Source organism: Trachemys scripta, chromosome 10 (genome assembly GCF_013100865.1).
Source record: "Trachemys scripta elegans isolate TJP31775 chromosome 10, CAS_Tse_1.0, whole genome shotgun sequence".
In the NCBI taxonomy this organism is placed as follows: domain Eukaryota; kingdom Metazoa; phylum Chordata; order Testudines; family Emydidae; genus Trachemys; species Trachemys scripta.
This window is the reverse complement of record NC_048307.1, coordinates 23,566,375-23,710,553: the sequence shown is the minus strand read 5'-3', so window position 1 is coordinate 23,710,553 and position 144,179 is coordinate 23,566,375. Positions and strand designations below refer to the sequence as shown.

Sequence of the window (144,179 nt, the reverse complement as noted above, 5' to 3'; positions counted from 1 at the left end):
CTCTAGGTTAGACAGGGAGTTTCAAAAGAGACCATTGTGACGTTCCCCTCGTGTTATCTGGACCGGTCATCTGCTAGGTCACTACAATCCATGACTCTGGGAGCCAGCCTTAACCTGATTTGCTGTGAGATCCCCCACTCCCGGGCTGTTCATGCACAGCTTCTAGCATGTAAGCTGCTCCCAGCTACGTGAGTAGCACTATTAGCCAGCCGCTGCTTGTATTGTGCAACTGAATGACACTAGCCAATATCTCCGGCCCCAGACACACCCCTAGGAACCTCCTGTGATGGGTTGGATCACAGAAATCCCCTTGGGAACTGCCAACTGATGTGCCAAGACTACTTCAGCCCCTGCTTTCCCTGCCAGCCTGGGACTCCAACACCCTGTCTTGTTGAGCCAGACACGCCCGACTGCTCCAACACAGACCCAGGGTCTGAACCATGTGCCCCAAAGCTGCAGATTTAACTGAAAGCAATTTACAGAAGTGTTCCTGTCTTTAATACTCAGATGCCCAACTCCCATTGGGGTCCAAACCCCAAATAAATCTGTTTGATCCTGTATAAAGCTTATACTGGGTAAACTCATAAATTGTTCACCCTCTATAACAGTGATAGAGAGATATGCATAGCTGTTTGCCCTCCCCCCCGCCCCCGCCCCCAGGTATTAATACATACTCTGGGTTAATTAATAAGTAAAAAGTGATTTTATTAAATATAGACAGTAGGATTTAAGTGTTTCCAAGTAGTAGCAGGCAGAACAAAGTGAATTACCAAGCAAAATAAAATAGAACACGCAAGTCTATGTCTAAGAAAATTGAATACAGATAAAAACCTCACCCAGTAAGCTTCCTTTTATAGACTAGTCTCCTTCTAGTCTGGGTCCAGCAATCACTCACACCCTCTGTAGTTACTGTCCTTTGTTCTAGTTTCTTTCAGGTACCCTTGGGGGTGGAGAGATACATTCATACAAATAGGAGGCATGTATTCAGTAGATCATAACCTTTACATAGATATGTTACATGGCATATGTCGCATAAAACATATTCCAGTTATATCATAGATACATTCCTAAGCATATTCCCTTATGGGGTACACCATCACACCTCCATCTTGCAGTGTCCAGCTATGCCCGCAGGACGCTGCAAGCTTGTATGAGTTTGTCAATTTAACAAAGAAATGTATATGTACCAGGCTTGTTATCCCAAGCGGAGTCTCTGACATGCTTCAAACCAAACGCACTGCTTCAGATAGAATAAACAAACAAATTTATTAACTACAAACGATAGATTTTAAGTGATTATAAGTCAAAGCACAACAAATCAGATTTGATCAAATGAAATAAAAGCAAAATGCATTCTAAGCTGATCTTAACACTTTCGGTGCCCTTACAAACTTAGATGCTTCTCACCACATGCTGGCTGGTTGCCTTCAGCCAGGCTCTCCCCTTTGATCAGCGCTTCAGTCGCTTGGGGTGGTGTCTGTAGATGGAGGTGGAAGAGAGAGCCAGCATGGCAAATGTCTCTCCCTTTTATCATGTCCTTTCTTCCCTCTTGGCTTTGCCCCCTCCCCTTCAGAGTCAGGTGAGCATTACCTCATCATAGTCCCAAACTGTCCAAGGGAAGGGGGGATGACTCACTCAAGAGTCCAACAGATCCTTTGTTGCTGCCTAAGTCAGTGTCCTTTGTTCCTGTGAGGCTGGGCTGGGTTTGTCCCATACATGCCCTGATGAGATGTGAACTGCCTCTCTGCTCCTGGAGAGTTTTTCCTGGGCTTGTTTTAAGCCATGAGGACACATTTTCAGCCTCATAACTATATACGTGAAATTACAACATATAACATTACTATAACAACAATGCTCAGTGCATCATGAGCCTTCCGAAGACACCCGACATGACAAACTTTGCATTGGATACCACACAATCATATTATAAGGATGAACATGGGGGTGCAGGGTGTTCCCCCAAGGTACAGAGTGTCACAACCACCTCTCTTTTTTAAATTTGTATTTGGTGTAAAAACTTTAATTTGGGATAAACTCTAAAAATGAAAACAACCTGTCTAAGAACTTCTGTACTGTGCTTTATTAGAAACTTCACTTGTTCTAAGCTAAAAGCTAGTTCTTTTCACAAGTATTAACAAGTTCTAGACAAAATGAGGATGAATTATGGGCAAGATATAAATCTATAACAGTACAAGCTTTTCCCTGGATGCATGACCAGAAACTTTGCTGAGTCAAGGGCAAGGATTTTAAGAGCTATAATTAGCAGTGTCTCATTTTGTTTGGCCTCTGAACTACCTATCCTACACACGAACAAAGTGAGAGGGTTTCTAAAGAATCTGTGTTTAGAGAATTATCTTCAACATCTTGAAAATTGCCATACTATGTGAATTCAATAAAAGCAAGATGACTCTTACTATGAACAGAACTGAGCGACGTAATATACTGTTCATTTTATCTTGACAGGGAAAAGTGAAATCTGAAGCAAATCCTTCAGGGATAAAAAATTCTAATGTTGTATTTATCCTGCTGAAAGACATTCAAGAACATTAAGGACTTCACCTTCACCAAGATTAATCATGATAAAAATAATAACATAAAGGTTTAATGAAAAGGACAACTGATGCCATATAGACCATCAGTTGTCTATCATGTCATCCCTAAAGTTGTTCTGCTCATGATGTTAGCCTCAAAGACCCATTTATGTGTTTGGGTGATCACCTATCTGCTGGGTTGTTCCAAGTTCCAATCAACAAGCCTAGGCTAAAACACTATTTTCCCTACTACACCCAGACCTCTGGATTCCCTTTTTCCACCTTTAAGAAGGCAAGAAGTGTCCCAGGAGTAATTGTAACAATGATATCTCAGTAATTTTATCCAGTACGTTGTGAACAGGGACAAAACCATATCATAAATACAACCACTAAATGATTCCTAAAAGGAATGTCAGGTCATGTTGTAAGGTGTTATTGGTGTATGGTTATACTTTTGTTATGTATTATAATAAATGTTGCTGCAATTCAAAATAGAGTCTAAGAATTCAAGATGGCGCATGTGGTAGGAAAGGTTTGAACTCCATCTTGGTATCCTTTCTTCATGGCATTTTCCTGCCGAAACTCTGTTTCCCGACAGAACTTGAGGGACTGAGAGCTGGCTGGAACCGGTTAGGGGCAGTGTCTGCCAGAGTATGCCTCAGGAATTCGTGCTACAGACAGCATTTAAGGAACTGTCAGCAATGACGCATGAGCTGTCCACCATCGAGGCAGCCACCTCCATCTGCCATGAAAGAGAGACAGTAACTGTTTTTCGGGCACTTAATAGTTTAACCAAGGCACGGTTTAAGAGTCTGGGCTTTATGCCCCTTGCTAGAATCTATTCTTGGGTATTTGTAGTGATCCCCTTAGTGGTCCTCCCCTCCCTCTCCCCCCCCCCCCCCCGTTTTTAATATCCCCTTAAAAATCTTCTTTCTGTTTAAGATTATATTCTCTCTATCCTTTATTTCAATGAAACACGGGCGGGAGGCACACAGATTTCTAACTCTCCCAGTTGATAGATGCTGGTAGGAGTCAAACCTGTTATTTATATGTCACCTCCTTATTATTCTATAACAGAGATTTTGGGTTAACATTTACTGGCAGCAGGACTCCTTAGAGATTTAGCTCTCTGATTGGGGTCCTTAGGTTGAATAGATTCCGGCTAATGGTCCATGGACTCAGGAAGGGAAGGGTCTGGAACAGTGTTGGTGAGGGCGTCGATTGGTTGGTCGGACAGGTTCCCCAGGTCACTGCCTGTTCAGACATATGTTGTCTCCCCATTTGGTTGTGGTTTATGTAGAGTGAGCTAGAGGCCCACAGGCCGAGGCTCACTGTAGTGTATGATTCTGCTTACACCCATAGCCTAGGGAGCGGATCCAAGCAGCCTGCAGCAAGGCAGACTGTCAAGTCCTGGGTTGAGTGGACCTGGCCAGTCACTTAATCTAAGGCAGAGGTGGGGGGTAAGGCCCTAACCGTCCATCTCTAGGACAACTGTCCGTGGTTGTGACCGAGCACTGCTGGGTTCCAAAGGAGACAGCTATGGGTTCTCGTGAGTTACTGACCATAGGCGAATAACCACCACAAGTCTAGGACGGTGAACTATTCGGCTTTGACATGACTACTGTCTATTTTACCCGTGGTAAGTGAATGAATTATGGAGAAGGTCTTCAACCTGGAAGGATAGTCCCAGCAGTCTAATAAAAATAGTTTGGCATATGCAGTGTCTGTTTTTGGGAAATCTCAAAACCCTTGGAAGTAAGGGGCTTTTCAGGGAGATGAGGCACTACAAAAATTACAAATGTTGTGGGGTTGGTATTTGGCAAGCAAGCCGGTTCCCAAAAAATATTACAGAAGCGAGCATTGTTTTATGGGCTCACCACAGTGTGTAGGGAACTGGATGGTAGGGTGAGTCACCTTAAAGCCCTAGCCAACCAGGCAAAAGATCAGGGGGAAAAAAATGGGTTGGAATTGGAGAAGGCAGCGACACAACATCCGATGGATACTGCCCAAATGACAAAACAAGCTAGGCAAATCATGCAGCTAGAAGAACAGCTGCAGGAGGCCAATTTGTGTAGGGCAGGGGCGGAAAGAGAAAATCAAATCCTGTCCACAAAATTAGAAGAGGCCCTAGCTACTATTAAACAGCTCCTGAGGGAGACCAACCAGGCTCAAGGTTCTGAAGTAATAAATCATTCAGCCTGCTTAAACAAGATTCAGAGGTTGCAGCAGCAGCTAAAGATCTCTAGGGGTATGATTAGTGCGCTGGAAACTAACCCGCTAGCTGAGTTCACTTCCGGGGAAGGCTCAGATGAAGAGACTGAGGAACATAAGGATGATCCACCATGTTATTCTACCACAGAGAAAGGCCTTATTCCATCAGTGCCATTTAATTTATATGAAGACCCAAGGGTGATGGGACAAAGTAAGCCACCGATTTCCCAGATCACTACTATAGTCAGGCAATATGGGGCTCAACCGCCTACTGAGACATGCTATGAAACAAAGGTGTTATTGGCAGGACAAGCAAAAGCTTTAGGAAAGCAGTTGGGCCAGCTTAATAGGAACAATGCTTTGAATTGGCTAGCATGCTTAAGCTGCTTACCTAACCGTAGCAAGGAAGATTCCCTTCTGATAGTCAGGGAATGTCTCAGTGTAGAGGATTTCAATGCCTTACCAGATGGATGGCCTATGGGACATGTCACTGAAATTGTAGATATATATATGGGTGTGTATAAAATGTTTTTTCCATATGATAACTTTATGGGGAAAGTGTATAAAGAAAAACAGGAAGTTACAGAGCATCCAGACACCTTGTTGTATTGGTTAGTTGGTATGGCACCAATAGACTAGAATGGTAATGTGCTGTATAATGTGCCAGCTATTTTGTGAATTGGTAATACAAGGGCTTACACCTGTGCTGAGGTTAGCTATGGGACCAGTAAATCCAGCAACCATAGGGCTCCAGCAATTGGAATCAAGAGTGAGAGAGGCCTAGGAGCTAACTAAGGACGCAACCAAATTAACTGGTACTCTCCCTAAAAAGAAGGTATCAGCAGTAAAAGAGTTTCTGAGTTCACAAAATGGGAAATTTGGCAATAAGCCTGGCAACAATAATAATAAGCAGAGCAACGGGTTTAAGGAAGAAACAGCAACTTGGTTGTAAGCTAAAGGCCTTCAGGAACGTATTGTGGAAAAGACTTTTAAAATATGAAACCAGAGAGCAATTAGATCGACTTCCTACAACTGAACTCTTTCAGAGACTGTTTAAATATTAGGGTGAGAAGCAGCAGGCAGAGGGAAATACACAACAGTATTCTCCCTGCCTGGAGCCTCAGTGAAGGGACCCAGCTTTCACTCCCCCTGATTTGTGGCTCCCATCATAAATGATGAGTGGGGGAGACCAATAGTTAACATCATGTTGGAAGGAAAGTTTGGGTCATTCTGTCAAAAGGTGTTGGTGGATATGGGGGATTCAACCAGCATCTTGTGCACAGATGGTTCACCACAAGATAAATTGCTGCCAAGAGTGTAAAGACTCTTGAAAGTTACAGTTGTAAGACCAGCATTGTACCCTTTTCTAAGGACATACAAAGTAATTTAGGATATTTATCAGTATTAGCTTCTTGGGGATTACAATCCCTAGGGGGCTGTGAAATATTAGGAATTCATTTACTGAAACAGCTAAGTATTATTGTGGAAATTCCTATTCAATCCCTTATTGAATCCTTGGAACAAAACCATGGTACAGAGATATCTAGAGTTCATAGACTATGTGCTTTAAAGGCACCTGCAGACTTTGTTCTTCCCACATGGGAGAGTGATATAGAGATGGTGAAAAAGAGTTATTTACCGGTTTTTGCTAAAAACAAACTCAGCTGTGGAAAGCTGGTAGCAGTGGTTAAAGTCGTAGGACCTGACCCTAAGCCTCAGAAGCAGGATTCCTGTTCAGCGGAGGCAAAGGAGGGTATAAAAGAAACCATAGTGGCATTACAAGATCAGGGTGTACTAGTTGAATGCGAAAGCCCATGCAATACACCAGTGTGGCCAGGTTTAAAAGCCAATGGCAAGACATGGCATCTCATAATAGATTATCGAGGATGGAATAAGGTAACACCGAGACTGACGCCAATGGTGGCGAGATATCCAGAAATTATGTCTTTAATTACTGCAGGAGCTACTTTCAGTTCTTGATATTTTGAATGCCTTTTTCTCAGTTCCCCTCCATCCAGACTATTTCAACAAATTTGCATTCACTTATCAGGACAAACAATTAACATTTACTCGAGTAGCTCAGGGATATCATAACGCACCAACGATATGCCACAAAATAGTAGCAGCCATGCGGCAAGGGCTATGCTATAAAAACAACATTGTGAGCTACGTAAATGATGTGCTGATTGCAACCACTACTAGAGAGGGAAATATAGAGGCTCTCCAAGAAGTTCTGAACAAGAGTCTAACTACTGGATTTTTGGTGAATCTGTCGAAGGCCCAGTTAGTGTCCAGAAGAGTCACATACCTAGGTGTAGTACTAGGGGATGCAGGAAGATGGCCAGATACAGAAAGGGTAAACCTGATCTGCAAGCTGCCTGTGCGTGTGGATGTTAGTATGCTCCGGTTGTTTCTGGGTCTTGTAGGATTTTCCAGGGACTTTATACAGGACTATGCCAGCATTGCAAAGTGAACTGTATTCTTTGTTAAGAAAAGATCAGCAATGGAAGTGGGGTGGCAAGAAGGCAGAAGCAGTATACCAATTGAAGCATCTGCCTTGGCATATCCACAACCTGACAAACCTTATTACTTACAGTTGGGATCCACGGAGAGAGCCATTAGTGCAGTGTTACTCCAACATCAAAGGCACCAGTTTAAAACCGGTGGCTTATGGCTCAAGAACTTTATCAGAAATAGAGTCCAGGTTTTCTAGTTGTGAACGAGAAGTCTTAACAACACTTGGCTTATAATATAGGCATGTCTCCTATAATATTAAAAACAGCACACGCTCCTGTACAGTAAATCTTGTCAGGAAAAGCGAATTCAGGGAAGGTCATCAATCCGAGACTGGCAACGTGGACTTTAACCCTTTTAAATAGGGATATAGAAGTGCAAGATTCCACACTTGGCTGCTGTATCCTATGCTTTGATGACTGTGGGAGAAGCTCATGAATGCCCATTACCTGAAATGTATGCACCAGCATTTAAAACTCCCCTTTTCCTTGAAGTCAAATATGAGGATGCTAAAAACACTCTCAGGAAATCTGGGTGGTGGATGGATCCAGTTATCACCATAATGGATCCCCTGTCACTGGTTTTGCAGCTATGCAGGCTTCTTCAGGGAAGACAGTGCAAGGCACCATCCACCATCACTCAGAGCAAGCAGCAGAAATCGCAGAAGTGACAGCTGCTTTAAGATCAGCAGATCCACAGAAAAATATCACGGTGTGTACAGATTCAAACTGGGTCCTGAGGGCATTTATCAATTGGATGGAAATTTGGTTGGAGAGGAACATGTGTTTGGCGGATCAGCGGGCCAATAGCTCATGCTCCGTATTTACTGTACGCTTGGAAGCTGGCAGAAGAAAGACAAAGAAAAACTTTTCTGTTCAAGGTTAAAGCCCACAGGAAAAATCAGTCAGAGGTCTTTATCCTGAATAATGCTGTGGATAAACTGGCAAAAGAGGCTGCTTTACTGGGCATAGAAGCTGAATGGAATGTACCAACGGATGTTGTGAACGCTGTGCATCCCGCCAAAACCCTGCAACATCAGGATTTAAAGCAGCTTCAGCAGAAGGACACCCGTGTGATGGAGCTGTTGAGCAAGCAGTGGTGAAAGGGTTTACCATCTATACTGATAAGACAGGATTAGTCCTGGTAAGAAAGGAAAACCAGCAGGCAGGCATTGGAAGCATCCCTGTGTTAGTAATCCCATCCTGTCTCCGCCAAGAGCTAATTAAATTAGCCCACGAGCAAGGTCATTATGGAACAGAGAAAACACTGAAGCGCTTACTCACCCTAGGATGGTGGCCTTCAATGGTCAAGGAAGAGGAATCTTGGCTATACAACTGTCTTCACTGTGCCATGTGTAACCTGGATTCAGGGATCCGAAAGGGATCATTACTTCACCAGACCATTGATGGTCCCTGGATAAGAGTGCAGATAGATTACTTAGATCCATTGCCGAGGACGAGCAGAGGTAATCTGTATTGTTTAGTGCTTATAGAGCCATTCAGAAAATGGATAGAGGCCTATCCCATGAAGAACTGCACGGCAAAAACCACCGCCAGAGTACTTTTAGAGCAAGCTTTTAGCAGGTTTGGGTTACCAAAAGTTATAGATTCGGACCAGGGTACCCACTTTAACAGGCGAGCTAACGCGACAGCTTTGTGTGGCACTTGGCATTAAGCAAAGATTTCATGTTGCGGGACACCCCCAAGCATCTGGTCAAATTGAAAGAAGCAACAGCACATTAAAGAATGCTCTCAGGAAAGTAGTAGAAGCCTCAGGAAAAAATTGGGATGTCAAGCTGCCTTTAATTATTATGGCAATTCGTTCGACCTGTAGTGTGATAGGGTTTTCTCCTCATGAAGCCCTTACTGGACAAATGATGAGAACTCCAGAATACTGGTGATTAGAAGGAGGGATGCCTCCAGATAACTATGCACCACAGGTCAGATTGGACTGCTATATCAGAGAACTGCTGAATTCCATCAGCTTAGTGCAGAAGCAGATTGCTGTTAATTTAAAGGCAAGAAAATGGACCAAAGTTTGAAAAACAATTTATCTTTTGTGGAATGGGATATAGGGGATAAAGTCCTCTTCCAATATTTTTCAGAGAAACACCATCCGCTATCCCCTAGATGGGCAGGTCCAGCTGTCATACTGGAAAAGGCTAGTCCCATGGTGTATTTATTAGAAATTTCCACAGGGGAAAAGAGGGTTCCCAAATGGTTTCATTCTTCGCAATTAAAGTTATGGAAAGGGAGCAAGGAAATTGCAGTAAAAGATGATGCTAAGCCACCATAAGGTTGTAATTGTTTCTCTTTCTCTGTTTGTCTATAGGGAAGAAAAACATGAAGACCTCTTTTTTGGTCATAATTTTGTACATACATTTATTGGATACCAATGGGGTATCTTCTATGTTACCGGTTAACGAAAATGAACTTCGGTATTGTCTAGTGAACTATGAGTTGGCACATAAGTGGGAAGTACCTGTATTCCCAGAAGTTGATCCTGATTCAATGAGCATGAGACTGAGGAAATAGAGGACAATGTGGAAAAGGACAGGGAGCCAGAAAAAGGAATAACAACTCCACAAATACCCAGCCTACAAGTCCCGACAAAACAATGGTATTCTAATGAAGAAATAGGAGTAGAGAAATTCCAAATGCCTGATGTGCAGACAACCACAATCACAAGTTCCTCCCAAATGGATAAAAGGTCAAAGTAAGAGGCCTTGGAAACCAGATTCATATGGAGTAGGAGGAGGATGTTTCAGAACAGGTCGTAAAAAACAGGAAGACGTTAGTATTGTCCCATCTAAGTTACCATTAGAGCCTGATTATTGGGTCATGCTAAGATGTTTTGTCAGGTCTAGTGAATGTTTATGCATATACTCTGAGTGGATATTGTTATCTATCCCTGCTTTGGATTGCTGCACGGAGGTGTGGGCAAAGTGGGTTTCCTGGTGTCATGCATGTTTGTGAACAATTCCCTAATGATGCCTATGGAAAATACCAAATGGGTGCATGTAAGAAGAGAGCAATATTGTTCTTTAAATTTACAAGCTTATGTGGAGCAAGACAAATTGGGTTTTACCTGTATTTTGATACTTTGATACTTACCTGATATCTGATTCCTGTATTCCACTAAAGGATCCAGTGAAGACTTTGCCATCAGCCCAGATCTGTTGATCTCCTGCTTCGGCGGTAGAGAGCCAGATCCTCCGATGTTCCTGAGATTCTGAGACGGTACATCAGTTACTGGTGACCTCCATCTGCAGTGAAAGTGGATCTCCCTCCTCCCCTTCCCCCCCGCCAGTTGTAACTATTCCTTAAAAAATCTTCTTTCTGTTTAAGGCTATATTCTTTCTATCCTTTATTTCAATGAAACACTGGTGGGAGGCACACAGATTTCTAACTCTCCCAGTTGATAGATGCTGGTAGGAGTCGAACCTGTTATTTATATGTCACCTCCTTATTATTCTATAACAGAGATTTTGGGGTAACAATGTCTACACTACAACCTTTGGTTAACACAAGTTATGTCAGCGTACAGCTGCCAAAATTAGTATATCACTGTCACTGAGATGGCTGTCGCTGCCCCTGCTTTGGATTGCTGCACAGAGGTGTGGGCAAAGTGGGATTCCTGGTGTCATGCCCTTTGGAACTATAAAACCAATTTCCAATACTGATCACAGTAACAAGATGGGACCCCAGGAATGGGGACAACCCCAGGAACAGGGGTCCCGTATGTTTAAGTGCCTAGAATGGATGCCAGACTCATTGCCTCTTATGTGGGAAACAAAATACTATTATGGAGGGAAAGTGTTTTCAATTGATCAATTGGTGTATTATCCCTGAATTTGAAACTGTAATTGAAAATGCTGACATTACATCTATACCTAAATTTATTAACTCTTTAATGGTTAATAATCAGATAAATTTTGGAAGTGAACCTGTGAGTTCATTCCCTAATTTTACAGTACTCATTGCAAAATTGGATTTGCATTTAGTCTCTCTTGTAATGAACTCCAGTTCATCTTGTATATATGAGAGAACAATTGCATCAGGTTACTAAGCAAATCAACCAAGTTCTAAAAGCAGTTAATTGGTGGGAACTAAATACTATTGGAAATCATCCAATTATAGCATTTAGCTTTAAATTATTATTATTGGTGAAAGCTATATTAATCATAACAATTCTTATAATGTGTTGCAAAATGTGATGGAAATTGGCAACTGAAACAGAAAAGAGCACAGATGCTAAATAAACTACATAACCCAACTCCCTGAATTAACACAGTGAAGCCCTCAATAAATCGAGAGTTTCAAGGTGGGAAGTAGTAATGTATGCTAAAATAGTCATATCTGAGGCATATATTTAAACAGTAAATTCTGGCTTTGGTGTAGTTTGCTTGATAATGAAATGCTGCCTTAAATGACCTTGTTAATAAGTGAACTTGTTTATAATAGCTGTGTTGGACAGGGGGGGGGGTGTTTAAAACAAAATATGCTTAAATTGAGTAATAGCATATCTATAATATGTTCTGCCGAACGCAATTAGGGGAAAAGGCAAGTGGAAAGGGTCCCAAAATGAAAACTTATGCAAAGAAACAGGTCAAAGTGACCCAGCCAAAATCTGCACAATATGCAATCAGTGGTTATAAACCAATCAGAAAAGAAAATAATAGCATGAAATTAACAATGACAGCAAACAAGTTATTCCAAATTAAAGTTCATGCATGTGTATTGTATAAGTAACATAATACAGTTTATGTTCCTAATGCTTAATGGAGAGTGGAAGAGAACTAATAAATATGTCATTTGTGTGCCTACAATATGTGATTGAAAGGGAGAGATGAAGTTTATAGGAAAAATCCATTGTGACCTACCTACGCCCCAGGAGATGGTAATCTTTTCCTGTATGTCTGTCATTTCTTATTTAATAGTAAATATAACCACAAGGTATGCTTTTGGTTCAAATAAAGGTTTGAATTAACAAACTGAGTTGCTCGTTCCTAAGTGTCTGGCATTCTCATCCAATACATTCAACCTTAATTCGATTCCCCTTTTGCATCCAACCTGTGCCCTTCATCATATTGTTTTTCCAATTAGATAGTATCATAATACACACTCAAAAGGGAGATGAATTAAGGTTGGACAGAATCTTAAATCTGGCATCTCCTTACTTTCAAATGCTTGACTTTGCAACCAAAATATACACAAACTACATTAACAGAATGTTAGAATATAATTTATACATAAACACGAGTCCTGGAACACAGGTGATCAAATTGCATGCAGGCAATCCCTCCCATTAGGAATCTCAACCCAACACCAATGCACCATTCCAAGCAGGGCCGGTTCCAGGCACCAGCCCACCAAGCTTGTGCTTGGGGCGGCACCTGGAGGGGGGAGGTGCAGTGCTCCGGCTCCGGCCGCCGGGGAGAGCAGGGCCACGGCTGGGGCTCGCCGCCCTCCCCCCGGCACTCTGGCCGCCAGGGACAGCGGAGCCGCGGCGGGCTCGCCGCCCTCCCCCGCAGTGCTCTGGCCGCCGGGGACAGCGGAGCCAGAGCACCGGGGGGAGAGCGGAGCCCCGGCCAGGGCTCGCCGCCCTCCCCCCGGCGCTCTGGCCGCCGGGGACAGCGGAGCCGCGGCGGGCTCGCCGCCGGGGAGAGAGGAGCCCCGACCGGGACTCGCCGCCGGGGAGAGCGGAGCCCCGGCCGGGGCTCGCCGCCCTCCCCCTGGCGCTCTGGCCACCGCGGAGAGCGGAGCCCCGGCTGGGGCTCGCTGCCCTCCCCCCAGGGCTCCGGCCGCCCTCCCCTGCCGCGCTGGGGGGTGGGGGGCGGCCGGTGGCTTTTTTGCCTGGGGCGGCAAAAAAGCCAGAGCCGGCCCTGATTCCAAGGAAGCAACTTTCCCAAGAATTGACTCCAATCAGAGATCAATGTAGAGAGCAAACTCTCTTGTTGCTCACACAACTCTCTCTACCAAGAAGCTTGCATAACCAATAAAATAATACATAGTATGCCTTCTCAAGACTAAACATTTGTTCGCGTACTATGAAAAAACATGAGACTATGAAAGAGCCTTGCTGTGAAACTTGCCATAACACAACTCCTACTGCCTTTCCCCTCAGTGCTTTTGAAAATCTCCCTTATAAACACAGAATCATTAAAAAAATTCATCTATTTTCTTCAATGTTATATAGTGAGTTCTACAGGTTATTTATGCATTGTGTAAAACATAAATATACTATGAAAGTGGTATTAGTTTATTAAGTTATAATGTACATAACTAAAAGTGTGCTGATGAGGGAGAAACAAGTTCTGGAAGCTGTAACTTGAATAAATGACATGGACTTTTAATTAAAACAAATTCTTCAAAGAGGAGATGGGGGAAACAAAACAAAAAACAAAAAACAGTAGTCGTAGTAGTATAGTTCAATCAAGTAACACAGTTTCTGTTTCCAGTACAGCCTCACAGTTGTCATACCAAAATTTCAAGAATAAAACTGGAATTGAGTTAGGGCACGAAGTACTCCAGGAATGTGAGCAAAGAATGCATCATTCAAAGATAAGTGTTCTATTAGTTCCTAATAGAATACTATGAATAACACATGGGAGTGTCCATGACAACTGCTGACCTTCTTCACTTATGATTTTATATTAGCTTTGATAGCCAGCCTGGCTGTTACATTAGTAATCAGGCACGTGCTTTGTTCTGCAGGTCTAGCAATAAGGTGGTTAAAGTACAGCTTGCTTAGATATTTTGAGTTTTTGGACAGTATCGCCAACTTAGGGTGAGTCTGGACCCTGGCTCCTAAGAATAAACAAGCAAAATTCCTGTTGCTGTTGGTTTTGATAAATCCTCTCTCTCTCAGCAGAGTTTACTCTCAGGTAAGGTTAAGATATTTATCTATCTCTGATTTATTCTAATATTGATTCCCAACCTGTAAAGAGAGCCTCCAAGTTTCCCTTCCTAGCAAAGCCTTAGTCCCAGATCCAATGAAGTTAGAAGCCTAAATACCTTTGTGGATCTGGTCTCCATAAATCAAATGTTGGAATTCATGGACATAATTTATTACCCCTCTAAATATGCCTGTTCCTCTTTCTAGAGCTACTGATACTCCATGCTTTCCACATTTACATTTTCCCGATAGTGTTTATTTAATCAACTGCTTACATATTTTTGAGCCACCTTTTTACACACAAATTTACAAGACTTCCTAGACTGTCTAATTAACTAACTTTGTACTAGTTTAAAGCAAGATTATTCAAAGAATGCAAGTAAGACTGGATGGCCTGAGTTCACAGTAACAACATTTCTAACTTTGGTATGTGCCTGATAAGGCTCTAAGGCTACGTATAATACTGTTGTTTTTAACCTCTTACTCCATAATCCAATAAGTAACAGGAATGGTCCAAAACTCTGAAGAAGAGGAAAAAATAGGTCACAGAATTAGTCTGGAAGTTAAGAAGCAGCATTTGATGTGCAGACAACTTGTTTATGAGGGAGGAAGAGAAATAAAGGTGGAAGAGAAACCTACATAGATAAATGCATATATTTATATGGACTAAAATTGTCTCAAACTTAAATTGTGAATGAGTAACCAAGCAGATTGGAACACTCTTGCAGATAAATGTCACTAACCTTTGCTGCTTCAACAGTAAAAATAAAGTGATAAATTCAAATATATTAGAAGGAAAAAGTCTGTACCTGTGACTAGAATACACACTACAATCTACCAAGGAGGTAGGGATTGTAATTAGATTGGTCTGTGACATTTTTTTCTGGTGTTATCTTGGAAAATCAGGTCTTTCCTAATTTTTCTAGCAGACACTGTGAGAACTAACACACTGAAGAAATGAAGATGTCAAAACTTTCACCAAGATAGTTAAGACCCAGGCTGACTGCGAAGCGCTACAAAAGGATCTCTCAAAACTGGATGACGGGACAACAAAATGGCAGATGAAATTTAATGTTGATAAATGCAAAGTAATGCACATTGGAAAGCATAATCTCAACTATACATATAAAATGATAGGGTCGAAATTAGCTGGTACCACTCAAGAAAGAGATATTGGAGTCATTGCATATAGTTCTCTGAAAGCATCCACTCGATGTGCAGCAGCAGTCAAAAAAGTGAACAGAATGCTGGGAATAATTAAGAAAGGGATAAATAATAGGACAGAAAATATCATGTTGCTTCTAGGTAAATCCATGGTACGGCCCACATCTTGAATACTGTGTGCAGATCTGGTTGCCCCATCTCAAAAAAGATATATTGGAATTGGAAAAGGTTCAGAAAAGGGCAACAAAAATGATTAGGGGTATAGAACAGCTTCCGTATGAGGAGCGATTAATAAGACTGGGACTTTTCAGCTTGGAAAAGAGACAGCTAAGGGGAGATATGATTGAGGTCTATAAAATCATGACTGGTGTAGAGAAAGTAGATAAAGAAGTGTTGTTTGACTACTTCTCATAACACAAGAACTAGGGGTCACCAAATGAAATTAATAGGCAGCAGGTTTAATACAAATAAAAGGAAGTATTTCTTCCCACAACGCACAGTCAACCTGTGTAACTCCTTGCCAGAGGATGTTGTGAAGGCCAAGACCATAAACGGGTTCAAAAAAGAAATAGATAAATTCATGAACGATAGGTCCATCAATGGCTATTAGCCAGGATGGGCAGGAATGGTGTCTCTAGCCTGTTTGCCAGATGCTGTGAATGAGCGACAGGGGATGGATCACTTGATGATTACCTGTTCTGTTAATTCCTTCTGGGGCACCTGGCACTGACCACTGTTGGAAGACAGGATACTGGGCTAGATGGACCTTTGGTCTGACCCAGTAGGGCCATTCTTATGTTCTTCATTTATCCAAAAATGTTAGCTAGCCATTGAAGTTAAATAATGCTAAAAACACTAACAGTCATATCTCAATTGCTCAGCTTTCACTCTTCACTATTACAAAACAATTTACTTGTTATCCAGTCATCCTACTCTTTCAAACCTGTACAAGATCTGATTTTCTAAAATAAATAAACAAACAAAAAGGATTATTAGCTCTATTACACAACACCAAAAAGCAAAAACAAAGTCCACACTTTTCATTTGTAGGTCTCCTTTAAGGGGGTGGTGAAGTGGTAAAGAAGTTGAATGCCTTTTTTGCTAACTGTCCACTGTTCAGGGTGAGAACTGTTCACTTCTTACCCTGCTCAGAGTAGGCTTTCACGAGACTGTGACAGCACAATCTCAAGAAAGCCTACGCTGAGCAGAGTAAGAAGACATGATGTTTAAAATTGTGTCAACCATCTGCAGTTCTTTTTACTCTAGCCTTTCATTGATGCTACCACCAATGGAACCTGATATATGCTTGAGTCATGCTTTTATTCTTCTGTTATCATGCTAAATCTGGATTTTCGGAAGACTTCTGATATATTAGTCATTTTTCAAGACTCAAATTTCTGATGCAAACTATGTGCATAATATAACCCTTTTACAAAGATAAATATAAACACATATTCCCTTGTAGTTCTAACTCTGGATTTACCACTGGACCCACTAAGTAAAGAATCAGGAAATTATAACTGTAGAATGCTCCTCTGTCATTTTTCTGCGTTGTTGTTGTCCTAATAGGGCAAAAAGATCTTAGAGTGGAAAATATTGTTTAGGCACTTTACAATTTAATTGTTGCCCCAAGATGTTCAAGTTAGAAGCATTTACAGCAGTTTTTGTTTGAGGATTTCAAAGTGCCTTCCTCCCAAACAAGAGTCACATGTCACTCTTCTTCTTCTTCCCCTGATCCCATCAACTGGGGTTAGATTGTGTGCAAGCAACTGCCATCTTCATCAGCCTGAGGCAGCAGTAAGGTACACCTGCTTACCATCTTTTTTGATGCAACTCCATCCATAGCTTCCTCAGCTTTCCTAGGGTCTCTTTCCTATCACCCTCTCCTGCCATGCTATCTTCACCAGGTCTCTTTCACTCATTGTCTGCATGCATCCAAACCAGTGAAGTCAGACTTCCTGGATTTTATCAGCCACATCACAGACTTTGACTTCCATCCTAATATCTTCATTTCAAAATCTGTCTCTTTGTGTTACTTCTCCTATGGCATGAAGAGATCTCATCTCAAACACCTGTAGGCATTGAACCTGCCATCTTTTTATCACCCAGGCTTCTGCACCATACAGCACTGAGGGGAGCACCATTGTTCTATACAATTGGGTTTTTAGTTTGAGTAGCATACGCGTCTCATACACTACCTCTGAGATGTTAGTCCATATTTTTCCAACATTCTCCAGTCTGGATTGTACCTCACGTTCAAGCTTGCGGTCTTCCATGACCTAGGCACCAAGGTACTTGAAGTGGTCAGTCTGACTTAGTCTCACTCGGTTAATCTCTATGTCCAATTTCCCTATGGCACCTTTACTGACCCACGTGACCTCAATTTTAGTCATGCTTGTAGCTGAACGGGCCCCCATTTGCTCTTCCCCTTCCTTGTTGTACTAGTAGTACAAAAGGGGGGGTTGTGGAAGCAGAGAAAGAACTGACAATCCCCTTCCTGTCATTTCTTTCTCTGCTTCCACAGAGTGCAGTCTGCACAGTTTCCTGTTATGCCGTTACAAAGCCACAAGACCCATTGATGTTAGATGCTTGCTTAAGCACAGTTTCCTGTTATACCATTACAAAGCCACAAGCAGTAGAAAGTCCCCAATGATGTTAGACACTTGCTTAAAGCCGCATTGCTCTTTATAATCAATTGTATTCATGCTTATGAATATGTAATCAATTAAGGTAAGGAATGAGTGAGATAGTGTGAGTGACAGCTAATGGCAAAACAAAGAGGCAAATATCGCCTTTTATGGAACCATGGTATTATCTTGGTGAAGGTATACATTTTGAGATGGGCGGCCAGGTCAAGGGTACCAACAAGGAAATGTAACAGCACACTAAACTCGGGACCGGACCGGAAAGAGTAGAGCCCTCCGGCGGATCCAAAGGGACTTTGGGGACTCTCATCGCCTCGCAGACGATCTCCGGCAGCTGTCACTTGGCCAGCCTCGGCCACCTGCGAAATCGAAAGCAATCAACACCCGGACCTGGAGCCTGCCAGCATGAATGTGTTGTATGTGTGAGTATAATTGCTCATGTAAGGGATGCCAATAAATCAACCCTCAGTGCTGCTCTAGTTCACCCTTTGTTGTGGTTATTCCTGGGCTGGTTCCCAGGACAGGCAACAATGCTCATGTTCATCCCACACCATTTTAGCTAGTCATTACACTAGTTTAGGATTTCATCGAAGTCTTCTTTTGAGGATGCCCTTATTGCTATGTCTCCTGCATATAACACCTTCTCACCTTTTTTCCCATTAGGGTCTTCCTGCTGACATAGTCCATCAATATGATAAACAGCACCAGACTTTGGGCCAACCGTGGGTGCGATCTAACTTTTACTTCAAAGAGACTTGTTCCAAAACATGTTTGAATCACCATTTTACAAGATCTATGGAGCATTCACCATAATTATTAAATCCTCAGACACTCCATATTCCTCAGCATTGGTGTGAGCATCTTTCTGTTCAGTTTATCATATGCCTTTTCTAGGTCTATAAAAAGCCCAAACCTAGATACTCTAGCTGCTTCTCTATCTCAACCACGACATCTGTGGTTCCCCATCCTTTTCTAAAGCTGAAGTGTTCTTGGTCAAGGAGAACATTAAATCCTGAAGAAATGTTGGCCAGATGGAATTTCCTTCTCCAGGTGTAGGGAGAATAACGCAGATGTGAGCCCAATCTGGCCCTGATCCATTGTGATGGCACAGATGGATATAAACAATCAGTGCTTCACATGAAAAATTTCTTCATAGATGACTGATGTACTTCACCCATAAAATTCTTTATGTCTAAATATTAGTGAAATTTTCTTATCAAGATGGAAATAAAATAATCCATGGCTTTCTAGACTATTTTATTTTCTTCTTTGTACTGAACACAGATAATGAACTTCCTATTTGTGACATACATATTGCTCCATTGGTAATGTTATCTGGGGTTTTCTGAACCCAAAGCTCTTGATAACCTTACTCTTTGTGAGGCAGTGTCGGGAAATATATCAATGGGGACACAGCACATCTATCTGATAAACAATTGGTACAAACATGAGTGCTTTCACTTAAAGCTTTTATTTATTTAGTTTTCAGCACATACACATATATACAACAGGTTAGAGCACCCAAATCTATAGTTACCCAAGGTCTGGAGTGGTCTTCGATTGGTCAGCAACAGGTTTCCGGTGGCCAGCCTGCCATCTGCTGCTGGGGATTTTAAGATGGGTACACAGAAGAGTCCACTCAACTCAGAGCTTTTTACCCTTTTTATGTTTGTATATGTTACAATAACATGTCAATCAATCAAAAAAAAAAAGTTAAGCAAGCAATTTAAAGCCATTAGTTGTGCAGATGTATTTCTACATACCAACACTAAAATATAGCTAGACATGCTGTTTTTCAAAGTCGCATACTTCAGCAGTTTTAAAAGAAAGATGAACTGGTTGGCAGCAGGGTCATGATCAATTCTCGTGGTCACTTAACCCCCTCCCCTCTGACTTGCCTCATTATGCTAAGGCTGCTACAAAGGCCCTGTAGCTGCTTGTGGCAATAAGTATAATAATCGATATTCCAATGACTAGCAGTGGCCTAGGCATTTTGCATTGTCTCCCTTAACAATAAGATTATGAAGTCAGAGCAATATTTAAAAAACTGCACCTCTACCCCGATATAACGCAACCTGATATAACACGAATTCGGATATAACGTGATAACCCAGTGCTCCGGGGGGGTGGGGCTGAGCACTCTGGCGGATCAAAGCAAGTTCGATATAACACGGTTTCACCTATAACGCGGTAAGATTTTCTGGCTCCCGAGTACAGCGTTATATCGGGGTAGAGGTGTATATAGGAAAATTACTTTTTTTTTAGGTATATAAAATGTAAATGTAACCAATGTGTCAAGGCAAAACATTATAACTTGATGTTTTTATTATTGATCCATTATACACATTCACTGTATGATAAGAACATAAGAACATAAGATAACATAAGAACATGATGAGATGAATTATGCTTTAGCTGAGTTGTGTGTCCAGGATGGATCTATTAGAAAAGTGATTCAGTTCTGCTGATCTTGTAGTTTTTTCTTTACATTTATTTTGTATTTAACGGTGCCAGTGGTTTATGTAGAAGATATAAACCAAATGACTTTTTACTGTGTGTGTGAAGAGTTACCCGAGTAGATGTAGAGATATAAGCTATTTAATTGGATTTATAAGAGCAAAAAGAGTATCAATCAGTACTGGGTTTACAATGGCACCAGTAGCGCCATGGAGCCGGGCTCATGCTCAGAAGGGGCCCTGGCCTGCTCCATTTGCCCTGCGCCCTGAGACCTGCTGGCTCCCCCCCACCCAACACTTGCTCCTCTCAGCCTGCCCGCAGTCCGAGAGCTCCTCTCCGCCCCCTGGCCCCACCTGCCAGCTACTCTCTGCCCCCTGCCCGGGCCCCAGTGCACCTCTGGTTCCGTGCAGTCACTGCTTCCCACCACCTGTGGGGCCCCGCCTGTCTCCCCAGAGACCCCTAAGACTGGTGCAGAAACCTGGCTCGTCTCGGCCAGTTGCTGGGGGGGACAGTATGAGGGGCTTAGCTGGGAACCTTCAGGCAAGTGGGTCCTGAGGGAGCCCGGCTGGGGCAGGCCATGGCATGGCTGATCGCGCCACTCCTGAGAGGCCAGAGCGATTCCCCGCCCCGGCTCAGCCCGCAGACATAGTTACCTGCCAGCAGGGCTGGTGAGTGTGGCCAGGAGGCAAGGCGTGGGGAAGTGCATCTCTGGGGGCAGGTATGGGGGGGGGGTGCTGGGCTGTGATGGGATGGGAAAGATCTGTGTGTGTTGGGGCACTAGGGAGTGGGGGTTCTGTGTGGGGTGCTGGACAGCTGTGGTGGGGCTGTGGGCAGGGGGGCGCTTGGGCAGGGGTGGTGTTGTACAGGGCACTGTGCCTTTGTGAGGGGACTGGGATGGCGGGTGATGGGCATAGCAGGTCTGGGTAGGCTCTGGCTATAGGGAGTTGGGGGTGGATGTTGGGTGGAGGGACTGTGTGGCAGGCGTGCTGGAAGCAAAGGGCCCAGGAGTTGCCAGACACACAGTTTGTAAATAGTGCCCTCACGCTCGGCCGAGCGGGGCTGTCCCTACCATGCCATGCCCCTGGCTGGCCCCTCACTCCAGGGACCAAACTCCCCACACTATGCTCCATTGTACCCATGGGGGCCCACAAATACGTTTGGCGTCGGGCCCACAAGCGGTTAATCCAGCCCTAGTGCCAATCACATACTCTAGGTGACTTTACCGATAGCTTAAACACTCCTGAGAGTATCTCTGAGGAGAGTTGAAAGGATTGGCTGCTGTGCTTATCACTGGGTCTGTTAATGTACTTCTTGTACTGTGCTTCTGACTGATATTTTGATTGTAAAACTCACTTCTGAGCAACACTTTATGTATAGGCACTCACAGTATTCTTAAAGTGAGATAAAGTAGATCACCAAAAGCAAACTGGTAATACCTAAACTGTTTAAAAAAGAAAAAATGAAGGAAAGCGATCCCCTATCTTTCCCCTGAAAGCTCATATAAAAAGAAGCTTCCCGTATATCGTGAAAGTCACCAAATTTGGGCTATTTCAGATTAAATGGGGGAGAGGAGAGCAAGTTCCACGGCTTAGTTGCCCTCCATGGAGCATACTCTTCCCACAGCTTCCTTTTATAATGTGAGGGATCTGCTGATCTTAACTGTGATAGTACAGGATAGGAAAAGAGCGGGTTTCTCAATTAGGCAGATCTTAGGCCATTTAGGGATTTTGAGGTAAATACAAAACCTTAACAGTTGCCCAGGAATCTACAGTTGAAGATCATAGAGCACAGGCTAGACAAGATCCCACTTAAAATACTCTGCACCACTTTCAGAGCCCCGTGGGACTGTCACCTGATGCGCTGAGACTACCTCTGAGCCCGTTTTCTCTGCCAGTTGGGCCTCCAGAACCCTGTCTTGTTGAGCCAGATACGCTAACCTGCTGCAACACAGATCCAGGGTCTGACCCACACCCTCAAAGCTGCAGACTTAACTGAAAATGGCTTAGCAAGTGCTCCTGTCTCTAGCACCGAGACACCCAGCTCCCAATGGGATACGAACCACAAATGAATCCGTTTTACTGTGTATAAAGCTTATACAGGGTAAACTCATAAATTGTCCACCCTCTATAACACTGATAGAGAGCTATGCACAGCTGTTTGCTCCCCAGGTATTAATTACTTATTCTGGGTTAATTAATAAGAAAAAGTGATTTTATTAAGTATAAAAAGTAGGATTTAAGTGGTTCCAAGTAATAACAGACAGAACAAAGTAAGTTACCAAGCAAAATAAAACAAAATACTCAAGTCTAAGCCTAATACGGTAGGAAACTGAATACAGGTAAATCTCACCGCCAGAGATGTTCCAATAAGCTTCTTTCACTGACTACACTCCTTCCTAGTCTGGGCCCAATCCTTTTCAGACCAATATTGTAGTTTATGGCCTGGGTCCAGCAATCACTCAAATCCCCGTAGTTACTGTCCTTTCTTTTCCACTTTACCTGTTCTAGTTACTGTTCCACTTTCTTTCAGGCATCTCTTTTGGGTGGAGAGGCCATCTCTTGAGGCAGCTGAAGACAAAATGGAGGGGCTTCCAGGGCCTTTTATATTGTCTCTCTTGTGGGTGGAAACCCCTTTGTTCTTCTGTGCAAAGTCACAGCAACAAGATGGAGTTTGTAGCCACCTGGACAAGTCACATGTCCATGAATGATTCAGCTTTTTGCAGGCCAAAGCCATTGTTTACATGTTAGTTTGAATGTTCCCAGGAAAGCTCAGATATGGATTGGCATCTCCCAAAGACTATTGTCAGTTAAGTGTTTCTTGATTGGGCACTTACTCAGAATAGTCCTTTCTCAAGAAGCTGAGCAAATGCTTCACTGATGCTACTTAGAATCAAACACATTGAGATACAAGTACATAGCCAGTATTCATAACTTCAAATACAAAAATGATATGCACGTACAGACAACATAATCATAGCTAGCAAATTACAACCTTTCTATAGACACCTTACTTGACCTCCTTTGTACAAGATTTGGTTCAACTATAGGACGTTGGTTGCAACAGTAATCTATACGGTCACAAGCAACAGAGGGTCCTGTGGCATCTTTAAGACTAACAGAAGTATTGGGAGCATAAGTTTTTGTGGGTAAGAACCTCACTTGCATCTGAAGAAGTGAGGTTCTTACCCACGAAAGCTTATGCTCCTAATACTTCTGTTAGTCTTAAAGGTGCCACAGGACCCTCTGTTGCTTTTTACAGATTCAGACTAACACGGCTACCCCTCTGATACTATACGGTCACAGTGCATGTCAATAACATCACAGTCCCCCAGCTTGAACTCTTGTTAACTCTATAAGCATCTTATACCCAAAGGGACCCACACAAGTTCCCTTGTGGCAGAGGCAGGAGGGCCTCCTACGAGGCATGTTATACCTGTTAGTAAATATTAACCCTTTTAGTCCTTTTCTTTTTGTCTATTTGATTCATTTATATATTAACTATTTTTTTACAATCTTTATGATGCTAGCAAAAAGTATGCTGAATTCTAAAGCTCAGAATACTGGTCCTTAACCTCAGGGGTGGCGAGTTGTACGGGCCTGTGGTGCTCATGCTCCACCAATATAAGAGCATGGAGGCCCAGCTCCAACAAAGTTCGGGGCTGGGTCTCTCCCCCAGCCCTGCTTGCTGCCCCTGGGCTATTTAAAAGAGCCCGGGGCCCCTGCTGCCACCACTGGCAGTGCAACGGGCTAAGGCAACTTCCTGCCCACCTGTTCCACTTCCAGAAGCAGCTGGCACGAACCTGTGGCCCTGGGTGGGGGGTGTCTCTGCGTGTTGCCTCCACCCTGAGCGCCAACTCTGCCAACTGCGGCCAATGGGAGCTCCGGGGGCGGTGCCGGTGGGCAGCGGCATGCGGAGACCCCTCCGGCCCCCGCCTAGGAGCTGCTGCCAGAGGCATAGGCATCGACTCTGTGGGTGCTCCAGGGCTGGAGTACTCATTGGGTAAAATTGGTGGGTGCAGACAAGCTCCCCGCCCCCCCAACCCCAGTTCACCTTAACCTTTGCCTCCTCCCGAGCGTGCCGTGCCCGCTTCTCCTCCCAGTGCTTGCTGCCGCGAAACAGCTGTTTTGCGGCATAACAAGCTCTGGGAGAGAGGAGTGGGAAGGCGGTGCACGCAAGGGAGGAGGTGGGGAAGAGGTGGGGCCAGGGCGGGGATTTGGGGAAGGAATCCAGTAGGGGCAGAGAGGGGACTTTGGGAAGGGTTTGGAATGGGGGCGGGGCAGGGGTAGAGTTGGGGTGGGGCTGGGAGTGGGGAGGCGCGAGCACCTACCAGCACCCTCTCCCGCACCCCAACCTCATGCCCCAGCCCAGAGCCCACACCCAGACTCCCTTCCAGAGCCCAACCCCTCACCCCTCCTTCATCTAAACGCCCTCCCATAGCCCACCCCCTGTACCTCCTCCTGCATCCCAACTCCCTATCCCATCCCAGAGCCCGCACCCAAAGTCCCTTCTAGAGCCCGACCCCTCACCCCTCCTGCATCCAAAGGCCCTCCCAGGGCCCACCCCCTGCACCTCCTCCTGCATCTCAACCCCCTACCCTACCCCAGACCAGAGCCCTCGCACACAAACTCCCTCCCAGAGCCTAACCGCTCCCCCCCACGCCCAAACTCCCTCCCAGAGCCTTAGGCAGGTGTTGGGGGAGTGGAACTTGAACCCGTTCTGGGCACCACCAAAAATTATACAAACCTGCCACCCTTGCTTAACTTATAAGTAACCCTATTCAGGAATTCTATGCATTAAGCTGTATCTAATAATCCTTGCCACTTCCATGTCTATAGAATTCCAGATATTCATGGAACCCATCCCGGTAACACACACACACACACACACACACACATATATATAAACATAGGAGATTAATGAGGGATGATTCGTACTGTAGATGTTTCCTACTGGGGAATCAACAGGGAAGAATAATTATGGGGGAAGAAGGATCCATTGAAAGATATTGTCTTAAAGAACATTGTCCTCTCAGCTCTACTCATTCATGCCTTCACACACCAATCAGGTAAACTCAGAATGCATGTACGTTAAAATAAATGACATCAGAAAATATGGTTCTGGGAGAATATTCTTGGGAAAGAGGGGTCTCTTTATCTAAAAACCTTATTTAATGACAGAGGTTTTGGAACTTAGTTGGGAAATGAAACTATTCATGTCACCAATTACAGTGAAGAAGAGACACAGAGTCAGCTCTTTACCTTACATCAAGGGTGGTAATGTATGTATTCTTTCTGTATTCTGTAGTGCCTGTTATTCGATAATCTCAAATCGTCACTGTTGTCAGTTAGGTGCATGTGTGCTCTCTCCATATGCTGTCCCCGCCCTGTGCAGATAGTTGGTTTGGGCCCACAGGCATGGCTCAGTGACAAAGGCACTCAGCCAGGTTAACTGATCTCAAGACACAGCTCTAGTACTCCATAGGAGCCACAGGTATGTTAACACATGAGTGCCCTGTGACAAGGAATGGCTCAGTCAGCAGCGGGAATTTCTGCTGTCCCCAAAGCCACACAAAGAGTTACGGTGAGACAACCCATTATTTACAGACTGAGACAAACAACTCTCATACCATCTTACATATTTAATGACATCTGCCTTTTACTTCCTGTTGTATCATGCTCCAGGTGTCTCGGGCACAACATCCCTATTCATTACTTCTAGCAGACCCTCTAATCTGGTGTTAGGCCAGGATGTCCTTGGGCTAATCTTTTGGAGTGTGTTCTATACCCAGTATCTGTTGATTCTTAGGAGTGCCTGTGTTTTAGCCACAGTAGCAATACTTTTGCCAAGGTCATAAAGTGAACTTGTCAACATCTACTTTAATACATGCTCTAACTTTGGTTCACAGCCTCTGGTTCAGGCCTCAGATATTGCACCAGGCCCAGTGCTCCAGGCTCTCTCTTTCTTCTACAGTCATTAATTCAGACACACAACAGGCAAAATCCCACACTTCTGCAGCTATTCAGTTGCACTTTGGAGAACAGTTCATTCAGGATTAAAAGAGTTAAAGGTAAAACCCACAGGATGAGCAAAATAACTACATTTCCACTGTCAACATGGCCAGGGAAATTTTCAAACCAGATCTGGTGGTATAACACCAACAATTATGGCCATTGTGTATATAAAAAAAACAAAACTGGAACAATCTAGTTTTGCTTCTTCAAAGTACAACCATTCCCTCAGATTGAGTCTCCCTGATTGTGGCATGTGACAAGATGCAAAGATGTATTTTACTTTCTGAAAAGTAAAAAGTCAAGCTGTTCTTCAATACTTCAGTGTGCTGTTCAGCCAGTCTTTAGGGAGTTAATTATTTACAGCTGTGTTCTTATCTTTGTATGTTACTACAGCAAAGACAAATACCAGCAAATTGTTTTGGCTCGGTAAGTGCGGTGAAGTGAGAGTGAAATCTACTGAACAGCAACAGTTTTTTTAATTATTATTATTTAAATCTATATGAATTTACACTTTCTCCTCTGATATGTAATTTCAGCCCAATTCATTCAGTGATATTTACTTTTCGGATAGACCTTAATAATATGGTTAGTATAAATGTTTTATAGTACTGCAGTATCTGAGGCAGAAAGACTTAGGGCAGGTCTACATTTAAAAAGCTGCAGTGACACAGCTACACTGGTGCAGCTGCGCTGCTGCAGTGCTTTAGTGAAGATGATACTTTGCCAATGGGAGAGCTTCTCTTGTCAGATTAGTTATTCCATCTCTGTGAGAGGCAGTAGCTATGCTGGTGGGAGCTCTCCTCTTGACATAGTACTGTCTACACTGGGGGTGAGGTCGGTAGAACTGTGTCACTCAAGGGTGTGGATTTTTCACAAGAATGTCGTAGTTATGCTAATGTAAGTTTGTAGAGCGAGCCTTAAGCACAGCTTCTTTTTCTAATCGTTGCTCATGTGCAAGTTAGGCTATGTCTACACTATTGCTTATGACGGCATAACTTATGTCCATCAGGGATGTGAATAAACCACCCCTCTGAACGACATAAGTTACACCGACATAAGTGCCGATGTGGACAGTGTTATGTCAGTGGGAGAACTTCTCCTGCTGACATAGCTACCACCTCTCGCCGGGGCTGGAGTAGTTAAGCCAATGGGAGAACTCTCTCCTGTCGGCTTAGAGCAGCTAGAGTAGAGAGTTTACAGTGGCACAGCTGCAGCGGTGCAGTTGTGCCGCTGGCAGCTCTCTGGTGTAGCCGTAGCCTTAACGACTACTATGTTTTAAGTGAGGCTGTTGATTAATCGCAGTTAACTCACACGATTAACTCAAAAAAATTAATTGCGATTAATCGCACTGTTAAACAATAGAATACCAATTGAAATGTATTAAATATTTTGGATGTTTTTCTACATTTTCAAATATATTGATTCCTATTACAACACAGAATACAAAGTGCTCACTTAATATTTTTTATTACAAAAATTTGCACTGTAAAAATTATAAACAAATGATATAGTACTTTTCAATTCACCTCATACAAGTATTGTAGTGCAATCTCTTTATCGTGAAAGTGTAACTTACAAATGTAATTTTTTTTGTTACATAACTTCACTCAAAAACAAAACAATGTAAAACTTTAGCACCTTAAAGTTCACTCAGTGCTACTTCTTGTTCAGCCAATCGCTAAGAGAAACAGGTTTGTTTACATTTACGGGAGATACTGCTGCCTGCTTGTTATTTATAGAGTCACCTGGAAGTGGGAATAGGCATTTGCATGGCATTTTTATAGCTGGCATTGCAAGGTATTTACTTGCCAGATATGCTAAACATTCGTATGCTCCTTCATGCTTCGGTAACATTTTGTGTCAGGTTCTTGTTCCCCCACACCAAGAAAAGGCGGGAAACAGGGAGAGCGGGAACCTGCTGTTGCTAGGCAACAAGCCCCTATATAGGTGGATGAAGGGAGGAGCCAGGGGTTCCTTTTGACCTCCTTGGAGTTTGGAGTGGTTGGAAGGCCCCAGACTCTCTCTCGACGGTGTGGTATACTTTTCCACACTGACTACTGGCCTGCAGTAGTCACTTAGTAAGTGTTTTGGGTTAATTGGTTATTTTATTTTGGGAAAGCAAACTCGCACACATGGACCTGGTCCGATTAGTTAGTTTAAACTCACACTCATAGACGACGCAAAGCAGGATAGGGTGGGGGTTAAGATAGGGCTATGTACCCGTCTGTTCCATCTGCCATCCACCGTTGGTGCCCGTGGCTGATCGGATGCTGAAGCCTCTCCATCGGCAGCCCCTGGAAAAGGTACAAGAACATCTTTGTATCATTACGTGTATGTGTGCATGTGTATGTATTTAATTCCAAATCTCCAGAGTCATTAATCCATCCCTCTTCCCTCCTTTCCCTTCCCTTTAGTAAATAAAGAATTGTGTCAAGTATCAGAGGGGTAGCCGTGTTAGTCTGAATCTGTAAAAAGCAACAGAAGGTCCTGTGGGACCCTCTAAAGTATTGTGGTTCATTTGTGTGTGGTGTTTATTGGAACTGGCTCTGATAGATGGGCTAAAAGGGGGACTCGATGGGAGGTAAACTGTAAGGCTCCCCGAAGTCTTCTGATCAGATAGGCCTGAAAAAAAAAAATCCTTACAGAACCACCAAAAAAGAAAATCAACCTTCTGCTGGTGGCATCTGACTCAGATAATGAAAATGAACATGCGTCGGTCTGCACTGCTTTGGATTGTTATCGAGCAGAACCTGTCATCAGCATGGACGCATGTCCTCTGGAATGGTGGTTGAAGCATGAAGGGCCTATGAATCTTTAGTGCATGTGGCATGTAAATATCTTGTGATGCCAGCTACAAGAGTGCCATGTGAACGCCTGTTAGCACTTTCAGGTGACATTGTAAACAAGAAGCGGGCAGCATTATCTCCTGCAAATTGTAAGCAAACTAGTTTGTCTGAGCAATTGGCTGAAGTAGGACTGTGTAGACTTGAAGGCTCTAAAGTTTTACATTGTTTTATTTTTGAATGCAGTTACTTTCTGTACATAATTCTACATTTGTAAGTTCAACTTTCAGGATAAATACATTGCACTACAGTACTTGTATTAGGTGAATTGAAAAATACTATTTCTTGTGTTTTTTACAGTGCAAATATTTGTAATAAAAAATAAATATAAAGTGACCACTGTACACCTTGTGTTCTGTATTGTATTTGAAATCAATATATTCGAAAATGTAGAAAACATCCAAAATATTTAAATAAATGGTATTCTATTATTGTTTAACAGTGCCATTAATCACAATTAATTTTTTTTAATCGCTTGACAGTCCTAGTTTTAAGCTTTGCATAGAACTTCTACTGCAGATAACGTAATGGCTGCTATATTTGACCACCTAGTGTTTGCAACGTTACCAGTGAATGATTATTGCTCAAGCCATTATTGCTCAAGACACTTTTTTGCTGGTAGGAAAAGGGAGGCACTTAAAAACAACAATAAGAACAACAAAAACATTGCCTATATAAAGTAGAATCTCAGAGTTACGAATGCCTCAGGAATGGAGGTTGTTCGTAACTCTGAAATGTTCGTAACTCTGAATAAAATATTTTGGTTGTTCTTTCAAAAGTTTACAACTGAACATCAACTTTGAAATTTTAAAACAGCTTTGAAATTTTACTATGCAGAGGAAAATGCTGTTTTTAACTATCTTAATTTGAATGAAACAAGCACAGAAACAGTTTTCTTACTTTGTAAATAATTTTTTTAAACTTTCCCTCTATTTTTTTAGTAGTTTACGTTTAACACAGTACTATACATTTTTTTTTTTTTTGTCTCTGCTGCTGCTTGATTGCATACTTCTGATTCGAAATGAGGTGTGTAGTTAACTGGCCAGTTCATAAGTCTGAGATTCTACTGTAAGCGTCACTCTTGGACATAGGCCCCGTCCTTCGATTTTTAAACAAGCCCATAACTTTGAGAGACAAGGTGGAAGAAGTAATAACTTTTATTGAACCAACTTCTGTTGGTGAAATAGACAAGATTTTGAGCCACACTGAGTTCTTCTTTAGATCTGGAGAAAGATGGGGAAGGCCTGAAGCAGAGCTGTATGTAAGCTTGAAAACTTCTCTCTCTCTCTCTCTCTCTCTCCCTCCAAGTTCATCCCTCCAATAGAAGATATTACCTCATCCGCCTTGTTTCGCTCATATCCTGGGCCCAACGCTGCACGCTGCTGGGCCAGTGTACTGCAGCACCTTAGTGCAGGCCTGATCTGCACCCCACACACATTCAGCGGGTGCATTATGGGGAGACCTACATGGCTAAATAAAGTGAGATTTTGAAGGTACACAGCAACATTACAACCCTTCAGCACAGGGAGAAGCTTGAACCCTCAGGAAGGAAGGCCCAGGGCCAGAAGCTTGCTCTTCACGAGGCACGCCCAAAGCTGCTCTCCCATGCAAAGGCACAGGGAGCAGACATGCCAAACTTGTGGGAAAAAACCACAGAAATTGGGCTTGTGAGTTGCTTGTTGGCTAGTTTTTGGTTTGTAGCTTGTTGCTTCTTCTTCTTCTTTTTTTTTTTTTATCAGCTTCCAGCAATTGGGTGCAAGCAGGGGAGAGAGTCGGGGTGCACAGCGGGCCCACCACAGTCCCAGACTGCACGCTGGTGGGGATCTAGTCACAGAGAGCCTTGGGGTTCTTAGAGATCAGCTTGTTTTGAAATGGGATTAGCTTGATTTGGGGATTATTGCAAAAGTCAGGGTGTTTGTTTACTGCCTAAAAGTTGGCAGGGAGTTCCCGCCCTCTCTCTCCACTGAGGTAAGCGTTGAGGTCTGTGGAACCTTCTCTCCCTACGCTGCGGGAGTCCCCGCCGCCACCTGAGCGGGACGAGCTTGGCGCAGGCTCGGAGGCGCTGGGGTCCGCTCCAGGCGGTCGCTAGGCCCTGATTGGCCGGCGGCGCACCCTGACGTGCCCCGCACTCGGTAATCCTGCCCTTCCGTGTGGTCGCGCGCTGCGGGGCGGTCAAGTGTTGCTGCAAGCGTCCGGTGCAGGGCTGTGCGGCGATTCCGGAGCAGCGGCTCATTGCTGCCCCCCCGCTCCTCCCCGGTGAGTGCGCCGATCAGGCTGCCCGCAGCGCAGAGCCCGTCCCTGCTCGGGGGGAGGGGTGTCCCTGGAGGGCGCCCGACCTCTCCCCCTCCCCAGGGGAGCGCCCGGCCCAGGCTGCTCCCCGGGGCTTTCCCAGCGTGGGTCACGCAGGGGGCCTCGCTCGCCGGCCTTGGGGGAGCTTAAACCTTCTCGGGCGTGTGAACCCCCTTCCCGCTCCTCCCCTTCCCTCCTTCCGGCTGACTCGGGCCCTGCCCCCCGCGGGCAGCCACTGGCCTCCGAGTCCATGGTACAGCCTCGCTCCGAAGCGTTGTGCTCCGCCCCCTGGGGAGTGGATGCCTGCAGGGACGGGGTGTTTCAAGGGGGCGCACGTGCAGCCCTGCTCCTTAGGTGTGTTTTGGGGGAGCACCCTCCCTCCGCCCCCTGGCGTGATGCCCAGGCTGCAGCGTGCACAGCTGTTCCCTGTGTTTTCCTCCTGCTCTGTGTGCACCTGGAGCTCCCTCCTACGCTGCAAATCATCGCCACTCAAAATTGTGAGAGTGAAATTGTTCAGGGTGACTTGAAGATACTGTAATGGGGGGCACCATACATAGAGTGGTAAATGGATGGCTTGCCACGGTAAGAGCCACAGGATTTCACTGTTTTCAAAAGTGCAAAGGCCTGAATTTTATTTGTTTCCCCCAAAAGGGAGAGAGTGAGGGGAAAGGATTTGGCTTGTATTTATTTAACATTCAAAATTAAATGCTTGTCTACACTAGCAAGTTATACCATGTACTAGCTATGGCTAAATCAGTAAAACCCCTTCCTAGTGTGGACACAGTTGCATTGGTGTTAAGGTACTTTATACTGGCGTGGTTATTCCTGTACTGGAATTAACAGTTTAAGGGTACGTCTTCACTTACCGAAGGGTCTGGCGGCAGGCAATCGATGTTCTGGGATCGATCCCGGAAGTGCTCGCCATTGACGCCGGTACTCCAGCTCGGTGAGAGGAGTACGCGGCATCGACGGGGGAGCCTCCCTGCCGCGTCTGGACCCGCGGTAAGTTCAGACTAAGGTACTTAGAATTCAGCTACGTTATTAACGTAGCTGAATTTGCGTACCTTAGCCCGAAGTGGGGGCTTAGTGGGGACCAGGCCTTTGTCACCTTTGTTCTGGTATAACTGCCTCCACAGTAGAGCTTTTACCGGGCCTCAGGTCGTGTATATCCAGAAAGATTCTCTGAATACAGGAGAGCTAGTGAAATGGTGATGTCACAAGAGTCAAAAAATAAAATTGACAAGGGCAGGGTGCTTTTGTTTTTTGCCAGACTTTTATAACCTTTTGTTTTGTTTCTTTTTTGTAAGAACCAACAGAGTAGATGTGGGACTGAACAAATGTTGGCTAAGTAAAGTAACAAATAAACTACCTTTATCATTTATTATTGAAGATCTCAGTTGGCTTAGCTAAAGTACAGACTTGACAATTCTTATTAATTTATACATTTTATTAAACAAAAGCAAATATGATACTTCTAGAAGTTACAGAACAGAAAATAAAGATGGTTTAAATAATAGTGTTTATAGCAGAATGAATATAAGGAAATACAGAAATGTTATTGAGAATTGATTTATTAGTTTAATTTATCGATGTCTTATCACAATACTTCTTATCATTGGATGCAGTGGTAACTTATTGAATCACTTTAATATATTTACAAAAGGGAATGTTGTTATCAACATAAACTCTGACAGGTTCTTTTTAGCCTGTCATTCACACTAATAAAGTTTGGTTGCACTACGTCAACCAAACAATTCCAAAGTTGTAATCAGGAATGTAGACTGTTTACTTTTTAAAAATATTATTATTCAGAATTACCTCTTTCAGGTAACAATTTTCATAGACATGCCTTTCTACTCTCTCACTTGGGCACATCACACATGGAACCCAAAGTTGCAGATATTGACAAAAAAACTATCTTTGCTAGAGAGAAGCACAGACTTACTTTCTGCAAAACATTTAACTTAAGTTAATTGAGCCGTTGCTTAATAAAAGAAAGTACATATATAAGCATCTCTACTTACCAGGCAAAAGCGGCATGGAAGTGTATTCTCCAGCTCAAGTTGGGGGCGTTTGGCAGTAATTGGTTGTAGAAACTCAGTTCAGAGTTCTGTAAACATCTTTTTATGCTGTGTTATTTCTGGATCTCCTTGGCAGACTTCCTCCATGCAGAACATTGAGAGAAAGGATTAATAATACTTCAGGGGTCACATCCAAAATTATGATTCCAATCTTTCTCTGGGGTGTTTGGCTCAGAAGTGATGTGACCACAGCAACATCTTGGTGTTTAGCTCAAGACACGATGTCCTGGTGCATTGTTTTGGCATTTGGAAATAGTCTTTATCCATGAGGATTTCTGTTGCTTGTCCATAGTGCCTCCTCCAGAGTCCTGGATGAAGAAGCATAACTTCTGTCATAGACCCATTCAAGTGTCCAATAATATCCAGGTGTAGTCATTCTGAAAAATCACGGTGTCTTAGGTCACATTTGCTAAAAATTCTGTGAGCCAGATATGAGCCCTTCTTTAGATATTGATCTCAACATTCTCAACCTTATATTCCGATAAATCACTTAATGTCCACTAATAAACCACCACCTGATCATTAGACATGTTAAATCCAGAAATTTAATCAAACAATAATGTAACTTTAGCAGAGACTCATACAGCAGTTTCGTATCCTATTTCAAATGACATCATGTTGTGCTAATTAGTATTTTATCTGCCCCTTAACTGGGTATATTGTTATACACTTCCTCCCAATGATACAAAATTTGTTAACCCATATTAATGGTTAATATAATAAATATCTACAATTTTTGGTGACTCCAGTTGGTCTCACAGATCTGGATAATAATAACCATTAACTTCAGCAATGAATTAGTATTGTGGTTATAGAGTAGAAGCCGTGTTAGTCTGTATCCGCAAAAAGAACAGGAGTATTTGTGGCACCTTAGAGACTAACAAATTTATTAGAGCATAAGCTTTGGTGGACTACAGCCCACGGGTCCACCAAAGCTTATGCTCTAATAAATTTGTTAGTCTCTAAGGTGCCACAAATACTCCTGTTCTTATTGTGGTTATGATAGCGTGTGTTAAAGATTCAGCTCCCTTGCTCTTTAAATTAATGGGTTAGAAGTTACAATCATCTGTAGGGTTTTCCCGAGGTCCTTCCTTAAAATTGTGGGAAACTAAACTTGATATTCCTGTTTGCTTTTTATCTTTAAAGAACAATATAAAACTTTTGTTCTTTTTAGGTCATAAGGAAGCAAGTAAGGTACAAGCCCCATTTTATTTTTTTAATACTTTGCAGGTCACATTCAAATAGTTCTGTGGCATGGAAACTCTTGTGTACTCCTGTGTCCATCTTAGATCATTGTCTAATGCCAGAGTCCCATTGAATTGAGCGGTTGATTAGTATAGATGTTAAACATCCAATAGCACTTTTTATAAGAGGACTGGTGTGCCCTGTTGTCTTCAGACAAAATTTCCCCTCCCCAAGATGTACCAGTTGGCTAGCTTTCACCACTCCATGTGACTACAATTCAATGCACTTCTATAGAGCAATTATCAAACTTTTTCATAATGTAGCTTGCATTTTAATACAGAGATTGTGGAGGACCATCTCTCTTCCTACTTAAGATTATACCACATTTCTGTGACAAGTGATTTAATTGCTTACATGGAAAGGTTAAGTTTTTAAGGCATTTTTGCTTGTATCCATTCAGTTTGGAAGCAGGAATGAAGGAAGACAGCTAGTGCAATGTGAACTACTGGTAGTCCATTATCCACAGTTGAGAACCTCTGGTATACAGTTTGTAGATCCTTTAGGTTCATTCATGATTTTTTTATTAATAGAGCACATATTTCTACAAGTTAGAATTCATGGAATTTACATTACTAACTGCAGAAAAAAATCTATTCAAATTGATAGAAATTGATTGTAACCATTATGGTGGCAGTGATCTTAGAGTTAAAGCAAAGCTTTCATTTTGACAAGAGTGTTTAAACTTTTATTTTTTGGAAATGAAATAAATGTGACAAAAGAGAACATAAAAATTAAAATTCAGATAGTTTAAATTTTCACACTGGATTGATGCAGTTTGAGGTGGTACATACAGAATAATATGAAAAAAACAAACAAAAAAACCATTTTTTTAAATTTTTGGCTGGGAGTCTCTCCTTTTTTTAAAATACTTTTTGGGGGGGGGGAATTATAAGATCCTGGGATTTGATTACTCTGCATCTGATAAGTACTTTTCTAGCTTTCAATTTCACAAGTTACCGATTTTTATTACATCAGTGAAGACAACTTGCTCTCTACTGCAAAACCTTAATGGTAGCCTCAAACACTTCATTGGTTCAGGGCCTAAGGTATTATTTTAAAAGGAACCAGCTTTTGGTTAAAACTAGCGTTTGGTTTGAAATTTTTTACATACTAATTACTCCTGAGGGCATTCTGCGCCAAAAAAATTAAAAATTCTACGCACAATATTTTAAATTCTGCAAAAATTCTGCAAATATTATTTGTCAAATAAATGTGGAGGTTTCAGCATGGCACTGGGGAGCATAGAGGTGGGAGATCACTGTGCAGCTCCTCCTACCCCCCGGGACATGGACTCAGCAGTAAGGCTGCACCCAACCCTGAAACAGCACAAGGACTGGGCCTGTTCCAGAAACATCCCAGAGCCATGCCCCTCGGTGCCAGGTACACCAGGCGCAGACAGGCAGGCTCAGCAAGGCAGGATCCAAGTGTGGAGGGGCTTAGTGTGGGGAGAATCCAGGTGTGGGTTGAGAGAGTTCTGTGTGTGGGTGGCTCAGTGGGGAATCTGAGTGTGTGTGGGGGATGTGGCTGCACAGGGGCTTGTTGGGGGGAGTCTTAGTGCAACGGTAATGGGACTCTGCCGGGGGTCCAGGTGAAGGTGGTTGGGACTCAACAGGGGGGTCTGAGTGTGGGGGGAATAGAGCTCAGCAGTGGGGTCTGGGTGTGGGGAGCTCAGTGGGGGAAGCCAGATGCTGGGGGAGTAGGGCTCAGTGGGGTTTTGCTCCAGGTTCAGCTGGTTGGGGCTCAGTAGGGTGGGGATCTGGGTGTGGGTGGCTTGTTGGGGTGGTCCAGGTGCAGGGTGAGTGGGTTTCGTCAGGAGGGTTCTGGGTGTGGGGTGGGTGAGGCTCGGCGGAGGATCTGGGTATGAAAGTCTGTATGCACAGGGGTTGGACGGATGGGGGAGCAGCTCCCTGTACAGCGATCCCTCCCCCTGCAGCTGAGGAGTGATGGATGCAGGAAGCACTGGATATGTATGTGGGGGGGGAGGGGGGAGAATTTGCAGAGCTTTCTACAGCTGCGGGGAGAAATCTGGGTGTGATCTGACCCGGCCCTGGATGCTGTGCAGGGGAAGAGGAAGTCCCGTCCTCCCCAGCCGAGCTGGGAATAGCAGCTGAGCCCAGCACAGGGTAGGAGACACCAGCCGTGTCTTCCCCAGTCCCATCCCCGCCCCGCAGTGATTTACCTCTCTGCCGGCTGCCCTGGGCACCCAAAACATACTGCTGGGGAGGGTTGCATCACTGCTTTTGTGGGGGACATAAATTCTGCATATGTGCAGTGGTGCAGAATTCCCCCAAGAGTAATTTAATGTTAAAGGTAGCACCTAAGATTAGAAGAGAATTTATTTATTTATTTTATTTTATTTTGGTATTTTTGCTTTTGACAGTACTTTATGTATACTTAGTTTCAATGATTTCCCTCCCCATCCCCATAGATCAGTGCTTTTCAAAGCCGGTCCGCCGCTTGTTCAGGGAAAGCCCCAGCAGTCCGGGCCGGTTTGTTTACCTGCCGCGTCCGCAGGTTCAGCCGATCGCAGCTCCCACTGGCCGCGGTTCGCCGCTCCAGGCCAATGGGGGCTGCGGGAAGGTCCTCAGCCCGCGCCGCTTCCCGTAGCCCCCATTGGTCTGGAGCAGCAAACTGTGGCCAGTAGGAGCCGCGATCGGCCGAACCTGCGGATGCGGCAAGAAAACAAACCGGTCTGGACCGCCAGGGGCTTTCCCTGAACAAGCGGTGGCCTGACTTTGAGCAGCACTGCCATAGATAGTTGGTTAGTTAACAGATGTGTCAACATGCGTGCATAGGATTTCCACAGAATGAGGAAATTAAAAATGTGGTTTTCAAATGACTAAAATTGACAGGGGCTCAGCAGCAGGTGTAGCACTTGAAGTTGATTAGACTACAATTTGGAGTGTTAGATAACAAAACGTCTCATGTAAGCCTATTCCAGAAGAGCCTGTGAAATGTTTTAATAATTGCCATGCAATCACCATAACAAATGTTTATGTAAGAACAGGTGTGCATTGGTTTCCACTCTTAAAAATACTTTTCATTCCTGTAGTGCCTTTCATCTCCCCGATCTCTGTACTTTACAAACTCTTCTGAAGTGCCTAGATATTATTATTCCATATCCTAACAGATGGAGAAACTGACTCTAAGGATAGTTATGAAATTAAAAGAACTAAAGTTATCTTAAATTTGGTTAAGAAAATAATGTCTGCTTATTGTTTGTGGCTTGTAAGGAAAAAGCCCCAATCAGCAAGTAAAAGAAAGCCGAGAGAATAATAAGTAGTATTACTTGCAGTGTGGGAAGGATGTTGGTTCAAAAAGTAACTAGTAAAATAAAGATCTACAGTAACAAGACAAATAAAAACTGTCTTAAAAGAAACAAGCACAAACTTTCCTACTGTTCTGTTGGTCAGCAAAAAGGAGGGGAAGAGATAGGGAGGAGAGGCCTTGGGAAGAAAGGAGGTTGTAAATCTTATCTGGATTAAGATTAGAAATAAAGGTTATTTGTCTCACATTGGTTTTTAGTTGAAGCCAGTAATTGGCAATGACATCGTTTGTTAAAGGGTATAAAAAGTAAATTCTTAAAGGGTTCATTGCTAATACCTACCTGACTGTTTGGGAGCCAACCAATATGGATCTAAGCAGCCCTGGGTTTAGGCTGTTCGTAAGTATCTTGATCAAATGCTTATAAATGTTTTATTACTGTTTGGATGTAGTAAATTGCTTATTATTTAGGCTTTGGGGGCATGTTTAGAACAATTGGATTTAACAAAGGAATTTATGGTTACATTGGAGTTTGGTGGTTTCCCATATTAATATCAATTTCAAGTAGGGCTGTTGATTAATCACAGGTAACTCACACGATTAACTCAAAAAAACTAATCACGATTAATCGCAGTTTGAATTGCACTGTTAAACAAGAGACTACCCATTGAAATTTATTAAATATTTTGGATGTTTTTCTACATTTTCGTATATATCTTGTATTCTGTGTTGTAATTTGATTACAAATATTTGCACTGTAAAAATGGTAAACAGAAGAAATAGTATTTTTCAATTCATCTCATACAAGTACTGTAGTGCAACCTGTTTGTCCTGAAAGTGCAACTTACAAATGTAGATTTTGTTTGTTACTTAACTGCACTCAAAAACACAACAACGTAAAACTTCAGTCCTACTTCTTGTTCAGCCAATCGCTAAGACAAACAAGTTTGTTTACATTTACAGGAGATAATGCTGCCTGCTTCTTATATAGAATGTCACCAGAAAGTGAGAACAGGCATTTGCATGGCACTTTTGTAGCCAGCATTGCAAGGGCTTTACGTGCCAGATATGCTAAACATTTGTATGTCCTTTCATGCTTCGGCACCATTCCAACGGCCGTGCTTCCATGCTGATGACGCTCGTTTAAAAAAAAATGTGTTAAATAAATTTGTGCCTGAACTCCTTGGGGGAAAATTGTATGTCACCTGCTCTGTTTTACCCACATTCTGCCATATATTTCATGTTATACCAGTCTCGGATGATGACCCAGCACATGTTGTTCATTTTAAGAACACTTTCACTGCAGATTTCACAAAACGCAAAGAAGGTACCAATGTGAGATTTCTAAAGATAGCTGCAGCACTCTACCCAAGATTTAAGAATCTGAAGTGCCTTCCAAACTATAGAACCTGACCCACCAAAAAAGAAAATCAACCTTCTGCTGGTAGCATCTGACTCAGATAATGAAAATGAACATGCATCGGTCCACACTGCTTTGGATGATTTTCGAGCAGAACCCGTCATCAACATGGATGCATGTCCCCTGGAATGGTGGTTGAAGCATGCTCATCTGGCACGTAACTATCTTGCGACTTCAGCTAACAGTGCCATGATTGACTGAACAAGGAGTAGGACTGAGTGGACTTGCAGGCTCTACAATTTTACATTTTTTTATATTTTTGAATGCAGTATTTTTGTACATAATTCTATATTTGTAAGTTCAACTTTCATGATAAAGAGATTGCATTACAGTACTTAGGTGAATTGAAAAATACTATTTCTTTCATTTTTTTACATTTGTAATCAAAAATAAATAAAAAGTGAGCACTGTACACTTCGTATTCTGTGTTGTAATTGAAATCCATATATTTGAAAAAGTAGAAAACATCCAAAATATTTAAATTAATGGTATTCTATTATTGTTTAACAGTGCGATTAATCGCAATTAATTTTTTAAATTGCTCGACAGCCCTAATTTCAAATATTAATAATTCCAACATGGACACATTAGATTAAGTCACTAATATAGACTTCCAAGTCAAAGTAGCAAGTAATTGGCAGACTAGGAAATAGAAGCCACATTATCTGACTCCTATTTGCCTTCAAGGAGGAACATTCTCTTTAGATCTGTGTGTGTGTGCGTGACCTGCTGAATTGTTATGAGAAAGCCATGAGAAAATACAGTGAGTCATAGTACACCTTCAGTTTTTCTATTCTTGTATCACAATCAAATGGCTGGAAGTTGAAGCTAGACGAATTCAGACTGGAAATCAGTCGTAAATTATTGACAGTGAGGGCGATACGAGGGAAACTCTATGTTAAAATCCCTAGATCCCTAGTTTCCATTTTAAATAAGCAAGAGTCATTCCATTAGTAGATGGAAGCTGCAGGTCACAGAGCACTAGATATAGAATTGGCAGAAAAACCAAATTGGTGAGGGAAAAGGTGTGAAACAACCAGTGATCGAGTAGGTCATGCCACTGAGAGGTAAATAACAATGGCAGGCTAAAAAATAGAACTGACAGCACAATAAGATAAACAAGTAGGATGGTATCATCTGTCTAAAAATAGAATTGAGAAATGGTATAAAGGTCAGTGTGTCAGTTGATAGCTGAGAGTTAAGAAGAGAATACTCTTGGAAAAACAGCAGCAGAGGGAGTCTTGACCTGTCACAGGAGTTGAGCAGAGAGAGAGAAGAACTGCTGCCATCAACGTCCTGTGGAGAGTGATCACCTGCACAGAACTCAGCTTCACCACTAATTGGAGATGTGCAGTAGCACAGAGAGCGAGCGAGCACAGGAGAGACATTGCAGCATAGTCAGTAAATGGAGAAAGTCTGTCAGACGAAGTTAGTCATTGTTATAGTATAGTGTTAGTGTGTATGTGTGTGTGAGGGCATTAATAAAGTTGTATGAATGTGTGTTAATTGTGGGAAGAATTTACATATATAAGCCTTAAAGAACATATAAGAACTGCTCTCAGTGACCCATGAAAGATTGGCTATCTGAAGTGAGATGCAGCTACCTAGGATAATCTCAACTGTATGTTGTTGCTATTTGGGGTGCTCTATAATTTATTTTAAGGGATTTGTTTTTTGGTTATTGTGTCAGGGATTGATGTTTACACCAATAAAAAGGTGACTGTTTGTGTCAGTCGTTTATCGGAAAGCTATATCCATGTCTTCCAAGTATTTCCTGGAGACCCATACCTAATGAGAACAGATTTAGTTATATTCTATGGGGACCCTACATCCATTTTCAGAGTAACAAGGGTAATTAACCATTGGAACAGTTAATTACCAAGAGTGGTGGTTGATTCTCCATCGCTGACCATTTTTAAAACAATATTGGATGCTTTTTAAAAATATCTGCTCTAGGAATTTTTTTTGGAAAGTTCTCTGGCCAGTGTTAGACAGAAGATCAGAGTAGGTGATCCTTGGAATCTATGGATCTTTATTCTTCCTTGAAACTTAACTTGCTGTCTAACATGTTGAAAAATGACTGTTTAATCTAGATCTAGATTTGCTTATAGGTGGCATAACCTATTTATACTACGCCATGAATTAAAATGGCATGAGCTAGAATAATATTTCCTTCCTCTCCCCCACATTCCTCTTATTTGGTTACCTTTGTCACAGCAAAATGCGGAGGAATGTCTTCTGGATAATGAGAGACAATTTCTTAGGCTGGGATTTTCAGAGTAGCCTGTGGGCTTTAGGTGTCCAAACCCCATTGAAAGTAAGTGGGAGTTGAGCACCTCATTCCCTTAGGGTTTGTAACCAGTTAATAATTTGTTGTCAACTAACAGTCTATGGCCACCCACCTGGCTAATATGCATTAACTTTAGAAAATTTCCTGTCTACTTTGCAAATGTCCTAGGCTGTCACATGGTTGTTAGCTAGTAACTTGGTCATCATACCTACTTTGAGGCGTAAATGATGCACCTACTTCTGCCTACATAACCAGATAGACAAGTTGACTTTCCTACTAGTCCTCTTTGGTAGGACATCCAGAATGTATTGCCCCACTTATTGCTGCTCTGTGCATATCTGCTAAACACGCTACCTCTCCTTTCTGTAAAGCATTACAGGATAGTGCCCTGATTTTCTTAGGGTTGGTGTGACATTCTATACCTTGGGGAAGTGTGCTGTAATCCCCATATTCCTCATTTTCATATAATCGTGATCTTGTGTATAAAGTATGCCTTGTAAGGTATCGGAGAAAGGTTATGATCTGCTGAAAGTCATTTCTCTACCCATATAGATATATCATTAATGCATATGAAGTTATGAGAATTGAGTAATACGGTTGTCACTGAAACATGCTGTAAGTTGGGGGAATCAGCCAGATATTGGCTCCCTAGAGGCAACAGCAAGGAAAGTAACCAATGCCTGGATGGGGTGTCAAACAACCCATCAACAGCCATTGTCCAGCAAGGGAGCTACAATGCAATGACTCACCTGGGGAATTGCTCAACCTTGCTTGGAGAGACTCAGTAATGCTCACCTGACTCTAAAGGGGTGGGGTGGGGTGGGGGGGAGCCAAGAGGGAGGAAAGTATATGATAAAAGAAAGAGACATTTGCCATGCTCTTCCTCTCTCTTCCACCTACACCTACAGACACCACACCAAGAGACTGATCAAAGGGGTGAGCCTGGCTGAAGAGCAATCAGCCAGCCTGTGTTGAGAAGCATCTAAGTTTGTAAGGGCATTGAAAGTGTTAAGATCAGCTTAGAATGCATTTTGCTTTTATTTCATTTGACCAAATCTGACATGTTATGTTTTGACTTATAATCACTTAAAATCTATCTTTGTAGTTAATAAATTTGTTTTTGTTCTACCTGAAGTTGTGTGTTTGGTTTGAAGTGTGTCAGTGACTCCCCTTGAGATAACAAGCCTGGGACATATCAATTTATTTTTTAAATTGACAAACTTATATAAGTTTGTAGCCTCCAGAGGGCATAACTGGATACTACAAAGATGCAGGTTCCTAGGGTTGTGTCAGGGACAGAAGATACTGGCTAGTATCATTCGGTTGCAAGTAGTTAGGAGCAGTTTACATTCCAGAGGCTGTGCATCAACAGCCCAGGAGTAGGGTTCTCACAGCAGAGCAGGGTAAGGCTGGCTCCCAGAGTCAAGGATTGGAGTGACATGGCAGATCACAGGTCCAGATAACACCAGAGAGAACATCACAGTTGGATGCAAGGAATAGACAGCTTCTGAGACTTCCGTGTCTTTTGGTATAAGACTGCATTAAAAATCTATGTTGCTTGGACTAAAAAAGACTTCCATTGATGATTGTTCCTCAAGTGCATTCTCCACAACTTGGGTTGAGAAAAGGATGCCCAACTTCTGTGAAATTATAAAGGCAGCCCTTTGGACATTCTCTTATATCATTTCACATTGTTACAGATTTGACAAGGATTTCAGTTTTGGCCAGCCAGTCCTCTGTATTGTGCTTCATTAATACTATTAGCCTTTTGAGGGTGGGGGGTACCAGTTCTGTGTATCTGAGTACTGTTGGTGTTTTCGGTGTCCGGGCTGGTTCAGAGAATGGCATAGTAAAATCTTCTTAATGCACTTTGACTGGAAAACCCTAGAAAACAAACATGCTTGTTTACTGAATTTTGTGAACAAGGAAGTAATTTGGCAGTCATGGCACAATTTAATTTTGATATTTTGTAATATACAAGTAAATTTAAGCACATTATTTTAAAGATAGTAAACTGTTAATAGTTTGAGACCTCAGAGACTTCTACTGAATATTAGAGAAATGAAGGGAAAAGGTAATTTGTGTGCAAATTATAAATGTTAACAATATACAGATAAAATTCTACTATAGGTTTTTTACCTACTATTTTGTTGTCAGTCTTTTGATAACATCCCATTCTGTATTTTGTGAATTGGGATGATTTGTATTTTATTTTTTAAAGAGCTGCCATGATTAGCAACAATGCCAGACCCAAGCCCAGATACAAGAGGAGGGTTCTGCAGCTGGGTTAGCTACCCACTCATGTAAAACCTTACTGCACCAGAAACAGTTCAGTGAAACCAAAAGTTGAGGGGAGTAGGTGCAGGTAGAGCTCAAAACCCAAGTAGTCACATCTCAATGAAAGCCGAGATCTTGAGACATCAAATCCTGAAGACCAAGTCCCTAACAAGAATAGGGACGTGGAATATATGGAAAGCTGGCACATGTTACGTGAGAATTGAAAAAATATCATCTGATACTTTGCATCCGTGAGATGAAAAGGTCAGAGAGTAGCAAGATGGTGTCTGATGGCACTATAATCTTATTGATGAGGAGGAATGCACAAAATAGGTATAGGAATTATTCTGCATAACATTACACTGAAGACCGTGTTAACTTGGGAGCCAGTGAATGACCGAATAGTACCAGCCAGCTGCAAATAAGGCCTTTCAAATATACAATAATCCTTGTCTATGCACCAACAAACACAGTAGATGACACTGAAAAGGATACTTGCTGCACCTGCTCATAGAATGTATTGGATGACATGTCTAACCATGACATCAAATTGATGATTGGTGACTTCAGTGCACAAATTGGCAACAACTCTGTTGACTGGGAAAGAGTGATAAGCTCAGCAGCGGAAGGCATCTGAACTGATAATGGCTCATAAATCTCTGTGGTACAAACACTCTAAAGATAAGAGGCAGTTTCTTCCAGCAAGAGGTTTTACAGTCTCACAAGGACATCACCAGTGAATGCAACTGGGTGTATATCTAAGAGGTGGAATTTTTTTTGTGGGGCGTCTCAGTCATCAGAGAAGCAATGTTGGCTCAGATCATTATTATTTAGTGTTATAGCTGTAGATAAGTTCAGAATCAAAGAAATGCAGATCAGATTGCGCTTAGCAACTGTTCCAGTGTTTTACAGGACCAGGTTGATAAAAGTGTGGAAGACAGAGGACCAAACTGGAAGAAAAATGTATGGAGACAGCAGAGGAAGTAGTGGTCCTCTGAAGAGTGCAGAAGAAAGATGCTTGGATTACATCCTGGAACATAGGCAGTGATCGATGAATGGGCAGCACTGAAGGTAAAAAAGGAACAGTGCAAAACGCGGGTAGAAGTGTTAGAAGCATATGCAATATATGGACAAAAAGACAAAGAAGAGATGCAGGCAAGATAAACATGGTTCTTCTTTGAGTGGTTGTTCATGTCCATTCCAACCAGGTGTGTGCGCACCGCATGCATGCCAGCCGGAAGATTTTCCCTTAGCAGCGTCCATAGTGTCGGCGTGGGTGCCCCCTGGAGTGGCACCATCATGGCGCCCAATATAGGGCCCTACTGACCCTCCACCCCCTCAGTTCCTTCTTACCACTGGTGACGGCTAACTGGAACTTCGCTCACTCCTATAGCAACACTTTAGCTGTGTCTGATAGCATACCATGTATATAGTTTCTCAGTTAGTTAATAGTTGTTCTTTATAGTTGTAGTTAGTTGGTTGGGGGGAGGGCCCCTCCCATCAACAACATTTCTTCTCCTGGGGTATGCCTGGGTCTCCAGGATTTAAGCTCTGCGAGGACTGTGGCAAGTTTATGCCCAATAGTGATCCTCACTTTTCCTGTTTGCGGTGCCTTGGTGAGAATCACCAGAAGGAAAAGTGCCGTATCTGCAAGGATTTCCGTCCGAGAACCCTCAAAGACGGGGAACAGAGGCTAAAACTTCTGTTGGTGGAGGCGGCGTTGAGGCCCCAGCTGAACTGGCACCGAGCACATCCTCATCGGTGCGCAGTGCTCCAGCGCCAGTGGCAGCTGAAACGGCACCAACTAAGGACTCTTAAGGCCCCCCAGCACTGCGACGGCTCGGGCCATAAAAAGTCGGCCTCAGCATGGCACCTCTCTCAATCCCCGGTGCTGGTAAAGAAGAAGAGGCTGGAGAGGGGTCGTTCACCTCATTCGAAACCTAAGGGGTCTGTGGCATCCACGAGTGTATAGAGACAGACTGCCTCCTTCCTGCAGCCTCCCGTGGACTCGTCGACTCCTGCTCCAGCCAGGGTCCAGTTGAGCCCTAACCCTCCTCGGTCACCAGGGGGACATACAGCTCCCGTCAACGCCGGATGCGTTCGAGGCGGCCACAGACCTGATGCGCCTCCCGGTGCCGTCCTCCCCCCAGAGGAAGGAGAAGTCGCCGGTGACCACCCGTCCCCCGTTCCACTCCAGGGACAAACCAGCCATGATGGCCCACTGCTCTCCATCCCCGGCACCGCCCGCACAGATAGAAGGGCTGCACTGTTCCCCGGCTTCGCCGGTGAGCAGTGGTCCTCCTACTCTGAGACGTCGGAGGTGGACTCTTATCACTCCAGCAGATCGTGGAGCAGGAGGTCCAAGTCATGACGGAGTCACCAGCCATACCCGGCACCAGGGCCGCAGCAGTGGCAGCCGATTGCTCAATGGCCCTTTTGGACACCCTGGACTTACCACTAGAGCCAGGGTCTACTCCACGGTCCGCGGTCCAGGGCTGCGTTGGTGTCTTCGGCATCCTTCATGCCACAGACAGCACCAGCACTGTCGTCCGAGGGAGCGGCTCTGTTGGCGCGACCAGCTCCGGCACCATCTCTTCAGGCAACGATGCTGCTGAGGGCTTCAGCTTCGACCCTGCCAGTGCCGTTGGGCTCAGCACCGCCAGACTTATCAGCCCCGGTACCGGCTGCAGTGCCAAATCCGCCATCAGTACCGGCACCGTAGCTCAAGTACCATGTGCCGAGGGGCCCCAAGGGAGCTGAGGGTAGCGAGCAGGGTCTGTTGCCGGTCCTTTCATTCTTGTCCTTGCCTGAGGAAGCGGTCGCGGGTACATCGACGGCCCCAGCTCTCGAGGACAATCATGTTCTCCAGCAGCTATTGAGGTGGGCTGCTCAAAGCCTAGGGATACAGGCCAAGGAGGTGGAGGAGGACTTGGACCCTATTGTGGACATCCTCGCTCCCTCCGTCCCATCGAGGGTTGCTCTGCTACTGATTAAGACAGTAATGGACATGTCCAAAAATCTGTGGCGGACCCCCACTTCTCTGACCCCTGCGGCCAAGAAGACTGAACGGCACTATTTCCTATGTCTAAGGGGTACAAACACCTTTATACCCACCCCATCCCCCAGACTCTTTGGTGGTCGATGTGGCCAATCAGAGAGAGCGGCAGGGGTTCCAAGGCTCCACCCCTAAAAACAGGGACGCCAAAAAGCTGGAACTATTTGGCAGGAAGGTCTATTCGACCGGGGGCCTGCAACTCTGCATAGTCAATCAGCAGGCCATTGTAAGCCACTACAGACATAACACCTGCTCAGCGATAGCTAAGTTTGCAGAGCTCCTGCCTCAAGACTCTTATGGGGCTCTTTGCAAGTGGCTTTAGATGTGGCAGATGGAGCCTCGCGCACTCTGGCCACAGGAGTGATGATGAGGCAAGGCTCCTGGCTGGAGGTCTCTGGACTGCCCCACGAGGTCCAGCAGACCATACAGGACCTCCCTTTCAAGAGGTTCTCCCTCTTCTCTGGAAAAAGACTGATAAGAGACTTCACAGTTTGAAGGATTCTAGGGCTATTCTCCGCTCTCTGGGGCTCCACACACCGGCTACCCAGCACAGGCATTTTAGGCCTCAGCCTGCCCCTTGGCCTTACCAGCCACAGAACCACCAGGACGCTCCGCGTAGGTGGAGCAGAAGTGGTAGGAGGAGATAATATCCCTCCTCAGGGCAAAACTCTGGCCAACCCAAGCCTCCGCCCAGGCCTAGGCCATCCTTTTGAAAGTGCGGTCGAGGATGGCTCACCAGTACGGACTTTGTATCCTTCCCATCTTACCTTCTCATCATGTCTACCCCCTTTCTACTGTGCCTGGTCCTAAATTACTTCAGACCGCTGGGTGCTCCGCACGGTAGAGAGGGGATATTCCATCCAATTCTGTGCTCCCTCCCCCGCCCCTCCAGCCCCCTTCCCCGTCCCTCTTCAGGGACCCCTCTCACGAGCAACTTCTAATTCAAGAAATGCAGTCCCTCCTCTCGGTGGGGGCAGTGGAGGAGGCTCCTCAGGAACTAAGGGGGAAGGAAGAGGTTCTACTCCCAGTATTTCCTAATACCGAAGGCCAAGGGGGACCTCGGACCCATCCTGGACCTGTGGCTGCTCAACAAGTTTATAAAGAGACTCAAGTTCCGCATGGTCTCGCTAACCTCCATTATCCCCTCATTGGATCCGGGAGACTGGTACACTGCCCTCGACTTGAAGGACGCAGATTTCCACATTGCAATAGTCCCACATCACAGACTTTGTGAGCAAATTTGTGAGCAGCGGCCACTGACAGTTTGCCATCCTCCCTTTCGGACTGTCAGCAGCTCCTCGAGTGTTCACCAAATGCATGTCAGTCTGCGCAAGCGCCAGATACAGGTTTTCCCTTGCTTTGACGACTGGCTGATCAAGGGCCACTCCAGAGCCTAAGTGGAGGATCAGGTCGACTTCATAAGAAGGACTTTCGTCAAACTAGGTTGTCTCCTCAACGAGGCCAAATCCCCTCTGTCCCCGGTGCAGAGGATAGGGTTCATAGAAGCAGTCCAAGACTCAACTCAAGCCAGGGGCGTACCTCCTGGAAACCAGGTTTCACTCACTGGGGGACATTATATGGGGCCTCAGTTCTCCATGGCCATAGCAAGGAACTGCCTGAAACTGCTGGGGCACATGGCTGCGTGCACCTACGTAGTGCAGCATGCCAGACTCAGACTTCGACCACTCCAGTCTTGGCTGGTGTCGGTGTATCGGCCAGCCTGGGATACTCTGAACAGCATTATAACTCTGCCCCACCCGGTGTTGAACTCCCTTCTGTGGTGGCTCGGCCCGCAAGTGGATTGTGTGGGAGTGCCTTTTGCCAGCCATCAGCCATCTCTCTCATTGGTGACAGATGCCTTGGATCCAGGCTGGGGAGCTCATCTAGGAGACCTCAGGACTCAAGGCCTCTGGTCTCAAGCGGACCTTGCTCTGCATATTAATGTCAGAGAGCTGAGAGCGGTGTGCCTGGCATGCCAGGTTTTCAAAACCCACATAGCAGGCAGATGTGTTTCAGTCCTCACGGACAACACCTCGGCGATGTTCTATATCACCAAGTGGGGGGCGGGGGTGCACGCTTCTCTCCCCTGTGCCGGGAAGCCCTCGTGCTGTGAGACTTCTGTGTAGAGCACTCGATACACCTGCAGGCGTTGTACCTCCCAGGAGTGCAGAACGAGCTAGCAGACAGTCTCAGCCGGACCTTTCACGGCCACAAGTGGTCCCTCTGGCCGGACATAGCGAGCTCAATCTTCCATCTCTGGGGCTCTTCCCAGATAGACCTGTTCGCCACTCGCAGCAACAGAAAATGTCAATTGTTCTGCTCCTTCATGAATCACAGCCCAGGGTCCATCGCAGATGTCTTCCTTCTCTTTGGGGGGGGGGAGTCTGCTCTACACATTTCTACCAATACCGCTGGTCCACAAGGTGCTTCTCAAGATCTGCAGGGACCGGGACCGAGTCATACTGATAGTGCTGGCGTGGCCGCACCAGCACTGGTTCATGTCTCTCCTGGAAATGTCCGTGGCAGCACCGCTCACCCTACCTTTGGTCCCAGACCTGATCATGCCAGGACCATGGCCAACTGCAGCACCCGAACCTAGAGTCGCTCCACCTCATGGCCTGGATGCTCCATGGCTAAACACCGTGGAGCTGTCCTGCTCTGATCAAGTTAGGCAAGTCCTCCTTGGCAGTAGGAAGCCCTCCTCCAGGGAAACGTACCTTGCCAAGTGGAAAAGGTTCTCCATCTGGGTGGAGCAATGCAGTCAGTCGCTGTTGCTCACCCCCATACCATTCATACTGGACTACCTCCTGCACCTAAAACAAGGCCTGTCATCAATAAGGGTCCACTTAGCTGCCCTCTCCACCCTCCATCTGGGCGCCAATGGATTTTCGGTCTGTGCAAACCCTTTGGTCACTCGTTTCCTCAAAGGCCTGGACAGGCTCTTCCCACAAGCAGGTCAGCCTGTCCCGGCCTGGGACCTTAATCTGGTCCCCTCCATTTGAACCAATGGCGACATGCTCCCGCTCCATCTCTCGTACAAGGTCTCATTCCTCGTGGCAATAACTTCAGCAAGCAGGGTGTTGGAGCTCAGGGCCCTCGTGTCCGAGCCCCCTTACACAGTTTTTCATAAGGACAAGGTCCAACTCAGACCTCAACCAGCCTTTTTCCCTAAGGTTATCTCACAACTCCACATGAGCCAGGACATCTTCCTCTCAGTGTTTTACCCCAGCCACACTCCTGCGCTAGGAATGACTGCCCTTACATCAGAGGTAGAACAGGAAACAGCAAAAATTGGACTTACAGGATATGCAGAGTAAACCACAGTTAAGATAAGAAACTGGACAACAGATGCAAAGAGGTACATGCATGGAAAAGAAATCACAAAGATAGCAGAGCTTTCTGTGGGTATGATGGCATTTGAAGGTGGCTGCAATAAAGATATTCATACAAGATTAAGAAAAGCAAAAACCACTTTTGGAAGGATGAACAACATCTGGTCAAACAGAAGTTTCCACACCAAACTAAAGGTCAGATTACACCTGAGCATGATATCCCTGAGCATGCTACTGTACAAAGTAGACACTTTGCCGATGACCCTGGCTAACAAAAAAAGAGATTGGAGGCTGTCCATCACAGATGGCTGAAAAAGCTACAACACATTTCCTGGAAAGACAACAAAATAACATGAGAGTAAGGAAGATGACAGAGCAGGACATGTTAGAGAATATTATTAAAGAAAGCAGGCTCAGGTGCTCAGGACATGTACACTGTATGGAAGATGGGAGACATGCTAAGCAATCATTAAATTGGTTACTCAAGGAAAGTAAAAGAAAGCAAGGAAGGCCAAAAAAAAAAAAAAATTTGGCAGAAGACCACCATGGAAGCTACTGAATGAGCTGGCATCACCTGGGAAGCAATACCATACGTAGTGAGTGACCATAATCAGTGAAGGAACTGGACTGCCTGTTGCAAGAGAAATTGATTTGACAATACCACAGCCATTTTGTGCACTCAGCCACCACTAACTGGAAGCGAGAACACCACGTAGGTAGAAATAACTTGAGGTTTATATAAGCATATGAAATAGCTGCAGTTTTGCTGATAAGAATGGAAAGTAAAATTGGAAGACTCATGAGAATGGGTGGAAGCGTGGATGGCTGCTCTTGGATTTGGGTTTTACTGATTCTGAGTTTTTACTGATTTTATGATTAGGAGTTGCTTGCTGATGTTAGGAAAATTGTTAGCAAGGGTTACTATGAGTTATTAGCTTTGTTTTGAGCAACCTATAAAAAGATTAGTCAGAGTATGTAATTTTGGGGAAGTTCGGAGAGCTTTTCTCTGAGATAGGAGGCTGACATCCAACTCCCCAGCGGCTAGGAGGAAGGCTGGCCACCAAAAACCTGCCACTGACCATTCAATAGCATCTCGGACTTTGGGTTGCTATATCTGGGTTTCTCTAGACTATTACTATTTTAGATGTGTGCTTTAGACTCAATAAAAAAGATTTTTGGGTGAAAGCACTCTTGTTTTGTACCAATCATTTATCAGACAGAAGAGCTGTGTCCCCATTGATTTATTTCCTGAATCCACCTGGAGATAGGAAAATATAAGGTACCATACTTTTGTGTTAAGAAAATCCGGGGTAATGTGCCCAATGTGTGAGCAGCAAAGAGGAACTAAGATCTAAGGTAAGGCTGTAGTGAGTTGTTTGGTTTAGCAGTATTACTAGAAACTCCAGAGCTGCCTCAATAAGCCAGACAACTAATAACTGGGTCAGCGATACCCCTTCATATACTATTTGGGTTTTGCTAATTTTATTTTTAAGGTGTGAGGGTTTTGGTTATTGATAAGATGTCAGATAACCAGAATTAATTAGTTTATTAATGAAAGAGCGGCAAAATTAATAAATTACCCATCTGGAGAACAATCTTGCAGTGATTATATCTTCACTCTGCTCCAAATTTTGAGCTCAGTTTTGCTCATATTTATATTACCCTTACATATCTTTTCTTATCTAGGTTTTGTACATAAGATTTCAGATATCAGTAGACTGTAGACACATGTGTGGTAACTATAACTAGCACACAGTTCGTATTTGGCAAGCCTCAACAGAAGACAGCATATCTTGTTTTTGACATATTCTGCACATAAAAAGAACAAAAGCTACAACAGTTCAACTTTTGAAATAAAGCTTTTAGCATGAGTACAAGACATTCGAGGAAATACATGCAATTGGCTAACTATTTAAATGTTTTGTTTTTTTTCCCCCCTCAAAACAAAAAAAATTTGTGGTTTTATATTCCCAGGGACTCCTGAGTCCTTGTGAGCAGGAAGAAATAGCTGCAAAGGTGATGGGATTAAATTTAAGTTCCTAATGCCTGGGAAAGAATAAGGTTTTTAGGTTGGGGCTCAAGCCAAGTATTTTATTTACCTGGCCCTTATTCCTGCTAATGACAATCAGCAGAAGGGTTACATTGTTATTTCTTGTCAAGTTCCAGTCAGGGATTATTGATAACCAGTCCCCTGGAGTTACATTTAAAAAGCCTTATTTTTAAACGCGTCTCCCGAGGGAACTTCATGCTTGTTGAATTAAAGGGGCTTGAAGAAACTAGATTAGTAGATAAGAGACCCTCCATCCCCTATAGCTGGACATGCCCCTCCCTCCCAATTTGCTCTTTCGAGTATAGTCTGCACAGTTTCCTATTATGCCATTACAAGCAGCGGAAAGTTCCCAATGATGTTAGATGCTTGCTTAAAGCTGCATTGCTCTATATAATCAATTGTATTCATGTTTATGAATGTAATCAATTAATGTAAGGAATGAGTGAGATAGTGTGAGTAACAGCCAATGGCAAAACAAAGAGGCAAATATCCCCTTTTAGGGAACGATGGTATTATCTTGGTGAAGGTATAAACCTCGAGATGGGCGGCCAGGTCAGGGGTACCAATAAGGAAATGTAACAGCACACTAAACTCGGGACCGGACTGGAAGCAGTAGAGCCCTCCCGCGGATTGCGGCCGGTCTCTGGGCAGCTGTTGCCTGGTCAGCCTCAGCCACCTGCTAAATCTAAATCCATCTACGCCCGCACCTGCAGCCGGCCAGCATAAATGTGATATGTGTGCGAGTATAGCTGTATTAGACAAGCTCAGCTCACACCAATAAACAAATCTCAGTGCTCCTCAAGTTCACCTTTTGCGTGGACTCATTCCTTGGCCAGTCCCAAGGACAGGTAACATGATAACTGAAAGGGCTGAACAAGCTTTTAAATTCTTACATTCATTTTCCATTTGCTAATGTTTATCTTTTGTCCGCTTACTCTGGACACACACTGTATACTGCAGATGAAACCTCAAAATCATGATGTTGTGTATGGCTACACAGGTTAGGCAGATATTGTTGCCAGTTCCCTGGAATCACACACAGAGGTTGAATTAAAGCAGTACTGAGGGCTGATTTATTGCTTGCTTTACTGAGGGCTGATTTATTGCTTGCTTTTCTTATTTGCACAGTTATACTCACACACACATTCCATGCGTACTGGTGACAGGCTGCAGGTGAGGATGTTGCTTTCAATCTTAGGTGACTGAGACTGGCCAGGTTCCAGCTTCCTAGAGATTGAACCGCTAGGCAACGAGAGTCCCCGAAGCCCCTTCGGGTCTGCGGGAGGACTCTACTGCTTCTGGTCCGGTCCTGAGTTCTTGCTGTTGTGGATTACATCTCTCTCTGGCTGCTACTGACGTAGGTTTGTATACAGTCCCATATACACCATGATTATCCTTACATGGTAATATTTCGGTTCAAGCCTTGCAGTTGGTTTCTTACACTCACACTATCTCACTCATTCCTTACATATTGATTACATATTCATAAGCATGAATACAGTTGGTAATATAGCTTTAAGCAAGCCCCCTCACATCAGTGAGGACTTCCTCTGGTGTTTGTGGTTCAGACAGGAAACTGTGTAAAGTGCATTTTTAGACATGACAGGAAGTCTAGACAGACTGCATTTGAAAAAGCAAAAACGCTCCAAGACATTGATAAGGTACACAAGAAAGATATCCTGATTGTACAGGAAGATTGGAATGCTAAAGTGAGTACTGACACACAGGCAGATTGGCGAGGTTATTGAGGCCCTTTCTGTAATGTAGTAACCAATGAGAGAGGACTGAGACTTTTGAAGTTTGCCAGCTCTAGCAATCTGGTTCTTACAAACACATTAGGAGCACATAAGGCATCCAGACGATCAACGTGTCATGCACCTGATGGTTTACATCACAGTCAGATTGACTACATCATGGTGCAAAACAAGGAACTTGGCCGGTGCTGATATTGGAAATGATCACGACCTTGTGATGCTAAACTTTCGGCTGCGTCTAAAGAAAATTGTCAGGCCAAAGTTCACCAGAATCAAGTTTGACTTAGGAAGACTTAGAGACCGCAGCATTGCGGAGTCATCCCAAACAATGATTGGCGGAAAATTTGCTCCGCTGCTTGCTCTAGAGGAAGACATAGAAACAATGACCAACAATTTTAATGCTGTAATGAAAGAGGCAGCAATGGACATCCTTGGGAAACACCGTAAGAAGACAAAAACTTGGGTCACAAATGAAATACTACAAATATGTGACATTAGAAGAGAACTCAAGAGAGATAAGAACAACATGGAGGGAGCTGATAAATACAGAGTAATTGGTGAAAAGATGAAGAAAGGAATGAAGTTGGCCAAGAAGATATGGATCGAAAAACAATGCTCTAAAATTGAAGAGTGTCAATAATAAAAATAGTAAATGAGCCTTCCAGATTGTAAAAGATCTGACAAAGGAGAGATGGACCAAAGCTAACGCAATTCAAGACAAAGAATGGAACAGTCTCACAGAAGAAAAGGACATCATCAATAGGTGGACAAATTACAGCTCTGATCTATTCAATCACCAGACAAATGGAGATCCTGTGTCCTAGACAGCCCAGATTCAACAGAGGAGGATGACTTTCCAATAATGCATGAAGAAGTGGAGACAGCTGTGAAATCACTCAAGAACGGAAAGGCTACAGGTATTGGCAATATCCCAGCCGAACTAATGAAATTCGGAGGAGAAATAGTAATAGATGTACTCACCAAGATCTGCAACAAGATCTGGCAAACCGGTGAGTGGCCCTCCACGTGGACACAGTCTAACAAATAAGAAATGTGTTTGTTAGATAAAATGTGTTTTGGTTCTGCTACCTGAATAACAAATTATGAAACTAAACAAAACCACAAGAAAGAAATAAGAAGTCTGATTTGTAGTAAACATAATTGAAGGAACTAAAGTAGGTACCAAACCTGAACCAGACTCCCAAAAGCTTTGTGTAGTTATGCTAAGCGAGCTCATGGAAAATTACTCACAAATGAGCTTTGTATCATGTATAAAATGGAAATGTGCTGTGGACATGAATCATCTTGCTGGCAAATAGGAAATATTACCTTCAAATTTGACAGTGTAGGAATTGATAATGTAAGTACGGCAAGTAAAATACTGTAAAAAAGCCGGTACAAAAACCCTGCTTAGAGAGAGAAAAAGCTGGAACAGAAGTGAAGCTGCAACCTGTTCCCAAGGTTGGTGATGTATTAACTTTTACCTTTCTGTTTTGTGCTGGTCTGTCTGACTGATAACTAAGCTCAATTGGGTTTGATGTCTTGCTGATCAGTAATCTAAATTGAACCAACAACTTTTTGCAAATGATTGCTCCTCTTAATTGTTGTCCTATGATGCTTTATTTGCTACCTTTATATGACTTTAATAAGTTAGAAATTTACTCATGGATGCCTTACTTATAGCTTCTTTGCTCATAATTAAGTAAGTATCACCATAAATAAATTTAAAGTGACAAGGCTGATACTGTTGACCTATAAATCTGATGTGAAAGTCTTGTAGGTTGTCTGTGAGACAGACTCCATAATGCTTTGCAATTATTCTAAGAAGAAGAAAAATATTAGCTTGTTAGAATTACCAGAAAGATGGAACCTTTGCAAGAATTGTTAATACTTCTAGTGATGAAGTAACAAATCCTTAAGTTAGCAACATATGATGTACCTGCTAAAAAGACATAAGACATAAGTAAATAACAGATGTTTGATTGTGTAACTGAAAACCATAAATATACCAAAAATAAGAGATGTCTGTATGGAAAAAAGAGGAAATAATGAGAATGAAACTGAACAATCTAGTATTTACTTACAGCTTAATATGCTTATAACAACCAGGCAGCATGAGAGTCAAACAGTCATTGGCTGCATGCTCAGTTCTATACGTCTTGGAAAAGTATATCTTTGTTATTTGCTGACTAACAATTGTTTAATAAACTCAGTTAAGCTGAGTTTTCTGAGGTCTCTTTAATTACTAAGTAAATTTAAATGTGTGTTTAAATAAATAAATAAATAAATCTATTGATCTTTGATAACATGATCCACGTCATGACTGCTCTCACTGTCCTCTACCTCCAGTAGTGGCTGTTTCTCTTTGGTCTTAAATACACTTGCAGATTTGTCAGTGAGAGTGCTGCATTGCTTTTTGTACCAAAAATAGTCACTGTATCACAGAGCAGACCGGCTTTTTTTTCTTTTCTTTTTTTTTTTTTCTCAAGCCACAATTATTGTACTGGTGTATGGATCTAAACCTCTAGTGCCTTAATTCTTTTCTTGGTAGTGTTTGGTACATCTAATCAATCCAAAACTCTGGATTTTTCCCAGTCTGCTGTAGACCAACAGAATAGGGACAATAGAATTGGGCTCAGTATGACTCTAAACTTCACTCCATATTATGATCAAGATCATCTCAGCCTGTGGTCTAAGTAGCTAATTGTTAATTTTCAGCAGACTTGGCTAGCATGTTTTCAGTGACATGAAGAAAAGAGGATGTTGGTGATAAGGTGTGTCATCTGATGGGCTGTAGGTATCAGCATAGGACTTTTTAGGTTTGGAGGCAGGTATTGCCTTATTGGTTGCATAGGACAGGGAAACTGAGCTTTTCTCTTAACATTGGGACTGCTATGTTTTGTAGCTGCTGTCGTGGAAAAAGTCACCCACGCATTGATTTTAGTTCACAGACTCAAGCTTGAGGCCAGTTTATTGCAATACATACCAACGCGTTGGGGTAGCAGTCTGAAAACTACCACACCTAGCACAGCACTCAGGCTGCTTTTATTCCGTCAAACCGCAAGTATAGTACAAATAATACGTCATTTATGCGAAAATAAGAGTTGGGGTCTGTCCCTTTTTCCTGGCAGTTTCCTCATTATTTACAAGAATTGGGTGCCTATTGGGTGGGGGGTTACTTGGTGGTTTCCAACATGGGTGGTACTTGGCACCAGTTGGAGTGTTGTTCTCGTCAGGGTACATATTGTTTTTTTTCTGGGATCATAGGGGTTTATTACGGGACGCCCAAAGATGATATATGATTAGCTAGTTGGCAGATAGCTGGAACTATAGGAGAAGTTGGCCTTTACTAGAAGTAATTTCTTCATATAAGCCGTTATTATGTTTCGTCAACAAGCGGTTATCATGTTTTTCATCAACAAGCGGTTATCATGTTGCTAAGGCCTTTCGCATTGCTTTCTTTCCCTCCCTCCTCTGGTCATAGCCCATGACCGTATTTGGCAGGGAATTATACAGCTTAGTTTTGTTCAGGCCCTGGCCTGTACTGTTCTATGTAAAGGCCGTTTATATAGTCAGCCTCTGTCAGAGGGCCTGAATTTGGGCCTTCGGTGTTACTTTGGCTGTCCTAAAGAAGGCCACCTAGTTCTTTTTCCCCACACTGCTCTGTATAACAAAAGTCAATTACTGACTTTGTACACATTTGCTGTGGGAGGTCTGAGAACGTTTTTTCCCAACCAAAAATCATAGAAGAAATGAGTAGGCTGTTAAGATCAATTTCTAAAAACTTTTATTCTGAAAACAGAGTACACAATTTATGATTTTGAAAATGTTTAAAGATATTGATTTAAACCTGGGTTTGAAGTAAGTGTGTGTGTGTGTGTGTGTGTGTAATATAACAAATTGTGTACTCTGTTTTCAGAATAAAAGTTTTTAGAAATTGATCCTAAGAGCCTTCTCATTTCTTCTGATTGTGTATATATATATATGTCTTTTTTTTTCCCCCTTTCCGATCATAGGATAAAGTAGTTATTTTAAAGGATTTTTAGGTTTATATGCAAGTGAGTGTGATGAAGGAAAGAGTGAAAAACTTATTGAAGGAAAGTGAATATAAGAAATGAGTTGTTTCATTCATAAAATGAAATGACACCTGTGGTGGCTGTAATCTGTGGAATTGAAATCCATTGTCTAAAAGTCATATTCCCATGAAATTCTGTGTCTCAAGCTCACGAGACTCACAGTTTCATTGCTCCAGGGAAATGTAACTGTCCTGGGAGATCCATAGTCATGGAGGGAGAAGTGATATTTTGGATAGCTAGGGCCAATTTTGTGGATGGCTTTGAATATCAGGTCAGAGACTTTGAACTAGACTATATTCTGTGGGCAACCAGTTTAGAAATTGAAGCATAGGAGCTTGTTCAGAGAGGTCTGTGTTGGAGGGCATGTACCAAGTATTTAAGCCTGGAGGTTCTGACTATATGGATCAACATAGCCATGGCTGCATCCAGTAGGATGGGATAAAAATTCCCAACCACTTACAGATGGAAGGAAATACACTTTGCCAATCCTGCTGTTCGGACATCCAGTAGCACTGAAGAGTACAAAAGAAATCCTAGCTTATGGACTGATTTAAGAATCTGGGGGCAGATGGCCTTCATAATGGGGGATATTGCAGAGAGTCCCGTTCTTCAAAGTACTTCTCTTTTCCTACTAGCATCACTATGGACTTACCTGGGTTTAAGTATAGCCTGCTGCTTTTCATCCAGCTTCTCATTTCACTTACATGTTGAAAAAGCTGGGAGGTAGTTCCTTTGTGCCAAATATGAACAGTACTGTAGAGGTGGCTATTGTGCTTACTGCTGGAACTGCCAGAAGTCTTCCAGTGGCTTCAGGTTGACATTGGATAGAGGATTGTTTCTTGTTTTTAATTTTTTTTTTCTTGTTTTAAGGCATGAAAGATGGAGAGTTCAAATACAATCATCCAAAAGCCTTTGAGAGCAAGAAAAACAATGACTCCAAGTAGTCGAAAACAAGTGGAAATGCTGAGTAAAACAAAGAATATTTCAGGACAAGGAAAGATTCTAAACGGCTTGCATACTGAGGATCACCATGTTCAGTTAAATACGGTGGACATAAACTGCAGAAGTAATGATTCTGTAAAAGGAAACTCACCAACTGAATCAAAAACAGATACGTTCCCTGAAAAAAGTGAAATGTTACCTCAAAAATTAACAGCCTCAATACAGGGGTTCAGTGTTACTTCAAAAGTAAATGAAGAAGTAAAACAATGTTCTTATGACACAAATTTTGATCAAAACTGTCAAGAAGAATCCCAAGAACCTCTCCATAAGAAATCTTGTAACAAAAACTCTGATGCAAAACAGTTCCTAAATGCTGGGTGTTTACAAGATATACTGCATAAATGGTATGAAAATGAACTAAATACACCATCCTCCAAGCCAGTTGAAGTGCATTTGTATTCAAAACCAAATAACCTACCTGTTGACCAGTTAAAAGAGAATGCTTGTTTAGACGATCCAGTTAACAGTGATTCTGGGGATGAAAAAAGAACTAACAAGATTATTCCTATTTTAGAAAAGATAGACACAACAACAGAAATAAATAGTGCAATAGAAGAGGTTATTCCCATATTAAAAAAGGTAGACGTGATATCTGATTCAAATGATGTGAAGCACAAATATAACCTTACTAATTCAGTTACCCCCACACTGCCTGGGACAGATAGAATAGCTGATGGTTCGGAGAGTAAAACATCCTACGGAAATGGTAGTCCAAATATTTCACCAGATGTGGAAGCTGCTGTTATGCTGCAGGATACATCGCCTGGATATAGTATTGGTGGTAAGCACTCTCTTCTTCTAATGATTGATAAATTTGACTGTTTCCAAGATAACTTCTTAAATTTTAGCTTTTAAATTTACAGAAATCTTGTTATAAAAATTCTTTAGGTCATGGGTGTGGGTGTGTGTTTGAACAAACACATTCTCTCTTCTTTCACCATTCTTGGTGCCGTTTTAGTCTGTCTGACCTGCCAGTGTGTAGTGCTGAAGCATCTTGGATAGATTAAGCACTACTAGTCCAGATGCAGCATTTCCACTTTCTCTGCTTCATTGAAGTGTTCATACTCTGTGTTGAAACAGGAGGAGAAATGTAACAGATTTAGGATATGCAGTAGAGGAAGGAGATTGGGTTTCTCCTCTCTTCCACTCCTCTCTTCCCAAACCAAAGAGTGAATTAAGTAATGAAAAGTGAAGGCAGGAATAAATGGAAAAAGAAAATAAGATAGATAATGGTGAGAAGGAATGGAACTGAATGGTTACTGAAAACTCAGAATAGAAAACAAGAGACACAGGAAAATGAGCAAGTCCATTCTGAAGCGGTTATTCTAGGCTGTCTAATATAGGACAGGTAATTGTTTGAGAAAAGCAGGCTCAGGCATCAATAAGTGGAAGGGAAAAACAATGCAGTGAGGTTGGCCTGCCCTATCCAAGGTGAATACATTGGGCTGAGGGGACAAGAATGAAACAAAGGCGAAGAGAAGGATGTATCAAAATGTTACGACATTTTTTCTTAAGTAAATCATCCAATTGGTATGTTGTTAACTGTTAGGTGATCCTGCCTAATCAACTTCATAGGCACCTCTTTTCTTTATTTCTTTTTTGTTTTAAACCTTTGCAGGCTACGCGTTGCCTCTTGTGACCAAACAGTTTTATTATATCATTTCCAGTTCACTCTGTCTACTTAGGCCTGGCCTATACTGTGAAATGTTACCATGTCTGAACATGTTTAACAACCATGTTAGCTGACGTGATGCTGAACACATAGACTAGGATAAATGGTGCTGAAGTATTGTCACTAATTGTGATTAAACCCTGATTGTGTTAGGGTGCCCTATGCAGAATTTTTGAATAAAGAAGCCTAATAAACTTCGTTGGCTTTGGTGCTTGGATCTCTGGGGCTTGTATGGAATAGGTAACTGTGATGGAATTCCTAGAACTGCTTATCAGTTATTTCACAACTATAATGACTACTAATGTGCTCAAGATTCCCTCAGGCCTATGGCAATCAATATTAAATCCTTTATCATTGTCCACTGAATATGTTTATGTGATCCTTATTTGGAAATTTTTCAGGTGAAACTAAAGCCACCTCCACAAGTGTCACTTCAACATTTTTTTATTTTATTTTATTTTTGTAACCAGTTAAGAGGACAGTTAGGGGCATTGTCCTCTTAACTGGTTACAAATAACACGGTTTAGTTTTGTATTCACATAGCAACTTTTCTGTCATCACAGTCTTGTTTGTACATCTGCATCTAGCCCACTGCTTTGCCATATTCGCATGGGTGCATTCTGGGGAAAATTTGGGGATTTGTCTGATAGTGCTTCAGCAATTGTAAGGTGGTTGGAGGACACCTACACAGAGCAGAATTAATAACCTATTAGGCAGTATGCTCTATAGTGTACTAAACAAACAGCTGGGAGGATGAGGTAACTCGTTTGGCCGGTCCACAAACATGGTTAGAGAGTCTTGTTTACGCTGGGAAAAAGAAAAATAGAGCGTTATAGATTGTTATAACCCGCTAACAACCTCCCCATCTCCTTCCCATCTCTCCCCCCCCCCCCATTTCCTCCCTATGACTGAAGGGGTGTTAATAGACCACTTCACCTTGAATGGTCCCTTGAAATATGTGTTTACTACTTACACTAAACAATCTGTTCCATCTTGTATTTAGCTGTGTAAAGTTTCCTAGATCTGAAGAAGAGTTATGAGTAAGCTCGAAAGCTTGTCTCTGTCACCATCAAAAGTTGGTCCAATAAAAAGATATTACCTCATCCATTTTGTCTCCCTAATATTCTGGGACCAACATGGCTACAACAACACTGCATACAATTCTTACCTCATAGTCAAGGTTCAGAATAGCACCAATAAAACTGACCAGACTCTGGTTAAATTTTAGCTTCAGCTTGGGAAAACCTGGGGAGTCTCTGCAGACTCAGGAAACCTGTACTGTGTTATGTCACATTTGGAACGTTATGTGTCAGGTCAGATTAGAGGATCAAATGTTTCCTTCTGGGCTTAAAATGTATGAAAATAGAAAAATGGGTATCTGTTGTTTTACAAGGACATTGCCAACTTAATCACAATTCTATCTGTACCCTTTCCCCCACCGCCCCCTTCCCTCCCTCCCCCCCGATTAGAAGGAACATTTAATATAGCTGTAACTGAAAATTCAGAGGAACAAACCAGAAGATTATTATTTTTTTTTTTTTTTAGTTTCGTTATTTGACATCACTTTGTGTCTCATCATTTTCCCTGTTTCCCATGTCTAGTAAGTCAGTTTCCCCTTTTGTCTGTGGGCCTCTCCCACACTAAAAAGGAAGCGCTCAACACTTGCTAGAATTCACTTATTAAAATTCTCTCTCCAAGTGTTCTGGTATAAAGTCTAGGAGTAGCTGCTGAACAAATGACAGTATGTTAATTATAGCACTCAGGAGAAAAAATTGCCAGGGGGAAAAAACTTTATTTTTAGCATTATTAGGTGAGATGGGATCTGAGAGACAGAAAATGTTTTGAGTTTATCCAGGGAGATAGAAAGAAACAGGAAAATCAGGAAAAATGTTGACTTTTTTAGTATTGTCCTTAAAAGATGGAGCTGCTGTCTATGATCTAAATTTGAAATGTATATTTCCCAACTCCACTCAACATTTCCAGGAGGATTGTCTCCAAAACCCAGACTCTGTATAGCTTGAGAGTGAAAATATAATAAAGGTCAGGCTGAGCTAGAGGCTCCCTTTGGTTATCTTGAAACTAAAAAAAGAGGGGCCAGTATAATTCCACAAAGCGAAGATAGGAGACGTTCAATGGAAATTCCAAGGCATCTGAAGCAAATTCTACATTTATTTACACCATGTGCGATCACATAAATCAGAGGAGAATTGATCCCTTCTCTCAAAGATCCACCTCTAAATTCCAGGTAATTAAAGAAGAGACTCTCATAAGTCTCGACTGCTCTACTCACTGAAACGCTTCAGAATTCCTCCCTCTCTCCCCCCACACCTCATTTCTTAATTAATCTGGCTTGGAGAAGCAAGTGAGTTCTTTACTTAAAAAATGTAGGGAGGTCCAGTGGCTGTTGTGGAGAAGAATCATCTGTCTGAGAAGTAGAGATAGTATAGTTGATAACAGCCTGTCTGTCACTTATCTAGGGTAATGCAGGGGAAAAGAGCCTTTGGTCACCTGAAGTGGCCCTTCATCTACCTTTTTTCTATGGCAATAGGAGCAGCATATTCTTCTCTCTGAATTGTTTGTCTCTAGGGAGTAGCAGACGGCATGTTATCACTACTGGGGAAAGAGAGATGTAGCCAGCTCCTGGCAGTTGTCCCAGTGCAAGACATCCTGAGAATTAAAAATGATCTTAGCACTTGGCTATGGAAAAGTGTCTGTCTGGCACCCTGTCAGTGACCTTGCCTTTTCCATTTTACTTGGGCTCATGGTTTCCCCCTCACTACCATAAAAAAGTAGTAAGATTCTTCTTCCCACTCAATGCCAAGACCAAACTATGGTGTAATGTAATTAAGGAATAGAACCACATTTACAAATTTAACCTCTGCTTTGAATGGTACTGTACTTTACCAAGACATTAATTATAAGTTTGTTTCTTCACATAGCAGTGTTAAGAAAATTAATTTGTGAGGTAAATGTTTGTCATTTTTTTTCTCTAAGACAATGTTCAAAGGAAGAGGGTATGTTCAGAAAGCAAGGAAGACAGTCATTGTAAACGCTTCAAAACTGCTGATGAAAACAAAAAAGAGAATATTTGTACCGTGCCAGAAAAAGAGGAAAAATTTTTGGGAAAGGTAACTTGCTTTATTTTATATGCTTATATGCTTTATATGCTATATGCTTATATGTTTTAGTTATTGTCCTGTTGAAAGTAGTTTTTATGTTAACTTCAGTATAATTGTCAGCTGTGCTGAACTACTTAAGCCAAATTTTATGGATGTGAATAATTGTCTTTCTAGACAGAATTCAGATTGGTTTGAGGAAACTTAAGAACTTTAATAATTCTAAATTGGTTCTTCCATTAGTCTGGAAATTTGAAAATTATTCCTTGCCATATAAAGACAAATAAATAAAATGGATTACTTTATAAATACACCCAATTTTTGCATGTCTTAGTAGATGAAGTAACATTCATTTAAACTCAGTGTTTACTCAACTTCTTCTTGAGTAACCCGAGAACACTTCAAATAGTGTGTTTCCTTTTTCACTTGCTAAAATAGCTTAGACAAATTGGCACAGTCCTATCTTCCAGAAGATAAAAATTGTGGTCAGAATTGATCAGAGCTGTGACTTCATTCCCATTAGAGTTGCTAACTGAAAGTTTCATCTGAGTTGTTTCATTCCTGTTTTAGTTGAATGTGTCTGTGTTAGCTGCTAGGTTTTGGTGGGCTAGAGATTTAAAGCATAGAACCTCGGATATATTAAGTTGCTCACTTTGAACTCTTGTAGACTCCCACCAAGAAAAAGTCATCTCTTGAATTTAAGTGGCTCAGACAGAACATGATAGGCCATTTATTTATTTATTTATTTATTTATTTATGTATTTAGACAATTAAATACCCTGAGTGAAATCATGGTTCTATCGAAGTCAGTGGTAAAATTCCCATTGACTTCAGTGATGCCAAGATTTCACCCCAATTCTTATTGTAGACTTTCACCTGACACTTTCAGTTTCATGAAATTCAAAGAAAACAGATAAAAATCATAAACTGTGGTTTGAACTCCAGCTATTTTCATGTGTTGTCCTGTTTCAAATACCATAGGATTTCGGGACACAATCTTACATCGTTGAAGTTAATTGGAACCTGCCATTGGTTTCAGTGGAAACGGGATAGTGTTCTCTTCCTGCTAGAGAAACAGTTAGACCTTTACATGTGAAAATATGACCTCAAATGGTTGTGTTCTGCCTCTCTGCTGACTGGGAGTAGCTGAACTCTTCTCAGCAATGGTATAGAACACACAAAAGAAAAATAGAGACTGCCTGAGATTTTTGGGTATGAACCTGAGAATAGAGAGAATATGAATGAAAATGTTGTTTTTTACGAATTAATTTGTGAAAGCAACAAAGCTGTGTCTGGAAAACTGACTGAGGAGCACTTTGCCTTACTAGTGTGATGTAACATAATGGTGAAAGCAAGGAAAGCTGCTTCTAATGGCAAAAGCTTGAAAACCTTGAGCTTTCTGTAACATTTGTTTCTCCACATAACTAAACGACATGAGACATAGCTGGTGGAATTCTTGTTTCTAACTGTTCTAATCAGGGTGGATAAAAATCAATGATTTAAAAAAAAATAGTTTTTTTTTCCTCCTCAAAAAGCATTTTATCAAAATAATCCGATCTAAAGATAGTTTTAATTAAGATACATTATAGCTCAAAGATATCTCATCATGGTATGAGACAGCATATTATAAATTCTAATTCTATAGTATGAGACAAAATATTCATGTAATGTTTAAGAAAAGTTTTGTAAATGAGTTCCAATAGTTCATGGATTAGGGACCCAATCTTATGGAGTTCCACATGCTTCCGTATAAATTATTTAGGTTAATCTTTCTATCTACCAATGGGACTCAGTGCTCTATCTAGAAGATACCATCAGAGATGCTTAGTTTTACAGTTTTCAAACTGCGAATTTGTGTCTCCAGAGGTAACATGCTTGTTAGCATCAAAAATATTTTTAAATAAATAAATAATATATAGAAGTGAGAAATAACAGACCTCAACTGTATTGTCCCTCTGCAAATTTGTGTACACAGAGTCAGTCGCTTACCTTTCTCTAAAAGTGCAAAGTTTCAAAAAGTTCAATGAATAGAAGATTATTGGGATTGGAATAGATGTGGGGACAAGGAGAAGAAGTCTTGAGATAAATGGGAGAAGTGAGGGACATATGCTTGTTTTGTTAAAATATTATATGTTTGCTATTGAAGAAAAAAATCCAGAATACTTAATGTTGTTGTTTTAGTTAAATAAAACAATTTAAATGCCTGTCTGGTGATGTTCTCCTCCTAATGCAGCATGGCAAGAAAATCCTCCAAATATTAATGATTAACCTGTTGAATTGGAGATAGTTCACCTCCCAATGACTTCATAAATATCTGCTTCAATTTCAAAATAAATCACTGTTTAAAAATGTATAGTGTGTACCTTCTAAAAATGAAACCTACATCTATCTCTGAATTGTGAAGAATATGTATTAAGGTTATAACAAACAACAAGAATGCAGTTTTATGTAGAAACCATGATTAAATTGAGTCTTCCTGACTAGTGATTTAAATCAATTTGATTTAAACCAAATCCACTCTGGATATAATCGTAACTGGAAAATGAAAATGCAAAGATACCTTATTGCTTATGACACTGCATATTAAGCTTTGAAATCTGAAACTGAAAAGGCTTCCAAGAAACTATACTTCCTGTCTGAATCTAGTGAATTGATCAAAACATTTTAAACCACCTATGTTTGACACTACTTAAAATGGACTCAGCTGAAAGCTAAGTGGTTACAAAACAATTTGTTTGCTTGATGCTGTACACAGGTCTGCTGGAAGATGAAATACAGTGTAATGACAATTACTTCCTGCATGACAAGGCTGTGTCTAAGACATGTCACCACCTGGTACCAAGCCTTAACTCCAAATCCTTAAGAACATAATTTACATTACAGATACAGAACTTCTTAAATATTATCTGTACATACATTTTGGAAAGATTATAATGACTAATGGGCTATTGGCTTTTGGTAGAAACATCACATGCCACCCTTTGGTGAGCAGCTATTCATATATCTGACCCTGCAGATACCAGGAAAACCCTGTGCACCCTGCCAGTTGGCACCAAGAGGTCCTTGGGTCACAGCAGCAAAAGTGCAGAATAAGTTAATACTATCCAAAGGGAGTAAGGGAAACAAAACTTAACGTTGTAGTTATGTTCCTGAAAAATGCGACTTTAAGCAAAACGATATTAAGCGAATCCAATTTCCCCATAAGAATTAATGTAAATAGGGGCGTTTAAGTTCCAGGGAAATTTTTTTTCACCAGACAAAAAACTATATATTATATAGATGTACACACAGTATACGTTTTAAACAAACAATTTAATACTGTTTTACTGAATTAGAGCTTTAATATCCTAACTTAATTGTCCAAACTCTACATCATCTTGTTGCAGTCAGATAAGAAAAAGAAATTCCATTTCTCAGTCATTAATTTTATCTCCCGTTTATTAAGAGGTCTACTTATTCCTTTAGAATTTATTTGTTCCTTGAAAGGATTCTAATACAGTAACTCCACACTTAAAGCCGTCCCGGTTAACGTTGTTTCGTTACGTTGCTGATCAATTAGGGAACGTGCTCGTGTAAAGTTGTGCAATGCTCCCTTCTAACATCATTTGGCAGCCGCCTGCTTTGTCCACTGCTTGCAGGAAGAGCAGCCTGTTGCAGCTAGCTGGTGGGGGCTTGGAACCAGGGTAGACTGCCAGCCCACCTATCAGCTCCCCACTCCTAGATGTGGGGGAAAGGCTTGTTTCCCAGGAATACAGTCTTCATTCACTGAGCAGTATCAATTCTCTTTACCCAACAACAACAGCAGCAGCAGCCCCTCAGCACTTTTGATCCTCAACCCACAAAAAGGGGGGGGGAAATCCTATTATGACCCAAATATGATGGTCTATTGCACCTACAAAAAAACAATTTGAGAACTATTCTTCTAGATCCATGTAAGATTCAACTATAACCATGGCTATCTCTGAACTAGAGAAATATTTACAATATGTTACCATTACCACATTGAGAATCATTAATTTTGTATAAACCATATCTCAAGATTCAGAAGGCATGATTGTCCTTGCAAACAGTTGACTTGCACTAGACTGGGTGAGCTATAAGGGAGTGGGAATGCCAAAGCACAAAATACAACATTTTACAAATTACATTTATAATTCACAGAACATTGGTGAATCGGTTAAATTTATAAATATTTTTAAAAATAAAACTTTGTTAAAATTAAAAAAATTAATTTATTTGTATATTTTCGTTACCTCAGCAATGAATGATTTCTAGATTTGAAATGTAGCTTTTTTTTTTTTTTTTTCCATTATAGGTCAAACACTTGATTCAAAAGCGTGTGGATATTTTAAATAATGATGTCTTTAACCATAAACTGGAAAGTTTAAATGGAAGAGTTGATCAAACACAGTGTCGAAAAAAACATGAAGAAATAGCTATTACATTTCTAGTAAGTTTCTTTGCATTGTGCGTATCCTAAAAGTGTAAATTTATTTGTTGCTGAAGGTCTTAAATTTTCAGAATTGCACCTACATTGTGTGCATAACTTGCACTGGAATTGCTTGCACTGGCATGAAGATTACACTTCTGTTCATTCATAGAAAAATATGAATTGGAGGCTGTACGTTTTGTTACTACTTTATTTTATGGCACACAAATCTCAGTTGCGGTTTGGGAGTGTTTTGCTACTGCTTATCATATGTGCAGAGTAGGAAATATATAAATGTGTGTACTATTTCAGGTTAACACTTAGTGATGCTCTTTTTTCTTTCCTTGTAGAAGAAAGTGTCTAAGCTTGAGAGACGTATTAATACTGTGATAGCATTTCAGAAGAAAATATTATCGAAAATGGTCACTAGTAAGGTATAGTATAATACTGTAATACTTCAACGTAGGGATTCTATTAGCAATTAGTCATGAACTCGTGGGCAGTTACAAACAATTTATACTAAATACGTGCAAGATGAAAACATAACAAAATAGATTTGGAGGAGATTGTATTGTATTACACAATAGCAACTCAGAGAAAAACCTGAACTCCTACAGACACCTGGTACTGGGACTCAAAAAATGTTAAAAGAATTTTATTTACTTGCAACTGAGTTGTTACATTGAGAAGTTTTGTTTTTCAGTAGAATAAAATACAATTATTTTTTTCTTTTGTATCGCTTCAGAGGTCATAGGTAAGCAGCCTCTATTCTGACAGGAGGAGCAGCCTCTGAGGTATCAGCTGACATCCCTTCCCATAGATGATTGAGTACTTTAGACCCTCAATAGTATAGTCAATAAAACACAAGCATTTCACTTGGAGATCTGGATACGATACTGCCAGAATGATAGCCCAAGAAAATATCAGGTATGGGGATTTTTGCTTCCTCATGGACAACATCTCTTGGCATAAAATTGAAGATTTGTTGGCCAAGAAAACCCACGATTTAGACTTGTGCCAAGCTTTGTGTAAACCTGCTTGGGATGCTAATTCAGACTGTTTTCAGGGGTGGCTTGAGATCCCTTAGCAGGCTTTTAAAGTTAACGGTGCAAGCTCTTTAGCTAGTGTAAATTGTCATAGCTTCATTGACTGCAGTGGGGCTATGACAGTTTAAAACGGATGAGGATTTGTCCCAAGGATTTGAGTAAAGATTGTAGGACTAGTCAAATGTACCTGAGCCATAGTTATTTTTTCTTTTATAAAACAATTGGCTTTTTATCTAAATGTATAAACTTTATGCAATGACAAATGTTAAAAATCATGGTCTAAAGGTCTCATTGCAGAAATATCTTACTCTGCTTCTCAGTTGTGTTTTTCTGAAAAAGTTTCAGAAACTGTTTTGTTACACAATGGTATTCTAGAAAAATGTAACTCCGATTAAATATTATATACAAATAAAAAACTTCCTTAATGGCAAATGCTTACCACTTAGCAAAATAGTTTGTGTCATGCTGAAGATTTTTGTTAAACTTTGGGAAGAAGGGAATAGCAAATATCACTTTTTTTTTCCTTTGCTTTATATTGACTCTCTGTATAATGCATCTTTTAGGAAATCACATTCATTTTTAGGGAAAATGTGCTTGTGTAAAAGGAAAAGGTCTGGTTTCTGAAACCAACTCTGGGTCCAAGTCTACATTTCTTCCACATGCAAAAGTCTAATTTAAGTAAGAATTGTTTGTACATTGAATATAAGATCTCACCCTTATTATAAATATTCCAATGTGTTGTAAAACTGGTTTTATGTCTGTGTGATGGGGCGTCTGCCCCACACTGGCAGAAAAGAGGTTAAAAGCAGCCCTAGGGAGGCTGCGCATCACAGACAGGCTTATAAGAACAGCCAATCAGGGCCAGGCTAGCCTATATAAGGAGGGCTGCAGAACAGAACAGTTTCAGTCACTCCCTGGAGCTTGAGAAGGGAGGAGGACTGGCTGCCTTGCAGGCAGAGGGCAGCAAGCACCCTGGACAGAGCAATGCTGCAGGCAGAGAGCTAAAGGCAGCTCTTGGCAGGCTGCAAGGATCTGCAGTCTAAGGCCCTGATGCAAGGGCAAAGAGGGTGCTGGAGCCACATGGGAAGTGGCTAGACTGTGGATTGCAGTTTGCCACTGAAGGGAGTGGCCGGACAGTAGACTGCAGGACCCCCAGAAGCGGGGGAGCATAGAGTGTAGCACAGCCAGAGGGCAGTGTCACCGAGGAGGCACCGCAGTGGTGAGTTGCACCATGTCACAGTCTGACATTTTTTACATTCTTCAGGCAGAGAGGGAAATCATCATTTACAAGTAAGGTACTTATGAGTGATTACTGAAGATTACAGCAGATAACTTTTTCAAACCAAATTATTATTAGATGATATTCCTTTCTGAGGTCAGCTATTCAAACATAGCATAAGCCCGGATATGCAAATAATGTAATGTTAATTGGAAAAGTTCATGAACAGTGAAGTAGTGTTTCTGTACTGACTTAACGTTCAGTGGGTGTAAGAAACAAGTAACTCTACACAACAAGAGAGTTTAGCAGGAAAATAGCAAAACTAGTAGTAATGGATACTGAAAATCTGACTTCTTACATTCTCCTGATAGAAGAATTGTCTGCTGCTACTCCATGCTTATATCCCTACTATATGACCTAGATTGTTTTTCTCTAGTTAACTAAAGGAACTAATATGTGTAATAGAACTTAGGCCCAGAATATGTTTAAGTGTTTGCTCTGAAGACAACGAAATGTTTAGGTTGGGGAAAGAAATGATTGCTTTGCTTTTGTGAGTTACTAACACACAGTGGCAGGGTGTGGAGATTGATGAAAGGTGACATCATCCAACAATAAGATGACAGTTATCACCCAGTCCCCATGGCAGGGAGTGGGAAATATTCAGGAAGAAGGTTGTAATTCTATTTTTTGTGTGTGTCCCTGCGTGCCCTCAATGTCTGGTCTACAAGGGCAGTTTTGAGATTCATACAAGCTCAAAATTGGCGATAGTGGAACTAACTATTTCTCACAGAATAAGAAGGGATTGGTAGGTTTTGTGTGGTTTAGATATTTGACAGTCATGTTAATTTATTACTTAATTTTAATTTCCTATCAGTGTCTCTTCCATTTAATAGCTGTTTGTGTCTAGTGAATCTGTAAATATTAATCTCTTGTTATTGTAAAGATAGGCTCTGGTTTAACAATTACATATATAATGTAAATTATGGAGAGGAGGGGGAGGTTAAAAAGGCACAAATCACCCAAAGGCAAAAAATGCCATCTGTTGCTCTGAAAACAAGGTGTGCATGAAATCCAGGACATCTGACTAACTCAGCACTGGTTTTGGACACGAATGACTTTGACATGACTTGTGACTTTTTTCTTTTTCTCAGGCAAATCTTCCAGGTGCAAACTCGCAAAATGCGATACTTAATCGAACCAAATCTGTTCCACCACTTCCTGATAACATAAATGGACAATCAATTTCTTCAGTTAAACATTTATCATCATCCCATAGACAAACTGGTTCCACTTCTGAATGTGTTGCAGAAGAAAATGTAAGGTAGGTGTCTATAATGACCACACAAAAAAAATCAATAAATATAACCCACAAATTCTGTATAGTTGGAAGAATCTACTTTTTTCTTCAAATTTTACTTTTCCTAAAGGTGCTAGATTGGTTTAGTAATTGGGTCATCCATATATAGATTAAACTGAATTATTGTCTATATGCCCTTACTATTGCTGTGCTTGTTCCTTCAGTCCATATATCCATAACTAATGAGTTTGACAGGTACAGCAACTTTTATTCTCTTAGGGATCAACCCTGCTTGCCTGTCTTTTGTGGGTTTTTTCTGTAGTGTTGGTTATAGCTAGTATGTGCATTTGTAAACTCCAATAATCTGCAGAATGATGGCAGGCAAAATGTGAAACCAACTGAATAAGTATTATTTTAAATCTCTGGTGTAGAGCAGATCCACTTCTCACTGTCCAGTTGAAGACCGATAGTACTGCCCTTAGATTTTAAAGAAAGATTGAATGAGAGCTTTGAGGGTTCTGCTTTGACTACTAATTTAAGAGGTAACGGTTATATTTTGGTATTTTCTAGTAAGCGCTCTACTCTTCTTAAATTTCTCAAGGCAATCTCACATATTTGACTCATTCTCATTGAAGACTCTAAATTCGGAGTAGACTTAGTTTAATGGATGTCAATAGTATAGATTCCTGTGGTTTTCTTATCAAGGGCCTGATCCTCCTTCCATTTGAAAACACACACTACACCCATTTCTTAATTTCCATGTCGGCAAATGACTAGGTCTCCAGTCCATAAAGTTTTTCCAAGAAAAACAGGATAGTGAAGATCTTGCTTATATACAAAAAGGATACTCCTGGGGGAATTCTGTACCAAAAAAAATAAAAATTCTGCACTCAGTATTTTAAAATTTTGCATATTTTATTTGTCAAAATAACACAGTATAATCACACAAGTTTCAATTATTTTTGGTCATTTATTTCAAAATACCTGTCAGCAAGTATGTCTGTAACAATGCAGACAACAAAAAAAGATTCAGGAAATGTTTTTTGACAAATAGATTCCTTACTAGACATAATAATACAGAACTCGGAGTAATTCATTTAAACTACAATACAGACCCTTATTTCCCGCACTCCTCAGAAGCAGTGCAAAGGCTTGGGGGAGTCAGGGGTAACAGAGGAGCTGAGGGAGAGGGAAGTAAATTGCTGGGAAGGAGCCTGGGTGTGAACTTGGAGGGTTGTTGGGTATGGGTGAAAAAAGTACGTAACAAGTTTTCTTGTGGGGGCGGGGAGGGAGTGTTAAGAAGCTTCTCCCAGGCAGACCCTGGCTGACCCCTAGCCTCTGCCATTCAGTCATGTGTTTCTGCACCCCCATGTGCTCTTACATCCCCTGTCCACATGTGTCCGTCCACCCCCACTCAGACTCCCCATCCCCATGTGTTCCTGTACCCTCTCCCCTGCCCCATGTGTCTCTGTGCCCCCAACCAGTCACTTCACTGTCCCTGTATAGTTCTGCACCCCCTCCCTCATCACCATGTGGCCCTGCACCTCCCGGTTGTGATGAATTACTGCAGAACAGTGGGTTAAAGCTTTAGGAAGGGTAGATTAATCTTTTTGTCTTGTCTTTCTTGGGTCCACCAGTCCAAAAGTCTGCCTTATAAACTTTAGTTTTTGGTAACTAGGAAAGCCCTTTTCATGGGAAAATGAGGGTCAGTGGGGCCTCTTCTTCCAGAGGGGCAGCAGTAATTAGCTGGCTACATTTTCACTGTGTGTTGGGTACAAACAGAATCAACCAGACATTTTGAACTGGAGGACTTGAAACAGAGATGTGAAGTTCCAGTTGAAAATTTTAAGATATCTTACATTTGACATTGAGTTTCTGTGCTTGTAGTTTTAGAAAGTCTTTGCATCGATCAGGAATTTTTTCCTGTTTTGCGATCTCTGCTATAATTTGAGTACATTGGTGTCTTTTAATATATGGCAATTAATGTACGTGCATTGGACGTGGGCAGATATATGCTGCATCCAAAACTTTAATTTTCTATGCACAATAATTTTGTTCTTTACTGGTCTGCTACTTGATTTTTATATCTATCTACACCTCCTGTGTTGTCAGAGTGTTTTGTGGCATATTTGCTGTGTGAAATTCATGTATGATATACATAGTGAAGGAACAACTAATAAGCTAATGTAGTAGGTCACATCTTTCTTCATAATTAGAGCTGGGAGAATAATAAAAATACTTGAAATGTTTTTTCTGAAATTCACAAAATTAGTATCTGTTCATGTAACATTTGCCTAGCTGTATAAGCCAGGAAATAATGGTGAAGGGGTTGGAGGAGTCAGTAGTCCTGAAATAATCAAATTATTCTAAAATTCATCAATCTCTAGCTATCATGCCGGGGCGGATTATAAATGTTCTGTTAATCATGAATCTTTCTATAAGGTTCTGTTAGTTCAATAAGAACCGAAACTACTATATTGACTTGTTTCTAGTCTTTTTCGCTTGTGAAAATAACCATTTTAAAAGTAAATTGCTGCTCTGGCCAGGTTTTTTTAATATATGGCACCTTATTACAATTTATTTTGAATTTCTGAGTTGTAGAATGTATATAACATATACACCTACTTTTCAGTAGTTCAATATGTAATTTTAAAAAATTTGGTTAAGCTTCTGAAAATGCATACACAGATATTGTATTTACATTGTGTGGATAGTTTTGTAGGTAGATGTTTTGACTTTTGCCCACTAGCTTTTGGGATTCTCATATCTTAAAAAATTAAATATTACTGTGACTATATCTGCCATAGCACATACCCAGAGTTTTTACCTCCTCTCTCAAGCAGGCAGGCAGGCTTAATGGCCAGCTTATATTACACTTGCCCCCTTTGAGCTCCCAGGTTGATTCCTGACTCTCATGGAATTGAAAGACATTTGGCCTCATATATTTGCTGCCTTGTCTCTTCAAGCAGCATGAATTTGGAGACTATAAAATTTTTTTACGAAACCTCCACTTTCTGCAATACAGAGTAGGGTGTCCAGATGTCCCGCTATTAAGCGCTTTGTCATATATAGGCAACAATTTTTCATACTTGCTATCTGGTCACCCATATTACAGAGTGCTGTGTTTCCAGTACAGAGGACAGATTCTGTGTGTACTGTGAGCCTTCTTTGCTCTTGCTGCATGTCATATGCCATAGTGCTGCAGTTTGAAACACTGTGGCACATGATTGGAAATAGCTCAGGCATAAGAGGACAGAGGTGTTTGGACAGTGGGGCAGATTCTCCTGAATAGCCCATCCCTTGCTTCCTGAAGCCAGTACTTCATGAAAACACGGACAAGTAGGATGTAGACTGATTTCTGAAGATTGCTAAAGCCAGAGAGAAGCTCCCTGTGAGTCTCCTCATAATTATACTTTTACGGCATTTAGTGGCTTATTTGCAGTATTCCATAAAGCCCTTCCTAGGAAGCCTCTGTATGAAGGCTAAGCCTTGTTCATGTCCTCTTTAGCTTTCTTGTCACCCTTGGTCTCTTAGAGAAGGACAAAGTCTGTCTCATTATAGTGCCTCCACCTGAGTCAGCAAGAAGGGTTATCATGAGGACTGGGAATAACTGATGTCATATTGACTTGGTTTGAGATTATACCAAATAATTTGGATACTAATGGGTTGCCTTTGTTCTTAAGACTGGAAAGCCAAGAAACTACTTTTTGGGGGGGGATCATCTGTTGGTCCAAATAAACATAAAAAGAGTTTGCATGTCCGCAGACTTGAAGCTGGCTTCCACAAAGACAACTGGTTTGTCTCCTAAAATTAGGTGTGAGGATAACGGTATTAATTTAGGAACAGAGCCAAGGAGCTTTGAGATATTTAACCAAATGACCTTCAGCCCCAGATTGAGGATATTGTGACCCTTGTTGCTATTTTTTGAAAGAAAAAATGGCTTTATGATTTTTATGGGTTTTAAGAAATTTTGAAAGACAAACTTCTAACTAAAACTATTACAAATCTTAACCAAGTTTAAACAACACAGTTATCAAATCAAAATCATAAGTGGAATTTGGTTAATAAATTTCCAGTAATATGGAACGGAATCAACAATTGATTATATTATTGCATTAACACCATCAGTCAAAACTTGAATAATGAAGTTACCATAACATAAGAACATAAGAAAGGCCGTACCGGGTCAGACCAAAGGTCCATCTAGCCCAGTATCCTGTCTATCAACAGTGGCCAATGCCAGGTGCCCCACAGGGAGTGAACCTAACAGGCAATGATCAAATGATCTCTCTCCTGCCATCCATCTCCACCTTCTGACAGACAGAGGCTAGGGACCCCATTCCTTACCCGTCCTGGCTAATAGCCATTAATGGACTTAACCGCCATGAATTTATCCAGTTCTCTTTTAAACTCTGTTATAGTCCTAGCCTTCACACCCTCCTCAGGTAAGGAGTTCCACAAGTTGACTGTGTGCTGCGTGAAGAAGAACTTCCTTTTATTTGTTTTAAACCTGCTGCCTATTAATTTCATTTGATGACCCCCTAGTTCTTGTATTATGGGAATAAGTAAATAACTTTTCCTTATTCACTTTCTCCATATCACTCATGATTTTATATACCGCTATCATATCCCCCCTTAGTCTCCTCTTTTCCAAGCTGATAAGTCCTAGCCTCCTTAATCTCTCCTCATATGGGACCCATTCCAAACCCCTAATCATTTTAGTTGCCCTTCTCTGAACCTTTTCTAGTGCCAGTATATCTTTTTTGAGGTGAGGAGACCACATCTGTACGCAGTATTCAAGATGTGGGCATACCATTGATTTATATAAGGGCAATAATATATTCTCTGTCTTATTCTCTATCCCCTTTTGAATGATTCCTAACATCTTGTTTGCTTTTTTGACCGCCTCTGCACACTGCATGGACATTTTCAGAGAACTATCCACGATGACTCAAAGATCTTTTTCCTGACTCGTTGTAGATAAATTAGCCCCCATCATATTGTATGTATAGTTGGGGTTATTTTTTCCAATGTGCATTACTTTACATTTATCCACATTACATTTCATTTGCCATTTTGTTGCCCAATCACTTAGTTTTGTGAGATCTTTTTGAAGTTCTTCACAGTCTGCTTTGGTCTTAACTATCTTTAGCAGTTTAGTATCATCTGCAAACTTTGCCACCTCACTGTTTGCCCCTTTCTCCAGATCATTTATGAATAAGTTGAATAGGATCGGTCCGAGGACTGACCCTTGGGGAACACCACTAGTTACCCCTCTCCATTCTGAGAATTTACCATTAATTCCTACCCTTTGTTCCCCGTCTTTTAACCAGCTCTTAATCCATGGAAGAACCTTCCCTTTTATCCCATGGCAGCTTAATTTACATAAGAGCCTTTGGTGAGGGACCTTGTCAATGGCTTTTTGGAAATCTAAGTACACTATGTCCACAAGATCCCTCTTGTCCACCTGTTTGTTGACCCCTTCAAAGAATTCTAATAGATTAGTAAAACACTATTTCCCTTTACAGAAACCATGTTGACTATTGATCAACAGTTTGTTTTTCTATGTGTCGGACAATTTTATTCTTAACTATTGTTTCGACTGATTTGCCCGGTACAGACGTTAGACTTACCGGTCTGTAATTACAAGGATCACCACTAGAGCCCTTTTTGAAATATTGGCGTTACATTAGTTAACTTCTAGTCATTGGGTACAGAAGCTGATTTAAAGGACAGGTTACAAACCTTAGTTAACAGTTCCGCAACTTCACATTTGAGTTCTTTCAGAACTCTTGGGTGAATGCCATCTGGTCCCGGTGACTTGTTAATGTTAAGTTTATCAATTAATTCCAAAACCTCCTCTCATGACACTTAAATCCGTGACAGTTCCTCAGATTTGTCACCTACAAAAGCCAGCTCAAGTTTGGGAATCTCCCAACATCCTCAGCCATGAAGACTGAAGCAAAGAATCCATTTAGTTTCTCTGCAATGACTTTATCGTCTTTAAGCGCTCCACTGGTTGTTTAGCAGGCTTTCTGCTTCTGATGTACTTCAAAGGTAATAACAAAATGTTTTTTGAGTTTTTGGCTAGTCGTTCTTCAAACTCTTCTTCGGCTTTTCTTATTATATTCTTGCACTTAATTTGGCAGTGTTTATGCTCCTTTCTATTTGCCTCACTAGGATTTGACTTCCATTTTTTAAAGGAAGTCTTTTTTATCTCTCACTGCTTCTTTTACATGGTTGTTAAGCCACGGTGGCTCTTTTTTCAGTTCTTTTACTGTGTTTCTTAATTTGGGGTATACATTGAAGTTGGGCCTCTATTATGGTGTCTTTAAAAAGTGCCCATGCAGCTTACAGGGATTTCACTTTAGTCACTGTACCTTTTAACTTCTTTTTAACTCTTTAACCCCCTCATTTTTGCATAGTTCCCCCCTTTGAAATTGAATGCCACAGTGTTGGGCTGTTGAGATGTTCTTCCCACCACAGGGATGTTGAATGCTATTGTATTATGGTCACTATTTCCAAGCGGTCCTGCTATAGTTACCTCTTGGACCAGCTCCTGCGCTCCACTCAGGACTAAATCTAGAGTTGCCTCTCCCCTTGTGGGTTCCCGTACCAGCTGCTCCATGAAGCAGTCATTTAAAGTATCGAGAAATTTTATCTCTCCATTTGGTCCTGAAGTGAAATGTTCCCAGTCAGTATGGGGATAATTGAAATCCCCCACTATTATTGAGTTCTTAATTTTGATAGCCTCTCTAATTTCCCTTAGCATTTCATCATCACTGTCACCGTCCTGGTCAGGTGGTCGATAATAGATCCCTTATATTCTTATTAGAGCATGAAATTTCTATCCATAGAGATTCTATGGAACATGCGGATACACTTAAGATTTTTACTTCATTTGATTGTACATTTTCTTTCACATATAGTGCCACACCGCCTTCCCTCCCCCTCCCCCCCCCCGGCACAACCTGTTCTGTCCTTCCGGTATATTCTGTACCCCAGAATGATTGTGTCCCATTGACTGCTTTCAGTCCACCAGGTTTCTGTGATGCATATTATATCAATATCCTCCTTTATCACAAGGCACTCTAGTTCACCCATCTTATTATTTAGACTTCTAGCGTTTGTGGACAAGCACTTTAAAAACTTGTCACTGTTTATTTGTCTGCCCTTTTCTCATGCGTGAGATCCTTTTTTATGTGAATGTTTATCATCTGATCTGGCCCCTACTTTATCCTCTTCCATCCTCTGCTCCTGACTGTAACCTGGAGATTCTCTATCATCAGAATAACATATGATTAATTCTTGTGCGTACTTTACCCTGGAAATGTAGTCAGCTTCTTAGCTCTCTGAAGCAATACAAAGACTGCTTCAAAGTTGCTACTTACCGAATGACTTTGTAAGAATGGGTTCAGTTCAGATTATTAATCAGTGACACATGAACTGGCCAAACTCAATCAGTTTTTATTAATCAAAGATTAGGTGTGTAAGATTAATCAGCAGAAACAGATTAATACACTTATCAGTCCAGGCCTGTAGCTTGCACAGTTCTGAATTGGTCATCATTTCATGTTTTGTTTTTTTTATTCTTTACTTATTTACTTCTTTCTACAGTTGAGGTTAGCCGTTCACCTAGCACTATCCAGTCACCATCAAATATCTTTTTTGTGGTCAGCAGGCTAGAGTAAATCATAAACTAATACACCCTAATTTTTCACCTTGACATACTTAAACAATGTCATTATATTTTGCCAAACTTAAACACACAACCTATTGTCTTTGTTAACGGCATAATACTTCTCAATAAATCATTTCATTTTGCCCTTTGCAGTTTGAAACACACTTGGAGAATAATGTCAGCCTCTTCTATGCACCTGTGAGATAGTCTGTTTCCCTTTCTACTCCTTTCTTTGGTTTTGGTTGCAATTTCATAGCTTTTTATACCCAGTCACATTTATCCAACAACTAGACATGCAGTTAAAAATACCTTTAAGCAGCCATAAAAATAGGTTATGAAAATGTGTCATGCTATTAGATAAATCTTATACTGCTTGTAGAGTGAAAATCTATCTGCTAATACTTTTCTATTGTTCCATTTAGCACAGTTTGCGCAAAGCTTTAGGAAATTTGGCCTAAATGCCAACAACTTCTACAGTGAACTCTTTTCCCCACCTAATGTATCTCTATAATGCAGAGTAATCAACAACCTCTAACTTCCCTTTTTGGGGATAGAGTAGTTTTACGCTGGCAGCTTTTATAATCCAGGGGATCCAAAGTGATAACTTGGGTCATGGTGGATAATCAGCTGAATGTGTGCTCTCACTACAATGCAGTGGCTAAAAGGGCTAATGTGATCTTTGAATGTATGAACAGGAGAATCTCAAGTAGGAGTACAGAGATTATATTACCTCTGTATTTAATACTGATGCAGCTGCTGGTGGAATATTTTGTTCAGCTCTGGTGTCATAGATTCAGGAAAGATGTTGGTAAATTAGAGAAGAGCCATGAGAATGAGAAAAGAATTGGAAAACATGCCTTATAGTGAAAGATGCACATAGCACAATCTATTTAAGTTATCAGTGAGAACATTAAGGGGTGACTTGAAGTTTAAAAGTGTACACAGGGAATAAAAATTTGATAATGGGCTCTGCGATCTAGCAGACAATGTTATAACATAATGTAATGGCTGCAAGTTGAAGCCTAACAAATTCAGATTGGAAATAAGATTCAGATTTTTAACAGTAAGGGTAATTAACAGATTGGAAAAATTTACCCAGGGTTGTGGTGGAGTCTCCATCAATGGCAATTTTCAAATCAAGATGTGCTCTAGTTCAAATAGGAATTAATTGAGGGAAGCCCTATATCCTGTGTTATACAGGAGGTCTGAGCAGATGATCATAGTGGTACCTTTCAGCTTTATAATCTTTGAATAGTTGGTGTAAGTCTGAATGGATGGGCGCTGTGTGTTCAGCCTGTAAGTGTTGGGGCTGCATTCTGAAGAGAAGGACTATTTATAAACTCCCTCAAGCTAAGTTCAGGCAGACTGTTTCTGCTAGCTTTCTACCAGGGATTTAGAGAAGTGTTAAATTAAGTTTTTAATTACTTTCTATGTCTTCCAAGAGAAAATTGTTGATATCTGACTCTTGTAGCCTTTAATGGCAGAACAAACATCAACCTTTAATGCCTTCCATAGATCGGTGGAAATAGTGAGAGCATCCCCACTAGAATTCTTAGGGCAGTCTTTTTCTTTTTCTCCTTCATATTTCTAACAGGTTATCATTGGCCCTCTAGACCATTAACCTTTTGGACCTGTCTCCACTGGTAACTATTTTAAAAGTATGCCATTGTTGCTATCACCTGTTCAGCTCTTACTGTTACTAAAGTTGGGAGCCCTACTATATGCCGCCATAATTGTAAGCACCATGTTAATTAGAGCTGTTAACATCAGGAAAGTAGTCTCTTTTCATCATGTTTGAAAAATCTAAAATGTTTCAAAAATTTGTCTCTGGCAAATGAAATAAATCCTGCATCAGGGCATACAGAATCCCTTGTTATATAGAATCATGCCATTACACTAGAACAGTTCTGTCTTCTAGACACAGAGGGGAAGAATCACTGGATGATTTTGCAAAGGAATCGTGGTGTTCTCTCCGTACCTTTTAGAAAGTGTCATCATCTGAATGCAAAATTGTCAGCTGTGGCAGCGTTTAATTGCAAAGTAATTGGATCAGTACTTAGACATCTTTCAAAGGGAGTGACTGGGAAATGGAGTTCTCCTCCCACATTCCTGAGGCTTCCCCCTTCTTCACTACTTAGAGTCTTTCTTTTCCTTCTCACTCAGGGTGCTAGCTGAGGTATTGCTTTTCAGATCACAAAGCTTGTGCTATAATAAATGGGGTTATAAACTGCAAATCTTAATTCCACTTAGTGCTAATTTGCTTTCCATGACTGGGTCAGTACAGCACAGAAACCCTCCTTCCCCTCCCCCCCCCCCCCCCCCCCATGGATTTTGATTCCTGGAGGGAGATTTGTATAATTTAAGGAGATAAGATAGTCACATTTTTTCCTTCACTGTGGGGGGAAGAACAAACCACTGATCTCCAAGAGAGAGTGTAGAGGGCTTTAGCATGCTACAGATTGATTGATGGTCAATCCTGCATGCCTTTCCCAGGCAGGAGGGGCAGACCCAGAGATTGTTCTGTATTGATCCAGTCACAGGAGGTGAAAATATCAGGTAAGTGAAATTGAATTAATATATTCTTGTAATATTTTGATTACTGTTTGTAATATCAAACAGATAATCTGCATCCAAATAGTAATATAAGAAATGTTTCATAGTGAATATAGATCTTAATATGAACTTCATAAAACTACTTATGATATTGTTGGATGGTGTCCAGTGTTCACGCAACACTGTCAACATGAAACGTAGTAAATTTGAAAAAACATGAATAGTAGTTTTAGGTACTATACATGTTTCTGAGTTCCCATATTGATCTTTGTGCTTTTAAAATCCTATTTTTATTTTTAAAACTCTTTCTCTCTCCTCTGGTGCCACATAAAAGATTAACACAAAGAACACAGGGAACTAATTGACTATATAAGGAAAGCAGTAAACCTGAAAAAACAAACATTTTTCTCCATATTCCTTCAGTTTTATAGTAATCTTAAATACTTTTTGTTCTAACATTTTCAGACAAGTGTGACTTTTATTTAGGTTGATAGTAATCCTCCAGGAATTCAAAACACACGGAAATGTGCAACTCATGAAATTTTCAATATGAATGTATAAATGATGCTTTTTTCTTTTTACATGTGACATTATCATATTTAGCTTTGTTTTTCTACTTCAGCTTTATGGCAAAATGAAAAATGGATATAAATAATGTATTACAGCATTTTCATCTTTGGCTAAAAGAAGCAAAGAGGATTCTAGAATGGGGATTCAAAAGACTCTGGGATTTGAGATAAGGGATTTGGACAATGGATATTTGATATTATCATAGGTCAGGACCTTGGGATAATAAGGTGTTTGATTTTTTTGTTTGTTTTAGTGTGGGAGGCTTGAGGGTTACAGGTTCAAAGTGTACATAGAAATGTCTAATTGATAAGCAAATTTCAGATACCCACACGTCTGTGCATGTGCACATTTATTCTGTTGTGGGTTCGTTTAGGGTGATTGTTGCCATAAAGAAATGGATAGACTTTCCAATCTCTTAGTTTTTCTAAGATGAAACAACCAGGGGTGTTTTTTTTGTTTTTTTTTTTTGAAAATGGGATCTTAGAACATGAACATTTTTGAAGTATTTTACCTTCTCTGCTGTTATGTGATGGAGATACAGTAATGGTCAGATCAGTACTTTGAAATGCAAAGCTGAAGGGATTTTAAAAAGTTTCTGCCTAATTAGATATTGAGTCATGGTATTTGGAGAGCTCTTTATTTGAATGATTCCTATTCTATTATTTTGGAGTTTACAGCTAGCCAGGGTGCTATAAAATGCATTTGTTTTATTTTGTTTTTGATTTCTTGTTAAATCAACCATCTGAACTTCCTGGCTTTTAAATGTGCTATAGCTAGTTCTTGATAGCTTACATTAGAGGAGATGGGGGGGCCTGTTTTCATGCATCTCTAACGTTTTGATTTTGGTGAATAAATTTTTTGTTTTGTTTGTCAGCTCTGATGAAGTTATACTGATTTCTGTGGAAAGCAGAAATTCAACAACAGTAACAACTGCAAACAATTCAGGTATCCAAAACTAACCTTGGCATGTATACATCCTAATCCAAACAGATTTGATTACTATAATTAAACTACCATAGTAGCCTACAAGTAATGCTTTTACTCTTTTTAATTATATCAAAATATAATTTTCCTTGGTTGCTGTTTAAGAAGAGTAAGAGCAACCCATCAGTTATGATTAAAACTTCCATTTGCTTTACCTGTCTCACTAACCATGCTTGAAAATTTTTCTCACTAACAATTAGCGCTTTTTGAGAGCACTATCCAGTCGAAAAAGAGTTTAACATCTGTGCTGGCCCACTGTCTGTGAGCATTCCTAAATACGTAGTGTAGAGGCTTCTCCCTAATCTTACAGAGGTGTCTTTGGACTTCAGGGGCCCCTCTAGAAGAAATCTTGGCTGTCTGACTTGATTGCCAGACCATTGCATTGGGGCAGAGAGGGTAATATTGGGCATTCTCAGTGAGTCCCTGTGTCATTCACTTACGGCTGATTGCCGCATGTATGCCTACAAGTCTATTTGGTAATTTTCTGGCATTCCACTTATTAGATGGACATTTTTGTATCCTGCATCAACCAGGTTTATTAATTGAAAGTTGAATTTTTTAATCTTTTGTGAAAATTGTTTCAGATATTCAAAAAAAATTAGTTTCTACACAAGCAGAAATTTCCACTAAAGCTCAATCCAAAAACAAGGTAGGTTAAGAGTTTTTCTCATGCTCATCTGCTAAAACTTAAAGTTACATTTAATTGTTTGTACATAAAATAATGAAACAAAACCTGTTTTTTCAAATGTGGTGTGGTGATGGTCGTTACTTCAGATCATTTACCATTCTGTGCAGATACAGCACATTTTGGTTCCTCTTTGGCACCTTGCAGAAGGAGGGACTGTTGTGCCCATTGCTGTTATCTCATTTTCACATCTTAAAGGTGAACTGCAATGAAAACAATATTGGGTTTGTGCTGCCTTCTACTTCTCTGTAGTTCTTGTCTACTCCGGAAGACTTTAATGCCTGGAGAACTGGTGAAATGATGAGATCACAAGAGACCGAAAAGTTCAGCATATGAAAGGGAGAAGGAATTTTTTCTCTGTTCCAAAACTTTGGTTTTTTGTAAACACCTATTCAACTTCAGTGAATAATAGTTTGGGTAAAGGATAACTTTTTAAAAATTCCGCACCGCCATCCCTGAAGTAAGAGCTCACCATTAGCATACTTTGAGATCTCTAAGCAAAATCAGGGAAGACGAGGCTTGACATTATTCATATTTCTAATGTGGAAAAAATAAGCGGAACTTTTTTAGGCCATCTTCATACATCAGAAGGAAACAAAATAAAGTGCAATTCCAATTAAAATAATTATGTACAAGTCACCTTTTAAAAGCAGAAAGTATTCCCTACATAAAACTGTAGCAGTCGCTTTTAGCATTCTTAAAAAAGATAACCCTTAACATCGACTGGATTATAGAACACACAGAAAATATGTCCCTCGTCTCTTTGCTTTCTTCTAAGGACTCTGCATTCACCCACCCCCCCCCACACACACACACCCAAAACTCATCAGATGGAATATCTATTCTTGAAATTCCTAGGAGATCTGCTGTACAAGCAGGCTAAGGAAGGAAAAGATCGGGGAAGCAGACCCTCCTCTTTTCCTGTGTACTTGGCAGAATTAGATGCTGTTTATAATTTTGACAGATAATTATGTTTATTTTTAAAGCTTTTTTTTTTTTTTATGGAGGGGATTTGACACTTTAATAATAGTAGACACTGGTATTCAAAAAGTTAAAGCTTTACCCCCATTAAAACACAAATTGTCAACATCACATGTCAACATATACAAAGTAAATATCTTTAAATCAAACTGTACTAAGTTTTCAAGCAGCATTTTTGTTTTCCTGTCAATAAATTTTGATCATCATCAATGGAAATATTTTTTCATCTTTTTGTGTGTACACGATGAAATTGACATTTACCAATAAAAATCTAATTCTTCCAAGCCTATGTAACAAGTATTAAATATTTTCATGTTTTGGTCCCTTTTGATAAGCAAGGTGAAATTCAATCTCAAACACTTTGTCAGGAGGCTGTGTTCCTATGGGACTGGTGACCCAACAAAAGGCCCTCATCTTGCAGGCAAAATTTGGGCTAGGAAACCATATTGTTTGCCAAGATAAAGTCAACAAGAGTGGTCTCTAAAGTCTAAAGCAGACCTGTGAACTTATTCTTCAAAAACTTTAACATAAGGACTTTAGCTCTTACATTACTGATATATAGTCTCAACCTTAACTTCACCTTAGCCATTTTTTCCTGGAATTTTTTCCTACACTAATAATGGTTGAATCATGTCATTTGTGGTACGCATTAATTGGTCAGTGTAGATTCTGCTGTTGCACACTAAAGCTTTCCTAATGCTCTTTAACATAGTGCCATTTGAAACACGTTAAAGCACACTAGGGAACCTTTGGTGTGCACCAGCAGGTCTATGTGAACCAATTAATGATCAGTACATTAGTGCACTTTAGAAATCACATCTCCTTAGAGTGCATTTCCCCACTGTGTAGAGAAGTACTTTAGGTTGGGTTCATCACTGAAGATTTTCATTTAACATTAACTTTTCAAAATGTAGATTAAATGTTACACCCAGTCTTTCACATAGCATAGTTTGAAAATGCTATTCAAAACCACATTTCTTATTTAGTTCAAATCAGAGAATATTTTTATATAAGCCAATTTGTAAATTATATTATTTAAGCAGGCTAAGCTTGTGGTTAGACTTTAGCAACAAAACATGTTCAAATTATATCAATTTTTTTTTTTTTGATGGTTTGTGTCCAGATTGTTCTAAATCACTTTAATGGTCAGTTTACACACAAAGCTTCCTGACTCTCTTCTCTCCCCCCCCCCCCCCGCCCCAAAATAAATAAATAAAAAATAAAATAAAAATCCCTGCTTTGGTTAATGAAAAGTGGGACTGGTGGTATCAAAAGTGCAAACACTGGTATATATGGGGCACCTGGTGTTTATTTTTGCTACCATGTAGTATAAGCCTGCTCGGGAATATTTAGACAAGATGGTGGTGGAAAAACTGCTCTCTTCCAACTATACTTCTGCTACCAATGGTGGAACTGCACCAGTGGGAACAACTGCAGGAATTAGTGGAGGGGAAGGGAAAATAGTGTATATAAAACCTAATTGTTTAAAATCTGTACAAAACCACTATACAAACACTTGTTTAGTTACATTAAATGATTCCTTAAGTTTACAATTGAATTACTATATTTAATAAAATAATAAACAATTCTACATCTTCCCTTAGCAAGAGGGGAAAAAGGCTTTATTTCAGACAATCCTAGAAATAAGAAGTTTACTGGCAGTCTTGTGCGTTGGCAAGCTATCTGAAAACTTATCCTAAAGCATTTCTACTTAGAAGGAAACTAGTGAAAAACTGTCTGTGTAGATTTGCTCTTAGAGAGCCAAGACCTGTATAATTACCATTGAGATGCATTAATGTTTATAAAATCCATCTTTTATAGTTTGTCCTCGTACTGTTGATTGATTGGCTAGGTGATCTACTGTGATCTATCAAGTATATTTTTAATGTCTGAGTTCTTACAGATACTGACACTTATACACTGTACTTATTTCTGTTGTTTTTCACATCTACAAGAAGTTTTATATAAAAATGAGCATTTCTGGTAGTTTAATTTTCAAGTAAGTTTGCATCCTGACAGTTCATAAATTTTAACAGAAGTATTTATACACATATTTATAATTAAGCCATTGTAAAAAAAATTTAATTGGAATTGCCATTGTTTTTACAGTGCACTGAAGAAAAAACAAAATCTGCAGTGATTGATCTAACAGAAGAAGAAAAGCACAATTTTGATAAAGGTGAAAGAAAAAATAATTTTGTTTATAGAGATGCTGAAAATGAGAACTTAAAATGTAATAGGTGCAAGTATGAATGATTTGATTTAGTATGAATGAATGATAGTAATTCATTTTAAACCTAAGAGAAAATAATCTTGTGGAGTTGTGAGATTGGGACCCATTCCTTAAAAGAAAAAACTTTCTCCTGAAAGGAACTGCTTCTGCATATCTCCGCTGTAGTAGAGTACCTTGCAATCCAAGAACAGTTCTAAAGTAGTTTGTTTTTTTTTTAGGGATGTATGACTCATGGATCCAGTGTCCCAGCTGTAATGATATAAAACCCTGTTACTGCAACTGTTCCTAGTCCCTCTCTTCAATGATGCAAGCAGATGTCAGTCATTAACTGGTGTTTCACTAAGATTGAAGGCTGCATCAGACCAATCTCTTCCCACCTGCCTAATAACTGAAATAGGAGCCAGGAACCCAGAGCCAATTAGTCACAATACAGCCTGATTTGCCTTCTTAAATATTCCCCATAATGAGGAGAGACTCCTGTTCCTCATCCGTGTGTGGGTGAAGACTTGCTCCCCACCACAGAATGAGCTGGCTACTTGCCTACCACTGCTCCTGCAATGAGAAGACCCCAATTAGGTGCAGAGTGTTTTATGTTTAGGTGAGGATGAAGTGTGGTAACAAAGGATAAGGGAGACATAATATGGACTTTCATGGGTCATATGTTTGGAGAACTCTAGTTGCTGGTAAATAACATTCTTTTTGCTATAAATCATCTATAATTGTCCAGCTTCAGGATTTGAACTCAAGTAGTTTGGTTTCAGTAATAGTTGTTACTTGGCGATATACTGCCTTGGGGTGATTTGTAATCTCATAAACTTTTGTAAACTAAGCAGTATTTGTTCTAGGTCAAGACCTGGATGGGAGAACTCAGGGTGCTGCAGGAAACAATATTAGTGGCTGGCTTGGCAGGTTACCTTCTTCCTCTCTGTGTACAAAACTAATGCTCTATCCTGGAGTTAAAAAGCACTGTACTGTTGTTGATGTTGTGTTTTGTATGAATTTTAAAACTGGATCAGAATCTTTGTAATAATTTAAGATCACATGCCACTTTTTTGCAATAGAATAGCTGTTAGGCAGTATCTTGGAAAAAATTCCAGCTTCCTAAATTCTTCCTGCAGGTTTCTTTTTTGTTCTTCTTCTAAACTGCCATGTTAGTGTTCCTGTCCTGTTAAAAGGCTCTTGCATCCCACCAAGAGAATGTTGCATTTTAGTGGTGGATATTTGTGTAGTAGTTTGTAAAATATGTGAAACTCAGAAATCATTTTGGAATGGATGAAGATGATGTATTTAATGTAAGATCTTAGTTAGAGATATTCAGCTAAAACTCTGTTAACTGAGTTGGTGGTCTGCATCTAGTGTGAATAGGAAGTAAGAGCATAAGAGTGGCTATACTGGGTGAGAGCAATGGTCCATCTAGCCCACTATCTCTTGTCTTCCGACAGTGGCCAGTGCCAGATACTTCAGAGGAAATTAACAGAACAGGTCAATTTATCAAGTGATCCGTCCCTGTCATCCACTCCCAATTTCTAGCAATCAGAGGTTAAGGGATACCCAGAGCATGGGGTTGTATCCATGACCATCTTGGCTAACAGCCATTGATACACCTATCCTCCATTAACTTATCTAATTCTGTTTTGATCAAGATGAAAATATCAAGCTGGACAATTAAATGAAATAAAGACTGAACTATCTCCCTTACTCTCACTTAATTAGCCCGTACATGTCCAGCTGAAGCACTTTAACAGTGTGAACAAGTTTACACTCTACTGTTTGTGTGTTTTGTAGGTAAATGGAGATTTCATTCTCCAGGGTCCTCAGTCTAGAACGGGGGTCGGCAACCTTTCAGAAGTGGTGTGCTGAGTCTTCATTTATTCACTCTAATTTAAGGTTTTGGGTGCCAATAATACATTTTTAACATTTTTAGAAGGTCTGTTTCTATAAGTCTATAATATATAACTAAACTGTTGTTGTATGTAAAAGTTTTTAAAATGTTTAAGAAGCTTAATTTAAAATTAAATTAAAATGCAGAGCCCCCCGGACCGGTGGCCAGGACCAAGGCAGCGTGAGTGCCACTGAAAATCCGCTCACGTGCCGCCTTTGGTACGCATGCCATAGGTTGCCTACCCCTGGTCTAGAACCTTGCACAATCCTGAGAAATCCTCAGTATGTAAACATAAACCACAAATCTGTGAAATAAGGTTCTTAACCCAGTTCACTTGCAATAGTTGGAAAATTACAGTATTTAAAACTTGCATTTTGTTTACAGGTAAGTTAAAAGAAGACCAAAATTCTGTGTCAAACAAAAGTAATTCAAAGAAAGCAAGCCCCAAATCAAATCGCCTTGAGCCACCAGCACAAGCATCACATCAGGTAATTTTCTTTTTCTTAAGCTTTTTAAAATTTTTATTTTTAAATTTGGAGTGTTTACAAATTCCAACTGACTGGCTCTTCATGAATCTATGATATACAACTTAATGGGAATTAAAACAGACTTTTAAAGGACATTTTCAGTGAAAGACATTATCATTACATTTGTTTTAAACTAGATTCCTTGGCAAAGGTAAGTTTACTCCTTTGAGCCACAAGGAGGTAGTATTGTATTATGAAAAGTAGTAAAGTCTTCAGTGACCATGAAATACTTTTACTGCAATAATGGCTCCTAAAATGGTGGGGATTCTAACAAAAATCTAACTATTAGAAGAAGTATTGAAGCAAGAACATCAATCAGATAGGCATTGCTACATGCTAAAATTAACTTTTCTAAAAATTGTTGTAGAAAATGTTGCAGTGGAAAATCTATCGTGGGGGCAAAGACCAGCAAGGAAAATTTCAGTTGGGGGTGGGGGAGGGAACCGTTCTGAAATTGAGTGAGTGAAAAGGGGGTTGAAAATTTCACCCATTGGGGGTCCAAGACTTTCTGTATTCAGTCCTGCTCCAGTGTCTAAAAATGAGTGCTAGAATGAGGGACCAGTAATTTAAAGGTTAAGTATCTAAATGTGCATGTTTTATTACTGTTCCACTCATGTGAGTTGCCAGAATGAAGTACTGTTCACAATCGACTGTGCAAATGTTAAAACATGATCATGTGTGGTCTCTGGGGTCCAGGAGTTTGTCTCATATATGGGGTATTTGAATATTCCATTGGGTTCTACTAAGCTGCTTTGGCTTGGCTTAGCCGTGGTGGGACTCAGGTGCCCTGCTGGGTTCTGTGATGCTTCTTGTGCTCGGCTCCTCTTTGATTGGGGACCAAAAAACAAACAAACCAAAAAACCAATGCATCTCTAAAACATCACCCACTCATGGTACCAAAACAAGAGATCATTCACTGTGGATAGTGCAAATCTGCAGTCTGTACTCCCACCCCATTCTTCTATCTTGCATGCTTTAATTAGCAATGGTATACTTACTTTAAAGTATCATGATTGGGCATGTGAGTTAACATCCCACTGAGATGTATGGGTCACCTCACATTTCTTGGAGTTGTTATTCCAGACACAGATAGGTGTCACTGGTTACTTCTCGTTTTCAAGGTTCTCTTCAACCATAACCGCTAACTCATCTCTTAAATTATATATATGTAATAGCAACTTGGGAGAGGAGCTGGTATACCATACTGCTGCATACTAGCCCAGTTTGAACCCTGGGCATGCCACTATAAAGGGTACACCACACAGCACCTTCAGTTTTGTAAAGGCAAGACAGATCAAAATGTCATCAGCAAGGGACATCTGTTTCTTCTTACCTCCTAATAACATTTGAGCATCTGCCTCCCACCCATCCATCCACTGCGGAGACACAAAACTATCTAAATATCTATAGGGAACCCAAACAGCAGCTGGACAAGAAGTATGACAAGTGAGAGGCTGGAGCCTCTCCCTAACTGCAGCATCACATTATGGATGAAAGGAAGCCTGGCTCTGTAGAGTACAGGCTCTTCAGGACGGGTACTGTCTTCTTTTGTGTTTATGCCTAGCATATTCTGCCCACTATCTTAAAACAAATAATATTAGTTCAGTTCTATTGACGGGTTTGGGGATGGCTTCTGAGCACTGAGACTGAAAATATAACTCTGGATGGAGCGCTCCCTTCTTGGACAGGAGCATCATTTGTTATAGGACAGCGGTGACAGTTGCCTCTTTTCCCCTCCGCCCCACCCCCCATAGGTCTATATGCTCCATTATCTCGCTCTCTTTTTGTCCCCTCCCTGATTTTTTAGAATATTATATAATAATTGTGATGGGTTCCATCCAGGGTGCTACCTGGAACTGGGATACAGCTTTTTCCCCTGAGTTAAGATTCCCACACACTTCACTTCAACTCACTGGTTTAGATAAAGCAAAAACAACTTTATTAACTACAAAAGAGAGACTTTAAGTGATAGCAAACAGATCAAAGCAGATTACTGAGCAAATAAACAAAAAATGCAAACTAAGCTTAATATACTAAATATATTGGACATGACTAGCAGATTCTCACCCTAAAATGATACAAGTAGGCTGCAGATTCTTACGGGGCAAGCTTCACCTGTTTTACAACTTGGAATCCCCAAGTGTTTCATTCACAGGCTAGAAATCCCTTTAGCCTGGGTCCAGCACTTCCCTCCGTTCAGTCTTTGTTCCATGGGTGTTTTTAGGAGTCTTCTTGAGTGGGGAGTGAAGAACACCAGATGACGTCACTCCCTGCCTTATATAGCTTTCGCATATGGCGGGAACCTTTTTGTTCCGAAAGCTTAGTTCCCAGACTAGTCTGTGGAAAAATACTGACATCCCAAGATGGAGTCCAGAGACATGTGGTCTAATCACATGTCATTGTATAGTCACAGCAGCCATTACTTGGAGGCTGTCTGTAGCATTTTCAGGAAAGCTCCCCAGGTGGGAGATAAGCTTCTCCTAAGGCCTATTGTTTTCCTAATGGGCCATTGCCCTGAATAGGTCCTTCCCCACCTACTATCTAGACTGACAGCATCTTGTCTAGTGGATGTTACCCAAGTATAACTACATTTGAAATACAGATACATAGCCAATATTCATAACTTCAGATACAAAAATGATACATGCATACAAATAGGATAATCGTATTCAGCAAATCATAACTTTTCCAATGACCCCTCCCATGACTTATCTTGCATAAAATACATCGTAATCCTATCATAATATCACTATGAAGAATATGGAGTGCAGTGTCACAATCGTCACATATAATATTGTATATGCTGACATAGCTTTGCTCCCTTGAATTTTTCTGAAATGATGTCCCTGCTTTTGAGAAAGTGACTTGTATGACTTGCAGAGCTTTCCGTTGGGTTAGGGCTGGGAGCCATGGGAAAGTGGTATCTGCAGAAGGTGCCAGCACATGGTGAAGGGGAGACTCCAATCATTTTTCTGTCTTTTTCACCTCAAAGAGATTGGCCAGAATCCTTCTAAGGAAGCACCATGGGGAAGAAAAAAGGGTAATGTGATTCTTGGAAGAGCTTGATGGTAGTAGGGAAGGGATTGACTAATGCCAGGGACATCCGGGTGTGAGAAAAATCTGTTTCTATCCACCCAAGAAATTTTTGCACGTCTCGTGCTAAAAGCATAAAACCAAATGTGGTAACAGGATTTTATGATCTATCTTGTGACCTGTCAGGACTATAAATCTTTAGTGGAACAGTACAGATGCTTCCAGGAGCAGTGAATTGTTCTCAGCCTAAAATATTTTGTTAATAGATGTACAGAGCTGTCTACAGTATATCCTCAGGGATAATTGACTATCAAAAAGAAAAATGTACAGGGAGAAAAGGCAGTTCTATGGTTTGGGATTTTTTTAACTGACTATAGTACTATGAGGAGGGTGGAACCCTATGTCAGTCCTGCTTTTTATTATTCTGTTCTTCTGGATGTTCAAAAGGCTATGAAACCAGAATGAATCTTCTAAAATAGCTATGACAGACTCTCTTCACAGCTGCCTTCTTGGATTTCTTCTGAGATCGAATTTAAGCAGCAGTTTTTAAAGATCGGTCAATTTAACTTTTCTTTCTTTTTGAAGACCTACATAGAATGCAAGCTTTCTGCTCTGATAATTGCCAGTGAGATAGGAACATAATCTCTTTCTTTCAGCGTCTTACATTGTATGATATCTGTACAGAACAATCTGATTGCAGGATGGCTGTCAAAATTCCCTAATAATAATTAAACTTGATCAAGATACCTATAGTATTATTCATATTGGTGAAGTTTACTTTTTTAAAACCTTTCCGTCCTATGGATGTGCTGCTGTCTGGCTGAATCTCTAGGTATTTTTTGGAAATTTTATCAGAGTGCAATAACAGAACACTGATAGATTTGCATCGTCACAATTCAATTAGATATAATGTTGACCTCTACAGCACTCATTTTGGGACAACCAAAAATAATCTTAATACAATGTTTGTTAGTAGTGTCTTCTGCTTTTTGCGGGGGGAGAATATTGGATTTATGGAAAATAAAATCTGTTAGCAAAACGTAAACGTTTATGTAGCAGCGATAGATAATTTCCTGTGACTGTTCTTGTCTGTTGACCTTTTAGAGACTGTAAAATAGGGCTAGTTTAGAGGGAGTCTTTGGAAGGATTTTTTTTAAAAGTGGTAAAGTAACATAAATTCAGTAAATAAAGCATTACAGCATGACATACCAGAAAACAAAACAATTTAACAAAATACTGTTGTTTGTTTTGAATTTAGTATTCTTATCCATAGAGTCATTCTAAGAACTACTGAACTAAGAAATACCTAAAATGAGACTAATGCAGCATTCTTTACCACAGTACAAAAACCTTGTTTGGTAAAGCTGATACAATGAACTCCTTTACACTTTTGAAACTGTTTCCTAAAATGGGAACACTTAATCTGAATCAAAAGTTAGCACACTCTGGTTGATTTGTTCATATTACAGAAATATTACAGTAATGCTAAGTTATTCACTTTTTTTTAATGCTCCCTAGGTTCTTGAACAGTTTCCACATCCTCCTCCACTACCAAGGATACCTCCATACCCAGAACTCAAGGATGGATTCAGAGACACTGTGCCACCTCAGAAGCCTGAACTAAAACTGGCTCAGGTGCAAAATCCAAAAGGTATTGCACTCTCGTGGACTGTTACAGAGATTGATCCCAAGTGCGCTCCTGTAGAGAGCTATCACTTGTTCATATACCATGAACACTCCAATAACAGTACTGTACCACACTGGAAGAAAATAGGAGAAATAAAGGCTTTGCCCCTACCAATGGCTTGTTCTTTATCACAATTTACAGCCTCCAAGAAGTACTACTTTACTATACAATCAAAAGATGTATGTGGACGTTATGGACCGTTTTGTGATATACAATCAATTACTTTAATTTCTCTGGAAAACTCATAAGCTACCTCAATAACTGTTACACGGTTGTTTCAATTTGAAATATTGTATTTTTACTTGTAAACAATCCAGAGCCAAGGAATTAATTGTACCACAGACTGTATTCACTCAGTTCTGTTTCTTATCTATCATGCCAACTATCAGTTATTTATATTCTGAGCATTGTTCTATACATTTTGTAAGTTGTTTCTAATAACTTGACACTGAGAATTCTGTTTATAAAACTAATTTCAGTTCTGGGTTTAGTTTAGTTATTTTCCTTCTCAATCCTTCCCCTCCCATTCCTTTCATGTAGGATGTACTTGGGACATAAAGGAATAAAAGTTTCTACTTGGTAACTATGAATTGTGATGACGATCATGAGATTAGAAATCTAATATGTCATGAATTTTTTTGTGGTGTTTTGCTCACCCTTTTTGTATTTTTGGGGAAGATAGTGGGTTTTTTGTGTTCCATTTCCTTCACTAAATGGTGCACAAGCTTTCGGAAGGTTTTAGTTCTTGTACTTGTGTACTCATACAGTACTACAGGAGCATCTCCATTATTCTGAAGCCTCTGAAAAATGCTTGTAAGGATGAAAGTCTCTGTAGTGGGGATGATGATAATACAGGAACTATAGTGTTTAAATACTACCATCACCTGAGATAATCAGCTGGACCATTATCTTTTTAGAGATGCTGCATTGTAAAGGAACACCAAATGAGATTGTTTCATTGTCACCCATTTTGGGCAAGAATTAAGTTTCTGGGGAAGTTGATTAAAGTGTTTATAAATAAATGTTTTCCAGTGCTGTATAAGTACTTCACCTGCTTGTATCTTCTGGTATTAAAGAGGCTTCACTTGCCTTTAGGTGTGGTACTATGGTAGTTATTACTCATCCAGACAGACATTTGAGAATGCCACAAAGAGGTAGGTGACCCATTACTTAGGTTAGTGATGGTTCTAGAATATTTAGTTTACAAAATTATTAATTACAAAAACAGTGTGGTGACAGTTGGCTTTCTGTTTATGTAAATATGCATATTGAAATGAATTCAGTGATATTTGTAGTGTGTCCATTACAGCAAGTATATAAAGAAATAGTCAATTCCTGGATTAATTTAAATTTAGTAATAAACTACAAGCAACGTACGTTTTTCTTGTACAGTTTAAATCATGTTATGTAGGTTACTCACAATATTTAAAAACCCCAATAAGTTTGATTCTTTCAATATTAAAAGTTTTCATATATACCTACAGGTATTTTAAAAGATGGCAAAATTCTAACAAAACAACTTGAAAGATTATTTTGTTGCAATAATTTGCTGTTCTTTGAATGGCCTCTACATATTCCCACTCTTGGGTTGTGCCCTTGGTGCATCTTGAGTGGTGGAATGTTTTCTAGCAGTGCCTGTTGGAGTGCTCTCCTGCCTTTTCCTTCACTGTTTTTGAGCATTCTGAGGATGAGTTTATATAAAAGCATGGCATTCAGGAAACTTCAGTTCATTCCAGCCAGGATTGTGGATGGACTAGATTAGAACCTCTCCAGAACCACCTCTTCAAGCAAGACAGCATCATTAGCTAGTTTTAGTCATAGTTAGCTAGCTAGGATTAATTGTATTGTTTTGTTCAAAGTTGTAAATAAATAAAATTTCTTAGGATCCTATAGCTTCTCCACCCCAGCGCCAACTAACAGTAGGAGCAGTAGCACAAATTCACTGCTTGTTCAGCCTCTAGTAACTGATCCAGAAAATACTTGGACTACGGTATCTCCAGAAGGGAAAGATATAGGTGATAAAAGAAAGACAGTAGCTTCTCCTGTGGGGGATGTGGGGTGGAGAGAGAGAAAAGATTGTATAGCATATTCAAGTTTCTCCAGTTTCCCTGTCCTAAATCTCTATGGACTCACAAGGGAAAATTACTTCCCCCTTTTCAGTTTTAAGGTTGCCAAGACCTTTCACCACTATCTGCTGCTTCTGATCTGAGGTCTGATTAGTCAGATAGGGACAGGCAAGTTATTCTACCACCTCGGTTCCAGTCACCTGACAAAAAACTGTTTTAGAGCAGATATTAGACCAATGTTCCACATAGTCCAAACCGACACAGACTGTGCCTATATCATGATAGGTTCTATGACAGAGAACCTGATTCTGGTGTCTTGCAGTTTCCTCCTTGGTCTGGATGGGTCTACTATTTCTTTGAGTTACTATATGGAGGTTGAGAATAGCCTTTATAGAGGAGTTATTCCCCCCAAGACCTCAGGGGAAGCCCCATTCACCAGATCCGATGCTCTAGAATGTTTTCCTTTGATTGTCCCAGACATTTTATCAGAATAACCATCTATGGAATGTGGAATTTCAGGACATTGATCTAAAGCCTGGTGACCAGACATCACCAGATGACAGTGGAATTGCTGCAACATCTTCCCTGTCTGAATATGCCATAAAATTTCATGAGATGGTATCTAGAAGGGCTTCTACTTAAATGAAAAGATTACTTCCACAGAAACTGATGTTATCGCTCATTCTGACTTGGATATTCTGGGAACCTCTTCTAATTCCAAGATCATTCTACCAGCATTAAAAGGACTTTTACAACCTGCCAGAACAATGTGGTCAAATCCAGCAATGAATTTGGCAGTGCATGGGGAGTGTCAGACTATTTAGATTTATCCCTATTTGTATGACTGGCTCACAAAGGCCTTACAGAAGTCCTCATATATGTTTAGTTTTGAGAAAGTGGGACTCAGAATAAATTGAAAGAAATCTTACCTTATATAGAAAGTCTGGGTGATTTTTAGATTCTCAAGCAAGGAAGGCTTTCCTTCCAAAGGCAAGTCTGCCATTCTCAAACATCAAGATAATTCCAACCAACAGTAATATTCTTCCTCAGTGATAGGCCTTATGGTTTCAGTAATATATTCTTCCATATGCTTATCTCAGAATGAGAACACTATAACATTGGTTGGTAATAAATTACCTGTCAAGTTCAGACAACACGTACATGAAAGCTAATTCTCCCAAAATTGGTGTTTCTATCTCTTCATGGCTGCAGCACATCCCACCCTGGGATGGGGAGCTTGCTTCAACAACCTAACAGCTCACAGTCATTTTCTTTTGGGTGATTGTTTGCATGTATTCCACTTCTAATGACTCAAAAGCAATGATTTTGTAGGTTGGAAATGGGTGCTCAATTTATTTGAATTTCTGCCAAACCAGACATTGGATCCCAATACTGTGGCTAGGGAATAATACTGTGTAGATGTGTGGCCAGATCACAGTGAAGCTGCCGTGCAGTTTTCAGAGATTGGTATACTTTCCCGGGAAGCTGCAGAAGCTGCTTGACTCCCTAGTGGAGTGGACTTTAAACTGCATGGGTGGATCTAATCTTGCTAACTCATAGCAAGATTTAATACAAGTAAGCACCCATTAACACAGTATTTGGGTAGGCATTGCTTGATCCCTCATTCTGTCTTCAACACAAGAAGTAGCTTAGGGTTGCTCCTGAATGACTTCAGCCTGATCAGGTAAAATGATAGAGCTCTAGCTACACTGAGGGTGTTCTCTGCATCTGTTCAGTTTTCTGTTTTTATCTCGCAATACTTTGCTTGTCACCTCAGACCTATATAGTCTCTTATGAGAGACCTTGTCAAATACTTTTTGAAAGTCTACATTATCAGTAGTTTCTATTTTATATACTACATTGACACATTAAAAGAATTCTACCAGATTAGTGAGGCATGATTTTCCTTTGCAGAAACCATACTGGTTAGACCCTACCTTACCATAATATTGTGTCCCTTTGAATTTTTTTTATCATCATTTTAACTAGTTGATTAGCTAAAGATGTAAGATTTATTGCTCTGCAATTCCCTGGAACACCCTCAGAGACCTTTTAAAATACAGGTACAACACTTACTACTTTACCACTCCTGTGGCATAGAAGTTCTTTTTAATGACATATCTTTGCTAACAACTCAGTCATTTCACAGATTAACTCCTTCACAACTCTTGGATACATATAATCTGGATCAGTTTGTTCCAGGTCCTCCTTACTAACCAACAAAGAAAAGTTTTGGGTAGGTAATTCCCTATCATTATCTGTGGTGAAGACAGGCACAAAACAAAACAAAACAACCCATAACATTTAGCTTTGCAGCTAGGTCCTTAGCTTCCTTAATTTTAACCCCTGCAAACCCAGCAGCTGTACTGATTCTTTTGCAGGCTCTTGGCTTCTGATATATTTAAATAATTTCTTGTTTATTTTATAGTGTTAGCTGTTTACTCTTCAGAATCTATTTTATACCTCCCAACTTCCCTCTGAGATACCGTATTGTCTGCTGTAACTTGTTCCTGTTTATTAGCTTCATTAGGATTTGATTTTCAAATGTTGAAAGATCTGTTTTTCTTGAATAGCTTTTTCAATCTTGCCATTAAGTTATATATTTCTTGTGTGGCTGTCTCTTTTTTGTTTAGTAGTGTGCATGCCTTCTTAGATGTGGTATGGATTTGACTTAAGAAAAGCATAAGATAGTCCATTAATTTTACTTTAGTCCTTTGACTAGCCCTCTCCATATTGAAATCTCCCTTTCTAAAGTTTAGAGTTACTGTATCAATTTCTGGAATCTTATTTCCCCTTAAGAAGTTGAACTTAACTACTGTATATTGTGGTCACTGTTACACAATTCTCAAAAGTGAGTCTAACAGTAGCTATTCTGTTGTGTATAAGACGGAGTTGAAGAAAGCCTCTTCTCTTGTGTATTTTAGAACTAGTTGTTTAGAGAAACAATTTAAATGATTCCTTCTTCAAACAAAACTTTGTCCTGTTGTGCCATTGGATCAGTTTGCACATGGGTATCCAGAGTTCCCCCAGCAATGTCACTGTTCTAGACTTGGCTGGTAGTTTGACCACTGAGTATTGTGTGCTCATCCTTTTGAATTAGAAACTAGTAATGTAACCCTCCTAATATATTTAAATTCTGACTGCAGAAGCTTTGTATCCATCCATATTCAGCCACGGGGTGTTCTCCATTCAGTGCTGCTCAGTGGATTTGATTGAATCTTTTAAATAATGTGCTGTTCAGCCACCTCTTTGGCAGTGTCTTATCTTTTCTGTGTAGGTCATAGTCAAGTCCTAGCCTAAGTGATGTGTCCTGTTTCAGTAATACTTATTATATGAAAGGCCTCTGCCATTGCCAGGCATTTTAATATTGCTTTTAAGCTTCTTGGATTTGTACATAGACTTCACTTTCACTTTTTAACAGATGCCTTGTTCATTTATCTCCTTATACTTCACTGATGGCCCACACACTGCTTGTGATCTTTTCCTGGCCTGGCTTGTGTTTTGGGTCCTTCCTTTCACTGGATACAGAAATTAGTATTACCTACATCCTTGATGTAATTTCTGTCATCTTTCCCTTACCTTCTAGTTTAAACACTCAGCCAAAACCTTATTAAATGTATATGCTAGCAATATGGTTTTACTTTGATTAAAGTGGGGCCTGCTCCTTCAGCAAAGGGTCCCTCTTCATAGCCACACAGTGAGACCCTGAAGTTCCAGCTGCTTAGCTACCTCCAGTCACCTAGAGACAACTAAGGAAAAGCTTCCTTAGCTGACCAACTACTTCTTGCTACTTCTCCCATAGTGAACCACCTACTTGTTTTTATTTATAGTGTCTTAATGAGGATCTCACAGGGAAAGTAAAGAGCTATTAATTTTTACTTATTTGCACAGAAATACTCACACACAATGTTTAAATGGGTCCAGAACTTTAAGGGCTATCAAATGTATCAAGCTTGCTGTTACAGTACAGTAGTTGTTTCTGCTTTATTTTCATGTACAATTTCAGAGTATATAAAACATAGAAAATGAAATATTTTCAAGGCCAAGGAGGTAAAAAAATCCTAAAAATACAGTTTTCCTGTCACAAGGCAGAGTTCAAACTTTTCTTGGCATTTTCTTTGTGTACAAAAGATTCACACTTGGACTAACTAAAATATGGCAGCATCAATAGATGGCTATATGTACTCTTCCAGCATATACTATTTGCTTTACGGGGTTAAGGCTTTCATTATGAAAGCATGATTGTGTATACATGTATGTACATATTTGCATGCTGTATCTTACATATTTAAATATTCAAACTATAAAATGACCCAGGCAAAATGATTTACTTCAGTTATTTTCAGTATCTGTCAAGTAGCCAGTTAGTATTTATACTGTAATGTATGGCCTGTTAGTCATAAGTCAGTTACATAGTTTTGGTCCAAGTATTTTGTATTACAATTTCATTAGATCATTTTACTGTTCATTACATGAAATGTAAGCCAGGATATCTCATTCTTGGGGTGAAGTTATCTTTAACCCTTTCCTTATAGTACATCTTTTTATATACAGAACAAATTCTATTCTTTGTGTACCCAATTATTCCTTTAACAGAATGAAGATTTGGGGACAAACATTTTACAAATTAAAGGAGTGTTATTTGGTAACTTCACAAGTTAGGACACACTTAGAAGGGAAATAATGCAGATAAGAGACTAGCAGTGTCATGTTAAAGGGCAAAAATGCATAGTACTAGGACTGCTTTAGATCTAGTTTCCCTCTTACTCTACCTGTTCTCTAAGCCAGTAGTCTTTTCCTGCCCCCTGCAAGTAATACATAAACACCACCACTTTGGGAAATAGAGCAAGACCAATTCCCATGTTTGAGATCGTTCACTGAGTTGCATCCATTCCTACCTTGTGAGTAATCAAACAAGTGTTCTCACTGAAGCTGTGTAGGTCAACTATTTAACTGAGCTATAGGGTGTAGCTCCAACTTCAGTAGAGCTATGCTATTTTGCATTAGCTGATCTGACTCAAGTGTAACGAGTTACAGGCCTATTCAAAACCTACTAGCTTTCCTTTTTCTAGGCCTAGGGTTTGTCCAACTACCGTAGGTATAAAAAGGCCATGATTAAGTATGCCAAACTATAAAATGCTACTTTAAACCCTGAAGCTACAATAGATGAGTAAAAACCACAAGCTTTATCAAGGATGATTAACCAACCTTTAAATCACCATTAACCAAAACTGTATTTTACAGTAGAGAGCATTTAAGTCTAATAGCCTAGTACAGGTTTATATCAGTTATTTCCATATAGAAAAATCCCTGTGTCATTGAGGAAGTTTAAGTAAACCGGGCTAAATGGTTTAGGAAGACCCCATCCATGTGTGTTGAGCAGGTGTGTTTAGGTTCCTTTAAACATCCCCAACAGAAGTTAAATGACATCTGTACATCTATGCATGGTGTGAACCATTTAGAGGGCAGGATCAAACTCTTGTTAATGCCTAGTTTAATGGCAGCCATTTAAAGTTGTGAAACATACAAAGGAAATCTAATTTGGCCTTGGCTTGTTCAGACTCTTGACCCCAGCTGGCAGTGTTCCAGTAAACTTGCATCATTTTTTCCATAGTCTTTCATACCAAGAACACAGTACATTTTTAGAGAAACAATACCTTTACTACAAAACCACAAATGATTATATACAAAATGGTTATTGGAATTCTGCTTCTGTACTGCAATGACAGAAAATAACTAGATGCTGACATTTATTTACGTTTCCTTAATACTAGGTACATGACACCACTGATCAGAGTAAAAGCAAATGCAATCCAGGCTAGGATGAAGGAATATCCGTACTGTCCACTAGGAACATCAAACTCATATCCATTACTCTTGTGCAGATCTTCATGCTTATTTGTGTAAATGGATGCTGCCATCATAACACAGAGACCTGGAAGAGAAAGAAGGCATTAAAACAATGTCTTTATTACTCTTTAAAAGATTTAAAGCAGTTATACAGGCACACAGTGTGTAGTTCTTCAACCACTATTTATCCCCTGCCCAGATGCTGCTTTTCACAATCACTCTTCATCCTCATAACTGTCTTTAGAGTGATTCCTTTTCTTAAGCCAGGTTTAAATAGTCATGTTACTAAAGTGCTGTCAGAGCTGGATGAAGTTTTTCAATCGAAACATTTTTGGCAGAAAATGGAGATTCTGCGATACTGAAATGTTGTGAATATTGACGGATTTTTTTAAACAAAGTCCAAAAAAAAAAAAAAATCAGAACATTTGAAACTTGTTAATTATTTAAAATGTTGTGTTAAGCTAGAAATCTAACTAAAATGTTTGGCAAAAACACTCAGTTTCCTCCCCTCTCCCAACCTTTCAAGTTGCTGGAAATTAAAAATAAATAAAATCAGATCAGTCCAAAAGGAAGTTCTCAACTTCTCAAAATTAAGAGTTCCTCCCACCACCACCCAAAAAAAGAAACTTATTTGTCTAACTCTGTCAAGTACCATGGTAGTCTGAAGGGAAATAGGATGGTTCCAGGCATATGTGCAGTTCTAAATCTGTACTTGGTGAAAGTAAAAATGAATATTTGCCTGCAAAGTTTGGAAAGTTATTCAAGTATGTTCCTAAGTTAGTACATTTAAGAAGTTTATCTGGGTTTTCCTTCAAAATTCTAACATATACCTCAGAGCAAGGATAAAGTAGTCTCCTTTTAAAACGAACTGTTTGGTTAGCGATACTAAGTTTTAGCCTGTGCTTGAGGCTAAACTAACTGGTTAGTTTTTAGAATTAGTCTTGCACTTGTTCTATTTGTACAAACTTACCAATTATGTACAACATTTTTCTGCTTCTGCTTTGTGTTGTACCATGGCTCCATGCCGAACCCTATTTCCTACTTTTAATGTAAGGGCTATTGAAGTGAGACATGTTAAAGAGCTACTCACATGACAGCAGCTGGATAGTAGAAGTTAACACAAATCTTTCTCCTTGCTTTAGGCGGAAGAGTTGAAGAATGAAAACCAGAAATGCAACACAACACAGAATAGTAGACAGGATCATGGTGGCCTGAATAGCCTGCACAGACTGATATTCTGTGAAAATAAAACCAGGTTTTATTGTAAAGGCAGCTTCCTCCCCAGCCGCTTCCCCTACTAGCACCAACCCTTACCTGTTCCCAACTGTAGTCTGTTCTTAATGGGATTTGTTGGCTACCCTCCTTGCAGCTTTCCTTTTCTTGTTTAAGCCACTGCCTCTGTGCCACCTTCCTATTTCCACTCACCCTTCCTCTCTTACTGACTTTTCTAAAATATGTGCTGTAGGAATTACATGGGGGACATTCTGATCCCAATGATCCCTTCTGGTCTTAGAATGTCTTAGAATCTATTACTGATCACCGATTAAAGGCAGCTTTTTAAACAGCATCTGACAGCCCTGCAACCACAATGCACAAATGGAGCTTCCCCGGTCGGTCACACTACACCTTCCCAATTCCATCCCTTGCTTCTGATCTGTTGTACAGAGATAAAGTCAGAGGATATAGCAATGCAAGGGTGAGCTACAGTATTCAGGAACATGAATTCCAGCAGTGCTGTTGTTCAGAAAGCATCTGAGGTCAGATGTTTCAGGATTCCTGTGCTAATGCTTCTCTGGTTGCCTTGTCTTAAATAAGGAAGAGTGGACTATGATCTGCTTAGCATTGCACTGAATATTGGGATTGCAAGGGACCTCAGGAGGTCATCTAGTCCAACCCCCTGCTCAAAGCAGGACCAATCCCCAGACAGATTTTTACCCTAGTTTCCTAAATGGCCCCCTCAAGGATTGAGCTCACAACCCTGGGTTTAGTAGGCCAATGCTCAAACCACTGAGCTATCCCTCTCCCCGCAAAGCTTCTGCGCCCGAACAGGGACTTGAACCCTGGACCCTCAGATTAAAAGTCTGATGCTCTACCAACTAAGCTATCTGGGCAATTGTAACACAGGCCAGCGTGAATGGATCACTATTCCGCTTTCTACACCGTGGCCCTATAATACAGGATACAGTTTAAGGTGAAGGGGTAGGTCTATGCTGCAATTGGAGGTGTGACTGCAGCAGATATAGACATTCTTGAGCTAGATTTAATCTAACTAGCTCAGGTACCAACAGCAGTGAAGCTCGGGCAGCATGTGCTGCAGCACAGACTAGCCGCCCAAGTACAAGCCTGCCAGGGAGCCTGGGTATGTACTCAGGCAACTAGCTCACTGCTATTGATACTTGACCTAGTTAGATTAACCCCAGCTCATATACATCTACACATGCTGCAGTCACACCTCCAACTGCAGTGTAGACACCCTTTGTCTTGATACGCAAAGCCTTCAATAGAACTGACTTTAGTTATTAAAGACACTGTGTCTTGCTCCAAAATAATGTCCTCCTGTACCAGCTGTGTTCCAGTTAAACTGTCAGCCACTGGGAGATGGCTCGTGAATGCAGAGCAGGACATTGCCGCAGACCTAGAAGAGGTAAGTGACCATGGACCTACCAGCTTTCAAAACTCAGTGCAAAACTACTTCCGTTAATCTTTTCCTCAGTTTAGTCTCAATCCTGTAAATCAATCCAGCTATTGCTCTATAAACTGAAATGGAAAGAGTGTGGGGACTTTTGTTTTTGTTTTGTTGTGTTTAGATACTTGAGGTGCTTACTATAACCATACCCTGATGGAGGCCATAAATTACCTCAATAATCTTCATACCTCCTCGCTAAATGGACTTGTAGATAGAAAATCATTGTATTGTCTAGCCATCCATGATTATACAGGTCAAATTGTTCACCTCTTGGATATAGACCAAGAATGAATGGGTGGGATAAGAGAAATTGTTACTACTGTTGTTTCATAACTGAAATACATCTCTTATTCCCAGTGAAGTCACTCATGTTAAAATGGGATAAATTGAGTCCATATTGTACATTGTGTTCCCTTAGTTAAGATTTTGGATTGTGTTCTGTTTTGTTGATCTTTAAATTAGATTCCTCAAAAGTATTTCTGGTAACTACCATTAATACCATTAGCGGGGTCTTCTAAAGTAGAAGTTGAAAACTGGAACTTATTTTTAGCATTTAATGCCCTTCATTGCAGTCACATGCGACCACAGTTTTTAACCCAGTTTAGTTTTAGTCTCACTAGTCTGCTACTCTTGATGCCAGAAAATAGAGTGTGTATTTTGTCAGACCTTTCAAACACACTCTAGTGCACTTTATGAACATTAATTCTCAGGTCCTTTGTAGGATGGAGAGGAAGCAATAGCATCCACATTTTATAGATGGAGAAACTGAGGCAGAGAAATAAGTGTTTATCTTGAAACATTTTATAGTGTCTTTACACGATACTCCTTAAAAGCAGCTTCTAGTTTGACAGCTTAATAGTACGTACTGAAACTCACCTGAATTGTTTTCATTAATGGCTGTACAGTTGGTGATATTGATACAGACTTTCCAGACATCTGTAGAAAAGTCTTTTCCTACCCACCAGGCCTGTAAAACAATATAAAGGAAATGTATAAAAATTCAGACCAGGAAAGTTAGACAACCTCTTAAAATGGTCTTATAAAAAATGTTTGGCTTAAATATGTTAACTGTGTCCAAAAACTGTACTGTGCACTTGTTCACAGCTATACAAGTTGGCATCTGTGTACAATAGCAGCATTCTCAGCAGCATCTTCAGCCACTTAAATTACTTGGAAGTGGCATATACCTGGTTTCAGCCTAGTGATACAGTCTAAAAGATACATTTATGTAGCACCAAGAAACTGATCACAAAAATCAGTTGCTACTCACTAGGATACAAATGAATAAAAACAGCTTCTGCAATTAATAAATATACATTTCCTGCATTAACTGGTTAAACATTTTGAAATTAAAGTAAATAATCTTAAATTCCAATAGTGAAGTACAATTTAGTCTTCTGTGAAGAATAGGAAGGGAATGGGCAAGAAACTTAAATATCCAGTTACTTTGTCCAGATATTGGAGGGACTTTCTGCTGCTCAGGCAAATGTTTCAGGTGATATTTTTAGGACTGATTAAAAAAAAATAAAAAGAAATCACAAGTTGTTCCAATTTAAAACTCCACTCATGCCACATGTCTGCTTTTAAGTGAGGAACTTGCACAATACCGTATGGAGACGTACCAGTTTTCTGCTAGTCAGAAGTCCCCTTGCCCTCAAGAAAAATAGAGATCAGATTCCTAGCTCCAGCTCTCAGAGAGTTCACATTTTCTAAATTTCAAATGTGTCCCCTGAGGATCAGGGAGTTGGAATTTACATATATGTTTAAATTGCTTCTTTTTCTATAACCTCATGTATATTTGCAAATTTTGTATTTCTCCCTATGGCTTAAAACCCAATCAACAGGTGAACAGCTGTGGAAACTCTTACTGTAAATATATCCAGTGACTGACATGGGGGTAGTAGGCGCTATTGGAATACTATCAATCTATGCTCCATTGCTATGGTTGACAAATAATAGAGCTCCATATGGGGAAAGGGGCCATGAATCTTTCTACCCGTCTATGCCACAAGATGCTCACATGGTAGATCACTGCAAGGCAATAGCGAAGCGTGGTGGATATATTGAGGTTAAGATAGGTGAGTGCACACAGCACAAAACTACAGCCACCAGAACTATAAAACAGAAGCCAATGGCTGCATCTGCTACTCCTATCCAGAAGTAGGAGATCACCAGCCAGAAATGACAGTGTCTGTTCTTTTAATGAACAGAAGTGAAGCCTTCCCTTGTACATTCAGGTGGGGCCCTATGTTATGTGAGATATAAGATGCTCTTGTAATACATGCGAGCAAGGGAGTAAAACTACAGCCTTGGGAAGTTGGAACCTTGTGCATGAATTTCCTGACTGATTTAATGTCAAACATCATGCAAAGTTGGTATTGACTTGTCTGTACTCTTGGTACAATGTCCAACTGGACATCAGACTGGAAACGATTAGTGACTCATTAAGATCCACTTGTGATATTACTATTGTTGGTGTACCATCTGTTAGCACAAAATAGCACTGTAATGACTGAATGCATCTTACATAGCAACACTACAAATACAGCCAAGCATATTTCCTGAGGAAATCCAGACCAGTTAAAATAACTACCCAGACCTTTATTCTGCTGGGCTTGGAAAAATATGCCATTTAAATATTACCTACAGTAGTGTCTGCTACTGAAATAGTTGTGAGATTATAGCGTTAAGTGGCTAACAAATTGTTTGGAAAGCAGTTCTGGAATTAGTTACTTTACAAGGAGAATTCAGACTGGATAGTATCCTGAAATACTGGATATTAATTCAAGGAAGACAAAGACAGTTTCACATGTGAAACTGTCTATCAGGTTTTTGACTAATCTGTACTCTTGGCCTTTGTTCAAGATTAACTAAACTGGCAGTTTAAGTATGGCACAAACAAGTGTTCGGTCCAATGTAGCATTTTGAACACCCATTTCTAATACAGTTTAATTTATCATCATATTCAGCACTGTGCAAAACCAATTCAGGCAATGAGAAAAAAATATTGAGAAGGTGGTTACAAACCTATAGTTTTCATTTTTTTTTTTTAAACAATGCAACTAGATGATCAAGAATGCATGCTTCTGTATAGCTAGGGTTACTTGGGTTTCATTTGCTTGGACACTAGTGTATAATATTTGCACTGAAGTTAACATATTGCCTAATCTGTCTTTCAGTCAGTATTTCCCTAAAGTGTTTATAAAGGAGACAACTGATAGAACTTGAGTTCTTAAGATAGGGATGTAGGACTGGAAGGGACCTCCTGTGTCAGAGTCCAGTCCCCTGCTATCTCATGCAACCCCATCAAAGAAAAAGTCAAAGTTTTGCAAATGAAGTTTCTGCTAATGGGGGGGGGGGGGGGGGGTGTGGAAAGGGGGAGGTTTTGCTGAGCTAGTTAAAAACAGATGGTGATACAAGCGGTGTTTTCAGTATCCTAAAAGCCTGTGTGTACATTTGCCTTAGCAAGAGTGTACCCTGATAAGTAACTGCAGTAGCAACAGTGGGACAAAGGGTGTTCAGCAAAGGAAAAGATCCAGATGAAGAGCCAGACATGTACAGATATTGCTAGAGCAAAACTCCTTTATATAAGAGCAAAAGGCCAGTAATGGGAAAATTAACCTTTCCAACCAACACCAAAGTATTTCTAAACTCTGTGGCTCAATTGACTCCAAGCAAGCACAGAAGCTGTAACGTATTTCAACTTCTAGTGTGTCTTCCATAGTACTGTTTTAGGTGCCTTGCACAAATGTATTAATAAGGCTTATTGGGCTGAAAGTCTCCCACTACAAAAATCATAAATTAACTGGTTCTGTGTATGTGACGTTGGCAGGAGTGCAGTAAAATCTTCACTTCTCCCCAAACTCAGCAATACCCAGAGCCACAACTTCAGCCTCCAAGCTACAGTGTTTGTAGGTTCTTGGCCAGTAGATACATGTAATTGCAGGCCCATAGGTCACATCCCCCTGCCCTGCTCCAGAATGCTGCTCTGTGAAACGTAGCAGCATGGCATGGATTTGGATAGCCTCTTCCAGACACAGTCGCAGCAGGAGGTTTCAGGTCTTACGAGCAAGTACAAGAAGCCGAGAATTTCCCCATTAATTAGATCAAGTGTACTAAATCCTAACACTGTCAAATGCTTCGGAGAACTCAAAAAAACAAGTGTATGAAATAAACCCAAAACCAAGAGAGAAGAGAGTCAGTTGGGAAGTGAGGGATCTGATAAAAAAGGGCATTACTTCAGCAGAGAGGGGCATTGTTTAGGTTAAATATGCTAGTTGGTTACATTTTGGGTTGGCTGAGGAACAACTGCTAGTTTAATTTTTGATCTGACTGTACTTTTAATATTCAGCTAGACTCTAGGACCAGGAAATGTTTTTCTTCACATTTTATATAAAGGTGCATTTATATTTCAATTATGATTGTGCCCAGATTACAAGCTGGGGAAGCTGCTTTTTCTGTGACTACAAAGATAGAAAATGCATAATCTGAAGCTCGAGTCAGTAGAACATGGAGAAACGTATGGCTCTGAATTAGAATTTCTAGGTGGAATGAAACTTACATTGTCAATGGTTGAGATGAACAACAGCGCTGCTGAAGTTATGTGAAACACAATAATGAAAGCCAGAAGAATCAACATGGTTGCTCCGTGAAGGTTTAACGGGAGATAAAGCTGTTTAAAAACAAGGTATATATATAAATTAGATTATGTAGTGATAAACTGAATAGCGGACATCTGACATCTTAAAACATGGATATGATCTCAATCGCTTGTGGAATAGGAAGGTGCGAGTATTAATTATTTTCAGAGTAAGGAAATACTGTATCTGCCAAAATGTTACTGTTCTGTATATTTTGAGCCAGGAAGTCAGAGCACTTCCTTTTATAAAGATAGAAGGCTCTCTGGTAGCTTTGGTCAATTTTGGTATAGAATAGCATAATGCAACAATTTCACTGGATATACAGGATTAGTTAGAGAATTCCTTATGTCCTTTCCTGTTGCAATGAGTTACAACTTAAAATATATATATATATATATATATATATGAATGGGAGTGTTGCTTTTTGTAATATGTCAATTACAGACAGATGCATTGTCCTACCCTTGTTGGGTGACAAACAGTTCTACAGAATTTCCTAGCTGCACATACATTTCTTACTGTGAGCCTCTCCAGCAATGAAATGGGGTTTAGGATAGCTTGTCTTTACTTTTAAGAAAGAGTGTTTTAAAGATCAAGAGTGAGATCCTGGTCCCTCTGAAAACAATGGAGTCCTGGCAATAGGATTACAATAGGGTCAAGATTTCACCCTAAATCTTCAAGGAGGAAGAAATACTGGATTCAAAAGGATGCTGTTGCCAATGAAACTGGGAGAAGATTAAGCAGTTCAGGAATTATTTGCTAGGTTTATCAAGGACTATGGTATACTATATTATATTACACCATACAAAAGATCTTAGTTTTTGTTTGAGGAAAAACTGTTCTAGGCCTCTTATCTATTGGAGGATAAAGTAACACTCAGTCAGGAAAGTGTAGCTTTGGTCATACTCATTGTAGCCGGTTTACCCTCAGTCACAATTCTTTTTCCAATCCACCTTTCTCTTACTGCCCAGTCAGCCCCCCCTTGATGTCAAGAGCAATCAGAAAGGGACCACTAAGAAAGAGGTATGGGTAGTCACCAAACACAGGGGGGAAAGTATTGTCTTTAACATACTTAAACTTGTGTTATTGCCTGCTATCCTTTACCTTTTTCCTCTTACTATTTAAGAATGCTTGCCAATGAGAGTGTATTTTACTTATGTCCAGTTGTGTATTTTTCTGTTTCAAGCTCTTTATATTTCAGTATAAGGCCATTGTATATACCATTATGAGAGTACTGATATGCATGATTGAAATTAAGATGTTTATGTTAATGGATATTTCTCCATTTTCTTTACTATGGAGGGTTTTTTCAAATGACCAGATTCACATAACAGACTTAATTTAATGGTTAGTCTATTTTTACAAACTTACCACAACCAAGTTGCTGCGTGTCTCAACCCCAGCCTTATCTGCTAGACTCATGAACTACATGTACACATAGCAATGCAGACAGTGAGTTTATCTAAATAAAAGACTACTTTGACAGCATTTTTAAAAGAGCAATGGATCTGCTGGCATTCCCCTCTTCCAAAATACAACTACTCTGCAAAAGTTTAACAAAAAGCTAACAGCATATAGACATACTGTATGAAAACTAGAAGTTCCAGACTAATGGGCGGAGTCTACTATGGAGTATCATAAGATGTGTGAACCCATTTAACAAAGCTTTTCTCAAAAAACACTGATCTGATAGGTCTTTTTCATATGTAATTGGCATAATCCTACTGGAATATTGCAAAGTTAAATCTGGATTTTAAGTTAAAGGAAACTACTTTACAGCGTATGCCTGTCTAATTACTCACGGTTAAACTTTGCCTTTTCCACCTCTAGCCTTGAGTATGCTAATTTTCACCAACAAATCTATGGCTATTATATAACTGAAGCCATTAGTCATGTTTGTTCCTATTAATGTCATCCAGATTCTTCCTTTAATGAAGAGTATAAATCTTGTGGTTTTTTTATAAAGGTAGTTTCAAACTATCCATACCACTAATCTCCATACTGAATGGAGAGCACACTCTCTCCCTAGTTTAAGATTTCATCTGCTGGACAAATTGTGCCCAAACAAGAACTTAATCAGGTATCAACAGGTCAGTTGCCACACCAGGAGAGAAGCAAATTGTATTACAGTAGAAAAAGCAGTATGATGCAATTTTGAGGTTAATTCATCTCTCCTATCCTGCTGTACAAACTAACCAGATTTGATCAAATCAAAATCAGCCTGGTAAAATCAAGTTTTACTAGCCTAGAAGAAAAAAAATCTTTACCAAGTTAACAGTTTTGATTTACTGATTTTCAACTATAGATTTAAGTACTTTAGAAAGTTATAGATAAACATCCTCCTTATTTCACAGAATGGGTCATGAGGAACTAGACATTGTGTATTAAGTCAATATTGCCAACCTTAAGCTTTCAAAATACTTCAATCAGGTCCTCAAAAAAAAAAAAAATCTTTAACAAAAAATGATTTTATGCCAATGAAATTTGGCTTGGAATCTCCTAATAACTTGAATCCAGGAGCCAGAGCTTGAAGAAAAATCACCACATGTAGATTAGCAACCCAGTAGAATCTAAGCTCTTTTGTGCTCTATCCACTGGTCAATAGCTCCCTTATGATGCAAATAATGAAACTACTAATGATTTTAGTTACCTATCAAATTATTCAGCCTGGCCACAGAGATGTTTGCAAGACCCCCTGCTCAAAGAATCAGACATTTAAAAACCCTGCTGGTGAGGTACATTTAATTGATAGGAGAGTACAGCTGTCAAATTCAGCACCTGGGTGCACTAAGAATTTAGCAATGGCCAAGAAGGGAGACCTCTCCTCGTGGCAGCTAGAAGATAACATGAAAAAGCCAATACCTGTTGTCAACTATCCAATTAAACACAGAAGTCAATGAAAAATGCAACTTCTTCAGCAGTGACAAGCTTAACCTATTTTATAAATTACATTTTTATGACATCAGAACTTCTACCTAAATTCAAGTAATTAACATAGACTCAAATCTTCCAATTTGCTGTTTGGAAGCCAGCCAAGAAAGTCTGAAATCAGAACTATACTAAAGCACTTTCTCCAGGTTTGAGCTGGTAAAGAGGCACCAGGAAGTCTACAGCTTCATTAACTGAGATCATACCTCCAAACTAATAAGGCCCAAACTTGGGATGGGATGCAATGCATAACAAAGACCTACAATGAGGGGAATTTATTTTCCCTCTTGCAGAATGCTTGAAGTCTTTAGTGCAATTAGCTTTCTAGATCTTCAGTTTTATGATTCTTAATTGCAGGAGTGATTGGTTAAGGATGTGCCAGGGTCAGCAATTTTGGGTGGAATTCAAATAATTTCTGGACTAACATGCCCTTCATAATGAAGCATACTAAGGCATGATTGACTAAAGTAGGATGTCTGTGTTTCAATATAAGGCTGCCTGTCTTTTTAAGGTTTGAAAAAAACAACCTTTCCTCAACTTCCTCCTTTGAGAATCCCCCAGAATGCATTGCTGAAAACCAAGGAGACTGGCCCGTTAGGTTATTGGGGAAGAGAGGGAGATGCCTCAAGTGCTAGCCCAATACAGAAGCAGCAGTGGGAATAAACCTGCCATCCCATCATGTTTTAGCAGGGCAGAAACCCAGGAAGAGAATGAAGAGGTCTGTATGGCCCAGACATTACTAGCAACAGCTCGCTCCCCTTTGCCTCAAGGCTGAGAAGAGCAGAAGTATCCCAGCCCTCAAAGTAACAGAAGCAGTCAGGATGTATGTTCTACCTAAGTGCAATAGAACATGGCCACTGGCAGAAGCAGGTAGCTACTTTCCCTTCTGAGGCCAGCCTGCAGCACAGGGAACACCCCCAAGCAGCAGGTCACTGCTCTCTCAACTTCTGTTGCTGCGACAGACAAGCTTTTGAGCTACACTGAGCTCTTCTTCAACACTGCAAACAGCTAGTTTAGCCTGGACAATGTCTCATTCTAGGGCACTGGGATCGTGAGTGAAGTATTCTTCCCTCTCACCTCCTCTGCAGGTAGCCTCCCTCTCATAGCAGTAGGCAGCTTCAGCTCCCCTTCCCTGGCTGAGCTAGGGAAAAAGAAAGGATTGGACCTTCACCAAGAGGCAGTGGGGAATAGAGGAAAACAGTGAGGGTCAGAAAAGGATAGGACCTATGGACAGGGAATAGAAGATGGGATTCACTAGGGGCCTTCTGGAGGGTTTGTGCCTTTTAAGCTAGCTTTCTCTGCTCAGCCCTTCCCTCTGCCCAGTGAAGTCCAACATGGTTCATACACAGCCCTAAGGTGGCCTGTCTTCAGATACTATTCCTGGTGATGCACCTCAAAGAAATGCAGAAGAGCTCTCCCCACCTTTGAGGAAAAGATCCCCTTAGCTTTGTGCACTTCTCCTATCAGCACAGAGCAAAAGGAACCGTTCTTTCCATTTCTCTTCACTCAAAGGCAAGAGGCACAACACTCATCTCAAAAACATCCTCAGGGTATGTCTACACTGCAATGTAAGCCCAGAGTTAGCAGCATTCAAGTTAGCAGACCCTGGATTTGTTAACCTAGGGCTTGAGAGCTATACTAATTTGTAACCCCAGGTTAGGAATAGTTGAACTCAGGGTCCTAACCTGTGGCTCTAGGGTCCATATTGCTTTATATGGGCCCAAGTCCAACCACCCATAGCCCAGACTTCCTAGCATCCTCCCAAAATGTGGCTGTTCTAGCCTTTTATACGTAGGGCAGTGTAGGAAAACTTGACTGTCCATCAAACTTGATTGTCTAGAGGACAAAGAAAATTGGCTCATGGAATTGTGGAATACTTTTGGTAGATACCCAGAGCACAAGTCCCACAGGGCTGTGTCTACATTGTAAAGCAATAGAGCTTGAACTCTGGTTCCTAGCTTCACTCAGGCTTGGACCCTCCACCCCTGAGGGATCCTGGGACCCTGGATTAACATGCTTTATGTGTAGAAGGAATGGGGGGTTAGGCTTAAACCTGAGTTTGAACCTTGGGCTTATACTGCAGTGTAGACACACCCACAGCTGGCCCATATTAGTTAACTCAACTGCAGGGCTATAAAACTGCAATGTAGATGTCTCTTGAAGGTTCCAGAGCCTGGGCTCTGGCTCAAGCCCAGAGGAGTTGTATACTGCAGTTGTATAGCCCCACATGCCTGAATCAGCTAATACAAGGTAGCTGTGAATGTTTAAAAGCACATAGTCATACTCTTAGAGGCCAGACTTTCTCATTCCTGACATTAAGAGGAGCAGCTCCAATTCTGTTCCAGTTGAGGAAGAGGGAGTTTGATTCTGAAGCAGTGTTTTTCCATCATTCCTCCTCTTCAGAGTTTGTGTAGGCTTTTTAAAATGGGAAGTTGTGATGGGGTCTCCTGTTCCCACCCCAGACATACGCTCTGCTGCTAGGGTTGATGAGGGCCAATAAGGAGGCTAATTAACCTGACAGGCCACAGCTGCCTAGGACTACTGAGGAACTATATCCGGGAAGGGGGAACTTTGAGTAACCTAGCGGGAGAGCTGAGTGACAGAGAGAGGGCTGCAGGCCAGCCAGAGAGTTGGAGCGATGGCATGCAAACTGGAAGAGGGTATTGACTGAATGAGCTAATCCCCAGCAAGAGGCACCACAAGCGGTGAGTGATGCACCCCATTACGATATGGCAGAGAATGTGGGTATGATACTCACTCCTGACCCAAGGAGAGTTTGAAAGATTGTGCAGGCAATTGCCCCTGATATAAGGGGGAGAGACTGAGAAACTGTTTAAGATAGCCACCCTGATACAAGGGGAGTGGGAAAGGCAAGGGGTAAAGAGACAATGGTGCCACAGTGTGTGGAGGTCTTTCTGGCAGAAAGTAGGTATACCCACCCCAGCTGGCCTTCAGAGTGGTTGCCCCCACTGAAGGGGGTTGATGAGCAACCAAAGGGAATCCAGGGCCTAAAGAGGCAGATCCTGGAGAACCACTAGCAACAGTAGGAGGCATAGAGATACCTGGAGGAATACCCAAGGGAGTTAGCTGAAGAGCAACGTTATTTGCTCAAGACCCTCCAGCCAGTGAGCTGGGACCAGAGAGGCTTGGGCAAGAAGTGAGGTTCCAGAGTCAGGAAGCCAGAAGTCTGAGCAGAGTAGTGTTAATCTGCGAGCGGAAAGGATGCTTTAAGAGAAGATGCCCCTGTTGGGAAGAGAAGAAATCTAGCCCCAAGGGAAAGAGAGCAGGAAAACCCCAAGATGCCCGACCTGTGAAAAGAACAGGAAGGTGGGGTGCTTGTTTCACCTGTGGGGAGCCAGGACATGTGAAGGGGTAGTGCCCTCACAAGCAGAACTGTAGCCCAGGGAAGGATGGGGGATGAGAAAAAAGTGAGGGGCAAGGGATCAAAAAAGGACCAAGAAGAGCCAGGTACTCAAGAGCGGGGTACACTAAAGTAGTGGAGAAGGCTGAAAGGGAGAAGAGAAAAGAGAGATTGGAGAGAAAGAAGAATCTCTTAGAGGCCACGCTAAATGGATGAGGGGACCAGTACAGAGGCTAAAGGAGGTGAGCTCGGAACTCAGACCCAGGGAGAAGGGGTGTCAGTAGAGTCAGTAGAGCAAAGGCTAGGGCTACAGGAGAAGCTGAAAGCCACCAGGCTGGCCTTGCAGGTAGCACAAGAATTCCAGAGGCAGAAGTTCAGAGACTCCATTGAGGAGAATGGCAAGTTGCTCCTCATTGTGGGAGAGCTGGAGCATGAGAGGGATGACTTGCAGGCCCAACTGCAACAGCTCCAGGGGAGGAGGTACCTGCCCCCTTCCCTGTGTGGACAGGGGTGCTGGAAGTAGGGGTGCTGCCACACCCCCTGGCTTGAAGTAGCAATAACAAATACCAAATGCATGGTTTCTATCATCTGCACCCCAATATAAAAAATTGTTCTAGCACCCTTGCCCCTGGGTGGCAGTCTTGAGGGGGAGGGTATGTGATGAGGTGTTCCCTCACACGCTCACTGCTATGGTTAATGAGGGCCAAGAAGGAGACTGACCAACCTGACAAGCCACAGCTGAGGGGAATCAGGTGGGCACCTAATCCCCTGAGTGGATAAGGGAGCCTAGCTGTGGAGGAATGAGCTGGGCAGGAAATATAAAGACAGGGATTTAGAAGCAGTGAGGGTTGCTGTGAAAGCATAGACACTCCTAGGAGTAGGGGGAGGAGTGTTTAGAGCAGGGTTCAGCAATGTTTGGCACGCGGCTCGCCAGGGTAAGCACCCTGGCGGGCCGGGCCAGTTTTATTTACCTGCTGACGCGGCACATCGCTCGCCCGCGCCACTTCTCGCCGCCCCCATTGGCCCAGGACGGCGAACCGCGGCCAGTGGGGGCCGCGATTGCCCGAACCTGCCACGTCAGCAGGTAAATAAAACTGGCTTGGCCCGCCAGGGTGCTTACCCTGGCGAGCCGCGTGCCGAACGTTCTGACCCCTAGTTTAGAGACTGCAGGGTGTGTTGGCTGCAGTCACTTCCTGGGGAGAGGAAGGAGGTTTTGGGTACCAGGGAAAGAGCAGTGAGGCTAGAGAGAAAAAGGCTGGACTGCTGAGCTGAGGGTCCCTGGGCTGGAACCGGAGAAGAGGGGGGGCCTAGATTCCCCTACTGGCCACTGTGGGAGTGGCACCAAAGTAATGAATGGGAAGACTGACTAGGACTGTTGAGGAACTATACCCCGAAAGGGGGAACTTTGAGTGACCTAGCCATAGGGCTGAGTCACAGAGAGGATGCTGCGGTTCCTGAGACAGAAAGAGGGGCTGCAGGCTGAGAGAGTTGGAGTGGTGGCATGCGAACCACAGAACAGGGTGTTGACTGAATGAGCTAATCCCCAGAGTGACCAGCAGGAGGCACCATGAGTGGTGTGCCCTGTGATAGAAGTAATAATGAATAGATTTCAGCTGTGCATCTGTAGGCACACCACATTACAATATGCTGCAACAGCAGTGGTGCCTTTGTTAAAATTAAGTCACCCCGTGGATGATGGTGGTGATCTTTTCTATATAGCATTTTGTGGTGATAGGGAAGGAGCCAGTAGGTGTAAAAATTGTGTGTGGTTTTTTTTTTGGGGGTATCATTTGACTAATCTCTTCTCCCTTCATTCACGTGGCCCTCTACTTATTCCATTATGTGAAGGGGGGAAAAAAAACCCAGTCCACAAGTTGGCAGGGAGGGGGTTAAAATCCCTCCTCTGGAGAAAGAGGCATATGTATTCCCCAAGTGTGGATTAGAGGGGCTGGCCAGAGGTAGGAAAGTGATTCCCCCTAGCTATCTATAACAGCATTGTACTGTGGAGAGTTAGAAGGCAAATCTGGCAATGGGTTGGGAAAGATGGATTTGTATGAAAATGGCTGGTGCAGAACACTGGATGGACCATTTTTCTGTAAGGAACTTTGTTGTAGCAAGCCATGCCTTGGCTCTCCAAACCCCTCTGGGCATAACTTACCGGATAAAAGTGCTTAGGTCAGAATGGTCATTTCACTTGGAGTTGCTAAGTTGTGCTTAATATTACAAGCTTTTACCACTCCTAGCTTTGTGTTGCAGTGGCCTGAGTCAGAAATTCATGCTACTCTTCAAATTTTTGTGGTCACAAGTAATATGAGTGTAAAGCTGCTGCACTTGGCATATCATTGTGCATGTGCACACTTGGCTTCTTGCACTGGTGCTGCACATATTCGCCAGGTGTGCTTGTGAGCGCGAGGTTTGTATAATTTTTGAATGGGTCCAAGCAGAGCCGTCTCATCCGTAGGATGGACTGGGGCAACCACCCTGGGCCCCGTGCTTTGGGGGGGCCTACACTTCAGGGAGATGCAGGGTCCAGGGCAGCCTGGGGGATTAGCGAGGGGCCTGGCGCTGGCAGCAGCGAGCGACCCGGCCCCAGCCAGCCCTGATGGCTCCCGGGGCTGGGGGTTTGGGGGAAGGGGTGGGGCAGAGCAGGAGTGAGCTGGGGCTGGGTTGCCGGCTGGCGCCAGGTCCCCTGCTAACTCCCCAGGCTTCCCTCATCCCCCTGAAGCGTGGGGCCCCCCAAAGCACGGGGCTGGGGTGGTTGCCCTGGTCCATCCTATGGACAGGACAGCTCTGAAAACATGAGCCCAAACGTTTGTGGAGCTGGGCCCACGTTTCTGAATATTGGTGGAGCACTGACACCACAGGCCCATATAACTCGCCGCCTATGGCGTGTGTTTGTGTACAGTACACCATGGATAGGTATTCTAGTGCACAATCCACCATCATCCAAACACTGTCTTTTGGCAATGCGTGGTAGGACAGAAACAAGTTGTGCAGGGGTGATTGGGAGGAAGGGGTCAATTTCCCAGCATGCAACTGTCTCCATCCCATAATTTTCACACCTTTTTTTTAAAAAAAATCCCATGAACCCACATGGTCCTCCTCACTGTCTGCCATCTTGACAGAAGCATGGAGTCCGCACAGCTCCGCACTATTGTCATAAGCGTTGCAAGCACAGAATGCAAAATCCTCTGGAATTTGCAGAGCTGGAAGAAGAACTGAATCAGTGGGAATATGATGATTTCCTGGAGGGCACATTGCTGTGGGACATAGCATGAAACGGGAGTGGCGGAAGCTCCCTAAATGTGGGGGTGGGGAGCAGGCCCCTTCCCATGAGGCTCTGCCCCCTCATGCCGCCCCTTCCCCCCAAGTCCCACCCTCTGCTTGCTCCTCTCTCCCTCCCATTGCTCACCCTCATGGCCAGTAAAACTGGGAGGGCATAACCTTCCCACTTTTAAAAGTGATGGTTCCCTTGTTCAGGGAGCTACAGTAATGCCTTGTGGTGTACTGTACTCTTCCTGGCCCAGCTATTTTGGGCAAAGTTAGGATTCGTGTGATGTACATCTATTGGTGTACAACTTTGTCAATGGACCTATTAATCTTGTGGCACTTGCTATATATTTAGGATTATTCCACTGTTTGTCACTGATCCTATGAGTTGTCACACTGCGATGACAAATAAGTGGGTGTGTTTGGTACGACTAGGCATTCTGTAGAATATATTGTGAACTAATAGGATGAATTATTTTCCAAATAATAGAATTTTGAGTAACATAACCAATGCGCAAAGAAAAATCTGTGCAATTTAAAGGCAAGTACAGTAACAATTTAATAAATTAATGAAACAGAACTTAACAAGGGGAAAGAACATGCATGTCCATTTTACCTAGACATACAGCAACCATGGCTTTCACAGCTCAGCCTATGTGAAGCTGTGGCTGTCCTTAATGTCCTTTGGTGTGGGAGGGGTGCAGTCCGTGAAGCCACATGGGATATTGAGGAAGCAGGAAGGTGGTGTAATGAAGTTCTCCATGGACTGCAAAGAGAGACAAGCCTGTGATTGTTGAACCTATAGGTCCACAAGAGTCTGCAGCATCCATGTTAGCTGCCAGAGAAGCTCTATCATGTCCTGGTCCATCTCTGTCTCCTTTCCTGCTGGGCATCCACTCTTTCCTTCTCCAAGCTGTCTGCAGTATTCAACCTCCAGGCCCTTTGTGCACAGTCTGATGTGGCACTGGCTAATAGGATCTATTAGAAGAGGACTCTGGATGACATGTTCATTTTCCTCATCTGGAACCCCTCAAGGCTGCAGTGGCAGCAGCTACAGATAAAACACACAGAGGTACCGTTGTCAGTATAGTCACAACAGAAAGCGAAAGTTAAGATTTAGGACTCCTTCCATGCTCCCCTAAAGCTTTAAACAAGACATGCTTCTTGACACTTCTGCCTTGAAGTGCTTGAGTACGGCACCACTCACAACACCAGGCAGGGTGAATATGGCCTGCCAAGGGTGAGGGAAATGAGGAAGGAATTGCTCAGTTGCATGAAACGGAGTATAGGGCAATGGCACTGAATACTGGCACCATTTTCCACCAGCAGTGGTGATTTTAGCTGATATCTCTCCTGAAGGTGACACAGTTGAGAGCACAGCTGCTGCTGGCATCTTAAAGCCACCTGGGCCCATATGCTGCTAGCCTGTGTACTGTGACTGGTGTGGGAAAGTGTCCATGGAGGAAGAAATAAGGCTGCTACCCCTAGAAACCTACCAGAGAGGATTGCAGAGTACCCCCATCAAAGTGTCAAGATCTCTCAGGAGAATGCCAGGGACATGCCTGTGTACATAAACAAAATGGTCTGCATTCCCCACCCCTCCCTAACTCTACGGGGAATGAAAAGCAGATAATGCTACTTCTCCTTGTACTGCTACCTTTTCTAGTATGAGTAAATTTAATGGAAGATCAATAACTGTGTCCTGCTACATTAGGAGCACCATAACTGTAATGGGAAATACATTTACCCACTTACCTGAGAATCGTTCCCCGGGAGTGACTGGACTGTGGTGGTGTCTCAAACAGGTCCTGATGCATGGCGTAGCTGGAGCCCATGGTTGCATGTCCCCCACCACCTCACTGTTCATGCCCTAGGTCTGTGACTGGATCCTCAGAGGTATCCACAGTGGTCTGTGGGGAGGTAGAGGAGTCTCTGCCAAGTATGACATGCAGCTTTGTAAAGCACTGGATTGACTTCCCCAGTCTTCTGATATGCCCATTGTCATTCCTTCGCTGTCATGTGCCATTGCTGCTGATTCCTGTCACATCCCTTCTCCTGCATCCCCTGTGCAATTTGCTGGTAGATGTCCACATTTCTACAACTGGTCTGTAGCTGTGCCCACACAGCCTCTTCTCCTCACAGGATCCAATATCTCTTCTCTACTCCAAGCCAGAGTGTGTCTGGAGCATATAGCTGGCATGGTCAGCTGCACACAACAATGGAGAGCTGCTACGTGTGCTCGCCAAGCTGAGCAATCAGGAAAAGGCATTTTAAAAGTTGCAGGGCTTAAAATGGGGTGGAGAGAGGGGGGACTTCTGGTCTCTGTGACCCTGGGCAGTGGAGTTCACAGTGTGATGAGAGCTGTCAGTGTCAGGCATTACGGGACAGCTGCTAGTGGACTGTTAAGATCGATGTAGGTAATGCAGCGTCTACACTCCCGCTGCGTCAACTTCAGTACATCGACCACAGCTCAGTGCCGCTTCGGGAGGAGGTGTTACTGCATCTCTGTAACAGGGCGTTTGTCAGTGGGAGACAAATTTAAGCACAGACACGTGAACAATGTCTATGGAGGGCAGCTTATGTGACCTAACTTTGTAGTGTAGACCAGGCCTCAGCCTATATTGCTTCTCTCATAACTCATCCTTCTCTATCCCTTTCACAGATACATGTCCATTTACCTACTGTGTGTCTGAGACAGACTAACTCTTAGCAAAACATGCTGGTTTGAAATTCAAAGGTGACCAAAAAGGTTGATTAAAACAGGTTACATGCTCTTTAACTTACACCCTTCTATAAGCAGCTACTTCTGCTTCGCTATCCTTCAAACCCTGTGGCATGTAACATGCCACCTTAAATTTGTATCATTTACATAAACAATGGCCAGTTTCCTTCTAGAAGCCACTTAAAGCTCAGGGGAAGCCAGGTCATTCATCACTGGATTTTGTCTCGAGTGATTTAGTTGTGTAGTTCTTAATCATTAGGAAGAGTTCAGAGGAGAAGACTTCCATCCATCAATATTCAGACACTTCTGTATCTTAACTGTTTACTTGTCCAGATAGTACAGTAACCTATCCAGTTTTTTGTATCCTAGTTGTCCACTTTGTCTTGTCAACCACTACCAACACTTTTCCAAGAGTTCTCTTCAGGTTCACAATTGTACCCAGATCTTTCAGCAATAGATCAACCCCTAGCATTGTAGCTTACCGAGCTACAGCATGGCATTTGGCACTGTATTCAATGTTGGCTCTCTCCTTGCTATTTCAAAATGGAATACTGTGATAACAAACAACTTAATGACATTGTATGGTGGAACAAATTAACTAGATTCTGCTTGTAATGGGGTGTATTAGGCCCAGAGGCCCTCTGCTGGAGGCCTCTCAGTCGTACCACACCCATCCCAGGGAAGGGCAGAAGAAGAGAGTCCTCCAAGACCAACCAGAAAGAGGCTGCAGGGAAGCAGCCAATCAGGGGCCATCAGGTTTGTATAAAAGGAGCTGCAGGGCAGTCTGAGTTCAGTTGGCTAGCAGGGACCAGGGGATCAAGGAAAGTTCTCCTGGCTGCTGGGACTCTAGAAAGATAAGGGTCATGGGGAAGTAGCCCAGGGAAACATTGTTACTTCAAGGGATGTGGCTGCTACTTAGAGGGTCCCTGGATTGGGGCCTGGAGTAGTGGGTGGGCCCGGGTTCCACCAACAGCAACTGGAGAAATGGCTAAGATCTGAAAGTGGGGATTGAAACAGGCCCAGGGAAGGGACTGACTGTTAGACTCTGGTACATCCAGGGAAGGGGGCTGAACTGAGACTGACTCAGCTGAAGGGTTGGGGGTTTATGAACTTAGTTCAAGAGGAGTGGCTCAGCTAGAGAGCTGGGGTCACTGAGGACTCAAGGGAAGTCAAGTGAAGGCAAAGAGTCTCCAGGGAGGAAATCCAGAGCAGGAATAGCCTCAAGCTAGCCGGACCCCAACTGCGGGGTGCCATGATGGCCCCTATTGGACTGTTGAAGGACTGAGCCTGGGGAGGGCTATAGCACATTACTGAGGGCATTGAGATGGGCCCAGTTGGACTGTATGCCCCGGAAGGGGTTTGTTTAGTTTCACACATGGACTGTGTGTGACTTGCCTGGAAGGTTGAGTCACCAAAGACCTTCCTGAAGAGCAGCAGCTGACAGGGGCACTATGAGTGGAGGAGGCGGAGAAAAAACTGCAGGCCCACACAAACTCAACCTGGGGCTGCTTGCATGAGGTGAGTGCACCCCGTTACATTGCTATTTTGTAGATCCACCAAAATTAACACTACATTAAAATCCTAGTTTTCCTGTTCAAAGAGATGTTCAAAACCAAAATGTAGACACTGGTTTGTTTAACATTGTTTGATTTAAGCCCTGCACATGTTAATTTTAGATGGACACAACACAAATAGATAGTTGAGTCCAACTGAACTCACCGGGAATAGTCACAAATAAAGCTACTGATCCTAAGTATCTGCAGGATTCAACAAGTATGCTTTTAGCCAGGGCCGGCTCTAACTTTTTTTTGCTGCCCCAAGCAGCAAAAAAAAAAGCACCGCCCCACGAACCCACCCATCCCCCCACCCTGAGCGCCGCGCCGCCGGAACACCCCCCGAGCCACCGGAGCCTGCCCCCGCCCAGCGCCGCCGGAACCCCAGCGCCGCGCCCGCGCCGCCGGAGCGCCCCCCTGTGGAATGCCACGCCATGCTCCCCCCGCCGCCCCTTACCAGGTGCCGCCCCAAGCATGTGCTTGGGTGCCTGGTCCCTGGAGCTGGCCCTGCTTTTAGCATACAGCATATGTTAATGTGATGCTATTCACATAGATAGTCCTATCCATCTTAAACAAAGCTTCCAAGAGGTGGGGGAGGGGGAAGAAACCCTAATGCTGGTAAAATTTGATTTACTTCATGACACTTAAAAAATAAGTTGACAGCTACTAATATTGCAAGAGTCATGTTACACCTGGAAGGTTGTTCATATTTATATACACTTTCAGATGGACCTGTTTATTTTACATGATAGTCTTAGAATCACAAAAGCCTGAAAGAATTCTGGATTTTAACTCCTGGCCAAAACTTCAAAATGCCTTTAAGAGCCAGGTTGCCAAAAATGTTTAGTTGCTTCCAGACTTCTAATATTGGCATCAGTAGCAGGGCCCAAAACCAAGGAAGTGCCTAATATTTTGTAAACCAGTTCCCTATTTTGAATGTTTTAGGATTGCAATAGGAACAGCATATTGAATATGCATTCAGAGTTCAATTTCAAGCCCTAATATTTAACATCACTGTACAAACACTTAGAATTGTGTCTGATGAAGTGGGCATTATGCTCCAATACATCTGTTAGTCTTAAAAGTGCCACAGGACCCTCTGTTGCTTTTTACTTAGAATTGGGTAACTGAGTGCCAAAATTTAACGAAATCAATATTGTATAATATATTAATCACAAAATAATGAGTTATTAAAATCCTACTGAACCTATCCAGATTTGTTGAGACAAGAAGCTTTTATAGCTATACTCACGTAAATTGCTGGACACAACACATGCTGAGAACAGAAGCTCATTTATTAAATTAACAGCAAAAAAGTTCCAATTAATACATGAAATTAGATAACCCTGTTTCATCCTGAAGATATGCTCAACTGCTACCTTAGCTTGCTACTGTAGTGAGGAATATTAAATGCAGCTTTCACTTCTCCTTGTCTTTTACTAGCTTTTTCAGTTCTACACTCTATTGGTAGACATTTATTATCACCACTTGATATGCTTTAAAGAAGTGGGTGTGCATCATGTGAGATATGCATAGATGTTAGTGCCTTGTATAAGGTGTCACGGCAACTCAATCACAGAGCTGGGAAGAGAACCCAAGACTCCCAACTGTTTTGTATTGTAACTAGCAGACAGTTTTTCAACAAACACATTATTGGAGAGGTTAATAGCTTGCCTCTGCATGCCACGTTAGCAGCAGTATAGGGATCAATACCAGTCCCTTACTCTTACTCAGAAAATAAGGCCGCTTTAGCCTACTGACTTGTTTTCCATTATTTAAGTGTAAGACGATACAGGAAAAACTGAAGTTTGCTTGATGTTTAGACTAGCAAGGAGAAGAGAGTTCATCTCTGCTAACGCAGGACTTCTCTGCAAAAGAATTACCACTGCTTTCCAGTCTAGATGTCATCTCTGGTGGTATAACGCTTTCCACTGAGAGACTTCTCCCTGTCAGGATGTTTCCTGATATTCAGCCTCAATTTCTCATCTTAATTCCATTACTCCTATTTGGAACCCCCTTTTAAGACCTATACAATTTTAACTCCATGATGTTTATCACTTAGGTTTTTTTCTCCCTCTGTATCAACTGTTCCTCCCCCTTCATATGGCAAGTGTTTTTTACTGAAGTTCAAAGCTTGGACATATCTACCTTGACATTCTTCATTGAATAAAGCCCGAGTTCTGGAAGGCAACTTCAGCATCCCACCCTTTGCTTGTCAAACTCTTCCACTATTTGTATATTCTTCATTTTCTATGACCAACAGAGCTTTACCGAGGAAAGATGTTCTAGTTATTTTATCCTGTGCTCACTGCATTTAGGTGACGGTAATTTTACCCTGCAACTTCAACTCCTGTCCTCTGCCCATTAATCACAAACTAGCTCTTCGTATCATTTCCATCTGGGCTATGTACTTAGGAGAAAGCAAGACCACCCTCTGAGTTTTTAGAGTACACAGAATCCAAAATTCACAGATACAGTATTTCTGTGCAGTCTTTTCAGAGTTTCAAATTCTAATCCCCAAGCATCTCCAATTCAAGGTGATTATCCCAATTTCATAGGGACATTGAATAAGTTTGACTAACTGAGCGAATTCAGTGTAAGACAGGGAGAGGATCTTACCCTAACTTGTTGTTCAGCATCTGGTAAAGAACTTCCCACACATTTGAGATTTCTTAAAGTGCAGGAAGAAGAGCAAATGTCCATGAGTTAAAATTTGATTTCAAGCATCAGCTGCATTTTCTACATCATTAGTAGCACAAAACTGAATCAGGAGAAGCCTGTCCCATATTTAGTAACTCCAAGTAGTGTAAAGGCTACATGTTTTGAAGTTAGAAGGGAAAGAAATTATGCATTGGCATGAGAGGTTTGCTATCTTATGATGTATCACAAAATTCTTGACTTGTTGCATAAGAACTCTGAGTAAAATAAGTTCTTGTGATTATCTCATGGCGTCTTGTGACATATGACATGGTAACATAGAAACCAGTTCATGTTTTCATTGTACCTTTGTCTAAACTTGTATAAAATTCACCAGTTTGTAAGAACAGACTGGGAACTTGCATTTTTTAAAATCTAGTATGCTGGACTTGTTTTCCATGTCCAATGATCTTCTGTTCGAAAAGTAAAATAAGCTGGTTCAGTTAGTGGATGATGATTATTATTATTATTATTTATTTTTTCAAACTAGCAAAAGCTTTCTCTGCACACTTGTCAACCTGCTGAGGCCTAAACATGGAACAATGTGCAAGACACAAAAATTCAGGAAACTTAATACTGTTAGATTAATTCCTTTAGTGAAAACAAATTTCAGTTTCATTATTTGAAGCTATTTAACATTACATTTGCAGGGTGCTCTTTTGGGACTAAATTGAGTGTATTCCTTGAGATGAGGGACAGATAAATAGGAGACTCTGGATGCTTTTCCATTTGGATAAATGTATCATACTTTTAAAACAGGCTAGAATATTAAAATAAGCATCATAAAACCAAATAAATAGAAGTGCCTCTCAGATGTTCTTTGGGACACTGCCTAGCACATTCTGCAGTTATTTTCTCCTTCAAAGTATGCAACTACAACAAATTCCAGGCAGTGGAAAAAAAAGGCCTACTATTTGCTTAAGTTGTTCATTAGCCAGCTGTGATGATTGAAAGTATTCTAGCAAGTATCAACTGTGGTTGGGCTTCTGTGATAAATGAAAGGGGGGGAACCTCCCTTTTATGGACACCCACCCAGACAGTAGCTATAAAATCCCTCTTAGTAGCTGTTCTCTAATTACTCTACCTGTAAAAGGTTAAAAAGTCTCCCTGCTATGCACAGGCAAAAGGAAATGAGTGGGCTCCTGGCAAAAAGAGCCAATGGGAAGGCCAGAACTGAAAATTAAAAAAAGACGCCCCTTTTTGTTTGTCTGTCTGTCTCACTCTCCTGGGGAGAGGCGGACAGGGCAGCAGCTATGCTGTAAGAAGCTTAGTTCCTAGGTATGATACTGATGATTTTTTTCATACCTGGCCCATGTATTTAAACCCCCAGATATGTAAGTAGATCAGGAAATGTCTAGGAAGATGTGATTAGGTTTATCCCTTTTATTTCATTATGGCTTGTGGATTCCTCTGTGCTAACCCCAGGTGCTTTTGTTTTGCTTGTAACCTTTAAGCTGGACCTCAAGAAAGCTATTCTTGGTGTTTAATCCTTGTAGTTCCTCTTTTAAAATTTAGCAATAGCCTGAGTTCCCAGGTGTAAATTTTATTAATAAAAAAAAGAAAATACCCTTTTTAAGAACAGAATTGGATTTTTGTGTCTTAAGAGGTTTGTGCATATGTTGTTTAATTAGCCGGTGGTAACAGATGACTTCCTTTTTTTTCCCCTTAGTGCGCGCCTCCCCCCCCAGAGGGGGGGTGAAAGGGCTTGAGGGTACCCCACAGGAAGGAATTCCCAAGTGCACCTTCCTGGGCTCTCAAAGGGGTTCTGCACTTGGTGGTGGCAGCATCTACCAATCCAAGGTCAGAGAGAATCTGTAACCTTGGGAGTTTAATACAAGCCTGGAGTGGCCAATATTAATTTTTAGAATCCTTGCGGGCCCCAACCTTCTGCACTTGAAGTGCCAGAGTGGGGAATTAGACTTGACAGCTTCCATGATAACTTTGAACAAGCCAGGGATTGAAGTGTTAGTGGTTCTACTTTAACCTTCAAGGGTATTAACAATTTGACTGAATGTGTAGTTATTTGTACTCATTAGTACTTTTAACACTGTAAATTAAATCCATAATTACTAGGAGGAATTTAGTGAAGACTGAAATTCTGGTCCAATTCTTCCTCCCCTCTCCCTGGTATGCTGGTGTGAATCCAGAATGCTAAATTTACACTGGAGTAACAGAAGCATTTGGCCCCTTGACCCATTTCTAAGTATTCCAGAGTGGTCCTGTTAAGACACATTCCTGCCCCAAAGTTCATATCTACTCTTTTGCTCAGTCATGCAACCCTTACCCATGAATACCTTAATCTAACCCTGACTGGAATTAATCTACATAAGGCAAACCACATATACCCTCAATGGCTCTGTCTGCCACTTAGTGACAACAGGGTCCCACTTCCACTCAGTGATTGCATCAAGGACTCTGTGCCTCATACCTACCCCCTTAGGCAGAATGTGTCTATTTGGGAGGATGCGTGGGTGGGCGGGCCCTGCTGCATTCTCCTTCTCCTGCCACACAGTCCTTCACTGGGGTGATGTTAGCCCTTTGGAGTACAAGGGCAGGTAGGGATAAAGGGGGCAGGAACAAAACAAACAGGTTAGGTGTTTAACTATTGAATTAGGAAATTTACTTAAGGCAACTAGATTTTAACATGTTGGCCTCTGAATACTCTTCAAACTATTAGCCCTGAGGATATGTAAAGTTGTCAGGGAAATAAATACAATGTATTGATTACACATGTAAAGACATTTCCAAGAGACTGCAAGCTGGATTCTGTACTTGTATCAATAGTTCTCTGGTCAAAGAAGTGAGCTGCTATTGTTAGGTTTGTAGCAACTTGCTCATCACTTCTTTATAGAAAGTGTAGTTTCATGTTCTACAGAAATTTTGCAATTAGTCTCATTTGACAAATTAAAAATGTCCTTACCGCTAATAAGAATGGCCATACTGGGTCAGACAAATGGTTCATCTAAGCCAGCATCTTGTCTCTGACAGTAGCCAGTGCCAGATGCTTCAGAGGGAATGAACAGAAGAGGACAATTTTGAGGATCCCTCCTCTGTCACCAAGTCCCAGTTTCTGGCAGCCAGAGATTTTTGGGATACACGGAGCATGGGGACTTAAGTTGGCTGAACTATGTGGCTCGGGTGTGGATTTTCCACATCTGAGTGATGTAGCTGGGTTGATCTAATTTTCTAGTGTAGCCCAGCCCTGTATAGCCTCCACTCTGCTGGACTTCTGGCTGCACATCTACACTTACAAGGGTTTCTTGGGTTGGGGGTGGGGGTGGTTTTTTGTCTTTTTGTGGGGAGGGGATGTGATGTGTGTTCCCCACTCCCATACAAGGCCTGAGTAGGCCAAAAAAAACCCAATTAATCCTGACACAGGCTGCCACTGGAAGAGAGTCAGGGCTGATAAGATCTAACTCAGTATTTCCCAAACTTGGGACGCTTGTGTAGGGAAAGCCTCTGGTGGGCCGGGACGGTTTGTTTACCTGCCGCACGTCCGGCCTATCATGGCTCCCACTGGCCGCGGTTCACTGCTCCAGGCCAATGGGGGCTGCGGGAAGCAGCGCGGGCCGAGGGACATACTGGTCGCTGCTTCCTGCAGCTCCCATTGGCCTGGAGTGGTGAACCGTGGCCAGTGGGAGCTGCGATCGGCTGGACCTGCAGACGCATCAGGTAAACCAATCGGCTCGGCCCGCCAGGGGCTTTCCCTAAACAAGCAGCATCCCAAGTTTGGGAAACACTGATCTAACTGATGTTGAAGCCCCACTCAGCAGGGGAAGCCTAAGCAGTATAAAACCAGGAAGTAAAGTGCAAGAAGGAACACTCTAATCATAGTCTCACTAGACCAGTGGGGAGTTAATAACAGATGGGGGAGGGTCACTTAGTCTCTCCTCCTCCTTAGCCTGGAGAACTCCCTTGCAAAACTTCTCAGTTTTTGCTCCTGTTTACAAGCCAATGTAACACTCCCACTTCTATAATCTTCCTTATGCCTACTGGTTTCCCAGAGAATTGGACTTACTGGAGGACTTGGGAACAGTGAATGGTTTAAATGTGGTGCACATGCCAACCATATTTGGAACTAACTTTGTAACCCTGTGCATAAAACTGTCAAACACCCATGCAACCCTGTATCTTGACTGATTTGAAGTGATTCTGGTTTAGTGATTCCATCCACACAGCTGAAAGGGGGATCTGGATTTCATTCTTAGTCCGTTTCTCATTAAGGTGGGAGGGCTGAGGCAAGGGGAGAGGGTAGGCTGATAGTCTAAGGCAGCAGACTCAAAGGCTTTTCTTCTCCTGGTGGTCTGGCCTTGATATGGGTGTGTAGGCTCAATCCTTGCTTGTCTGGGTGCTCAGTGATAGGGGCCATGCAAGAAATTAACTAGGTGTAGTGCAAGCTTTTTACCACACAGTAGTGATCCCTTCAGCTTGTTAAACTACCATGGGAGATACTGAGTGCCATTTGTCTGCAGCTAGAAGTGTCATGGCAATGAATGGACCGTGATGTTAAAGTGCTAAAACAGGGCTAAAGTGAGGATGATCCTCGGGCAAGGTCTGTGCAGGAGATGAGTCCTGGAAGGAAGCATCTCCCCATGTGGTACTAAGTGGCATAAGTATGTAGGACAACTTATCCTATGCAGGCTCTATAAATCCAGGTCCTAAACTTACTGCTGCTCTTGAATCAGGGAGTGCTACAGCAGTGGGCACTCTGTCCTTGAGAGGACCCAGCACCTCTGATTGTTTTCACTAAGATTATGTCCACGCTTGGAGCAGATTCCCAGCTTTGCAGACCTACTCATGGTAGCTCTCATCAACCAAGCACACTCAAAAACAGTAGTGCAGCTGCAGTACCACGGGCAGCGGTGAATGGCAGCACAGGCTAGCCACCCTGAGTACAACTCCACCTGGACCTAGTCGGTGCGTACTTGTGGCAACTAGCCCATGCTACTCCAGCTACACTACTGTTTTTTAGTGAGCTAGCCTGATGATGAGCGCTAGCATGGGTGTGTCTATGCAAGCTGGGACTTACAGCCCTAGCTTCAAGTGTAGATGGCCCCAGGAGTCCCACTTGCTCAGAGGCTTCAGTTGGAGTACTGTGTCCAGTTTTAGTCCTTTCTATACACTGGTGACCACTACTGAAGGTTTGTGTTTGTCCAGAAGACCGTGCTTATGCTCCTTAAACAGAACAAACTAAAATCTCCCTCAGCAGTGAGTTGTTTGCAGATTTCTCCCTTTAAATCCGCCTGTAACTAGCTTTACTTACTCAGGGCTACAAGTTTAACCTTCTCATTAAACCTGAGTTTCCTATCTTCAAACTAAGGTGTGTGTGTGTGTGTGTGTGTGAGAGAGCTGGGGGCCAAGTAAGGTACTGAGAAGTCAGAGCTCAGTTAGATAGAGGTAAGAGGAAATCTAGGGAGGTTTCCTCTTAAGTGTTGGAGAAAGACGCTCCTGATTTAGAGCTTTCTTTTGGGTCAAGGAAGTTGTGGTGTGTGCATTGGCCCCCTGGCGCAGGACAGTCTCCGCTTTTCCGTTACAACAAAGCACATCAGAAGTTTGAACTACTTAGTTGAACAGAATATTCTACTGCTCCAGAGAGCTTTCATTTAAAGGGACATATTGAAAACTTAGTCTTTCTTCCCATAGTATCTCAAGAGCCTCTTGACATTTGAATAGTCTTATTACTGTAGTGCCTGGAAGCCCTAGTCATGGGCCTGGATCCCATAACTTTTTATCCTTTACTTCAGATATGTCCTCAAATCACTTGCCTGTGTGGTGTGTTTTTAGTATGCCAGTAGCATTCTGAGCCCTCCAATCAGAATCAGGGCCTTATTTGATCCTTATTGTCAAACAATATCTCATAGAGGAAAGGCCAATTCACTACAGGAAGATCTACACAAGCAAAATGAGCCAGGATATAACTCCAAATGGCTCATGCATCTCAAGTAATATCTGAAAAGGATCCTATGTTGGTCACTCCAAATGCTAAGCTACCTTGAATCTGTCAAGAATTTTACTGTACTAAAGATTGGTGTCTATCTGGCAAGGATATTAGTAGGTAGTTCATTATTTGTATGTATATTTGTAACAGTACATGCAAAGGAATGAAGCCTGAGGTCGGGAGAAGTTAGTGGTGGTAGGCCTGTTCCGGTGAGGTGCTTGCCCGTTAATTGCAGTGAGTATGGAAGATGACTCTTCCCTATGCAAGGAATCCCTTGTGACATGTAAGAGTCCTGTCTTTAAAAAAAAAAAAAAAAAAAAACTCTAGCCTCTTCATCAGAGAGTGTTGCTCAGCACAACCAATACTAGCACATGCTTCTTCTCTTTGTGTTCAAAATGGAGTCGCATGCCTTTTTGAAGAAGCTAATGGGAGCTAGCCTTAATAGGGCATAGCATATGGAGCAAGATCAGTTTGCATGATATTGCTCCAGATAGTCATACTTCAAGAGAGTTTCACAGTAGCATAAGAATTAGTGTATTGTACTGTAGTTCTCAGTTCCTTACATGGCCTGACTGGCACTGGCAAAAGTTACAATCTCCTGCAAAACACTGGTGACTTTTGCACTTTTAAGAGTGCCTGTGGAATGAGTTTAACTATAATGCTTCAAGCCAGAAAAGGACACATCAGTTCTGAGAGAGATTCTAGACTATTTCGGTGTGTACTGTGGTGCTTCCTGGGGGTTCCCAGGGTTGTGAGGCACCTTGCTATCACCTGCCCTTAGTGTGAGGAAGTCCTTGTCTGTGCCTGCCAGGGGTCAGCTTCCCAACTCCATTGGCAACACACGTATTGCCCCCCCTCCCCATAGGTTAGAGATAAGCACACTCTAACCCCTGAGCATCCCTGGAGTGTCCAACCCCTCTTCCACTGGACACTTGCAATATTCACATATTTGCTGCTACTAGGGTGACCAGATAGAAACTGTGAGAAATCAGGACACAGGGTGGGGAGTAATAGGAGCCCATATATAAAAAAAGCCCAAAATATCGGGACTGCCCCTATAAAATTGGGACGTCTGGTCACCCTAGCTGCTACTGAAGAAGCAGTACACCCCAGCTTGCAGTTTCACCTCAGATCACTACGCCACATAATGCAGAGTACTTATGTTTATAGTGAAAACAAGTAAGTTTGTTGAATAAAGTGTAGAGATTCAAGTAATCGCAAGTAGAAGTATCAAATGGTTACATATGAAATATCCATTCTAGAACCTAGATTGACTTAACTAGATACTTTTGTGTCTTACAGAACATTGCTTCCCCCAAAGTCCTTCCAGTGTGTTATAGTCAGGCTTGGCTGTGACCCTCTGTTCATAAGACAAACACACTATTAGCTTGTCTCCTTAGTGAAGGATCCAGGGTGTACCTCAGTAGTCAGACATACCCCCCCAACAATCCATTGTCTTTACTTGTACTCCTCCCTGCAGTTTTTTTTCCCCTGTAAATTTCCTCTTAAAGATTTCACAATCTCTTGATTAGCATTTGGCTCAGTATGCCAACAGGCATTCACTGTCAGACATACAATGTCCAATACATGCTACCGGACAGAGAGAGAGAAGTGTCCTGTCTGAGACATGTCGCTTCCTGGTTACCTGCCTTAACAATTTTCAGTACAGGCAGTCCTCGACTTTACGATGTTTGACTTACAATGAACGGCACTTACGACATTTCTGAATTGACACCCTGATTCAACTTAACAACAATTGGTTTTGACTTGGACACTCGGTCCCGCAATGGAGTGGTTTGTAGTTCCAAGTGAAGATGTTTTGACTTACAATGCAATTTTCAGGAACCAATTGTGTCATAAGTCCGAGGACTGCCTGTACGGACAACTCTTTTTAAATATTATCCATATACACATTTTGCAGTGATTATGATGAATAGTGGGCTACTGGCTTCTGTAAAATTCTATACATCCTCTGTGCCCTCTGCCAGTTGGCCCAAAGAGGTTCTTGGGTCACACATACATTGAAATCTCTTCATGATCAAATTGAGCAAAACTGATGTTTTAACTGTAATGAGATCCAAAATCACTACTACTACCCACCCCCCCAAAAAAAATTATTCAGTACACAAACAACCTATCTTGCAAGGACAGAACAAGTTCTACTAGGCACTTTAGTTCCATGGCAAGTCAGTCAGGTTATTCCAGCAGTTTACCCCCACATGCTTTAAAATCCTTCTCTTGTATTCCAGTGACCCACAGGCCTCTAAATTCCTTCCTATCTTTGGAAGAAACCACATATGTTATTCCTACTCCTTCAACCTACAGTCCCACTGATTACAATAAAGAGCAAACGAAGTATCTTAGAAATTCAATTTTGAACTATATAGCAGGGTGGCCAATATGAGGAGTGATACCTAAAACTGATCACTAACCCAAAACAACCATCTCAAAGAAACTGTAGAATTTCTTAGGTTTATATTTTTGGGGAGGGGTCTTCTCCATTTTTAAAGGAGCTCCAAAGATTCCCTTCCACATCTTGCACTTTGGTCACATGAAGAAATATGTGGGACTCTTTTTTTGGAATCTTCTGGCATAGTTGTCTTTCTAACATTGAGGAGCAAGAGACTTGAGGCTAGTTTTTACTGAAGTTGGAGCAGGGAAACTTGGGAGTAGCTGTAACTCCCCAAAAGCTCCAGAAAAGCCTTGTGAGTGCCAGTTCATGAAGAGAGTGAATGAATCCTTGCATGTCCTGCCCCACTCCTTCCCATCAGAGCTTGGCCACTTTTTTCGGTGTGACTGGCCCCTCTTCCAGAATCTCCCCAGTGCAAAGTGTCAGACTTTGTTCTGTCAGGCCCTCCAGCAGTATCTCTGCTGGCAGAAATCTGGAGTCAGTCTGGCCCAGTGAACTCTCCAAAATACTACTGAAAAGGCTGACCTTTTGTTGCCCTAATTCTAGACCTATTAGTATATTTGTAAGAGTACAGTTCAACAAATGACCTCTACTGAAAACAGACTGCCATTTATTCAAACTCTTATTCCAGATGCACTAGAACAGCCAGTACCACTTATGTGGTTCCACCTAATTAGCCAAAACAAAGGCAGAAATCTATCTTCCCAAATTAAGAAAATGCATTTAATTCAGTAGAAGAGAAAGCAGATATAATTGTTTTAACTTTGGCCAATGATATATAATACTGATAGCTACCTAATGCTTTATGCTCACGGTTATAAAATTTTCAAACTGTTTTGATTTTGGCTATAATCAGACACTAATTCTGGAGATAATAAGAATTTTTGCTCTCAGCTAATGTAAAGTTTACAACTAAACTGCCAAGAACAAGGGTGATAAATACATCTACTACCTGCAAAATAATCAGCCATAAACTGAAGATAGCAGATTCTTCAACTGCTAATATTTCATTCCATAGTGCTCCTGTCAGGGCCATGAGTTATTGTAGCATATGATTCGAATTAAAATTCAATTGAGAACAAGCAGCTTTATTCTTAGTGATTATTTCTCTCATCTTGATTTTGAACTGGTGCAATTGAAAGTGTCATGAGGACTGTTAATTGATTAAGTTAGGATGATACTGAATAAACTAGCCTACTTCCTTCACTACCTCCTCCCTGTACAACTGGGCACACTGTCAACCAAGATGCAACTGTTCAGATAGCACGTTGCTTTCCCTACTACTAGGTGGGACTACCTTTTTTCATCCTACAGACTGCAGTTCTGGATATATGCCTATCTCTTGTCTGTGGCAGGACACAGCAATACCACTGTACCCTCAGCTCAGCCTGTTGGATTTATTTTACTAGACAATATATTTATATATTCACTTAAGTGAAAACCTTTCTATTGTGTTTTAAGTTCAGTAGGACTTTTCCATGGGATAGACTTGTTAACTCTATCCATAATGTTGAATCATGGGTCTCTTAACTTTGTTCCTAGCCCACGATAGAGATATCCCTATTACAGCTGTCAGGCACTCTGGAAGCTTCCCCACATACAGATTCAGTGCTCCTCATTGGTGAGCTGCAATAGCATATACAGACATAGCTAGTTAAACTTGTGTGCCCTGTTCTCTATCTGTTACACAGTACCTAGGCACCCTAGTCATGGACTAGGACCCCATTGTTCTAGAACCTCCAAAGGAGCCACGTTTTCTCCCATTCCTACTCTTTTCTTTGACCAATACAGCTACAAATACAGTATTGTGTTCATTTAAAAACATGCATTTTTTCCATCACTTGAGTTACCAAAATGTAGACAAACTATGCCAGAATGAAATTACTTCATCAGTGGGAATTCCTTATTGTGATGTCTTAAATTTTCCTCTTTTCCTCCAAAGACCTTAATCTGATTCTACTGCAAAGTGCTGCATTTCCTTCCATTTTTTTTTTTTTTTTTTTTTTAAGTTTAGTGGTCTTACAGTGGTCTTTTTCATGATCTTTTAGTGGTCTTTTTCAAGCAAGGCAGTACAGGACACAGTAGCAATTGGAAAGACAGGTCCCATGCCAAATAACCATATTTCAGATCTTCTAACCCCAAAGTAACATCAGCTGCCAGCCTGTGCCACCATCTTTTCAATTAGATGGTGTCATGAAGATTACCAGTGAATTTAAAGCTGATATTTAACAACTAACAAGGTGCTGGGTACTATTTGAGGCACGAATGAAGACTTTATGCCAGCCTCAGTGTAAGTAACACAAACAATTTATCCAAGCTGACCAAATAGAGGTCCTCACTGGACACTGCAGTCTCCGTTTTAAGTGGATATGGAAACAGCACTGTTAGCTGTGGTGGACTGACACTGGTAAGTCTAGCAGAAGTGTTTCTTAAGGAGGGATTTGTTCATTCTGGTATCTATGCGTGCCTCATCACTCTAGTGTCTGAGCACCTTCCGTATCCTAACAGATGTGAGGGCAGACTCATGCCAGTTTTACACAGTAGGGACAACAAACAAAAGTATGGAAGCATGAGGGGATGGCTACAGAAGGAGCTATGAAGCAGGAGTCCCTGACACAGCAAGGGGGGAGTAAAAAGTGCAGTAAGTAAAGCTGATGTAGGCATACACAGCATTGTCAGTCTTTGGGCTGGGGCACCTTTCAATTAATGGAGCCAGCTGTGGTTTCAACAGTAGCAGTGATCTGACCAGCAGATGAGGAAGAGTTTAACGGCAGAGTTCTGGTCTACTGGCATTATCCAATTGCCCTCAGTGGTGACCCATGAGTGTCTGTAGAACCCCAGCCTCTTTCACCAAGGTTTTTCTGACCGCATAACAACATTACCAAACAGTAGATCTGTGAATCAATACTGCTTTATTGCCTATAATAAGTCTCTCCTAGGCCTGCAGAGGAAGGGTGTCACTAGCAGGGTTCTATCTACCAGCATTCTGCTGCTTCTGACTGAAATAATACTATCAGCCAGTGGTGCATCTCAAATGCTACAGACACATGACCTAGAAACTGATCATCCTCTAAAGGTACGTATGGCATGCTGATGCTTCACCTGGAGTATTTTAGGGGTTATTGTTCAGTTAGCACAGTGGCTGTCAACCCATAGTCTGTGGCCTCTGGGCTTCCACAGACTATGCCTAAGATTTCCAAAGGGGTCCATGCTGACGTTTGACATTTTTGAGGGGTCTGCAAATGAAAAAAGTTGAAAACCACTGAGTTAGCACAATAGTTCATAAGCACAACTTGGCATGCATCCAGCATTGTGCAATCATGAATCTTGAATTCCCCTTCAAGAATTTGGTATCCCAAACAGCAAAACAAGAATTAAGTGCACAAAGTGATGTAAAAGGCGTCAGCGACTCTTCATTCCAAGTTCTTCTCTAGTCTCAAATTTTTACCTTCCCCTGCACAAGGATGTCAGTTTTCGGATAACTTTATAATAGTGAATGTTTATGGGGATTTAAGATGTATCTGAAAGATACATATTGCTTCTGTTCCCATTTTGACTGGTGGGGAAACCTACAATTGTTGCATTCCTTTGGCATTTCATTTGGCATGAAAACATTGCATTTTTTAATGGCAATCAGAAAGCAAGTCCCAAGATAGCACACTAGAATCTGGTTTGCTCCCCCACTCAGATTCATGGATCTACTACACCATATATGTTTATGCCACATTTAATCTCTGAAGACATTTGTCATGTTAGACTGCTATTGGCCCAAGACAGTCCACAATGTCTTCCTTTTTCTAACTGCAGCACCTGCCTGGACACCAGAACATCTGACGCCAAAGCTGGAGGTCAGGCTGTTCCAGAAGATGCATTACAAATATTTTGTTTGGCAAACAAACAGAGCACTCATTAGGCAGATGATCAGTCCTATTCTGTATAGCTGTCCTACTAATGCGGGCTGATGAGTCTGAAAGTGAGTATAATATGCTGGTTTTCATTGTTGATGGAGATTGAAATTAAGGTTGTGGATTTTCAGTCCCATTTAGGAAGAAAGATCTGGCATGTATTTTTACAGCCATTCCCCAGAAGTATCTGGTATCCTCTGAAGTAATAGTCGTATCTACCTCAGATGCTTCAGAGAACCCAGGCTGCAAATAAATAGAATGCTCAGGCATCTTACAAAATGCAGGAGGCACTTCTTTCAAACCTGCATTCATGTAATATTTAAGAGCTGCACAATCACATTTTTGAGGGAAGTCTCTATACACCCTGTTAACAAGCAGTCACTGTCAGCTGCATATTAATGAATTCACCAACTTCAACACCTGGAAAGATACTGGAACCAATTATTAAACAATCTGTAAGAACAATGAAGTTACTAGGTGCACAACTGGTTGAAAGACCATACTCAAATAGTAACCATCAATGGTTTTCTGTTAAACTGAGAGGGTGTATCTAGTGGGGCCCCTCAGGGGATTAGTACTGGGTCTGGTACTAGTCAAAATTTTAATTAATGACTTGGACAATGGAGTGGAGAATATGTTTCTAAAAACTGCAGATGACACCAAGGTGGGAGGGGGTTGCAAGAACTTTGGAGCACAGGATTAGAATCAAAACAACTTTGACAAATTGGATAATTGGGTCTGAATTCAACAAGGTGAAATTCGAGAGACAAGTGCAAAGAAGGAAAAAGCAAATTCATAGCTATAAAATGGGGAATAACTGGAAAGGATCTCCAGGTAATGGTGGATCACAAATTAAATATGACCCAACAATATGATACAGTTGTGTGAAAGACTAATCTCATTCTGGGGTGTATTGTATGTAAGACACAATAGATAATTGTTCTTTACGCCACACTATGTAGACAAATTAGAGAGAGTCCAGAGGATAGCAACAAAAAATAAGATTTAGAAAAATCTTACCTATGAGGAAAGGTTAAAAAAACTGCACATGTTTAGTCTTGAGAAGTCTCAAGAGACTTGATAAGTCTTCAAATATGTTAAGGGCTGTTAAAGGGGCCAGTGATCAGTTCTCTAGTCCACTGAAAGCAGGAGAAGTAATAATGGGGTTAATGTGCAGCAAGGGAGATTTAGGTTAGATACTAGGATAAACTTTTAAACTCTAAAGATTATAAAGACTCTAGAATAGTCTTCCAAGGAAGGTTGTCAAATCCCCATCTTCGTAGACTTTTAAGAACAGGTTGGACAAATACATGTCAAGGATGGTTAAGGTCAGTGGCTCTCAACCTTTCCAGACTACTGGACCCCTTTCAGGGGTCTGATCTGTCTTGAGTACCCCCAAGTCTCACTTCACTTAAAAACTACTTGCTTACAAAATCAGACATAAAAATACAAAAGTGACTCAGCACAGTATTACAGAAAGATTGCTTACTTTCATTTTTACCATATAATTAGAAAATCAATTGGAATATAAATACTGTACTTACATTTCAGTGTATAGTGTATAGTATATAGAGCAGTACAAACAATTATAAACCAACTCCAGGACATAGCCCCAAAGATCAGAGCTGCCAGATCTCAACACTCTGCCAATGACACTGTGCCGAAACTGGAGTCCCCCCAGATGGCCCTGATTCTGACTGGCCACCAAGAAAAGTTCATCTGTTTTATGGGGAGTGGTGAGCACTGTATGTGTAGGATGTGCAGTCTGTTTTGGGTGATTGTTAATAAAGAGAGGTTATGTGGTTTTTACTGAATTCACTAGTGCTTTTTATATAGTCTATTGTAAAACTAGGCAAATATCTAGATGAGGTGATGTACCCCCTGGAAGACCTCTGTCTACCCCTAGGGGTACGCATACCACTGGTCTAGGTTTACTTGGTCAGTGCAGGTGAAAATTTCTTGTTGGCAGCATGAACAGAGAGTTAGTAGCTTCCTGAGTGTTATCTGGCTGAATTGGGGAGGGCTGTGGAACATTCTGAGCAGATATCTCCAAACAAGACAACCTCTAACATATAGTACAGAGGGTTATGAACAACATAAATTACTAAAGGCCCTTTGCCTGGATCTGACAATTAGTCCCTCTGAAGGAGAGAGGACAGCACATCTGGAAAGAGGCACCAGCATGCAGCTGTAGGAAGGCAGATGGCTTTTAAAAGCTAAAGTCTAGTTCAAGAGGAAAAAACATTTAACACCAGCAAGACTTTCATAAGCCAAAAATCTGTACCGAATTACACTTAAATATTTTGTGCTTCCACTAGGGGGGGCACAGTAGTCAAGATCAGCCCGAGGTCTTGCTGGAGTTTAGCAAACCCCGCAGTGAATCACATACAAAGAGACTATCCCAGAAAAAGTTTACAATTGTATTGTCCAGGCTTTAAGTTACTTGCAATAAAGTGAATTTCAAGTTTCTCCTGCCCTCCCTCTCCGCCCCCAAGTCCCTCCTGGATTTTGATAGGCTGAGCAATATCTTCCGATGAAGACTCTCTCAAGTTTATTTTTTTAAAAAGTCTAAAATTTCAAAAGCAAGATAGTTTGACAGAGAAATTAAAAGCTTTCCAAAGTGCTGCCCCATTCTCCGGGGAAGTGAATAGTTTTCAAGCACCCCCCAGGCAGTGTTTCACAGGAGAAGGGCAACACCTCTTTAAGTGCCAACTTTAGAAGGACCAGCTCAGCAGCCTAAATAAAAAGTACTTGTGGATGTGCCATTTCTAGAAATGTTTGTTCTAGACAAACCCCTGCTTTCTTGGTCTCTCCCTTTCTTTGCTGGAAAAGCAATTCCTCTCCCTCCAGCAGAGTAGAGATCCCTTTCCTCTCCCCCTCCACTAAATCCCATCTGGCAGCCAGCACTGCTTGCAAAACCTTTATCTCAAAATAAAATGCAATACCGCCACCAACCCCTCCCTCACTAACCAGCGAGGCTACTCACGGGCTGATTGTGGCCTCAGGAGTTGCCCAGATATCTGAGCAGGGAGACGGTGGCGAGCAAGGCAGATCCGAGGGGAAGATGCTGCAGGACTCTGGGTTGTTTTGAAGGTCTGACTCTGGCTCTCTCCAGCCCTCCCTCCCTGGATGAATGATGTCAGAAGCAAACTGGGTGTGGAAAGAAAATAATTTTCAAAGGAGGCTCTCAACTGCCTGGAAATGCAAGGGGGGGGGAACTTGGAACAAACTTTTCCCGCCTGTTTCAATCTCCAAACACATACAGTTAGGTCTGGGTTGGCTTCCAGACTCTTTGTACTGGGGGTCACAGACAGCTCCTGAGGACCAGATTTTCTAATTTCAGTCTTCCCTGAGACTTGAAGGATTTCCCCCCCCCCCCTCCCCCCCCCCCCTTCCCCCCCCCAAAAACGTGTGTTTTCCAGAGGGACAAGAAAGATAGGATGCTCCAATAATCACCCATGAGATTAGGGAGACCATGCACACGGGCCTAGGTTTCCCTTTAAAAAAAGCTGTGGGATTTGCAGATAAACTGCAGAAACAAATAGTAATTTAACAGAGAGGTTCTCAACCCAGGGCATGCATACCCCTGCGGATACCCAGAGGTCTTCAAAGGGGTACATCAGCTCATTTAGATATTTGCCTAGTTTTACAACAGGCTACATAAAAGCACTAGGAAGTCAGTGCAAGCTTAAATTTCATACAATGACTTGTTTATACTGCTCTGTATACTATACACTGAAATGTAAGTATTTATATTCCAATCAATTTATTTATAGTTACATGGTAAAAACACTTACTCTTTTTCAGTAAGTGTGCTGTGACACTCGTATTTTTGTCTGATTTTTGTAAGCAAGTAGCTCTTAAGTGAGGTGAAACTTTGGAGGTACACAAGACAAATCAGACTCCTGAAAGGGGTACAGTATTCTGGAAAGGTTGAGAAGCACTGATGGACCAAACTGAGGCCCAGGGCTGGATCAAGGCCACACAGAGACGCCTGGGGCCCTGCACCGTAGCACTAGCTCTACTGGGATGGAAGTAGTGGTAGGGTCCACTCATGCACGTAGGATTCAACCACTGTGCAGACTGACACTACTCTTTGCATGCGGTGTAGTTATAGTCGTGCCCATCCCCGGAAATTAGTGAGACAAGGGGGGTGAGGTTTAGGGACCCACTTCTGTTAGTGAGACAGACAAGCTTTCAAGCCACACAGAGCTTTTCTTCAGGTCACGGAGGGGCTGCTAGCCTCACAGCAAAATGCATGCTGGAGCAGATTGTTTAGCATGTTAAACGCTAAAAATCATGGCTGAACAGACACTGGATTTATGGATTATTACAATGAACTGTAACCCACTAGCCTAGGGTTACCATTCGTCCGGATTTACCCGGACATGTCCTCCTTTTGTGTGCTAAAAATAGCGTCCGGGGGGAATTTGTAAAGCACTCACAATGTCCGGGATTTCCCCCTCCCCCGGCAGAGCGAGCGGCTGGGAGGGCTGCAGGAAAGTCCCGGGCTGGACTCCGGAGCAGCTTCCTCCTCCCACCCCCCACCCCCTGCATTCTGAGCCGGCCGGCAGCTCCTCCTCCTGCAGCCCGCTCCGGCAGCCCTGTGCAGGGCCAGGGACCGGGTTTTGTGTTGTGCAGGGGAGCTCAGCCATGTGTCCGGCTGGCACAGAGCCCAACACCCTGTTCTGAGCAGCAGGGTAAGGGGGGGCAGGAGAAGGGACAGGGAGGTTCTGGAGGGGGCAGTCAAGAAACGGGGGGGGGCTTTTGGAGGGGAGTGGAGAAAGTTTTGGGCAGTCAGGGTACAGGTAGGGGGTAGGGTCCTGGGGGGCAGTTGGGGGGGGTCTTAGGAGGGGGCAGTTAGGGGACAAGGAACAGGGAGTCTTAGGTAGGGGGTGGGGTTCTGGAGGGCAGTTAGGAGCAGGGGTCCCAGGAGGGGGCAGTCAGGGGACAAGGAGCGGGGGGTAGGGGGCTGGGAGTTCTGGGGGGGAGCTGTCAGGGGGCAGGAGTGGGGAGAGGGATCGGAGCAGTCAGGGGATATGGAGCAGAGGGGTTTAGATGGGTTGGGAGTTCTGGGGGGGGGGCTGTCAGGGGGCAGGAGTGTGGAGAGGGATCGGAGCAGTCAGGGGACAGGGAGCAGAGGGGTTTAG

General features: G+C 41.6%; 2 protein-coding genes and 1 non-coding gene across 6 annotated transcripts; 1 reads left to right on the top strand and 2 right to left on the bottom strand.

The window, feature by feature from the left end:
- The first annotated feature begins 31,309 nt into the window (after positions 1–31,309).
- On the top strand, positions 31,310–96,025 carry ATF7IP2 (activating transcription factor 7 interacting protein 2). 2 transcript variants are annotated; one of them, XM_034784782.1, is made up of 12 exons: positions 31,310–31,529; positions 59,277–60,189; positions 64,075–64,208; positions 68,512–68,646; positions 68,976–69,059; positions 72,042–72,211; positions 83,866–83,936; positions 84,560–84,624; positions 87,751–87,820; positions 88,720–88,779; positions 90,141–90,244; positions 94,835–96,025. In XM_034784782.1, exons 2-12 carry the CDS (start codon positions 59,286–59,288, stop codon positions 95,249–95,251), a joined length of 2,214 nt encoding a protein of 737 aa, XP_034640673.1. In that variant the 5' UTR covers positions 31,310–31,529; positions 59,277–59,285; the 3' UTR covers positions 95,252–96,025. The 2 variants fall into 2 exon arrangements, with proteins under 2 accessions (XP_034640673.1, XP_034640674.1); XM_034784783.1 differs by lacking the exon at positions 31,310–31,529 and adding an exon at positions 38,483–38,552.
- A 4,902-nt stretch (positions 96,026–100,927) lies between these two features.
- Positions 100,928–142,169, bottom strand: EMP2 (epithelial membrane protein 2). Of its 3 annotated transcripts, none has more exons than XM_034784787.1 (6): positions 142,016–142,169; positions 120,421–120,855; positions 110,167–110,277; positions 106,482–106,572; positions 104,010–104,156; positions 100,928–103,004 (listed from the first exon to the last, which is right to left on the bottom strand). In XM_034784787.1, exons 3-6 carry the CDS (start codon positions 110,242–110,244, stop codon positions 102,820–102,822), a joined length of 501 nt encoding a protein of 166 aa, XP_034640678.1. In that variant the 5' UTR covers positions 110,245–110,277; positions 120,421–120,855; positions 142,016–142,169; the 3' UTR covers positions 100,928–102,819. The 3 variants fall into 3 exon arrangements, with proteins under 3 accessions (XP_034640678.1, XP_034640677.1, XP_034640675.1); XM_034784786.1 differs by lacking the exon at positions 142,016–142,169 and adding an exon at positions 121,560–121,650; XM_034784784.1 differs by lacking the exon at positions 120,421–120,855 and having other exon boundaries at positions 142,016–142,168.
- TRNAK-UUU lies at positions 104,958–105,030 on the bottom strand. Its single transcript has one exon. It is a non-coding gene; the product is annotated as a tRNA-Lys (tRNA).
- Positions 142,170–144,179: the final 2,010 nt, after the last annotated feature.

What these genes read in the sequence shown, in the direction of transcription:
- EMP2 (XM_034784787.1), bottom strand. Translation starts at nt 110,244, where the DNA reads ATGTTGATTCTTCTGGCTTTCATTATTGTGTTTCACATAACTTCAGCA. An exon ending in TCATCTCAACCATTGACAAT is followed by an intron (nt 106,573 to 110,166) that starts GTAAGTTTCATT and finishes ATTGTTTTACAG; the next exon opens with GCCTGGTGGGTAGGAAAAGA. An exon ending in CATTAATGAAAACAATTCAG is followed by an intron (nt 104,157 to 106,481) that starts GTGAGTTTCAGT and finishes TTATTTTCACAG; the next exon opens with AATATCAGTCTGTGCAGGCT.
- ATF7IP2 (XM_034784782.1), top strand. Translation starts at nt 59,286, where the DNA reads ATGGAGAGTTCAAATACAATCATCCAAAAGCCTTTGAGAGCAAGAAAA. An exon ending in GCCTGGATATAGTATTGGTG is followed by an intron (nt 60,190 to 64,074) that starts GTAAGCACTCTC and finishes TTTTTCTCTAAG; the next exon opens with ACAATGTTCAAAGGAAGAGG. An exon ending in CGAAAATGGTCACTAGTAAG is followed by an intron (nt 69,060 to 72,041) that starts GTATAGTATAAT and finishes TCTTTTTCTCAG; the next exon opens with GCAAATCTTCCAGGTGCAAA.